Source organism: Pseudorca crassidens, chromosome 18, assembly GCF_039906515.1.
Source record: "Pseudorca crassidens isolate mPseCra1 chromosome 18, mPseCra1.hap1, whole genome shotgun sequence".
Taxonomy (NCBI): domain Eukaryota; kingdom Metazoa; phylum Chordata; class Mammalia; order Artiodactyla; family Delphinidae; genus Pseudorca; species Pseudorca crassidens.
The window spans coordinates 27,783,990-27,928,168 of NC_090313.1; the positions used below are offsets into that span (position 1 = coordinate 27,783,990).

The 144,179-nt window shown below is 40.6% G+C and overlaps 2 protein-coding genes across 3 annotated transcripts; both read left to right on the plus strand.

Moving 5' to 3' along the window:
• Nucleotides 1-30,009: 30,009 nt before the first annotated feature.
• OBI1 (ORC ubiquitin ligase 1) lies at nucleotides 30,010-76,393 on the plus strand. 2 transcript variants are annotated; one of them, XM_067713974.1, is made up of 6 exons: nucleotides 30,010-30,164; nucleotides 39,552-39,687; nucleotides 42,083-42,174; nucleotides 44,607-44,855; nucleotides 54,239-54,327; nucleotides 73,407-76,393. In XM_067713974.1, the coding sequence occupies exons 1-6, from the start codon at nucleotides 30,093-30,095 to the stop codon at nucleotides 74,920-74,922; spliced, it is 2,154 nt and encodes a 717-aa protein (XP_067570075.1). In that variant the 5' UTR covers nucleotides 30,010-30,092; the 3' UTR covers nucleotides 74,923-76,393. The 2 variants fall into 2 exon arrangements, with proteins under 2 accessions (XP_067570075.1, XP_067570076.1); XM_067713975.1 differs by lacking the exon at nucleotides 39,552-39,687 and having other exon boundaries at nucleotides 30,033-30,164.
• Nucleotides 76,394-85,674: 9,281 nt separating this feature from the next.
• POU4F1 (POU class 4 homeobox 1) lies at nucleotides 85,675-87,775 on the plus strand. Its single transcript, XM_067713170.1, has 2 exons — nucleotides 85,675-85,797; nucleotides 86,458-87,775. Exons 1-2 carry the CDS (start codon nucleotides 85,675-85,677, stop codon nucleotides 87,607-87,609), a joined length of 1,275 nt encoding a protein of 424 aa, XP_067569271.1. The 3' UTR covers nucleotides 87,610-87,775.
• Nucleotides 87,776-144,179: the final 56,404 nt, after the last annotated feature.

A 144,179-nucleotide genomic window follows, 5' to 3' on the forward strand; every position in this document is an offset into this window, starting at 1 on the left:
TACGTAATACCTTGCTACTCAAAGTGTGGTCCAAGGACCAATAGCCAGGGTAATACCTGGGAGCATGTTAGAAGAGCAGAATTTCAGGCCAGGTCTAGACCTACTGAGCCAGAATCTGCAGCTTAAGGAGGTCCCCAGGTAGCCCATATGTACATTACAGTTGGAGAAGCCCTTGTGTAGGGTACCAGAACAAAGCCTTGGGTTTCAATCTCATCTCCACTACTGTGCAGCTTTGGGCAAGTCACCTAACCTTTCTGGGCCTCTGATTCCTCAACTATGAAATATAGAAAACGATATCTCCCTTGCCGGGTTGTTATAAAGATAAATGACCTGGTAAAATCATGCTCCAAATTATGCAAGAAGCCTGGGACATATCTGCCATTTCTTTTATAATAACCATAGCTTGCTAGTGGGTAACAAGATAAGTGCAAAGGTGTAAATAGACAGAGAGAAAACTAACGTTTCCAAAACTGATAGGGAAAAAGCGAAAACAAGAACTCAGGTCTCCTGAGTGCCAGACTATCACACACTATGTTTGACTTTACTGGGCCCTTATCACAATGTTCATACTCCCCCTCCATGCAAGCTGTGTCCTGAATTGCTGAGTTATAAACTCCTGGGCATTATATCACAGTCACAGGTAACATTGCTCTATGTGTATATAGACATAGTATTGCTGTCATTTCTAAAGGCCAAATGGAGACCTAGGTAGGATATCTCCCCCATCTATCTACCTTGTCTTTCCCAACTTTAAAAAAGAAAGTTCCTTATTTCAACCTTGATAGCTGCTGTTTTTCAAACTGGCCACATACACAGAAGGCAAGGAGAGACTGAAGAAAGAGGCAGCCCACTCCAGGTTGGTAGGTGGCTGTTTAAATAGGCAAGGGAACTTAATTACAAGGCTTGTCTTGGGGAGCTGCAAGATGACTAGCTCTCCATATCCACCCACCAGCATCTTAAAAGTTTATATAGAGGCCTTAACAGGGTTCAGTCATATACATAGTCAGATGGGCTTGACAATACCTTACTCTCTCAAGGCTATGTTCCCACTGTGGGAATGGTGGGCAGAGTATACATTCCAAGGACAGGGGAGGGAGTGAGGAGTATCTTGGGTTCAGCTTGCCAGCAAACATGTCCTCTCAATGGTCTCCTCCAACAATAGCTTTAAAAGAAAATAGTAAAAATATCTTATCAGAGTGAAAAATGCAAAGTGGCAAGTGGCAAAGACCCATCCTAGAACTCATTTCAGCTCTAAACAGAAATGAAAGGAACAGAAAAATGAATTCCATTGTTCGTATTGGTCAACAGTGAAGAATTAATGGGCCTAAGGGTTGGAACAGGGCATCTTACTCTTAATTCCAATATTTTAGGAAACTTACAGCCATCATGTGTTCCTTCCATCTGATTTATTACCTTCCTCCTGCTGCTATTTTAGCCAGTGTCCCCTTTCTGTCCTTAATGACGATGTAGTACATTTGGTCACCAGTCATCTTTGCAAAAAGTTCCTGTGCCCTTATTCAATCATCCCTCACCTTTGTCCTCTTCAGCTTTGCTAAATTTTATCTTATGAACAAACCATTTTTCCTGTTGTCTTTCATTCAAACAAGATACCAAATCCATCCCCTTCTCTTTGTATTTGCCTTAAATCTGTTTCATCCTTTGAGCTTCTGAAATTGGTGTTTCTAGAAAGAGCTGTATAGCTCTCATCTGCCTCTTTAACCTCATGCCCTCTTCACCACACTGGGGGATGACCTCCTGCAGGGTCTGACACCAGATCCTGAGCAGTGCCAGTAGCCACCAGGGCCCCTCATCACTACTCAGTACTGTTGTGTTGTCCCACACCAATCCCAAACCCTGCCCATCAGACACTGCCCACAGTAACAGGAGGAAAACAAAGATACTACACTGAGTTTTCATAAAACTGTATTTACAGTAAGTTCCCTACATACAAACCTTCAAGTTGCAAAATTTCAAAGATGTGAACGTGAGTTCGCATGTCCAGTTACGTAAGTTCACGTGTCTGGAGTACATTGTCACGGGCATGCATCCTCTACAAGTGGCTGTGTTTTGTATAATTTACTGTACAGTACTGTATAGAGTACAGTAGTACAGTATCTTTATTTCAAGCCCAGGTTGTCTGGAAGCAAATGTAAAAGCAGTGGTATATAGCCGATTGTGTTAGTTGGGTACTTAGGCTAACTTTGTTTGACTTACGAACAAATTGAACTTACGAACGTGCTCTCGGAACGTAACTCATCCGTATGTAGGGGACTTGTTGTATTTCCATGGAAACAGTGACCTTGTATTCTGAGATTACGTGTTTCTCACTTCTGTTTTCTTCTTTTGTTGGAATAATATAATAACACTGCCCTCCTTTTTAAATGATCTTGCTTTGCAAAACTAAAATATTGCCAACCCTCTGTCAGGCTCTTCATCTTTGCCGTTGTTTCTTTTTTACTACTCTGTGAAATCTCAGAGTCTGGGTGTAGAGGTTAAGAGCACAAACCTTAACCTCTGTGGTCTGAGGTGGATTAGAATACCTGCTCTGCTTTCTATTGATGAAGAAACCATAGACAAGTTGCTAAACCTCTCTAAGCTTTTGGTTTACTCATATTACAATGGAGAAAACAGTACCTACGTTTGAAAAAAGAAATAAATAATATATGCCAAGTGCATAACATAGTACCTGGCACAGAGTAACAGATCAATAAATAGTAATTATCATTATTATTATGCTTCCTTGAGGGTTACTTGGCCAAACATTTAAAATAAGCTCCCATCTGTTGTCAAGGCCCCACTTCCCCTTAGGAGAGGAAGACCAACATGCCATCAACCTCAAAATCTCACCTTTGATTGCAGGTCGGTCCTACAGGACAGGCTGTAGGATAGAAGTAGAGCCAGTGTATTAATCATATATTTTTTCTATATTTTATGACACTTTGGCATCTTGGGGAACCTGTGGACCAGAGGAGGGACTGCTCCTCCCAGGGTTAGCTAATTCCTAGAGGTAGCAAACAATTTGCCTGGGAGTGCAACTTTGATATGCAAACCAACAGATCCAACCCTAAACACTTCTTTTAACTAAATCTCAAACACCAAACCAATATTTCCCCTGTTCTAAATCATCCCAGTCCAAGTACCAGACAACTAGAGATCATCCCTATAGCCTAGAGCCCACTGAAATTATTCAAACAAGCCAATCCTAAGGTGCTTACCCCACCCTGCCTTGCCTTTCCCGCAGAAACCAAAATAAAGGCTTGTGGTCATGCTTTCCCCTCACCCCTCTGCCTCCTGACTGACCCCGGCGCTTCCCCATGTGGCCCTGTATGCCATGCTTCCTGTTTCTAGGCAACTGGAAGTAAAAGCTTCTTCCTTCATGGCAGTTGTCTCCTGATCTGTTGGCCTCATCACATCTGACTAAATCAAATTCAGGGTACATTTTAATGTAGTCAGCAAATCTGACCTGTCTCAGATGATATTTTGGGCTGAATACCCCCTTAAACTTAAATATACCAAAATGTCACCATCAGTGTAAATATATGCCTCAATGATAAACACCTCCCCACCTCCACTCCAAATCCACATGGTACTAGACGTGTATATGCAGAATGACTAGAGAATACTTGGTTTCCTAAGGGTAACTTCCAAGACGTAGTATCATCCACATGGAAAGTCGGGCCAGGTCCAGACCCACCTCTGAATTGCAATGACAGGGTATTCACTTCAGAGAATTTTTGAAGAATAGGTTTCAATTATCTTACAATTGTCCTTTATTTCCTTGGAGTCAATGGCAATGCAGAACAAGCCGCCTACAAAGAATTAAGAAACTTAGACACTGTTTTAAATAGAAGCTAAAATGGGGCAAAAATTGTGTTTTGCTTGTTTCCTGGGAAGAAACTCGTTTCTTATTTATTTACTTTCTATACTTTGATGGTGTTAAAGGTCCCTTTCAGATCTTAAGTTATATGATTTTATGACTATTACCATCATTTTATTTTCTCACCACTTTGGATCTAGTTCGCCGAGATATCACCAAGAGGTATGAACTGTTATTGTTAACAGGTAAAACTGAGCACAATATGTATATTTGTTCCATACAAGAAATAACTCTGTGAAAAAGTTCAAAAATGTAGGGCTGAGTTTCTTCCTATACCACTGACTCCCCTAGAAAAAGTCTTTTGGCCAAAATGAAAGTTCTTCGTGATCACCTAAGAAATTGCTCACCTTCCTGAGTCTCTAATCCCCTACCCACCACAGCCATTGAGGGTGGTAAATGGAGCACAGAATTTTAGTGGCTCTGAATCCCTCATGTTCTTGATCCATTCTGGACGTTGACCAGAATAACCTGCTAGGAGACCCCAATAAAAAACTGCCTAGGGCTCCCCTGGTGGCGCAGTGGCTGAGAGTCCGCCTGCCGATGCAGGGGACACGGGCTCGTGCCCCGGTCCGGGAGGTTCCCATATGCCGCGAGGAGCGGCTGGGCCCGTGAGCCATGGCCGCTGAGCCTGCGCGTCCGGAGCCTGTGCTCCGCAGCGGGAGAGGCCTCAACAGTGAGAGGCCCGCGTACCGCAAAAAAAAAAAAAAAAAAAAGCCTTGACAAACCCTTTGCCTTTCCCTTCATTTGTAACTGAGGTGGAGCTTGTCAATAAAGCTTTCCAAAGGTTCTTCACCACAATATTCTTAGACAAGTATTTACATTCTTTCCTCCTCCCCCATCAAAAGCAAGACCATTAAAGAAATGAACAGGAGTAGAAAGCCATCGGAAGCAGACCTTAGCTTTTCTATCCCGGTATGAGTTTGAAAGATACCCACTCTCACAGAAATACATCCTGGACGATGCAAACATGCCCCACTTTTTCCTCCTGCTGTAGCTCTTGTGATGAGGTCTAAAGGAATTTCTAAAATGAGGTCCTGAAGTCCTTTTGCTGGGCAAACTGTCTGTTGGGCATATTCCGTGCCTTTTTTCTTTCTCTTTTTTGGTAACAAATGAAATAAATTACTGCACTCGTGCCCAGTTTTTTTCCCACTCATTGTTCTTATTGGTTTCCTATGCTTGTGTTGACATTTATGAAAATGAGCCTTTGTAGACTCCTGTTAAAAAATAGTAAAGTAAAACAGCTACACTACCACATCCCTTGTCTTCATCTTGTCAGTCACCCTCACCGTCTCCCACTGCATACACAATCACCAAATACTCAAGTAGTTCTTTTCTCTCCTTGTAATATTTACTTTATTTAACCTCAAAACGTATGCAAATAAAGATTAATTGTGCCCAGACTACGGAGATCATTTTTTAATTAGCAGAGTTCATTGTACTTAGAGAATATGGTGATTAAACAGGGCAGCGAAATGGCTAATCCATCATAAAATTTGTAAGTTCCTCACCCCCCAAAATTTCAACTTAAGATGCTTTTATTCATCTGAACAGTTCAGCCCTGCAGTAAAGAAGGCAACTAATGTGAGCTAAAGCCCCGTATTTGCATTAGCATCAGTCAATAGAAGAAAACAACATAACCTATTTTTAATTACATTCAAGGTGTTCGTCCTATTAACCTGAAAATTAAACATGCAAAAATGAATTCCACCTGTGAAATATTACTTTCTAGCATGTTAGAAAAAGAAATAAAATCACTCTGGATATAAAGCAATGTGTGGCGAATCCTTCTTACAAACTCTTGCATGGTGGTTTCCCGGGAAACCAAAACTCTGCAGATGTACAAACTAAAATGCAGATGTGTGCATTTCAAAGAACTAAATCCAGTTTTTATTCCTAATGAAGCCAACTCATTTTCTGAGTTTACACAAAATGCTATGTCCCTCTAAATTGGAATAAAAATCTGGTCTCCTAAGCATGAACAATAATGTTGTTTGAAAATTAACATTTATTCAATCAAATTTGGTTTTTAAACCCGTATAATATATGATCTCCATAGACTGGCAACTAGTAAACCACTAGGTAACCTTGTTCTTTGGTATCTCACCAGGGGCCCTGCTGAATCATTGCCTTACAGGTTGTGTGCCAACTATGGAACAAACACAAATGTATATTTCCTTTCCAAATGCCTCACTTCTGCCAGGAAACTAACAGATGCACCAACAAATGTTGCAAGTCTGCCTATTAAATGGGGAGCTCATTGAATTTCTATTGCATTTCTCCAGCACAAGTGCATTTGGGGTAAAGAAAGAAATTAAAATGAAGTCAGGTGTCATTCAAGAAAATTAAGGTCCCACGGAGGATAGTTTTGAGTTGCAGCTTTGAGTTGCCATGCTGTGCCTTTCACAGCTGCCTACAGTTCTTGTCATTAATAATCAGTAAATAAGATCTGCAGGTGGGCCTGGAAGGCACCCCAAGCCAAGAAGACGGTAGTTAGGGCTTCTGTCTCTAAGATGGGTGGCCAGGCTCATTTGCACTACCCAGCTTATGTTTCCACACAAAAGTGCAACCCTACTTAGCATAGCTTCAGGGAAGCTGCCACAATATAGGGAATGCTAATTACTGTAACCAACTGGCAACGATGCATCCAAAATTAAATGGCCTGTGACTGAGCAGATGAACAATTTTTATGGCCCAAAGATCAGGGAACAGGGATAGTTTGTTAAATTAACTGACAGCCTCTTTGGTCTAAGTAGGTGAGTTGAAGTCATTTGAAAGCCGTGTTTGCATGCAGTTACACACCAGAGTCTCTCCTGTGTAAGTACAGTTCCCCCTGCAGTTTTATGTGGGAGTATGGCTACAGTTAGCACATAAAATTAAAAAAGTTCCCCAGTTCAGTTCATGAATGACCAGGAGATGCTATTCTGAATCCCTATGGGATTGATTTTTCACACACAAAGGTTTGATTATCTTTAAATTCACCTGAAACGAATTCAAATAGTTGCATAGAGAGGTTTTTAGTAAACCTATAGAACCCTGCATGAACAAAAGCTTTTAACTTCTAATTTCCAACATTGATCACACTTAGAAACCAAGCCATTTCACTCGCATATCACAAGTTGCTGTTATTATAAGTTCATTCCCAACTGTTAATGCAAATCTAAAAGTCTTCCTGAAAAACAATACAGAGATGAGAGCATACATAGCCTCTAAAATTTCCAAAGCATTCCTTTTAGTAAACACTTTTCATGTCACAATTTAGGCCATTATTTCTGCCTCTTCTGCTACAGGATTTCTCAGCTTCGTCACCACTGACATTTTGAACTGGATAATTATTTTTTCCTTGAGGTGGGAGAGTAGGGGGCAGAGGGAACGGTGCTAGAAGGACTGTCCTGTGCCTTGTAAGATGTTTATCAGCATCCCCAACTTCTACCCACTAGATACCAGTAGCAACACCTCCTCCCAAGTTGTGACAATCAAAAATACCTTCTGGCACTGCCAAATAAACTCTGGAGAATAAAATCCTCCCCCCAGTTGAAAATCACTGGCCAAGAGTTGAACAAATATTTATTGAATCATTATACCAGACTCTGTGCAAAGTGAGGGATGGGGTTAGGGTGAGGCTGAGAAATAACCTGTGTCAAATCATAACACAGTTGTGACCTGGAGGAGAGGGTAGTTCAACAAAAGAGACAGGCACATGAACAGAACGTTTCAACGATATATGATAAAGCATAACTTAGAGTGTGTACAGGGTGCTCTGGGAATAGAGGAGAGGTGAATAACTCCTGAAGGTTCTGATGAGATTTACTGGAGGAGAGTCTGAGTTGGGGCTTGAAGAATGGGTTAAAGTTGGTCAAGTGAAGAAAGATGGAAAAAGCATACTTCAGAGGGCACTCCACGGACAAAGACACAGAGGTGTGAACCAGCAGGGTATGTGTGAAGCACTGTATCCATTTCTAAGCAGTTCTATCCATGGATACTACAGTTTTTAAAAGCACATTTTTTTTTTTTTTAAAAAAAAGGCAAGAACACTGAGAGGTAAGAGGGGAGTATGGCTTTTTTTTTTTTTTTAGAAGATGTTGGGGGTAGGAGTTTATTAATTAATTTATTTATTTTTGCTGTGTTGGGTCTTCATTTCTGTGCGAGGGCTTTCTCTAGTTGCGGCGAGCGGGGGCCACTCTTCATGGCGGTGCGCGGGCCTCTCACTATCGCGATCTCTCTTGCTGCGGAGCACAGGCTCCAGACGCGCAGGCTCAGTAGTTGTGGCTCACGGGCCCAGTTGCTCCACGGCATGCGGGATCCTCCCAGACCAGGGCTCGAACCCGTGTCCCCTGCATTAGCAGGCAGATTCTTAACCACTGCACCACCAGGGAAGCCCTGGCATGATTTTTGATGTTACAAGGAAGTTCTTTCTAATCATTAATTCAATAAATATTCATTTACTATCAAAGATATCTATGAGACTCCTTGCCATCTAGATGCTCACCATTTGGTGAGATATGAGAAGTACAGGTACGACTCAGATATGTTCTAAATTGCAGACTAAACTACAACTCTCTGTGTCACTCCAGCCTCTAGAATCTTCTCCTCATATATTGAATTTCACCAGGAAATATTAAAATTGCCAGATTTCTATGACAGTCTTATGGGAGAATGTGAAGAAGGTGAATACATACAGCCTACAGGAAACTTACAATTTGGTTAAGAAGATAAAACTCATGAAAAGGTAATGAATCACACAAATTATGAAAAATGCCAAAGAGGAGGTACAGACTCTTAGAGTAGCAGAAGAGGCAGGAAAATGGTAGCTCTCCATGGGCAGACGAGAACTTGAGAAAGACATGGAATTTATTCTGATCTTAAAAAATGAGTAGTATTAAAATCATAGAAAGGGGAAAACATTTTAGACAAAGGGAAAAAATGGCAAGTACAGTGAAACAGATGTTGGTCCATGCCTAGCATTGTAATGATAGTGAGAAAACATACCTAGGTAGGCAAAGCAATGAGTTCCTACAGAAAGGAAGAATTAAAAGTAGACAGTAGCAAGATATGGAGAACCTTCAAGCTAAATAGTTGGGGTATGGGATAGGCATGAGGTTAGACAGTATTTATGCCTACCATTGAAAGATGGATAGAATGATGATAATACTTAGGGGGAAATACATAGACAGTGGCAAGGAGGTGGGAAAAAGTGTATATCCAATATGGCACAAAGTTCCATCGGCAGGACTTCCCTGGTGGCACAGTGGTTAAGAATCTGACTGCCAATACACGGGACAGGTTTGAGCCCTGATCCGGGAAGATCCCACATGCTGCAGAGCAACTAAGCCTGTGTGCCACAACTACTGAGCTCAACTACTGAAGCCCGGATGCCTAGAACCCGTGCTCCACAACAAGAGAAGCCACCACGATGAGAAGCCCCGCACCGCAACAAAGAGTAGCCCCAGCTCACCGCAACTAGAGAAAGTCTGAGCGCAGCAACGAAGACCCAAGGCAGCCAAAAATAAATAAATTAAAATAAATAAATTTTTAAAATAAATTCTAAAGTTTAAAAAAAAAGTTTCATTGGCTTTGGGTGGTCTCATGCGGTGGATGAAGGGATATATTGTTTGCCTGCAGTCTTTTTGTATTTCATGAACACCATTTCTGTTTTAGCATTGTGCTAACATAGTGATTCCCATAAACAATTACAAGAAAGTTTGTATTTTGTTAGGAAAATATTAAAAAGCCATGCTTTTTAATAGGCGTCATACCTCTGCAACCAAATGCCAAACCTCTAGGAAATGACTTCTGCCATTCTTCTCCACTCCTTCTGACTTCAATAAAATGACATCCACTTTTCTCAGCCCCACAGAATAGGCAGCAAATAATGCCTCCTAACCACAGAAGCCTCTGCCCCACGCCCCTTAGGGACTCTGTTGCCTGCAGCCAATAGACTTAGGTGCATTCCTGCCTAGAGCAGGTAATAATCAGTTAGCATTCTGCAAGTTAACTCCTTCTCTCCCAGAGGCAGGTGTGGGAATCTCTTCCTGTTTTCCTTATACTTTCTTTGGAAGCACATAATTTTGATTGTAAAAGGCATGAGACTGGATATAAATTCTGCCTTCCCGTGACCCTTTTCCCCCAGCACAGAGACCAGTATTCATAGTCTATGACTGACCAAACATACAAGAAAAGACATTTCTGCCCACAGTTCTCAAATTTGGATGTAAATGAGAGAATCACATGGAGAACTGCAGCCTAGAAATTCTGATTCAGTAAGTATGGGGTTGGAAACAAATAACTGCTCTTACTTAGCTGGTTCTGATTTTTAGAAAGTTTTTAGAGGAACATGAAATATGTTTTTTAAAGGGTATTACAGATACCTTTCTGGAAGTAAGGCCATTGTTCTTAGCCTTGACTTTCTATCCTCTTGAAGTAAATAAATAAGTAAACAAATAAATAAATAAGACAAAAAGCAAACTTGTTGCCTCTGAAGTGTTTGGGTAAGACAAAAGTGTAGCAGGGATAGTCAATAGTTTAAAGTCACTCTAGGTGTCCTTTAAGGAAATCTATCAGCACAAGTCACAGGCTCAGAATCAAACCTTTCCATCTCACATAAATCATACTTTTCAAGGGATGCAAGGGACTCTGAGAAGACACTTGTCAAGGAATCTGCTTTCACTGAAAAGAAGAGAAACTCCTTCAAAATCCTGTCGTGGTTGGACTTAAGATCTGTCGATAGTTCCCCAAAAACCCACACCTCACCTGATCCTTTACTCTCTCTCTCTATTCTTTGCCACAGCAACTATGCAATCACAATTAGATAGAAAGAGGAACGCCTGGACTAAAGTTGGGAACGATATTTGACACGGCCCTGCTCAAACAGCAGCCAAGGTGGGCCAGCAGAATCTGCCCTTTCCCCTGGACTTGAAAGAATCAAAGAGATGGGGGAAAGAGAAAGAAAACCTTTATCAAAATTAAAAACTTTTGCTATTAAAAGATACTCTTAAGGAAATAAAAAGAGAAGCCCCAAACTGGGAAAAAATAGTTGCAAAGCATGTATCTGACCACAGGTTTGTATCTAGAATATACAAAGAATTCTTACAACTAAAAACAAAGTCAAGCATCCAGTTTCAAAAATGGGCCAAAGATTTGAGCAAAGAAGAAAAATGATGGCAAAAAAGCACATGAAAATATCCTCTAGGGAAATGTGAATTAATACCATAAGAGACACCACTGCACACCTATTAGAATGACTAAACTTATAAAAGCCTAACCATACCAACTGTTGGAGAAGATGTGGAGCCACTGGGATTCCCATACACTGCTGGGGGAAGTGTAAAATGATGAGCGACCTTGGACAACATTTTGCCAATTTCTGTAACACAAACACACAATCTAAAGTCTGACAATTGCAGGAGAGTTTCTATGTACATAGCAATGGCGTATAAGACCTAAGAAACTCCAAATGGAGCCTCCTGACCTCCATTTGAAGCAAGGATAATCTGCCGGCATTTTTCCTCCCTGGGCAAGGGAAACACAGTAAGTCAACCAGCAGAAAAAGACCTGCCTTCGAATGTGTGTCTCAGGTCTGGCCTGTGAGTCCTACTGCCCCAGTGCTTAGCCTTGCATATTTCATGTCACTTCTGGTACTGAGCACACCTGTCGTAGCAGCAGCATGTCAGCGGGGGCTGTCAGTGGCAGCTGTTTACCAGCTGTTTACAGCAGAGCTACATTGCTTCAGGCTGAGCTTCTGTGCTTTGTCCAGCCACCTGGTCTGATTTCTTCCACCTATCCTCTATAAATCTAATGATGATTGTTTAAGTTTTGATGCTATTGGGAATAACATAAAGGTTGATATTCTCTTTAAGAGTTGAACTACAGTTTTGTGACCCCAAAGTGGTACTAAACATTCCTCTTGGCCTAAACTTGTCATAAGATTAGGTCACGCAGCCCAGGAGGCATATCTGGCCCCTGACTCTGCATTTCTGGATTGATTTCAGAGCTTTCTGAACCCTTGGATTCACTCTGGGGGCACTCCTGTTTAGTATTCACTTTGCTGTTCAAAGAGCATATGGCTTTTTAGTCCTCAAAGAACAGCGAGTGCTCTGATGAGAGTGAATGCTATAATCTCACTCATTTTCATCCTCATCTACCAAGGCTTCCCTTAGCAAGTTCGGCCATTCTTCTAAGTCCAGACCAAGTCATTCCTGCTCCAGGAACTCTTTCAATATTCTAGCCTATAGAGATTCATCTCTCTCATTCCTGGCTACATTCAGAACATATAATATTCTGCCTTTTTATTCCACAATCCAATCCACTTTATACACTGTTGATAGGTTGGATTTTCTGAAGCATATCTCTGATCACACACTCCCTTGCTCAGAAATTTCCATTGGCTCCCAAGAGCTTACAAAGCAAAGTCCAAAGTCCTGGGACCCTCGACCACTGGCCTCAACCCATCTGACTGGTCTCTCTATGGCTGCCCTTACCCAGTTTGTTTATGCTCCAGCTAAACTGAACTGTCGGCTGTTCCTTAATGCTTTTCTATTTCCATAACTTAGTTTATGCTATCACTTCCACCTAGAACACCCTTTCCCCTACTCCATATGTCTATATAGGACAAGCCCAAATGATGTTTTTCTAGGAAGTCTTCTTTTTAACCCACTTAAAATAATCTTTCCCACCACCCAATTCCTATTATTGGACAGTTGAATCTCTCTTAAGACTCTTGCCATTTTATTCCTTTTTAAGAGTTATTTGTGTATAACTATTCTCCCCCCACTGAACTACAAGTGCTTTGAGAATATTCAGGGTCCATATTCCATTTATTGTTGCTCGTAGTGTCTTGAGTATAGTAAGAGGTTAATAAACAATTCTTTCCAAGGCAAGCTCAGTCTTATCCTCCAAAGACAGCTGGGCCAGATTTTGTGAGAAGAGAGGAATCTAAATATTTGCCCCCATATTTGCTAGTTCTGTGTCCTAGGGTAAGCCACTTAGCTTCAGTTTCCACAAACATAAAAGTAAAGTGATGACATCTTTCCAATCTGCTCACTGGGCCATTATGATGAGCTAATCAGATGATGCATTTGAAAACCGCAAAATCCTGCACAAGGCTTACAGTCCCCAAAGTCAACATCTGGCATATGCTTTCGGAATGCATACATTTTTATACACTGCATCAAGAAGTTTTAGACACATAGAACCATTAAAAATTAGAGTAACTCAGTGACATCTCATCTAGTACCTGTAAGGCCCAAGAAGCTTGGGACTTTGTCCCTAAATAGTGTCAGAGACACAACTCTGAGTCCTGTGCTATTTCCGTTAAGCCATGTATAGCAGGCACTCAGAAACATTTGCTGAACCAAATAGATTCTATGACATTTTTATTTAAAGTTCAAAAGTCACCATAGATTGAGGTTCCCTGTGGAATGTACATGGCTGAGAAAACAACATTGAAGCAGTGGTTAAAGCTCACACGCTACATCCCACCCCACAGTTACTCTCCTACTTTGAGCAAGGTCTCCAAACCTCTCTGAGCCTCTGCCAGAGGGTAATCTCTAAGAGGGTGGGGACTTTGTGTCTATTTTATTCATTGCTGTGGACCTAAACCTAGATGAGTGCCTGGCACATAGTATGAGTTCAATGTGCATTTGTTAAATGAATGAATGCACCTCAGTTTTCTCAAAAGTGAAATAGTAAGAATCTCATAGGGTTGTCCTGAGAATTAAATGAACGGAAGCACTTAAAGCTCTTGACGGTGACTGGAATCCAGTAAGTAGAATCCAGTAAGCTGGCCATTATTACCATCCTGAAAACAAATCTCTCATCATCCCTACCATTTGGGGCTGGGGTTAAGGGGAGGGCTCCAAAAGAATGGGTGCTCTAACCTGAGCACCAAATCTCTGTTACCATGGATTGCAAATCTAAGACAAATTAGGAAGCACATTCTGGTAAATGTTGGTTGCCTAGAGATGCCTGTATCAAACCAAGCACTATCACTGAAGATCAGAAATTGGAACAACTACAGACAAAGAGAGCTAGAGAACAAAAACTTGAGAACTAAGCCCTAGACTAGAGAACAAAAAGGGTTTGCTGACGCCGAACGATAAAATTATGTGTCAACTTTTTCATAAAACAAAGAAACACCCTTTTCCAACCAAATGCCTCAAAAATTTAATGTAGAAGCAAGATAAGGCAGTAGTAGGGCATTTAGGTTATATTCTTCTTATATTAAAGGGATGTTTTATTAAATGCCACATTTGCAGCCCGTATTGAAGATTGGTTATGAAATTAAACTTGTTAACACCCTTTTTCACAAATACTCACACCTAAGCAAATTAAAGGACAGTTAATTAGCTATTTAGGTCAAGTGAGAGCAACAATATATAACACAGAAGGATAACCAATATTTAAATAATATAATAAAATATAATTAACAAGAATATTGACCTAGGCATAATTTAACATACCCTTGAGGATCCCAGAGGCATCTCAGTATTCTTCAGAGTCACAGAATCATCATTAAGAATTTCAATTATACCTGTGTAGTATTGATACTGATTACCTGAGCTTTCTGTTCATTTGAATTCAGTATGGGAGTTGTTAAGTTATATAGGTGTATGAAGGGAAGTGTGTATGGGGGTGGAGGTGTGTATATACATACAGCATACACACAACGTTAATAGGGAATGTATATATTTCCTTCCTGCCTTGCTTTCCTCCATGTTCCCCTAAAAAGCACACAGTATTCTAATAAAACATTCTCACCAGTTTAAAAAAGGGCTTTAGTCAGTAATTTAAATTTTTTCCACTTAGCATGTGCTTTGACTCCTAAAGGCTTGTGCGTTTGTACTTTTAAAAGTTTATTTTTAAAACAATGAGGTTTCATCCCTTGTGGATCTTCCAAATAATGGTTAAAATGCCAAAATAATGACAGATCCATTCAAACATCAATGAATTTAAAATTTATTTTTAACTGTATTCTGTTATCATTCAACAAGACTGACTCTTCCGGTGATTACCTGTCCACTATCCACTGACTACATTGGTCTCTCGTATCTATGTGAACGTTCTAAAACGGACCTTTCCTAGTTCATTAATCTTTTACATACAGATTTTAAATCAAAAGGCGAGAGTCCTTCATGGAGAGGTTTGCATATTGAAGTGCTCCAAGATATATTCTGTTCTTCCAAAATAAATTCGTGCAACAACAATTTTTTAAAAACCTGATTTTAATTACGTCATCTTTTCCCACAACTAATTTCTTTCTGACAAATATAAACCTAAGAGTTTGGAAAGTGTTCTTCCTGCCAGGCAGAGAGTACCTATGCTAAGACCACAATGCTGAATCTTGAGCGAAATTAGAAAATTCAGTAGTTGCCCGTATTCCACTCCTTACCTTGTTGTCCAAGCTAGAAATCCTGGTATAACCCTCGTTACGGAAGACAAGTTTATGTGCCTGATGCACAGTGAGACCAAACAAACCGGAACGTTGGAGTTTGGAGCAGAGAAAGGTTTATCGCTGGGCCATGCAAGGAGAATGAGAATGGGGGCTTATGCTCAGAAAACCCTGAAACTCCTCCAAGGGTTTCAGCAAAGCATCTTTATAGGTCAGGTGAGGGAAGGGCGTCGCAGGGTAAGTGATCAGCTGGCGCACAATTCTCTGATTGGTTGATGGTGAGGTAACAGGACGGTCAACATTATATCAATCTTCGGGTGCCAGAAGGTCAGGGGAGGGGCGGCTACGTGCTCATAATCCTCATGTACTTAACTTCTTCCATTTGGTGGTGGTTTTTAGCATCTGAAAAACTCAGGAGATATGCACGAGATACTATTATCTGGGTACTTCAGAAAGGAGATTAAAAAAAAAAAGAATCGTTATTAAAAAAAAAAAAGAGGAGCTACAGCAGAGGATATGGGGGCGGAGTCTGTCCCAGGAAGTCCCCTGAGGATCCTGCTCCGTTACACTCTGATGTCACTTTCCCCACCCAAGCTCTAGAGCGCAGGCTCAGTAGTTGTGGCGCACTGGGCTTAGTTGCTCCGCGGCATGTGGGATCTTCCCGGACCAGGGCTCCAACCCGTGTCCGCTGCACTGGCAGGCGGATTTCTAACCACTGTGCCACCAGGGAAGTCTGATCAAGTCTTAAATGTATCTATAACCCCAGAGTGATTCAAGCTTCTTGAGAGCAGACACCATGTCTCACCCAATTTAATACCTTGCAGGTATAATACATGTTTTCTGGAGCACAATGCATCCTTGACAAGTGATCGTTAAATGAACAGCCACTGAAACACAAGACAGAAAATCTATTTACGGCATTTAGAAGCTATGTAATTTTGCTACCTCTCTGAACCTCAATTTTCTAACTATAAAAAAGGAAGAAAGGTAGGCTGTCTATCAGGGTTGTTGTAAGGAACACATTGGACACATTCCAGAAATGTCTGCTGGGCTGAACCACTATTCTCATTGGTTTACCTTTTGCACCTCTGCCAGAGTTACGTGTCTGAGAAGGAAATTTTGGTGAAAGTCGGAACCTTTTCTTTTGCTACTCCTCAGTTTTTGCAAAGCTACAGCAATGTAATTGAAACGATTTCTTATTTATTTAGAGATTATTTCTTGAAAACATACAGTGTTTAATGATACTTTGGTGGAGGGGTAAGAAGAGAGGAGAATGGGAACAGGGAGGGAAAGTGTCCATCAAAGCCCCTTTGAGTCGCTAAACTACCTTCTTGCTTAGGGTGTGGCCGGGGGAGGATGAGAAGGTTCATTTATCAGATGACTCAAATTTTGACTTTTAACGTTATCTCAAAGAGAATCTAAAGACTTCATTGTAGACACACTGATGATATTAAAAGGAGGCATCCATCATTCAGCCTATGCTTGTATATCAAGATAATAGTTCTCAAAATTTTAGTACAAACCATAGTTAGAAATCTATTCTGTATCACAAGTCAGCACAGAATAATACCACTATCACATACAAAGCGTTGTGTATTTGTGTTCTGTTCTCTTCCATTAAAAGTTTCTTAACGTGTTAGCTGCAACCAGGACAGATGGGGGTGAAGGTGATGGGATGGGAAAAGTGGAAAAAAATCAGTATAAATTGCTGAGGGCTTGCAGTCTAGAAGTGGGGCAAACACAAATCCCAGGTAAAAATTTTCATCCAATTCATCCTGGTTTGGGGGGAGAGAGGGTGAAGGAGATTTTTGCACCTTGGTTTCCCTGCTTTTCACTCACTAAATGATTTCATGACCCACTAATGGGGATGTGATCCATGGATTGAAAACAAAGACAAACCAAACTTTTACAAGCTATAACACTGCCTTTAGTGCCAAGAATTAAAATTCTAGGATAAATCCTATTTTGGGCAATGTGAAAGTAATTATATTTCTTGGTATTTCGCCCTGAAGTATTTTGTACTAAAGGAATTAATCTGTTAAATATCAATATTCAAAATATAACACATTATTTGTGATAACTATTTTGACACTTTTTCATTTTTTAATATACTGAGGAGTCTTAAAAACAAATAAAAGACAAAAAGTTAAGTGTCCCAGCCTCTTGACCTCCTAAAGGTATTTCTTATACCTGTAGGTGATAAAGTATTTCCCCCAATGCCTTTAAACAAAGAAAGTCACCCTCTGAAAGTTGAATGTGCACATCTGACGTATCTTTCAGTAGGTAGACAGCATCTGAGGCCCACAGGAGCAGAGATTGGCTGCAGCTAATCAGTAGGAATGGCACATCAACAGAACAAGTAAGTCACCAAAGGAGGACAGTGGGGAGACACCGAGGCACAGGGACCCATTGGCAGTATCTATGTGTCCAATCCTCTCTAGTAAAGAGAGGCTCTGATTCCAAAGATCAGAGAGAAGTTTTCTGGGAGATTATCTCCCCAGGATTCCATAGGTGGGAACCATGTCCCTCCAGACTCTCCACGTTCCTTTGTTCTGAAGCAACGATCACTAAATGAAAGATACAAGTCATTGGAAAGGGATTTGCCTATTTGTAATTTCATGACTTTGCATTCTTCTTTATGTATGTGTCCATGAATTTGATTAAGGTGAGTCTGATAAGTACTGACTGACCAGATATATCCTAGTTTCGGGACTTTTCAAGGCTGAGACCAGAACCCTGAGGCAAGTTGAGTTTAGCAAGGTCGGGCCACCTGTAAAGCCTCGTGACAGACAGTTCACAGTGTTCCCCATCCAGTCCACAGATCTGTTGGGTGTCCTACTGGCCCCTTGGCATTCCTCAGCCATTTAAGTCCTCCCTAGAACCATATAGAGGAATTTTTATAATTGATAGTTATTTTTATGTTATAATTATGTTAAACAAGTAGATCCAGTATTTCAGACTTTTTTAAAGACTTGAAAGATTCTTCAGAGGTTATTTAGCCCAACTGTTTTCAGATGCAGATGACAGAACCAAGGCCCACAGAGGTGTACGTATTCCACTGTGTCACACAGGCAGGTGAGGGCAGTGCCAGGGTTAGCACCCACCCCTTGATGTCAGGCAACTCTGAATCATCTTGAGGGCAGTTGTCTCTGAATTACTGTGAATTAAATGTGTAGGCAATAATCTTCTGATAAAATGTGTTTAGGTTAGTCCCAAGGTAGGAGCAAGAAAGAGAATATATCAAGAGAGGTAGGATATTTCATTGAAAACAAGAAAAAGCCCCACATCTAACACAAGCATATAGAACCTGGGACAGGGGAGAGGGATGAACTTCAGGTTGAAAAAAGCCCCTCAGTTCTCTCTTAATCTTCCCCTTCTCTTTCTTTCCCCTCCTCTCCCCTCCCCTTCCCTCCCTCCCTCCTTCCTTCCTATTGTTGTTACTTAAATCCAGTGGTTTCTTCATAGAATAATTAGGAGTTTATTCATGAAGCAAGGAATAGATACACAGATAAGTAAACAGATGTGTCCATGTATGCATACAAGCGTGCACGCACGCACACACACACACCTCTCTTATTTTCTTTAAAGATAGACATATTGTCACAGATTGGGTTTTCTGGGAAGAAGACACTAAGACAGAGTTGAATGTGCAGGAGTTTTGTCAGCAAGCACCCCTATGATCAACACCCACGGGAGGAGGGGAAGGAAATAGGATTGATTGGGCAAAGGAAGAAATGAGGCTGGGATGCAGGTCAATGGATACCTCAGCAGGTTGTACAGGAAGCTCCAGAGCTCAACTGGTTTGAAATGGTCAGGCTTTTATACGCCTACCTCCATCAGTTACCAGATGTGGGTGAGCCTAGGAAGGATACGACCCAGCTGAGTCAAACCCCAAAGGGGCTGGGGGCCAAAGGATATCTGCTGACAATACTCCCAACAATACTCCCACCTCCCCTTGAAAGGGAGGACTGCATGGTTTAGCTCTGTGTCCAGCACACATGTACTCCCAAGAAAGGGCCAGCCTGAGCTGTATGTACAGACACAGGCACCACATGGAGTCTCACACAGAGTGAGCACGTAGAGGGCAAGGCTGTTGTGTTAGTGAGGATAGGCTAGGATCTGCAACTACGAAAAAAAAACCAGTCCGAAGTCTCAGTGGCTTATAACCACAAAGACTCATTTCTAGCTCATGTTTCAAGTCTGTTGCATGTGGTCTGAGGCTGTGATCTACGTTATCTTCACTGCAGTGCCCAGGCTGAGCGAGCAGCTGCCACCTAAAGATTCCCAGTCCTCACGGCAGAGGAAACAGAGGCGTGAGGAAGCGAGCGTGAGCCCTTTCAACTGCAGATTGCAAGAGACCTATGTTACTTCTGCTCATGTTTCATTGACCAACGAAAGCACCTGATCACACCCAACTTCAATGGGATTCTAAAATATAACACTCTTCCAGGAAGGGGAGGGCAAGCTGATGTTGGTGAATGGTAATACGACTTACCACAGTTACATTAATCTCAAGGAACACTCTAGCAAGAATTCTACAAATCACCATTTAAGTTCAAGAAGTACAGAAATGGTGTGTGTGATCATTAAAAGTCTGTAACTGCAGAAAGGGAGGAAAGAGATTTGTGTGAGGCTCCTGAGGATGGCAGCCATGAGAGCTGGATCTGGACACAGTAGGCTTTCAGTATATTTCTATGAAATTGAATTGAATTTAGGGTTTCATGTGGGTTTCTTTTGAATTTAGTTCATCACCAAGATAACCTAGGTAGCACATCCAGTAAAATACAAGGCATAATGATGCACGCTTTGAAGAATTTTTTTAATGTTAAAACTTTTGTGGTTATAAAAGTAATATTTTTTACAATTAAAAAAAGCATAAATAAGAAAAAACCATAAATAAGAAAACAATCTAAATCAGTATAAGTAAGAAAAACATATAAATAAATACGAGTAAGAAAAAAAATGTGTCTTAGTTAAGGTTGCCATAACAAAATATTATAGACAGGGTCGCTTAAACAACAGAAATTTATTTTCTCAGAGTTCTGAGACTGGAAGTCACAGATCAGGGTGCCAACCCTAGTTGGGTTCTAGTGAGAGTTCTCTTCCTGGCTTGCAGACAGCCTCTGTTTTGCTGTGTCTCCACTTGGGGGCTGTGAGTGGTAAGAGAGAGTTGGTGATGTGGGGTAGATCTTCCTATTCTTACAAGGCCACCGTCCTATTGGATTAGGGCCCTACCTTTATGACCTCATTTAACCTTAATTACCTCCGAAAGACCCCATCTCCAGGTACAGTCATATTAAGGGATAGGGTTATAATATATGCATTTTGGGGAGATACAATTCAGTCCAGAGCAAAAATTATAAATAAAAATAATCTCCCAAGGTTATTATATCAGGAGAGACTAGGTTATGCTCTGGTAGCACATCTTAGAGTCACTTATGATAATAAAGGTTCTCTTTCAGGCTATTTGCCTGAAATCTGACTCTATCAAGAGTCAGCCAGGGACTATTTTCTTTGCTTCACTCTGGAATTGAAACTAACGGAGCAGAAACCATTTTAAATGTTCCTGGTTACCGTGGTAGAAACAAAGAGAGCTCTCAACAACCTCAAACAGGCAATGAAAGGCTCCAGTCAAGAAATAACCATAGGGGCTTCCCTGGTGGCACAGTGATTGAGAGTCTGCCTGCTGAGGCAGGGGACACGGGTTCATGCCCCGGTCTGGGAGGATCCCACATGCCGCGGAGCGGCTGGGCCCGTGAGCCATGGCCGCTGAGCCTGAGCGTCCGGAGCCTGTGCTCCGCAACGGGAGAGGCCACAACAGTGAGAGGCCAGCGTACCGCAAAAAAAAAAAAAAAAAAAAAAAAAGAAGTAACCACACTAACTGTACCTGCATCCTACTCCCAAAACTGGACCAAGGGCTTCACCACAGACAGGAGGGCCAGGCAGGGCAGACCAACCACACCCTCAGGAGGCAGGGAATTGGACATCACTGTAAACAGTATTCATGGCTACTGTTATGGGTTGAATTGTGTCCCCTCAAAATTCATATGCTGAAGTCCCAACCCTATTACTTCAGAGTGTGACCTTCTTCAAAGACAAGGTCATCACAGGTATAATTGTTTTTTCGGATTATCTTTATTTGATATTGATTATATCTCTGGACTCCTGCTTTTCCCATTTAATCTGTGTGTTTACTACTTTTCACCTCATGGAATCCTGAGATTTTAGTTGATTTACTTTTTTTTTTTGGCATCTTTATTGGAGTATAATTGCTTTACAATGGTGTGTTAGTTTCTGCTTTATAACAAAGTGAATCAGCTATATATATATACATATATCCCCATATCTCCTCCCTCTTGCATCTCTCTCCCACCCTCCCTATCCCACCCCTCTAGGTGGTCACAAAGCACCAAGCTGATCTCCCTGTGCTATGCGGCTGCTTCCCACTAGCTATCTATTTTACAGCTGGTAGTGTATATATGTCCATGCCACTCTCTCACTTCGTCCCAGCTTACCCTTCCCCCTATCTGTGTCCTCAAGTCCATTCTCTACGTCTGTATCTTTATTCCTGTCCTGCCCCTAGGTTTTTCAGAACCATTTTTCTTTTAGATTCCATATATATGTGTGAGCATATGGTATTTGTTTTTCTCTTTCTGACTTACTTCTCTCTGTATGACAGTCTCTAGGTCCAACCACCTCACTACAAATAACTCAATTTCGTTTCTTTTTATGGCTGAGTAATATTCCATTGTATATATGTGCCACATCTTCTTTATCCATTCATCTGTCGAAGGACACTTAGGTTGCTTCCACATCCATCACAGGTATAATTCATTAAAGTTAAGACGAGGTCATACTGAAATAAGAAGTCCCCTATTCCAATATGACTGTTGCCCTTATGGGGGAACTTGGACAGACATGAGCTCAGGAAGAAAGACATGGGAAAATGAAGGCAGACATCATAGGGGTGTTTTTGCAAGCCAAGGACCAACACAGATTGCCAGAAAACCACCAGAAGCAAGGGCAGAGCATGGAACAGATTCCTCCTCACAACCCTCAGAAAAAAACAACCCTGCCAACACCTTGGTCTCCGACTTCTGGCCTCAAACTGTGAGACAATACATCTGTATTGTTAAGCTGCCTGTTTGTGGTACTTTGTTATAGCAGCCTTTGCAAACAAAGACAGTTATCATAGTAACTCTTGTTTACGCCCCCCCCAAAAAAATCCAGTTACATCGTTAATTTATGGTGAATTAGAGTGCCTATTTGCTCATATCCTTGTCCCCACTGGAGATTCTCTTCTTTGGTCACAGAAGCTAAATTCTAATCAAACAGCCATGCCTTCATTATTAAGCCATGCTGAGGACTGGATAAGAGATCACAGAGAACTGTGATTTAATCATTAAATTACAATAACTTCAAAACTGTTTTGTGACCGTTCTAAAGGGATCATATAATTTCATGCCTTCTTTGAATGGCAATCAAACTTAGCTACTTGGAAGGAGTCCACTGTCCTTGTGAAGGCCACTTCAAGCTTCTGGAAATAGGACAGCACTTTCTAAGGGAGGGTAATGAAGACAGTGGAAGCAGCTGGTGGGGTAAGAGTGAAAAAAAAAAAAAAGGCGCTTTCATGCTATGATCCCCCAGCTGTTTCTGAGAAAATAGCATCCGTGACCTATTCTGTGATGTGGCTGCACCTTTTCCTCTAAGTTCAATTTACATGATGTGTAGCAGAAGAGGCTGTTCCCCTAGCTTACCACGCAGGGATCCTGCCCATGGACTTGTTCTTCTGGACAGATCCTACTATTTAATTTGTATGATAGGGACTTCCCTGGTGGCACAGTGGTTAAGAATCTGCCTGCCAATTCAGGGGAAATAGGTTCGAGCCCTGGTCCAGGAAGATCCCACATACCACAGAGCAACTAAGCCCGTGCACCACAACTACTGAGTCCGTGCTCTAGAGCCCTTGAGCCACAACTACTGAGCCCGTGTGCCACAACTACTGAATCCCAGGCACCTAGAGCCCGTGCTCTGCAACAAGAGAAGCCACCACAATGAGAAGCCCGCGCACCGCAATGAAGAGTAGCCCCCACTCGCCACAACTAGAGAAAGCCCGTGCACAACAATGAAAACCCAAAAATAAATAAATAAACAATAATAATTTGTATGATGGTTTGAAAACATCATTCTTGGGTAAAAATACACACACACACTTGTTCTTTCTAAACCTGAGAACAACAGCTCGAATAAATTAATATACATTTTAAAATGGTGATATGCAAGTAAAGATAGAGAGACATAGAGCTAAAACTGGGATAGACTGCCAATCTGTAAGCCATTATTTGCTGAGACCCACTGTATTTTGTGCCACATGGATAAAATAGGATTCCTCATGATCAGGGACCTCCAGTTTAGTTAGGGAGAGATTTTTCCAAAAATGTAGAGCCCAACAGAGGCATATATGCCACTGCACATGGTTCAGCTGGGTGCTCTCCCTCTCGACGGCTGCAGGAATTAACTCATGGTATAATTGATGGCTTATTAATATGTTTGCCTTCCTGCATTTAGAATGTAACTTTCACCAGGACAGGGCTGGTCTTGTCTTTCAACATTTTAACTTTAGCATTTGTCGTGGTGCTTGATCCACTGTGGATGTGAAATAAGAGCTCGGAGAATAAATGCATGAGGTACAAAAACTGGTGGATGTAGATCATAAGTGATCAAGAATTTGAAAGGCAAGGGGATTATGAGCAGGCTGGAGCAGACAGGAGAAGCATCACGAAAGAGATGAAACTTGAGACTTGGTCATAGTGAATGGAGTGAAGAAAAGAAAGAAAAGTCATAGATCAAAGAGTTGAGGATGGTGAAACGATGGGGAAAGGAAGCCTTATTTTAAATAACACTTGTAATAAATGATTCAACTGCTGAAACAATGACTGGGAGTGTTGAGTGTGTAAAGGAGTGCTGATGCTTTTTACCTAAAAGAGGTAAAGCCACTTGGCAAGACTCCAGCCAGCTGCCGAGGACTCCACGGCCAAGTGCAGGATGTCTTTGTGAGAGAGGTACACAGAGGTGGAATGCAATTAATTATAGGGCTTCAGTAAATAGGATGAACAGAGGCCTGGTTTTGAGTTCCCATGGAAGGGTCCCACCTTGGAAGGGCTGCTCACACCTAAACTAAGGGCAAGAAGAAAAGGACTGTGCTTTGTTGGGCATCTTTTTTTTTTTAACAGGCTTTTTTTTTTAAAAAAATATTTTTAAAAGTTTTTTTAAACTATTTATTAATTTATTTTTCGGCCACACCATTTGGCATGTGGATCTTAGTTCCCCGACCAGGGACCAGGGATCAAACCAGTGAAGTCCCTGTCGGGCATATTAAAGACAAAGCAGTCAGGATCTCAGAGCTGGGGTTCCTATTCTGCTGCTCTGGCAAATCCTAGAACCTCTCTGTCTTTGTGATTCCTGTTACGATATTCCTGGACGTATTATTTCCTACATTCATTCTCTAGCATTCAACAAACATTTGTGAAGTACCTCTTAGCTTTAGGTGGAACTAAAATATTCTTTAAAAAGTTACCTAGTTTAAAACAATCACCCAATTTGCAACATTTTAAAATATTAAACATTATAACTTGCTGTGTCATAATGCCAGGGGCTAACCAATAGTGAGAACATCCATCCGGAAGAGAAATCACTGTCAAAATAGACATTTTATGGTGGAATAGAAGACTTGGGCTCAGTACTTCCATTTATAAAATGACTCATAATCAGTACAGGGGCTGGCATATCACTGATAATCAATAAAATATTTGTTGAATGAATAAATGCAGGCGGGGACATTATCTGATTTACAGCTGTCTACCCAGCTCTTAGACCAGTGCCTGCCACATAAAAAAATTTAAAGATTGGTGGAATAATAAATAACTAATTACATTTATTTATTCTGCAATCACTTATATTGTTATTACATAAAAATTTGATGTGTAGATTCAGTATTAAAACCTCAACTGCTACTCAAGAGGCCAGGATTTCATTCCAAACCAATAAAGCGTAAGTGTAACTTTTCTACTAGAATGTAAGCTCCATGAAATGAACTGTCTGAGTTAGTTTTCCTTAATGTTTTTAATAAAAATACATTAAATGAATAAATGCTAACTTCCAACAGTCTATTCTAGAAAGAAAAACAACAAAAAGATAACAACAAAAAACCACTGTGCAAGAAAAACCCAAGTTCTTCCTTCTGCTGTAGTAAGAAGCATCTTTCATGATGACATCTTGAGACATTTTAGCTCAAAATTCCCAGCCTGTGAGAAGATGGTACCATCCATACAACTGGGCCAGCACCTCTGATTAATTGTTAATCCAACTTTTATGTGTTTTCTCAGTGTTAACCGCAATCCAATTGTGGGTGTATAAATTTAAAACCAAAAAAAAAAAAAAGAAAAAAGACTGTCTCAGGAATGAAAAATAAATGTAATCTGAAATCAATATTTATGAAGTTGTGATTAATTGACTGATGACCAAATGATTACAAAACGTCTGCCTGAAACATCTACTCAAATTTATTAGCTTTGACCAAAAAAATTAAAAAACAATCTGAACTGGGTCAATGAAAGAATAATGCATTCCTAATCAATTTTTAATAGCACTTAAGATTTTATATTTCTTTAAACTTGCTTTTAAATAATTTATCATAAAAATGAATCTGATTTAAACAAGGAGTAAAAGGTGTTCCACGGTTATTTGATGGTTTTCTTAGCAAAGAAATTCAATTGTAACTGACTTTTTATTACTGAACTACTTTATTAATAATAATACATCTTGCACTTACATGAAGGCATTTAGCCAACAATCTCAAAGAGTCTAAGTGAGATCTAGGATTTAGCTCCCATTCTACCATTATCTGGTGGTTTACCTTATCTAGGCCTCAATTTCCTCATTTGCGAAAGGAAAGGCCTGCATAAAACCCCCTAAGATCCTTCCTACTTCTAAAAGTTTATAATTCTAAGGATTTAGGAGGCTTTAGCCTATCCCAGGTGCTGTATGTATCTGATCAAACTCCTCAGGTCACAGGACTCCTCATGGGGCTACGAAGAAGCTGAGAAAGAAATTAAGCAGAAAGTCAACAAGCCATGTAATCTTTGTTTTCCTCTTAAAGTAATGGCAGCATTATTTAATGATTTGGGCCAAATAATGTCTGTTTAGAATATGATTTGTCAAGATGCCATATCTTATTAAAATTAAAGCAAATGTGAATTAAAGCATTGCTTTAGTTTTCTATTGCTGTGGGACAAGTCACCCCAAAGCTTAGTGACTCAAAACAACAATAAATATTAATGATCTCTGATAGTTTTTGTAGGTAGGAATTCAGAAGTGACTAAGCTGGGAAATTGTAGCTTGGGTTCTTTCAGAAGGTTGCAGTCAAGATGTTCACTGGGGCTGTAGTCATCTGAAGGCGTGAATGGGGCCAGAAGATCCATTTCCAAGATGGCTTAGTCACATGACTGGCAAGTTTGTGTTGGCTGTTGGCAAAAGGCTTCAGATCCTCCCCAAGTAGGCGTATCCACAATGCTGTCTGAGTGTTATTTGAGGCACTTCCACAGGGCAAGCAATCCAAGAGAGCAAAGCAGAAGCTACAGTGACTTTTATGACCTAGCCTTGGCAGTCATACATGTCACTTCTACCATACTCTATTGGTCATACAGGGACAGCTTCATGGGCATGAAGCTGTGTAGTCACACAGGGCCCTACATTCAGAAGAGTCCTGCACTTGGTTTAAAGCTTTGATGTTGCCATGTTGATATTCTTAATCATTTTATCTTTGGACTTTCAAAAGTGAAGTCAATAGGAACCATGGAGTACACAGGTGAGCAGAGAAGGTACTTGCAGTATGTGTATTCACTGCTATTCCTTGCCACCCCTTTGCATATGGTGTTAGCAATGCACAGAATTCTGGTGGGAATTCAGTGAAACTCAAAGCAAGGACAACGTCAGCGTATTTTGGAAGCCTCCAGCTTCCAGAGTGTTGGGAGAATGTGCATGTATTAAGAAGTGAAATAAAGAGTTAATTTTGTGCATCACCAAAAAAGAGAAATGCCCTTCATAGGGCAGAGGGAAGAGTGAGTTCCTGGCCTTAAAGCATTTGAATTATTTAAAGCAAAGCCTGGGAATTGGCCTGGAATCAATCTGGACCTAGAGAGAGTCCTAGTCAGTCTGTATTGTTAATGATATTACTCAGGTGTGTGTGTGTGTGTGTGTGTGTGTGTGTGTACTTATTCACAAATCATTAGTGAGCAGAGCAGGTATGTTATGGTATGATCCTATCTGTGCTTATGCACACAATAATATATGAATGAAAATGTTTGTAAGGATATGCTCCAGAATGTTGATAGTGATTACCAATCAGGATCGAGAGGTAAGGCATAAACTTAGAGGAACTTCTGCTTATTATTTTATATATTTATAAATGGCTTAATTTTCAAGATGACTCTTACTATTGATATTTTTATAATTAGCAAAATGCAATACAGTTTTCCATTTTGAAGTGAAAAACAAGTAAACACAATGTGTAAAGCAGCCTGGGTCTGTAATAAAGCTGGTTGGTGGCTAAAGAAAATATTACGGTCTGTGGACTAGTCACTCAGTACCAGATACTAGATGAATCAAATACAATCCCAGGCCTCAAGAAACAGACAGTCTGTTGTAGGGGCAAACAAATAAACAATCAACTATAATAGAATGTTATTAGCCTAGTGCAAAAAGAGCTATATGGACAGAGCACTAGAACAGCATTGAGAAGCTGTGACAATGATACAAACGAGGGATGTTCGAAATAGTCTAGATTTAAACATTCTACTTAAAATGTTGGTTATGATTTTTTAAATATATTTTTGTGACTGAGTACCAACACCAATCATCAGGATGATTAACAAGAAATGAACTTTCCCTAGTAGCTTTGGAAAAGTCTTTTTTAAAAAAAACTGTCTTCAACGTGTCTTCCTATTGCACTGTCTCCAAGGCTTGGTGTGAGAGGCAGAACAGTCTCGGTCCTACATCCCCCTCAGAGGGTGGGAATGACAGGTCCTAAAATACCACATTAGGTATAAAAAAGGTGAGAACAAGGTGAGAACAGGGAAGAACACAGTAAGATGGGGAAAAGGCAAACCTTGAACGACGGTGGGTAATGACTTGGAGCTTTCGCATTCTGAAGCCTGAGATTTACAGCCAGGAATATGAAAGATGCATTTAGCAAAACATGTGAAGCCGAGACCCCATTTAATATGACTCCAAACAGCCAGGAAATAGGCAAAGCAGATGATTTTTAGGTCAGTCATTCAGAAAAAAAGTGGCCATTAAACAATCAATATGACTCTTTTGCCCAGATCTCCTATCCCAAGCATGTGATGGTCTCCAATTCCTAGGAAATTAAGTTACTGAGCTGTTTGGAAGAATTCTCACTATCACCTGTGAGCCGATTTTGAACTGGAATTGGGCTACCTCAAGTGAATTACTAGCTGCTCCAATCTCATAATTGTCTGTTCCTTTTGTAGACGTGATAGTAAACATACATTGACCTCATTCAATACACACACACACACACACACACACACACACACACACACACACTTTACCAATGAGGAAGCTAAGAAGCAGAGAGGTTAAACAAATAGTCTGAAGCCAGTAGAGCCAGGAATTTGTTCAGGCAGGGATTTCTGCCCTGCAGCCCAGGTCCAGACCCCTTTCTTTTAACCATGAGGCTGCTTCTTGTAATTATAATGCTCTCTCCCACAAAAAGATTAGTAGAAGTAGTTGCACTGGTTTTGTTTCTAAATCTCCCTACTCACAGATTGTATTTGTTTGCATAAATTGATCACACTGGCTCTTCCTCACTTAAAGTAAATTGCAGTTAAATTCCAAATCTGTTATACTCAAAGATTCATTTAGGAACTTTCAGAGTTTTTCTTTTTCATTGGTAGGAAGTGCTAACTTATAACATCACACATTCTTCTTCAGAGTTCAGCAACATAGTGGTACATTTCATATCCAACCAGGCGCCTGAAATGAAGGCTTTAAACGCCTGTGCGAGTGCTGTCGGGGAGTGTGGATGGTTCACGCTCTTTGCAGCTTTCTCACACGTGGGTGTAAATCAGAGTCCACGGCTCAGATCCTAAAGTCTTTCGGATAGAAATCACAGCAGGACCAACAGTGAAAGCGTGTCTTCACGGAAAGCTGCTATTAATGTAAGCAAAACGTCTCTGAAACAAACAAGGAGACAATCACTGTCGTTTTAAAGTGACATTACATCATTTAAGAATGTAAAAAGACCTGAGCGCGGTAGAAAGTTGCTTGGAAAAGTTAAAATGTACAGATAACACATCAAATTTTTATTTGTCTTTCCTCTTCCCGTTTTGACTGCGCCGTGTTTTCTGTGTCGGGTTTACTCTTTAGGTGGAAAACTCTTCCCTCCTCCCCACCCTCCAGGAAAGATCCTGGGATTTTAAATCGCCTTTCTGCATCTTCCTCTCCTCCCTCCACCATTACTCTTTCATTTAAACTTTCAAGATCCTCGATGCCCGTAGCAAACCTCCTTCCTTCCCATTCTCAGGAATCCTGTAGCTCCCGAACCGGGGAGAGTATTTTTCAAACTGAAAAGCAAGGAAAGAAGGAAGGGAACAGCTCTAGCAGCCGCGCGCTGGGAAAGCGCATTTTCGTTGCCTCGACCGGCGCGGCGTGGCCCTGCTGGGCCACCGTAGCCGGCCTCGCGCGGCCTCAGTCGCTGTTAGGAGCCGCGGTCGGCGGGACTTCCGTGTTGGCGGGATTCTGAACGCTGCCATGGCTCAGACCGTGCAGAACGTTACATTGTCGCTCACTCTGCCCATCACGTGCCACATCTGCTTGGGGAAGGTAATGGGTGATTCCGGGCACGGCTACGAATCGGGGTCGGGTGTGCAGTGGCCCGCCAGAGCCGAGGCCGGTCTCTGTGTGTGGCGGGGACGCGGCGCGAGGCACCTGGCTGGTTGAGGACGCCGACCCGCGTTCTCCTTAGGCTGGGGTGGCCACGTCCTGGGCGACGGAGGGAGCGCGCCGCGATTCGTGTGGTCATCTCTGTGCCTTTCGGAGGAAGATGACATCGGTCTGGGGTGTGGAGGGAGGGCGGCCTCACCCGGGCGACTCCGGCGTCGAAGGAGGCCTGGTCAGAAACGAATCCCAGCAATTTACGCCCCTGTGCATCCCCATCAAAGCCTGAAAACACGTTTCCTGGGAGCCTCGCTAAGGTTCCTTCGTCCTCTGCAGAAACTAGAGTGTTTTGTTCTTGGGCCTCCAGTGCTGGTTGGAGAGTCTTTTCCATTTCCAAGATCATTTCCTTTACTTAGCCCGGCGTTGGGAGTGGCCTTTGCTCTGGGTTCAGAATTAGAAAAATAAATAGTACGTGTCCCTGAATGACGTTTAGAATGAGAGATACGGTTGTTAATTCCAAGAACGGATCAGTCACGAGGTAGAATACCGTCTTTTTGTGATGCAAGAGGTGCCTAAGGTGTTTGTGAAACTAGGTGGAGAAAGTAGTTCAGAATTAGAAACGGAGTTTTGAAGGTTCTAATGCATTTGTCTCTTTCATTTCCGTTTGTGCCTCCCGTTCTGTTTAAGAAGAACATTTTGTTTTACTACGTAGGTCTAGAAGGGAGATTTTTTTTCCTCACCCTGAATTGTTTTTACGTTTGTGGTGTGTTTGTGCGTGTGTGTGTGTGTGTGTGTGTGTGTGTTTACCGCCCCTCCCCCCCCACTGAAACTGTAGCCACAGGCTTAGGATTGAGAAATGCAAACTTAATAGAGCAAACATTTGAGTGTCAGCCAATATGATCATTTGATCATCTGCTTTAAGTCTATGTAAATTTCCTGAGTTCAAGAAGTAGTAGGAAGTCAGGCTTGGAAGAAACTGATAACTCATGATATCCATCAGAATGAAATGCCAAGGAAATAGCAGATGTGCTGTGAGAGGATATAGAGATGGCTTGATCCATTCTGACTGGCGAGATCAAGGATGGCCTGTGGAGGGTGGTTATTTGAGCTGGCACTTGCTACCACTGTCTGCATACATAGCTGAGAGGAGGGGAAGATGTTTCAATTTGCTACAGTCTACATTTGGCTCCTGACTTGAAGTTCCCACAAGTTAAGTTCTGAGTGAATTTACTCCCAACAGTAGCCTGGTAAAGGGCTGATAAAATAACCTTCGGAAATAATTTTCACTTTGTTGTAGTTGTACACATTATATCTAGTTTCCTTTAGTTCATAGACTGTCTCTTGCAGTTGTGTTGAAAATGTGTTTTGCCTGGTTGATTTTGCCTACCTATGCTTCCTGTGTTTAACAAAACTGATAGCTAATAGAATATAGTGCTTTGCAGATTACAGAATGCTTTTGTATACATTTAATTATTTCATTTACCTCTCTCACCAGTGCTGTGAGATAGATAGGGCTGATTTCCCCATTTTTCAAATAAGAAAACTAAGGCTTAGAGTCTCCAGCGTTTGAACCTGTTACCATTTGTGTCTTCAGTAAGTTACTTCCTAAAAACTCACTTGAACTCATGCATAACAGCAGACACTTTTGGTGTCTTTTTTCTGCCATGTACTGGTTAACTGTATTCTAGAATTAAATGTGATTAATTAATTAAAGGTTAATGATTTGTAAATAGGCATTTGTTTATGTCTACTGTGGAGGCAGAAAGGCGTAGTGGTTGAGGGCCCTGAGTACTGTGTTCAGACTAAGTTCTAATCTAGGTCTTCCACTTAATAGTTATACGACCTTATACACATTACTTAACCTCCCTCAGAGCAGTTTCCTTATCTGTACAATGGGAATGATAATAGTATTAACATTCATCCTTGTCTTTTGGGGAGGATTAAATGAAGTAATTCATATGCAGTGCTTAGCATGAAGTTTGGCACTTAATAAATGTTAACCTTTACTATGGACACTGAGGCAGACCCTCAAAATGAGGAAGCCAGCCTTTCCCAGTAAATGTTCTTCCCAGTTGCTTCATGAGACCAGTACACTCACTCAGTGAAGATTTACATTCCCAACAGAGTGGGACCTGTTTGTCCAGGAAATTGCCACAGTACATCCAGAGGTTTTAGCTGGTTCCCTATCCCTGTTGCCTTTTGTATAGTTGAAGCAATTCTGATCTGCTTGTGCTTCTCACCCTCCCACACACAGCTGAATTTGTGGGGTACTGGAGATGGTATGGCCTGGAGTAGCAGCGCGTTCCTGATGTTACTTCCATCTCCCTGACACACAGCATCTCCGGCCACCTCTGAGATCTGCCTTAAGGTCCTTCCTGAGTAGCCCTCTTCTGTATAATCATTCTTTTGCTGCCCTCACCATTTGTACCATATAGAATTAGCAGTCTTCATTTTTGATTTTTCTGCAGAATTAGGGGCCATTATTCTTAGAGGTTTACTGTAAAAAAAGAAAACCTTGCATATTACTTAAAGAAGATAGGGGTGGTATAGACCTTAAATCTGAAGAGATAAGGTAGGTGCTGATTGGAATGGGGGTGGAGGTGGGGAAGAATGCGGGGGTGGGGGGGGGAGGGAGCAGTAGTGGAGATAGTCCAAGTATGTAAGTGGCTAATACTCTGTCTTTTGAATACAAATGTGCTTAAAATTGAAAAGTTTAAACATTTTGCATTTCCTACCTCTGACTCTACCTCAGTCTTAAAGGTGGATTCTCTCTGCCCAATAATGTTTAGCAACCTTGCCAGTATTGTAAGTAAGAGCTCTATGTGGCCTGAATAAGTTGGGTACATCCTGTGGGACAATTTGTATATAACATTTTCTTGCCTATTCCTCTTTAATTTTTTTCCATGCCTTGGGGTAATAGGCCAGCAGGCCAAAGTACAGAAATGATCTAGCCCAGGATATCTGTTCAGTGACATTTGGTCCTGCCGCCAGAATGCTACAGACCAGTTTATCTCTAGATAATTCCAGGCTTTTATCTCTTCAATTAGGATTCAAGCTATGAAATGAAACTGTTGCAGGTAATACTTTTATTGGCCGAGTCAGCGTTTTGCCATGAGTGACAGCCAAATGTGGCCCATAGTTAGTTTTATCAAAGGACAGAGGAGGTTCTCAAGAGAAGTGCCAAGCAACTAGGCTTCTAATGCTGTTTAACATTAATATATCATATCCAATTATTCCTCACTTGAGTATGAATCCAGTTTGGGGCACCATGCTTTAAGATAAATATAAATAAACTAGAGTATTTGAAATCATTTGGAAAGGAATTGAAATTGAGGTTGGAATATAGATGGAATGGAATAGTGTTGGAGTGAATGAACATGATAGCAAATCATTAAATAAAGTATTTTCATTTGGAAGGGAATCAAGCTTTGGGTAGCTCCACGATATTAAGATTTGTACGTAATATGATGCAAGCTTTCTGGCTGAAATAATCAGAAATGAAATCAGCTTTCTTAGAATGTGGAGTGTCCGTCTCTTGAAATGTCCAGTAATAGCATGGACTCTTTCCCACTAGGAACACTGTGGAAAAGAACCCTTCTTTCAGGGAGGACTTCTTGCTTTGCTTTCCACACATGTAGTTGATTTAAAATGTTGCAAAGATAGAGCTAGAGACAAAGCCTTAGCAACTTAGCATCCTAACTGTAGGTTGACTAAATTCATTAATCAGTGTTCATTAGGGGCTGTTGATCAGCCAGCAAGCCACCCACCTCAGTACACTGAGCCCATGTTTGAGTCCTGATTGTCTCTCAGTTCCCAAGAGTAGATTTAAGAACCAGCCTTGTACATAATTGTCACAGGTAATTTGCTTTGAAAAAAAGTCATGTGGAGTATATAAATTTTGCATTTTCTCTTTTCTAGATTAAAATAAGCTTGAAGAATGCAGACACTTTCAGAAAAGTATAACAATGTTGTGTCTTAACATGGAGTATAATAAAAATTAACTCAAAAAAGTGTTGATATATCCTAATAATTTTCAAGGTTGGCATATAATAGCTGACATATTTACTTCACAAATAAGATTCCAGTTTATCCTTAAGCCGTTCTAGGTAGGGATAAAGATGGGAGAGGGGAAATGTATTATCTCTCTTTTTATGTAGACAGAAGTGGGGACTTAGACCGATAGGCATTAAGTATAATAACTTAGTTCTCGGGATCACACAGTTTTAAAGTTCTAGGTCCTAAACTCTGGCCCAGAGCCAAATATTTCTTGAAACATAGCAAGAACAATCCAGGAATTTTATTTTTAAAAGTTTCCAAATTTCTAAGGTTGAGTAGGCGGGCCCCTACTACAATCATTTCTACCTCAGCTTTGTTTTCCAGTCTTTCTAGGTCTCCACTAGTGAAACCCATAAAATTTTGACATAGGTGCCAGAAGGATATTGTTCGGAGAAGAAGGATTAGCTCTAGTCTCTAGTAAAGGTGACAAGAGCAGAGAAGTTGATTGTAAGTGTAATTGCCAGGCCAGTTGGTAAAGTTTATCTACTGCCTTTTCCCTCCAGCCACCTCCATCAGTACAGTACCTCTTTTCTGCAGTCCCTACTGATCCTGGTGTCTTGATACTTTCAGACATGTGTCTTCTATTTCTTACTTCCAGATTATTATTTACTAAACCTGCTCTAAGGAAGAAAGAACTATTTCTTAGTTGAAAGATCATTCAGTTTGCATGTGTAATGGTGGTTGAATGCTGACTCTGCCACTTAGAACCTGTATCATTATTTCCTTGAGTCTCAGTTTCTACAGCTGAAAATGAATTTGATACTATCAACCCCATTAGGTTGTTAGGGAAATTCATGTGAGTATCCCAGCCCAGTGGTTCTCAATGGGATGGGAGTACATTTCGTTCCACAGAGACATTTAGCAATGTCTATTTCTGATTGTCTTTGGGGGTGCTACTCATATCTAGTGGATAGAGGCCAGGGATGCTGCTAGCTAAACATCCTACAATATACAGGACAGCCTCCCACAACAAAAACTTTTTGTTCCAAAATGTCAGTAGTGTCAAAGTTGACAGACCCTGCCCTAAACCAACATATAACTCCTATTAGGTAAGTCTAGAATGGATATTAATGGACAACACCTTTAGGCATGACTCCTCCCAGGTACGTTTGCTTTTTATGAAAGGGGTTTTTGTGGTAAAGTCTCTTAAAACTGAAACATCTTCAGATAAAAGAAACTACATAGTAGAATTATATATTATAGGGTTAATGTTTTTTATACTTAGGACTGCTTCCTTGGGCCCATTGCAGAGAGGAGAGCCCACTTTTCATCCCTTGCTGTGTCTTCTCTTCCTCTCCTCACCAGCCTCGTGGGGCATTACCCTAGGATATCACCTCAGCATGCTTACTCCACATGAGTTTGGAATTGTACGTGCCACTTAGCTTTGCCATTGTCTTCTTGCATTTTTATTTTGTAAGAGTGCTTACTGTGTTATTGCCACAGATCTCATTTGAGAGTAAATTGGATATAAAGTCTAATAACATAGGCAAATTATGACTATTTCTGTATCTTGAGAAGTTCTTATTAAAGAAAATTATTTGTGTATGTGTTTTGGTGTTGTATATAGCAGGATCTGGGCAGAGGAAATGGTGGACAGGAATTGAAGGAGGGCTAGATTCTTTGTATTTTGCTTCTGTAGGTTATGGTCAAATAAATAACGAGTAATTTGTTTTAGTAGTTCTTTCTCCTTTATAGGTTTCTGTTCTCCTAAGTAAATTTAAACCATTGTCTAGAAATCATCATCTGATAAGTACATGGTCCAAAGAAATGAATTAGTCAACTGTTTCAAAATCCAACACAATGACAATGATAATACCAGGTATTGAACAGTGAAAATGATTCTCCTTTGGGTGACATTGCCAGTGGCTGTTAGCAGACAGAGCCAAGTAGTCTGCCTGTGGTTGTTCTTCTGTATCATTCTGGCAGATTAAATGGAAAGGTTAAACTTTCACTTTTTCAGAATTTGGCAGTGGCCATTGACCTTTTGCTTCTTGAGATGCTTTTAGCAGCATTATCTCAGCCTTTTGTTTTAATACATCAAAATTCACTTCTATTAATCTTAGAGTATACATTGTATAAGTGTTGTAGGTGGACATAAAGATGAACAGGATAGTGCCCCTGCCCCCAGGGAGCCTGAAATCTAATAGGGAAGGCAGGGTGTAAACAATTTTCCAAGGCCAGTGAACATTAAATCAATGTATAAGAAGTGCCCTTATAAGAATCAGACAAAGATCCAGTTAATTCTAAAAACGATTAGTGAAGGCCTTACAGAAGAGGTAACCTTTGATTTCCATCTTAAAAGATGGGAAGGATTTTATTTTGATTGGGGAAGTTGGGAGGCCAGTGGAACATATTAAGCTAAAAAATGAGAGCCCAGTAAACAAGGAGACTCTATTCTTATTCCTTTTGATGAACATTGGGTATATCTGTGTGGTTGAAGTATAGGTTTTGTCAAGTATTGAAATAGCAGATCAAAGATATGGCTATTTAAGAACCAGATTACATTGTTCTTTGGAAGCTGTACTTAAAACTATGAGCAGGGAAAAAAACGTTGTTTTGCAGGAGAGCAGTGAAAGCTGCTGCTCCATATTTTAGATGGCTAGCTCTGGCATCAGTATGAAAGGTGGACAGCAGTGAACATGTGGAAGCAAGGAAGCTTGGGAGGAGGTCATTGCAATAGATTGGGCTAAGAGAATGAGAACCTGAAGTCATTGAGGTGAAGATGGAAAAGAAGTGATAGATGATAAGTAAAAGAACATTTAGAGGTAGGTTTGCCACATTTTGACTATTCTGGGATATACTTTCTTTCCCACGTTATAACATCTCTGAAATCTGGTTCTATTTTACAAGCGGTAGCATCTTGCAGTTGTAATTGGCAGCATTTTTCATTCTTCCTTTTTTCTTAGTGGTAAATAAAATATGGGTATATCTTAAAATCTCTGGCTTCCTAGACTGATATATGATACCAGCATTTGATGATTGATTGGATGGTGAGGATAAATAAAAACGGTGAGTCAGAGACAGCTCTCAGTATTCTAGCCTGAGTGGTGAGGTGGTGGTGCCAGTAACTTAGACAAGAAGCGCAGGATGGGGAGTGAGTGTGTGGAGGCCAGGTTTGGCTTTGGACATGTTATGGTTGGGGCAGCTTTAAGATGCCTACATGGAGTTGGCTCCTGGGCACGTGGATATAGTCCTTTTCTGCTTTCCCCTCCCCTCCCCAGGGATTGCTATGTGGAAGTCTCTGTGCTTACATCTTTATATTATTACATCTTAAGCAACATCTGAATGAAAAGTTTACTAGGTTAAACCATAGTTTTCAGAAGAGAAAACAGATGCCACTGTAACTAAAGGGTTAACCCAAGGTCAAACAGTTCAATAAGTAGCAGAGCTGAAGTCAGCCCCAGGTTTGTCTCTAGAAGCCTAAGCTCTGCCACTTACTAAGGTCCAGTTACAGAGAATTCTCAGGAACTGTTACCATAGAAAACATGTTAACACTATGTGATACATGAGATTGAGAGAGAAAATAGAACTTTGTCAGGTAAGGTGTCCCAGGACAAAACATTAGGGAAAGCAGCTGTACCGCCTCCTGTGCTTTGACTATGAGCATCTGTTCCTCTTCTCATCATACCTACTCTTCCAGTATTACTTCAGGCTTTTCAAGATCCATTGGTTGACTCTATCAGTTTGCTTCCATTCACATACTCAACAGTGTTTGGCAATCCAGCTCTGTACATAACCCTAATAAATTTACTTTCTTACCTTTCAAAACAACTGCTTTATTCTCCTATTTTCTCAAGTCGATATTCCCTCCTTCTTCTCACTTGCAGCTAGTAACCTCACCTCATATTTAATCACAAACAATAAGCAGTTGGAACATGAGTTCCCTCATCTTTCCATCAACAGATCTTCCATCCACTTTGTATTTGTTCTTGTACCCTCGGTTTTCCCTTTTGTTAAAATGGAAGACAGATCCTCACTCCATATAAGCCAAAATCTGCCCCCTTGTGCTTTGGATATCATTCCCCTCTTGACTTCTTAGGGACTTTGCTATCTATGGCTCTTAATCCCTCCCCCTCTTCCTCCATCATTAATTAATATCCCCTTTTTACTGTGTCGTTCCTGTTATCATTTCTTACGCTGGCCATATTTTTATGCTCTCTTCTTTACAACAAAATGTGAAAGAATTGCCTATTCCCTCTGACAAGTTCCCCAATAAATTGAATTTTAAGTACTGTCCTAATAGCAATTACTTCATTCAACAAGACTTTATTGCGTACCTACTGTGTACTAACCTATTTTCTAGGTACCAGGGATTCAGAAATGAATGAGACGAAAGAAGTTCTTGCTCTTACAGAGTTTCCAGTCTAAAAGGGGAGATAAATATAAATTTACAATAAATATGTAAACAAATAAGTAGAAAACTAAAACAGCTTCTCTTCTATTTTCCCTCTGATAAAACAGCTACACAGTCAGAACACCTACATCGTTAACCCTGAGCAGGCCACCTAATATCTTCACACCTTGGTTTCCTTATTAGTAAAGTATATTTACTGTTTATCTCACAGGGTTATTGAGAGAGAGAGAATGCATGGAAAGCCTATTGTAAAATATAAGACAATATAAATGTAAAGTATTGTTATTTGATTACACTGAGTCAAAGATTTGTATATTTGGTGTATTTAAGTATTTCTGTCAGCATTGTTTGCTATTTAGATTGTAAACCACAAGAGCATATGTCATGTCTTTTAGGATTGTTGTAGCTTTCATGCCTCTGGTTTCGGGGACTTTCTAGTAAGAATCAGTGCTAAATTGTTGATTGCTATTGCTCTGTAATATAGTAGAATGACTTGAGGGAAGGATTTCAAGTCTTGAATGTCATATGGGTGATTGGACTAAATAATCTTTAAAGAACCTTCTAATTCTGACATTTCGTGATCCAAAAATAGAATAGTTGAAGGAAAATTGCCCCAGCCTCAGTGGAACAAAATGCATTTTATTTTTGGCAATAAGTGTGGTTTGGAACAAAATAAAACCATTTCATGATGTGTTCAAAGTTTCAGTCTCTATGACCAGATATCTAAGCTAGTATCTGTATTATACATGTGTAAGAAACAATGTGGTAGCACAAGCAGCGTTTTTATGAATCCTAGATATTATACTTCCTCTTAAAGCACCTACTTCTGTACTCTAGAGAAGAGATTTGCTCTAAGCTAAAACTATTGAGATTCTCATTACGACTGTTGCCCTGTACTAAAAGTAATGTTTCTTTTTTCAAAGGTACGCCAGCCTGTTATATGCGTCAACAACCATGTATTTTGTTCAATTTGTATCGATTTGTGGTTGAAGAATAATAGCCAATGTCCAGCCTGCAGAGTCCCCATCACTCCTGAAAATCCTTGCAAAGAGATTATTGGTAAGGGTCTATTTTATAAACATATAGAAATAGATTTGAAACAATCTTAAATAGTGTCTATTTGGAGGAAGACTGAAATAGACAATTTTCAGTGATGTTATTTTGCCAATATCCTACTGGATGGATTGGTCATTTGGCATAATCTGTAAGTGGAGCAATTGAGGAGCACAAAGCACCATGAGAAGTCTCAGAGCCTCCTGGAACTTTCGTTCTGGTAGAGGCTGTGCATGTGGACCAAAATATTAATGGTTTAAAGCAGCAGATGCTAACAGCCAAAAACAAACAAACAGAAAGGTCCACAGAGTTTAAACAGGGAAGTTCAGCTAGGAACATTGAGAAGGGATCCATGACACAGGTGGCCTTTAAGAAGGAGATTTAAGGATGGATACGTTTTCAAATGGTAAGGATGAGGGAGGGCGTTTCATGCAGGGGGAATAGCATGCACTACAGTTTAGAAGTAGTAAAGTAAGGCATGTTTTTGGAAATGATCAGTAGTCTAGTTTGGGTCTGACTGTTGAAGTAAGACTGAAAATGTAAAATGAGACTCTATTTTTATTTTTTTAACATCTTTATTGGTGTATAATTGCTTTACAATGGCGTATCAGTTTCTGCTTTATAACAAAGTGAATCAGCTATACATATACATATGTCCCCATATCTCTTCCCTCTTGCATCTCCCTCCCTCCCACCCTCCCTATCCCACCCCTCTAGGTGGAAGGGAGGGAAATCACGGAGCTGATCTCCCTGCACTGTGCGGCTGCTTCCCGCTAGCTGTTTTACATTTGGTAGTGTATTAGAGCAGAGCATCTTGAGTGACAGACTAAATCCGGGAACTGCTGTGTGGGTGAGAAGGGCGAGGTGGGCATGATGGTCTGAGCAAGGGGATGGCACAACCCAAAATGTGTGTAAGGAGTATCACTCAGGGGATGTGTGCAGGCTGGGCTCCAGGGGAGAAACGGGGCGTGAGTAGGTCAGGTTGGACGCGCTTGCCCAGGTGAAGGAGAGTGTGATTCTGGATTAAGGGAATAAAAAAGAACATTCAGTGCTACAGTAGTGTAGGTAAGAGGGGGATAAAACTTGAACTAGAAGATTCTTGAAAAATAAAGCATTTAAAGAGCTTTTTTAGTGTTATTTCTCTTAGATTGTTAAAATTAAATGATTTTTATTTGGTTTTGCTTTAGGAAAAATTGAAAGTGAATTCATGATAGCATGAATCATAGAAAAAAACCTTTCAGAAAACTTAAGAAGTCATTGTCATAGTCCCAAGTTAGGCAAAATGGACTTAACTAAAATTTTTATAATGGAAAGGAAGGTATATATGCTGGAACAAAAGAACAACCAGTGGAACTTTGGAACTAAGTGATCTGAAAGGGGAGTCGGAGCTGGCTCCAAGGTTTCTTTCTTGAGTACCTGGATGGAGTCTGATAGAGGAATATTTCTCTGCTGTGCTGGAAACTGGAGTGTTAACCTTAGCCTCTACTTTTCTACCTGCACTGACCTTTACCAGGAGTCAGGTCTTTCCTTGCGGAATATGAGTTTTGTTGATTAAAATAATGCGAATGTTTTTTCCCCAGCTTCTTTTCGCATCCCTTCTCCCTCCTTTATTCATTCATATGTAAGTGATATTTCGTAAATTCTCTCAAGTAAAATGGTTCATCCATCCTGCCATTTGGATAGAACATCCTGAAAAGAATATCTGTATATGCCTTTGCTATCATGATGCTGAGAAGTACAAAGAAGGTAACCACAGCATAAGTGAAGAGCTCTCAGGAAGAAAACATTTTGAGTGTGTTTGTGTGAGTTATTATGGGCATACAATTAGTGCTGTGATTTATAATCGATCGCAACTGGGTTGTTAGAATCAGTGAAAAGACACATTAATCTTTTCAGTTGTATAACCACATATGTTTGAATGAATACATTGGTTATAATAATATATATCATAATATATGTATCATATGTGATATATACAGATAATAATATGTATTTGATAATTATATCATGCACAGATAATATTGATAATATTTATACAACTTATTGGTTAGCTGTAAATATAATCATTGATTTTATCATTAACAGTTGTCTGGTACTCAAAATTTGCAGTCGTCCAAATGTGATCATTAATAAAATATAGCCTTTGCCTTCATTGAGTTTAATATAATAAGATACATAGGTAAGTAAACACAACATGATATTTTACTGAAGGTATTTCTTACGGTGTTATTTATCTTTTCTCAGGATTAAAGTACAGAAGAGGCCTAGGCAGCCCACGTGGTTATAAGGAAAAGGGTAGAAATTAAGCTAGAGAACTATATAGAACAATAAGAAAAGAGTTCATTTTAATTGTCATTCTACCCAAATCAGAATGAAAAGTTAGCTTTTTTTTTCCCTATAGGAGGAACAAGTGAAAGTGAACCTATACTGAGCCATACAGTCAGGAAGCACCTTCGAAAAACTAGACTTGAATTACTCCACAAAGAATATGAGGTAAATAATAATTAAAATGTTAAATGATGACAGCATTGAATTCAAGGTAAAACTGAGCTATCAGTCCCTGGACTTCTTAGAGTAAGCATCTAATGAAATCTTATTTTAAATGCCAGTTTAAAAATATCTTATTTGATAAATTTTTTCTTTTTCCCTTTCCTATTTCAAATAGTGGAAGGGAACAGATGGAAACATTTCGGTTTTTTCTTTCTTTTAATTTTAAATTTTTCCTCAACAGAAACATTGTTTTGTAAGTTATTCCCTCAAGAGGTGGGAGATAAAGGAAACTCCCTTGTAAAAGTCAGTCTTCCAGCCCCCACAAGGCATTGTGAATGGTCTGGCAAACAGGGACTATAACCGTCATTCTGTTTTTGTTTCTACCTATAAATTCACTGCTAATTATAAGTCTGATCAGTTCTGGTAAAGAAAATATACTTATGTGAGCTACCAGCAAAGAGATTTTGGTGTGAGATATGCTATTTCCTAATTCTTTTTTTTTTCCCCATGTAAAACAGTGGGTTTTTTTTTTAAATAAAAATTGTGTATATTTAAGGTATATAACATGTTTTGATATACATATACATGGTGAAGTGATTACATCAATCAAGCTAATTAACATAGCTGTCTCCTCACATAATTACTTTGTGTGTGGGGTGAGAGTACCTGAAATCTACTCTCTTTGCAGATTTCCAGTATACAGTACAGTATTATTAACTATAGTCATCATGTTATACAGTAGATCTCTAGACTATCTCTATCCTGTATAACTGCAACTTAGCACACCTTGAACCAGCTCCCTATTTCTCCCACCTCTCCATTTCCCCCACCTTGCACGCTTGGTAACCACTGTTTAACTCTGCTTCTATGTATTTGACTCTTTTAGATTCCACATATATGTGAGATTATGCAGTGATTTTCTTCCTGTGAAGGTGATTTGACATGGTGATGGAATTTTTTCTAAATTAGCTTCATGTTAATGGAATACATATACTTTTGAATAAACATTAGGCCCAGTTGTCATTTTATATCGACTAAATGAGGGATATTATTGCTCTCTTCCTTTGACACAAAATATCTTTAAGTTATACTATGTAAATGGAAACTGCTTCAGCTGCTTTAAAAATTTTTTGAAATAAAGTAGGACATAAATAAATGAATAAATGTTCATTCATATGTTTTCCTGTTTATATTTGTTTATTCATTAATATATTAATTCAAACAAGTAAAGTGATTTTCTCATTTTATAATGCTATTTAACTTGAAATGTATTGTAATTTAAAATAGTAAATAGCACTATCTGTGTTAGCTCTGAAACGTATTCTTATTTACTTAATATTTATCACACTTAGATGCTAATCAAATTAATCCTTTAGAAGATCACTGGCATATTGACGTTTATTTTCTAACAACAAAATTTCTGACAATCTTAGTTTAAGATGAAATATCCATTATAGATGAATAAATTGTATCACAGAAAAGAGTTCTAACCCCAAATGTTTAGTTACTGGATTTAAGGTAGCAAGCAGTTCCACATGGGGAAAACTAATACTTGGAATAGTCTTAGCAGTAATTAAAGATCCAGAATGTAGAAGAGTTAAAAATTAACTACAGGTACTATTCTGAAGTGGAAAATGAAAGGACATGGTATGTGGTTTTACTCCTACTTCAAATATAGAAGCAAAAATATAGACATCAAACAAAACTATAAATCTTGATCAAAACTGTATTTTTAAATTCCCCTCAGTAAAGCAATTAAACATGCCTCAGAATTTTCTTCTGAGGAATCTACTTCCTTGTTGAATTCATGTGCCTTTTCGTGTTTTATGGATATCTAAAATAGAATCAAAGATTAGACATTTTAATTTTTTTAAATCACAAACTATCATTGAATTAAAATAAAAGCAATGGAAATGCCTTTTTTTTTTTTTAAAGAAGATGTTGGGGGTAGGAGTTTTATTTATTTTTGCTGTGTTGGATCTTCATTTCTGTGTGAGGGCTTTCTCTAGTTGTGGCAAGCGGGGGCCACTCCATTGCGGTGCGCGGGCCTCTCACTATCGCGGCCTCTCTTGTTGCAGAGCACAGGCTCCAGACGCACAGGCTCAGTAGTTGTGGCTCACGGGCCTAGTTGCTCCGCGGCATGTGGGATCCTCCCAGACCAGGGCTCGAACCTGTGTCCCCTGCATTAGCAGGCAGATTCTCAACCACTGCGCCACCAGGGAAGCCCGGGAATGCCTATTTTTATCAGAGTCAAAATTCATTTTGAGAGTTTCAGCTATATGTGACTTTCTGTCTGCAGAGCTTTTCTGATGCATAAAGAATCTATGTATCTACAGAATTTTGAGTATAAAATTTAAAAGCACATTGGCCTCACTCTAGCATATGTATGTGTTTAGTGTCTCTGTCTACCTGATGGCTGTGCAATGCTTTTTCAGGATGAAATAGATTGTCTACAGAAAGAGGTAGAAGACCTTAAGAGTAAAAATCTCAGCTTGGAGTCACAGATCAAGACTATTCTGGATCCTTTAACCTTGATGCAGGGCAACCAAAATGAAGACAAACATCCAGTTGCAGATAATCCAAGTAAAATTGACCCAGAAACTGTAGCAGAGTGGAAGAAAAAACTTAGAACAGCTAGTGAAATCTACGAAAAAGTGAAAGATGATGTGGAAAAGTTGAAGGAGGTAAGTTGTGGTTGTTTTTAAAATTCTGTAGTATTTTAAGTACCTTCAAAAGTATAAGTCACCATATTATTTTGAGTCATCATTAGATGATTTGGGGGGAAAGGACAGAAATCCCTGGATGAGCATTTATAAGAAATAGGAAAACTTTTTCTCCTTAAGTGTTATTAGCTGCCAAGAAATATCAGGTGGTTCCATTTGTGACTATAATTGGAGACTCTGTAGTGCTTCTATATGAATTTGCATCTTCTTGTGGAAGAGTGACATCAATTTAAAGGATGTATTTCTATTCCTCTCATTGTGGTTTGGCTTAATTTTGTTTTTTAAGCTTATGTTAGTGACTACCCTGTATGCATAAAGACAAACACCTGTCCATTTCCCTACCTATAAAATGAAAGGTTTAGACCATATCTTTTCTAGCACTACCATTCTCTGATTTTTTTAATATTGTAAATAGTTAAATATTTAATGACTGCTTCCAAGAGAGCTGTGAGTAGCTGCTTTAGACTACTCCATGAAAGAGAATGTTTGGCTTATGAGGCAGGTTCATTTTTTTCAATTATTCTTCCATCCATACAACAAGATAAAGAAAGCATAGGTGAAAAGGGCAAACCTCTAGGATTTTCCAGTCTAGGAAAGGAGATGAGATCCATGCTATCAGCACTAGAGGTAATAATCAAGTGCTGTAGAGCTTTGCTGGCCAAAGGGACTAGCCTTTAGCTTGACTTCAGGTTTATCCACAGTGGAGTCTTGTGCTGAATAGAGATGGTTTTGTGGTATCCAGGTCCACAACCACCCATTCAGCCTATGTGCATTCTCTTAAAATACTGTTACTGTGCTGAATTACTAAATCCTGCCTCCTGAAATCATTAATGCTCCATATGATATTTTAAAGATGTGCTACCACATACTGATCTTCAGTGAGGTTAAGTAGCAGAGAAGTATCTGCAGCTTAGTGTGAATACTAAGTCATACCCATGTGTAAAATAAATGCCATTTAGGCTCAGAAAAGACCACGATGAGACAAAGAAGGGAACTTAGTGCTTTTAGAGAAAAAAGAAACTACGGACATAATTGCACTGAGTTTGTTACAAGTTTAGGGGAAGTGTGTAATTTCTTTGGTTTTCGGTAGCCAACATTATTAGCATTTTGTCTAAGAAGAGAAGAGGACATGAAAAGGAAATACAGCTGGGAAGTCACAGTATTTATCTATCAGCCATGTCCCCTGTAACTTTTCTTCTTCCTGAACCATCAGTAAGTTCTATAGGGTCTCTTTTATAGTTATTGAATTGCATTTAAATTTTTGGTAATAAATGTTTCTTAGAGCATGAAGATGTGTATGAAAACTTTACTCTGGGCTTATAAGAGTGGTATAGGGAAAAAAAAAGAGTGGTATAAGAGATGTATGTAAAAGAGAGCTACATAAAATACAGTTTTTCTTTGTTCTTTTAAAGGTCACGTGTTAAATTCAATACCCAGAGCTACCCTGAGACCTCACAATTATCTGGGATATTTAATAAGCCCATTTTGGATGCCCAGTGAAGATATTAGGTAGAATTAGGCAATAAGCTGGGACATAAATAAATTTTAAAATGCAGCGGCAAAACTTGAATGTAAAGTACAAAATAACAACATACTGTAAATCAAATATAGGAGTACTAAACATTCAGAATAAAGGAATACCTAGAATGAGTGAAATGGACTTTTTTTCTTTTTTTCTTTGAAGTTTTGGATTGTATCTTATTTTTTTATACAGCAGGTTCTTATTAGTCATCCATTTTATACACATCAGTGTATATATGTCAATCCCAATCACCCAATTCATCACACCCCCACCACCATGCCCTGCCACTTTCCCCCCTTGGTGTCTATACATTTGTTCTCTACATCTGTGTCTCAATTTCTGCCCTGCAAACCGGTTCATCTGTACCATTTTTCTAGGTTCCACATATATGCATTAATATACGATATTTGTTTTTCTCTTTCTGACTTACTTCATTCTGTATGACAGTCTCTAGATCCCTCCACGTCTCTACAAAAGACCCAGTTTCATTCCTTTTTATGGCTGAGCAATATTCCATTGTATATATGTGCCACATCTTCTTTATCCATTCGTCTGTCGATGGGCATTTAGATTGCTTCCATGACTTGGCTATTGTAAATAGTGCTGCAGTGAACATTGGGGTGCATGTGTCCTTTTGAATTATGGTGTTCTCTGGGTAAATACCCAGTAGTGGGATTGCTGGGTCATATGGTAATTCTATTTTTAGTTTTTTAAGGAACATCCATACTGTTCTCCATAGTGGCTGTATCAATTTACATTCCCACCAACAGTGCAAGAGGGTTCCCTTTCTCCACACCCTCTCCAGCATTTGTTGTTTGTAGATTTCTGATGATGCCCATTCTAACCGGTGTGAGGTGATACCTCATTGTAGTTTTGATTTGCATTTCTCAAATAATTAGTAATGTTGAGCAGCTTTTCATGTGCCTCTTGGCCATCTGTATGTCTTCTTTGGAGAAATGTCTATTTAGGTCTTCTGCCCATTTTTGGATTGGGTTGTTTGTTTCTTTAATATTGAGCTGCATCAGCTGTTTATATATTTTGGAGATTAATCCTTTGTCCATTGATTCATTTGCAAATACTTTCTCCCATTTTGAGGGTTGTCTTTTTGTCTTGTTTATGGTTTCCTTGGCTGTGCAAAAGCTTTTAAGTTTCATTAGGTCCCATTTGTTTACTTTTGTTTTTATTTCCATTGCTCTAGGAGGTGGATCAAAAAAGATCTTGCTGTGATTTATGTGAGAGTGTTCTTCCTATGATTTCCTCTAAGGGTTTTATAGTGTCCGGTCTTACATTTAGGTCTCGAATCCATTTTGAGTTTATTTTTGTATATGGTGTTAGGGAGTGTTCTAATTTCATTCTTTTACATGTAGCTGTCCAGTTTTCCCAGCACCACTTATTGAAGAGACTGTCTTTTCTCCATTGTAAATCCTTGCCTCCTTTGTCATAGGTTAGTTGACCATAGGTGCCTGGGTTTACCTCTGGCCTTTCTATCTTGTTCCATTGATCTGTACTTCTGTTTTTGTGCCAGTACCGTATTGTCTTGATTACTGTAGCATTGTAGTATAACCTGAAGTCGGGGAGTCTGATTCCTCCAGCTCAGTTTTTTCCCCTCAAACCTGCTTTGACTATTTGGGGTCTTTTGTGTCTCCATACAAATTTTAAGATCTTTTGTTCTAGTTCCATAAAAAATGCATTGGTAATTTGATAAGGATTGCATTGAATCTGTAGGTTGCTTTGAATACTATAGCCATCTTCACAATATTGATTCTTCCAATCCAAGAACATGGTATATCTCTCCATCTGTTGGTATCATCTTTAATTTCTTTCATCAGTGTCTTATAGTTTTCTGCGTACAGGTCTTTTGTCTCCCCCAGTAGGTTTATTCTTAGGTATTTTCTTCTTTTTGTTGCAATGGTAAAAGGGAGTGTTTTCTTAATTTCTCTTTCAGATTTTTCATCCTTAGTGTATAGGAATACAAGAGATTTCTGTGCATTAATTTTGTATCCTGCTACTTTACCAAATTCATTGATTAGTTTTAGTAGTTTTCTGGTGGCATCTTTAGGATTCTCTGTGTATAGTATCATGTCATCTGCAAACAGTGACAGTTTTACTTCTTCTTTTCCAATTTGTATTCCTTTTATTTCTTTTTCTTCTCTGATTGCCATGGCTAGAACTTCCAAAGCTATGTTGAATAATAGTGGTGAGAGTGGACATCCTTGTCTTGTCCCGGATCTTAGAGGAAATGCTTTCAGTTTTTCACCATTGAGAATGGTGTTTGCTGTGGTTTTGTCGTGTATGGCCTTTATTATGTTCAGGTAGGTTCCCTCTGTGGCCACTTTCTGGAGGGTTTTTATAATAAATTGGTGTTGAATTTTGTCAAAAGCTTTTTCTGCATCTATTGAGATGATCATTTGGTTTTTATTCTTCAATTTGTTAATATGGTGTATCACATTGATTGATTTGTGTATATTGAAGAATCCTTGCATCCCTGGGATAAATCCCACCTGATCATGGTGTATGATCCTTTTAATGTGTTGCTGGATTCTGTTTGCTAGTATTTTGTTGAGGATTTTTGCATCTATATTCATCAGTGATATTGGTCTGTAATTTTCTCTCTTTGTAATATCTTTATCTGGTTTTGGTATCAGGGTGATGGTGGCCTCATAGAATGAGTTTGGGAGTGTTCCTTCCTCTGTAAATTTTTGGAAGAGTTTGAGAAGAATGAGTGTTAGCTCTTCTCTAAATGTTTGGTAGAATTCACCTGTGAAGCCATCTGGTCCTGGACTTTTTTTTGTTGGAAGATTTTTAATCGCAGTTTCAATTTCATTCCTTGTGATTAGTCTGTTCATATTTTGTATTTCTTCCTGGTTCAGTCTTGGAAGGTTATACCTTTCTGAGGATTTGTCCATTTCTTCCAGGTTGTCCATTTTATTGGCATAGAGTTGCTTGTAGTAGTCTCTTAGGATGCTTTGTATTTCTGCAGTATCTGTTGTAACTTCTCCTTTTTCATTTCTAATTTTATTGATTTGAGTCCTCTCCCTCTTTTTCTTGATGAGTCTAGCTAATGGTTTATCAATTTTGTTTATCTTCTCAGAGAACCAGCTTTTAGTTTTATTGATCTGTGCTATTGTTTTCTTTGTTTCTATTTCATTTATTTCTGCTCTGATCTTTATGATTTCTTTCCTTCTGCTAACTTTGGGTTTTGTTTGTTCTTCTTCCGCTAGTTCCTATAGGTGTAAGGTTAGATTGTTTGAGATTTTTCTTGTTTCTTGAGGTAGGCTTGTATAGCTATAAACTTCCCTCTTAGAACTGCTTTTGCCACATCCCCTAGGTTTTGGATTGTCATGTTTTCACTGTCATTTGTCTCTAGGTATTTTTTGATTTCCTCTTTGATTTCTTGAGTGATCTCTTGGTTATTTAGTAACATATTGTTTAGCCTCCATGTGTCTGTGTTTTTTACGTTTTTTTCCCTGTAATTCATTTCTAATCTCATAGCGTTGTGGTCAGAAAAGATGCCTGATATGATTTCAATTTTCTTAAATTTACTGAGGCTTGATTTGTGATCCAAGATGTGATCTATCCTGGAGCATGTTCCATGTGCACTTGAGAAGAAAGTGTAATCTGCTGTTTTGGGATGGAATGTCCTATAAATATCAATTAAATCTATCTAGTCTATTATGTCATTTCAAGTTTGTGTATCCTTATTAATTTTCTGTTTGGACGATTTGTCCATTGGTGTAAGTGAGTTGTTAAAGTCCCCCACTATTATTGTGTTACTGTCGATTTCTTCTTTTATAGCTGTTAGCATTTGCCTTATGTATTGAGGTGCTCCTATGTTGGGTGTGCATATATTTATGATTGTTATATCTTCTTCTTGGATTGATCCCTTGATCATTATGTAGTGTCCTTCCTTGTCTCTTGTAACATTCTTTATTTTAAAGTCTATTTTATGTGATATGAGTATTGCTACTCCAGCTTTCTTTTGATTTCCATTTGCTTGGAATATCTTTTTCCATCCCCTCACTTTCAGTCTGTATGTGTCCCTAGGTCTGAAGTGGGTCTCTTGTAGACAACATATATATGGGTCTTGTTTTTGTATCCATTCAGCAAGCCTGTGTCTTTTGGTTGGGGCATTTAATCCATTCACATTTAAGGTAATTATCGATACCTATTACCATTTTCTTAATTGTTTTGGGTTTGTTTTTGTAGGTCCTTTTCTTCTCTTGTGTTTCCCACTTAGAGAAGTTCCTTTCACATTTGTTGTACAGCTAGTTTGGTGGGCTGAATTCTCTTAGCTTTTGCTTGTCTGTAAAGCTTTTGATTTCTCCATCAAATCTGAATGAAATCCTTGCTGGGTAGAGTAATCTTGGTTGTAGGTTCTTCCCTTTCATCACTTTTAGTATATCATGCCACTCCCTTTTGGCTTGTAGAGTTTCTGCTGAGAAATCAGCTGTTAACCTTATGGGAGTTCCCTTGTATGTTATTTGTCTTTTTTCCCTTGCTGCTGTCAATAATTTTTCTTTGTCTTTAGTTTTTGCCAGTTTGATTAGTATGTGTCCCGGCCTGTTTCTCCTTGGGTTTATCCTATATGGGACTCTCTGTGCTTCCTGGACTTGGGTGGCTATTTCCTTTCCCATCTTAGGGAAGTTTTCAACTATAATCTCTTCAAATATTTTCTCTGGTCCTTTCTGTCTTTCTTCTCCTTCTGGGACCCCTATAATGGGAATCTTGCTGCGTTTAATGTTGTCCCAGAGGTCTCTTAGGCTGTCTTCATTTCTTTCCATTCTTTTTTCTTTGTTCTGTTCCACAGCAGTGAATTCCACCATTCTGTCTTCCAGGTCACTTATCCATTCTTCTGCCTCAGTTATTCTGCTATTGATTCCGTCTAGTGTATTTTTCATTTCAGTTGTTGTATTGTTCATCTCTGTTTGTTTGTTCTTTAATTCTTCTAGATTTTTGTTGAACATTTCTTGCATCTTCTCGATCGTTGCCTCCATTCTTTTTCCAATGTCCTGGAGCATCTTCACTATCATTATTCTGAATTCTTTTTCTGGAAGGTTGCCTATCTCCACTTCATTTAGTTGTCTTTCTGGGGTTTTATCTAGTTCCTTCATCTGGTACATAGCCCTCTGCCTTTTCATCTTGTCTATCTTTCTGTGAATGTGGTTTTTGTTCCACAGGCTGCAGGGTTGTAGTTCTTCTTGCTTCTGCTGGCTGCCCTCTGGTGGATGAGGCTATCTAAGAGGCTTGTGCAAGTTTCCTGATGGGAAGGACTGGTGGTGGGTAGAGCTGGCTCTTGCTCTGGTGGGCAGAGCTCAGTAAAACTTTAATCCGCTTGTCTGCTGATGAGTGGGGCTGAGTCCCTTCCCTGTTGGTTGTTTTGCCTGAGGTGACCCAACACTGGAGCCTACCCGGGCTGTTTGGTAGGGCTAATGGCGGACTCTGGGATGTCTCACACCAAGGAGTACTTCCCGGAACTTCTGCTGTCAGTGTCCTTGTGCCCATGGTGAGCCACAGCCACCCCCCACCTCTGCAGCAGACCCTCCAACACTAGCAGGTAGGTCTGGTTCAGTCTCCTATGGGGTCACTGCTCCTTCCCCTGGGTCCTGATGCACACACTACTTTGTGTGTGCCCTCCAAGAGTGGAGTCTCTGCCTCCCCCAGTCCTGTCGAAGTCCTGCAATCAAATCCCGCTAGCCTTCAAAGTCTGATTCTCTAGGAATTCCTCTTCCCGTTGCTGGACCCCCAGGTTCAGAAGCCTGACGTGAGGCTCAGAAGCTTCACTCCAGTGGATGGGCTTCTGTGGTATAATTGTTCTCCAGTTTGTGAGTCACCCACCCAGCAGTTATGGGATATGATTTTATTGTGATTGCGCCCCTCCTACCATCTCATTGTGGCTTCTCCTTTGTCTTTGGATGTGGGGTATCTTTTTTGGTGAGTTCAAGTGTCTTCCTGTCAATGATTGTTCAGCAGTTAGTTGTGATTCCAGTGTTCTCGCAAAAGGGAGTGAGAGCATGTCCTTCTACTCCACCATCTTGAACCAATCCTGGACTTTTTTTCTAATGTTTCCAGGGCTAAGTGAGTTTTGAAGAATTATGAAGCCAGTGTTGAGAATGCAAAATATAATAGTTAGCTGAAGTCTTCATTACTCTTTTAGGTGCAACAAATAGGCAGAACTCTCCCCTTTGTAACTTTACCCACCTGATTCTCCTGAAGTTGAAACTATCTCTGATAGTTGAGGAACTAGCCAGCCCATAAAGAGAATCTTAGAGAGCCACAGGACTGGTGAGAGACCTTGACAGAGGGGATGGGGAAAAGAAATCAAATGAGGTTCTAATTTAAGCCTGTCATTCATCACCAAAAAGCATTCACTAAGTGCCTCCTCTTATGAGGGCTTAATTCATTGTTTGTGTGTATGAGGAAGTAAATTACTTTTCCTGTGTCTTCAGAGGGGCAGTAATGGTATTTATCAGTCACTTAAAGAATTAACCCTCCACAGTCTTGGTTGGTTTGCACCCACGAAGATAAGCAGGTGCTTAGAGCTCAAAAGGCACCTAGATGAGTCTAAGTGAGAGAGTTAGGCTTGGTGCCCAGAAGAGTGTCCTCTGTCCTGCTTCTCTTGTCATCCTCTTGGGGTATTTGTGTGTTGACGGGCAAATAATATAGTCAGAAGTTCTAGAAATTATTGGTCAGATTTTTAAAATCTGTTTTCAAGTTTTGTTGGTTTAAATCTCTTTGTTGACAAATGTTCTTGTGACCCCTTCACTTTGAATGTTAATGTTCTAGTCAGACAATGAATTCCTCTTGCCAGGTTGGTAAGATTGGTTCCTAGTCTAGGGAGTCTTATTTTTTGTTGGAATTGAAAAACACAATGACTAGGGGTTTAAATGAAGTAGCTTTTAAGAAGACTACAATAGACACACTACTTTTTGGGCTGTCAAGAATCAATATTGAGCTTCTAGATTTCCTAGCAATTAATGTTTTGTCATGCAGTTTTTAGGTATCATAGAACTCAAAAAAGAAAATCATACTTGGGATTTTTTTTTTTTTTTTTTTTTTTTGGCGGTACGTGGGCCTCTCACTGTTGTGGCCTCTCCCGTTGCGGAGCACAGGTGCCGGACACGCAGGCTCAGCGGCCATGGTTCATGGGCCCAGCCACTCCACGCCATGCCGGATCTTCCCGAACTGGGGCATGAACCCGTGTCCCCTGCATCGGCAGGCGGTCTCTCAACCACTGCACCACCAGGGAAGCCCAGGATTTTTTTTTTAAATCAAAAGAGAATCCATAGAATTTATTAGAAAACATTGATTCAATTCTGAGAGTCCCAGAATTTGTGAGCCAGAGCATTTGAGAAAGCCATTTTGAAGAAAGCAAGCTATGTTATCACTAAAAACTATTTTTAAATAGCAACCAAAAATCAATCTCATAGCTCAAGATTCTTAGCGTTAGTTTTGTGAATAATTGCATGTGGTATAATGTTATCATGCTTAGAGTATTCAGTTATGTGAAAAAGGAAAAGAAAAAAACATATTTGCCATTAGTTTAGTCCCTTAATGACTCTAAGCTGACTAACATAGTTCCGTTTATTTCCCTGGATAGGGGATTTGCAGAGTGCTTGGGGAATACGGATTAAAAATGCTTGGTTGTGTTCACAGTTTCACAAGTCATTCCCAACGGTGATTTTAAGCTTCTGAAGACATGTTCTAGTATTCAGTTTTCTGATATTGTTGCTCTAAAGAATACAGATGGCTCATGTCATTATTTTTACAAGGCACTTTTGTTTTAACTTGTGCTTAATTATTTTCAACATTTTTTTTTTCTAAGGCAAATAAAAAATTGAAATTGGAAAATGGTGGCCTGGTGAGGGAGAATTTACGACTGAAAGCTGAAGTTGATAACAGATCACCCCAGAAGTATGTATTTTGCTAACAGAGCAATGTTTCAGGTTATGTCAATGTTTTAGAATAAGCTGCTGTTATAGTTTGTGTTTGTCATTTGACTCTTTTCATTGAAGCATGTAAGTTTAAATAGAATGTCTTACCTCTAAACATCAAGTGTATACTTATGTTACTGGTAAAATCTTAGTCATAGTTAAGACTAGTGTTGAAGAAAAGATTTCCCTCTGATACTTTTTCTGTATCTGATTAGCAAGAGGATTGTTTTATGTGACCTAAGATAGGTGAGCCTTCACTTCGTTTTACATGTAACTGTTTAGTGGTCCTAACAAAGAGTAGGGAGAGTAACATAATGCCCTTTAGATGTTTTCTGAAATAATCATAGTTAAAATTCATATAGCGCTTTCTCTTTGTCAGGTACAACAACCTGTGATATAGAACTATTATTATTCTCCATTTACAGATGATGAAATGGAGGCATAGAAATCAAATTAATATTTCTAAATCTGCACTGCTAGTAAGTGGTGGAAATAGGATTTGAACCAATGTAGTCTAGCCCTGGAATCTGTGTTCTGTTACATTACATTGAAAACTATTACACTACCCATTATACTAAAAAGCCTATCTGAAATAGAATTTTAAGGCATCATTTGTTGAATATTGGACTGATTTGAACTATACAGTTAAATGAATTTATTCTTTTATGATGGGATAGTTTTCACTCCATTCCAAAAGGTAAGCAGTTGGAACTATTGACCCACTTAACGGTTAGTTTAAAATGATAAGAAACCATTGAGAGTTAAGACTTGAAGATTGAGAAAAGATGGGAGACAGTGCTTAAGGTTGTTATTTTTCTGGGAAAAAAAATGACAAGTGAAAAGAGAATATGGCCCCCATCCCTCTGAGGAGTGGCATATCAGAACTCCACACTTTTCCCAACCAACCATTAGACTTCATTTTTTCCTAATGGAAAAAGACAAAGACAGACATAAACAAACAGTGGAAATTTATCCTACCAGACGTAGTTCTCTGCTTGTCATTTGAAAAGGAGAAAATATTGCCTTCAGTAGAACAAGTGTAGTATCCAGAAATGGTACAAATAAACCATAATTACTCAAAGCAGAGATAACTAACCAATAGACAAAGAAGCATAGCTTTTACTTTTAAATAGTTCCTTCCCCTTTTTTCTTTCACTTCAGATAATGTTGTACTTTGATGAATTAGTGAAATAAACTTAAGAAGTGTTGCCATTATTATATGGCGGTTTGAGTCTCTGCTCTTCTCATTTATTGGCAGCTCGCCTTGCCAGTCATAGTAATGCTTGTCCATTAGCCATTTCCCACGGCAGGCTGAATGGAACTAAAGCCATTTTGTTTGTAGCTTTTATTTCTTGAAAAGTTGCCCACCAGATTTCAGATTTAATGCTAGCCACCAGGATGTGTGTTTTTAAATAGCCATGACTCCTACCTGATAAACAACTGAAGAATCTTATCTAAAGAAACCTCACTGCTGTCTATGCTAACAAGCAACCACACTTCTGAATCCCATATAACTTTAGGATTTGCTATCTTTAACTTCCATTCCTTCCCTTCAGGGGGAAGGAACAGTTTCACTTAAAAAGCGATTTGAACTGACCCCTATTCCTGATCAATTTGCAATGCATTGAGGTATTAAAAGCATGGCTTTTGATTTATAGCCTTAGTTTACTCTGCATCACAAAACCCTAGTGGGATTCAGAGAGAAGCTGACCACAGCTGAAAATACCCAGATCTGGTTCACCTGAAGAGAGCTCCTATTCGTATTGAAAAGAATATGAAATTTCAAGAGTTTAAAAGTAAATGCAAGCAAATAAAAACCATCTATTCCATTTCATTGCCTTGATTAGGAAGTGCCTTGACAAATTATTTTTCTCTTATCTACTTGGTTAGGTGTCAAGGTATACTTTTTATACACATGACCTTAGTTTCTGATGTATCTTTCAGGTTGTGCAGACATATTCTACAAATCGTGCAGAAGAGAGAGCTTTAAAATTTAGATACTAGAGAGGAAAAAAATTAGGAAGTTATATTTGTTAGCTTGGACTGCCATAACAAAATACTATAGACAGGGTGGCTTAAACATTGGGTATTTATTTTCTTACAGTTCTGGAGGCTAGAAATCCCAGATCAAGGTTCAGCAATTTCGGTTTCTGGCAAGGGCTCTCTTTTAGGCTTGCAGACAGCTGCCTTCTCACTATGTCTTCACATGTCAGAGAGGGAGTGTGCACGCTCTGGTCTCTCTTCTTATGAGGATGCCAGTCCTGTTGGATTAGGGCCTCATCTTTATGGTCTCATTTAACCTTAATTACCTCCTGAAGACCCTGTCTCTGAATATAGTCACATTGGGGTTTAGGGCTTCAACAAATGAATTTGGTGGGGAAGTTGGGAACACAATTCAGTCCATAGCAGAAGGTATTTCTTTTTAGGACACTCAAGCAAATATCATGCTATTGCCCCAAAACTAGACTAACATCTGGTGTCAACAAGGGGGACTTAGACATTTACCTTGGTCTCAAGTAGATAGTATTGTATAAAAGTAATAAATTTTATAATTTTTAAAAACAGTGCTATAATCTTTAAAATGAAACCTGGATTATCATTTATCTCCTATGCTATTGTTTTTCTAGTCTATCTTTTACCCTCCATTATATCCAGTCTTAAAGTGTACCTGCATATTTTTCCTTTCTCAACTTTAACTTAAAAGCCCTTTTGAGCAGTGTGGCAGATATCCTACTAATCGTGCTCTTCTAGGTTTCAATAATATCCATTCTATTCCTTGTCAAAAATTCATTGTCTCGATATCTAAACGGGTGGTCCAGAAAAATGCGATCTTTTTCTTTGACTTGATGTAGCCAAAGACTTCCTGAATTTGTCTTCTAATTTGTTTCAGCTGGAGAAAGCCGTCTGTTTGCCTTTCAGTTTTCTCTAACATGGACTCCTAAGAGAATCAGATTTAATATTCAGAACTCAAGAGGTGGTGGTAATGTCCTTCAGTTTACAAGACTGTTATGCGAAGAAAACTTACTCTCCCAACCAACCCAGAAATACTAAAAGTTTATTTACTTGACAGTATCCTAGGTGCTTTGAACTATACAAAATAAATACTCTTTCTGACCCCTAAAGTAGGTTAGGTTCCCTTGCTGTAATTTCTCTTACTACCTTGTACTTTGCCTTTTTAGCACATATCCCAATTACTAATAATTAATGTTTTGTGTAATTATTTGTTTCATGTTCTTCTGTTTGAGTGAGGACTATAGTTTTATTCACAGTTGTAGCCCTGCATTTTATAGTGTTCTGGCTAATATTCTGCTCCTAGTATATATTTGTTGAGTAAATGAATAAAAACGTAGCTCCCAAGACTATGAGAAAACAGACAGACAAATCCAGAATATGGTACAATCAATTGGAAAAATGACCAGATTTCTTCATTAAATCATTGGCAAAATGGGAGGGGAAGCCTGATTTACAATAAAAGAGGACTAAGAGATATAATAACCAAATGCAGTACATGGATTTTGTTTGGATATTGATTAATAACAAATGTCAGAAGACATTTTTGAGGCAATTGGATATATTTGAATATGAACTAGATATTAGATGATACCAAGGAATTACTGTTAATTTTGTTTAGGTCTTATGGTTACTTAACAAAATGTCCATTTTTTTTTTAGAAATGCATACTAAAATATGAACTATAGTACATTTTAACAAAAAAAGGGATATATATATATATGTGTGAAATGAGGCAAAATCTTGATAATTCTTGAATGTGGGTGATGAGTATATGGAGTTTTTCCTGTTCTCCGATTAAAACCAACAAAACATAGTCCTTGCTTCCAGGAAGTTCATAATCTAATGAAGATGAGAAAAAATACATGAAACAATTAAATACTAAATAGTTACTAAGTCAAATAGCAGAGACAGCAATATGAGTTAAGAGAATGGCCAGTTGATTGGAGTGACGAGAGTCTTTATCTAAGAGGCAGGACTTGAGCCCAGCTTTGAAGGATGGAGATTTCAGTGAAGAGGAAGGCATTCTGAGCAAGAGGAAACAGCTTGAGCGGTAAGGAGTATTAAGAGGTCCCTTCAGCTCTAGTTCCTTGTCTCCAGAGTAGCCACAAGTCATGCCCAAGAAAACACGGTGGCTTCCTTCTCAAACTCAGCAGAGCAGAGGTCCTCTGTGTAATTTGCACATCTCTCCATTGTGACCGTCATCATCCCACTTAAACAGCTGGGGTTAGCACAATTCCACTACATCTAGTACTCCACTACATTCTGCTCTAAGCAGAAAGGCCTGTTCTCAGTCTCCTATTTAATGGGGAATGCCAAGTGTCACACCTCCACATGATAAGAAACAAGAATAAGAAGCTGAAGAGAGGACTTTAGAATTGCATTTCTCTATTCCTGAACTGTGCCAGGAAGTGTGATATATTTGTCCATGATAGAGAGAGGAGTTCCTTAGTGATTTTTTCACTCGAAGGGGTATGAAGAATTGATTTGTAAAGCATTTGAGAGTCCTATGCCCTCTCTCTGAGATCTCTGTTCAGTTGTGACTTTTTTTTTGTTCTAGTCACGCTAGGCAGAGTTTGTGCCATGTTGCCGCCTATTATGAGGCTTTAGCAGAGCAGATGTCCATGCCTTTAGCTTCTAACTTACCTTAAAGCGTGGGGTATAAAGCTCCATATACAAAATTCCATAGGTCATGTAAATCAAACCTGGTTACAATTGGATTAATGGCTTTCCTTTCTATAAATATGTGTTTGGGAATGTCATTGTATCTTTAGTGAGATCTGTGAGTTTGATACTATGGTAGTGTTAAGCATCATTTTTACTGCCCAGCAGCCCCAAGGCTTATCATTATGGACCAGTCTTCACCCATGCCTCAGCTCCTTCTGGGGGAAGATAAAGGCTCCAGGTACTCTCTAGATGGTGAGCAGTATTTCCTATTATTAGTACATGAAAAAAGTGCTCTGAGGAGGAAAGAATAGACTTCATAAGTCATCACCTGCACGTTCTTCCCTTCTTCCTGTATTTGTGTTCCTTGAGCCGTCTTATCAACTCCCATGGCTTTAATAATCATCTACTTGTATGTCTGAGATTACAAAACAAAATCTAAATCTTTGGCCTTGCCTTTTCTCCTAAACTGTAGATTAGTGTTTCCATCTATCTATTTTATACTTTCACTCAAGGTCCTATACCTTAAATTCACCACAAAGCACAGTAGTTAAATAAATGCTTCGTTCTGGAGACAACAGTACCTGGATTCAAATTTCCTTGCTTCCACTCTGTCTCTCTTTTCCCTACCCAGTTCAGTTTCACCATGCTCAAAATTGCTTTTTATAAAGTATAAATCACACTATTAAATCTCCTATCTGAAACTATCCAGTGTTTTCCTAAAATAAAATCCAGACTCTTCACCAACTAGTCTTTGCTTGCTTATTCCACTTCATCTCATTCTCATTCCCCCAGCTAATCCTGCTCTAGCCATACTGGTCTTCTTCTGTTTCTAAAACATGCTGGACTCTTTCCCCTCTGCTTAGAATGTTTTGCTTCTGCATCGTTATGTGGCTGTCTCCTTTTGTCATCAGAGTCAGAAAGGCTTTTCCTGACCATTCAATCTAAAGCAGCCCTCTGAGGTTGTCCTTGTGACCTTACTCTTATGGAGTTTAGAATGGAGAACACAGAACAAGAGGTCAAGCAACTAAACAAACATGGTAATTTCAGTGATAAAGGCTAAGACAGTAATACTGTAACATTGGTTGTGTGTTAACTATGGGCTCTGTTATAAGTACATCTCAAGTTTTAACTCATTTAAACCTCACTGGAACCTATAAGATAGGTACTCCTACTGAGCACATTTCACAAAAGATAAAAACTGAGATACAAAAAGTTTAAGTATCTTCCCCCAAATCACAGCGCTAGTAAGTAGACAGAGTTCAGTTCTAGAGAGTCTGGCTCTGGAGCCTGTGCTCATAATCACATGCTATATTGCTTTGCCATGCCATGATTTTATCACTACGGTTAAGAAAACATAGGCAGAACGCTCTATGACATAAATTACAGCAAGATCCTTTTTGACCCACCTCCTAGGGAAATGGAAATAAAAACAAAAATAAACAAATGGGACCTAATGACACTTAAAAGCTTTTGCACAGCAAAGGAAACCGTAAGCAAGATGAAAAGACAACCCTCAGAATGGGAGAAAATATTTGCTAATAAAGCAACTGACAAAGGATTAATCTCCAGAATATACAGGCAGCTCATGTAGCAAACAATCCAATCCAAAAATGGGCAGAAGACCTAAATAGACGTTTCTCCAAAGAAGATATACAGACTGCCAACAAACACATGAAAGAATGCTCAACATCACTGATCATTAGAGAAATGCAAATCAAAACTACAATGAAGTGTCATCTCACACCAGTCAGAATGGCCATCATCAAACAATCTACAAACAATAAATGCTGGAGAGGGTGTGGAGAAAAGGGAAGCCTCTTGCACTGTTGGTGGGAATGTAAATTGATACAGCCACTATGGAGAACAGTATGGAGGTTCCTTAAAAAACTACAAATAGAACTACCATATGACCCAGCAATCCCACTACTGGGCATATACCCTAAGAAAACCATAATTCAAAAAGAGTCATGTACCACAATGTTCATTGCAGCTCTACTTACAATAGCCAGTACATGGAAGCACCCTAAGTGTCCATTGACAGATGAATGGATAAAGAATATGTGGGGCTTCCCTGGTGGCACAGTGGTTGAGAGTCCGCCTGCCGATGCAGGGGACGTGGGTTCATGCCCCAGTCCAGGAAGATCCCATATGCCGCGAGGAGCGGCTGGGCCCGTGAGCCATGGCCGCTGAGCCTGCGCGTCCGGAACCTGTGCTCCGCAACGGGAGAGACCACAACAGTGAGAGGCCCGCATACCGCAAAAAAAAAAAAAAAAAGAATATGTGGCACATATACACAATGGATTATTACTCAGCCATAAAAAGAAAGGAAATTGAGTTATTTATAGTGAGGTGGATGGACCTAGAGACTGTCATACAGAGTAAGTCAGAAAGAGAAAAACAAATACCGTATGCTAACACATATATATAGTATGCTAACACATATATATGTATATAGGAATATAAAAAAAATGGTTCTGAAGAACCTAGGGGCAGGACAGGAATAAAGACACAGACGTAGAGAATGGACTTGAGGACACAGGGAGAGGGAAGGGTAAGCTGGGACGAAGTGAGAGAGTGGCATGGACATATATACACTACCAAATATAAAACAGATAGCTAGTGGGAAGCAGCTGCGTGGCACAGGGAGGTCAGCTCGGTGCTATGTGACCACCTAGAGGGGTGGGATAGGGAGGGTGGGAGGGAGGGAGATGCAAGAGGGAGGGGATATGGGGATATATGTATATGTACAGCTGATTCACTTTGTTACACAGCAGAAACTAACACACCACTGTAGAGCAATTATACTCCAATAAAGATGTTAAAAAATAAAAGTAAGGAAGTAGAAGGTGCGGAAGCAAGGGGCTACTTCCGTCCTCCCACCCTTCTCTTTCTTTAATGTTTAACAGTGGCTTTATGAGGTGAATGCTTGAAAGTATTCAACATTAAATTCAGTGTACTTCACATTAATGTTTGCAAAATACATCGTTAGCAATTCTTAAATATTTCAAATCAACTAACTTGAAGTGCAGAAGGCTTGTTCTCAAATAACTCTTCTGAGGTGACATGAAAACTGAAAGCAGCCTATGACTTGAGTCCAGCCTTGCTGTCTATATGCTTCACTTGCAAAACCCCAGCACCTGAGAGGCACCTGATAAATACTTGCTGAAGAACTAAATAAGTAGATAAATAACATTCGATAAATTACTTGACCTGTTGGGGCCATTGCTTTCTTTATATAAAATGAGGATAATGTACTGCTTTGAGGATTAAAGGAAATAAGTGTATGTCCTTGGCACAGCATGTAACACAAAGAACTGGTAGAGGTTTGTGTCTAAATAACTGTATCCATTATCCATCCCACACAAAAGATTGTTTATCCTCTTGCTTTGTTCCTATGCTCCTTCATGGCTTTACTACTGGTCCGGTTGCCTAAGATAAAAACTCCAGGGCTTCCCTGGTGGCGCAGTGGTTGAGAGTCCGCCTGCCGATGCAGGGGACATGGGTTCATGCCCCGGTCCGGGAAGAGCCCACATGCCGCGGAGCGGCTGGGCCCGTGAGCCATGGCCCCTGAGCCTGCGCGTCCAGAACCTGTGCTCCGCAACGGGAGAGAGAGGCCACAACAGTGAGAGGCCCGCGTACCGCAAACAAACAAACAAAAAACTCCAGTCTTCCTATGTTTCTCCACCCCTTGTCCTCACCCCACACCTAACTGTTCAGTATATTCTATCCTACCTATTAAATGCCTCGGTAACGCATCTTCTTCTTGTTCCCACTAGTTTAGATCCACATGATTTCGTGCTTAGCCGATTTTAACAACCTTCCAACTGATTGCTCTTCTTTTCTTCTCTCAACCCTGGAGCATCTGCTTTATTGTTGCCTGAATTCTAAAATATAACTTTGATCATCTCACTGCCTTGCTTAATAACCTTTGGTGATTTCCCATTGCTCACAAATTGAAGCCCAAATTTCTTAGTATAGTACGGAAGCCGCTTTCCCAATATGATTTCAGCTTAGCCTTCTTAGCACCTCTCCAACCTTCTTCTTATACTCTGCTGTGGCCATGCTGAATTTCTCCCTGGGCCGAGACTTGCCATGTTATGACATGTACCTTAGCTCATGTCTTTTCCTTTGCCTTCCCTGGTCCTCTCCATTAGCCTCTCTGTTTTTATTCTGCCTGGTTAATCCCTACCCATCCTTTGAGATCGAGCCCAGTTGTCAGTTTATCTGTGAGACTCTCCGAGATTTCCAAGATGATTCTTTTATCATACTGTTTTAAGGATTACATCGTATACTGACCAGCTCTGACTGTCATGCTCAGTTAATCTGCCAGCTCCTTGGAACTAATACTTTTTTTTTTTTGGCCACACCACACGGCTTGCGGGATCTTATTTCCCCAACCAGGGATCAAACCCATGTCCCCTGTGATGGAAGCGCAGAGTTCTAACCACTGGACTGCCAGGGAATGCCCAAGACATGTTTTGTTTGTTTGTTTGTTTTTAATGAACTCAGTGTGTATCTGTATAAAGTGTGAGTGTTTGTGTGTGTGTGTGTGTATTTTTTCTCTGGGACATGGCAGAAGGAAGGAGTCCTTACCCTCTAATACTTTATACTGCTCCTTGGAGGGAACTGACCAGGGAATTAAGATCTTGAGCTTTCTTTAAGCTTAAGGTATATAGGGTTTAAGAGGGCAGAAAGTCAGAGATTCCTGGCATTCTCCAAATGAGGAGAGTAGAGGGATTTCGTGAAGTTTTCCTAAATTGTACTAGAGATTGAGAGATAGAAAGAGGAAAAGAGGAGGTAGTGTCAGGGCTTGCCTGGCTCCAGGACGATGTTCTGGTCTGAGTCACCTTACTTGAACCAGGTTTTCCTGCCCTTACCTGTCTCTGTGCTGACAGTGAGCTGTGCCCCTTCCTGGTCTGCTCTTCCTAAACTGTGTCTCAAGATGTGCCAGTACTACACCTGGCTTTCAGCTTCCTCAGCAGCATCTCTGCTCTTGCTAGCCTTGGCTGTTCTCTCTTCTTGACCTTTTCTGGCCTTTTTTGTTTCTCACGATTCTGCTCTGACAAATGCCATGATTCCTGTTATTTGACCCCAGCCTGATCTGTTGACTGATTCTGCTGTGCCCTTTGGTTTTCCCGGAAGGGGAACTTGTAGACTGTCAGGGGAGCCTGATGATACCCTGGGGCCAGACTGTGACAGCTGGGTGTGCTCAGGCCCCTCAGCTGCCTGAGGGGCCCTTCTCTGGCTACTCAGCTAATTGGGGGTGGACAGTTACTGCAGTTTTCTGTCAACTTGCCTTTATTATATTGATAAGATATTTTAGGAGCCTGTAGTGCATGCTAATGACTAAGCGGTAAGGTTGTCAGAAAGATTATGAACTGCGTGAGAACAAGGATAATGTCTTCTACTCCTTTTGTTTTCCTTCCTCATCACCTCTCAGCATGCATTAGTCCTCAATAACTATCATCTGAGCAATAATTACAGAGTGGCTGGATCAGTTTTTTGTTTTATTTTGTTTCATGTTGTTCTTCATGCTGAGAGAGATTGATTTAACTATAGTGAAAAATGTATAGATACTATTAGTTCAGAGATTTTTAAGTATGCTTTTTTTCACCCAACAACAGTTGCATTCTTTTATACTGTTGAGATTTTATTGTTGTAGTTAAGGTTAGTATATTTTGGGAAAAGGTATAAATCCTTTATTCCTCTGAGAACTGTGAAAAGATATGAAATAGCATGTCTCAAGGTTCTCTCCTTCCATGAAAGATTAGGATTGCCATTTATGTCATGTCAACTTTGAGGCTGATCTTTTAGGGCAGAAAATTAGGGTATTTCTGCATGGAATTGAAATGAGATATATTTAACAAATAGAATGGAATTTATTCCACAGTAAAAAGAGTAGTCCATCTTCAGGCAGTGAATATAGATGTGGGTTAGCCCTTTTTAGAGACTTACCACAAAAAAGAACCTGTTCCTCTTCAATTTACATATGCTGCCCAGCACTTGGGTGTTTTCTATTAGGAATTTCTAGGTATTGCAGCAAGAATTTTCACCACAATTTTTAAATACAAATGCATGGTTAGTTCAATAAAATAAACACACACAATAAACCTTTCTTTAAAATTGTGTTAATAATACGAGCTTTTTTTTGGCTGCGTTGAGTCTTTGTTGCTGCATGCGGGCTTTCTCTAGTTGTGAGCGGGAGCTACTCTTCGTTGCGGTGCACAGGCTTCTCATTGCTGTAGCTTCTCTTGTTGTGGAGCACGGGCTCTAGGTGTGCAGTCTTCAGTGGTTGCAGCATGCGGGCTCAGTAGTTGTGGCACGCGGGCCCTAGAGTGCACGGACTTCAGTAGTTGTGGCGTGTGGGCTCAGTAGTTGTGGTGACGGGCTTTGTTGCTCCGTGGCATGTAGGATCTTCCCAGACCAGGAATCAAACCCGTGTCCCCTTCATTGGCAGGCGGATTCTTAACCAGTGTGCCACCAGGGAAGTTCCTGAGCTATTATTTTTAAACTCTGTTCTCCGTTTGAAAGCTTGCCAATCAGACTCTACCTTATTTATTTATTTATTTATTTTGCGGTACACGGGCCTCTCACTGTTGTGGCCTCTCCCGTTGCGGAGCACAGGCTCCGGACGCGCAGGCTTAGCGGCCATGGCTCACAGGCCCAGCCGCTCCGCAGCATGTGGGATCTTCCCGGACCGGGGCACGAACCCGTGTCCCCTGCATCGGCAGGCGGACTCTCAACCACTGCGCCACCAGGGAAGCCCTACCTTAATTTTTAAACAGGACTTTTGGGAGGTGGAGGAAGAAGGAATGGCTGCAAGGGCCTTAATTCTTTGTCTAGTTCCACTGTCCATGTGACCTTTGTCTTTAGGGGGAAATTGTGGCTTTTTTTTATTCTTCCAAATATTGGAGCACTTTCTGTTTTGTGATGAATATAACAATATAAGATGAAATATAACATAGCTTGTGTTTTTTATTCCTATTAGAACCCTAGATAAGTAAGTACCTATGTGATATTTAGGTCCTAAAATTATACATTTAAAATTTTGCTCATTTCACATTGGTAGCTTTGTTTCCATGTAGTTGAAGATGTCTGCTGATTGTGCATGAGGTAGACAAGAAGATAATATATGCTTTTTACACATAGCACAATTAAAGGTGGAGCTTCCAGTTTATGGTTCTGGTTCAGATTTAGTATTCATATCTCTGGTTAAAATAGTCATGCTTTTTGGGTTGGCATTTGCCAGGTTGATCTGTCTGTGCTGTAGTTTCCTGCAAGGCCATTTTAATAAATGATCTTTGGAAGTTTGAAAATACCTTGAACTTATGTCTAGAACATAATAGGTGTTTGATAAATATTTATTGGCTTTGTGCATACATATCTGAATGTATTTCTACATCTTGTTATTTCCTCTCCATATTTCTAATAGCAAATGTATGTATTAATAAATAGTACAACAATTCTAGTCCCTTGACCATATATATATACAGACTTGGCACTCAGTAGACATGCTTGCGTTTTATACTATGTCATAGTATAAATAGGTGCTGACATTATTTAAGAAAGGATCTCATGTTCAAGCATCTCATATGGCTTCATACATGGTGTTTGGACTCAGACAGACTTGGCTTCTTGCTGCTTCCTTTCTGCATAACCTGGAAAAAGAGACAACCTTTTTAAGCATCTCATTTTTCATCTTTAAAATAAGAATAATAGATCTTGCTTCATAAAGTTAACATGACAATTAAATTAGGTAAGTTAATATATATCAAGCATATAGCAATGTCCTTGACACAAGTAAACTTTCAGTGAATTGTGGCTGCTGCTGTTATTGTCACCAGCGTTGTCGTTAGTAGTCACTTAGAGCATTGTGGAAGATTTGTCTGTTACATTTAATTTTGGTAATTTCCATCCCCAGAGTTCACTTGCCTTTATTTATTTATTTATTCGGATGTTGGGCCAGGGAATAGAAACATTATCTTGAGTCTTCAGGAGGGAAGAGGTTTTTCCTGTTCTCTTTTGGTATGCCTCATGTTGTTTAATATATTTTTGTGGACTCAACTAGTGTGACAGGGATTGGCCATAGACAGTACTTTTATGATTAACAGATTCTCTAGGAATGTAACATTTTCATAAGTGTTTCATTTTAAACAGAGAAAACTCTCTTGAAGAAACACTGGCAAGTCATCAGGTTCAGCAGTGGATGAAAATGTATAGGGCACTTTCCAAAGCTTCTCTAGTAGTTTAAAGACAGAACGCTCTACCGCATCCTCCTGATACATACACAGGGATGAGGGTAGATATGAGTAATGCACAGACAGCTCATTAGGAGCAGGTAAGAGAAAGGCCCCCACCACCAAGTACAGTTTTGAGCTGCCGACAGTGCCGGTCCTCCCTGTGTTCTTTCCCTGGAGTACGCCTCCTCCGCATCCTGTACACACATGCGTACAGCAGAGCACAGCACTGGACCTCCCCCTTTCCTTCCCAGCCCCGCCCAAACTCAGATCCTAAAGAGCTCATATCACAGACTACTCACTGAAGTTCTGTGTAATCAAAAGGAGGCATTTGCAAACTTAAGGAATCTTTAACCCATATATTATGCTGTAGGAGAAAATACTTAGGAAGGGGAAAGGAACAGTAGAAAATCTTTTCCCCTAAAACTTTTATCTCTCTTCCATGTTTTAAGAAGATACTTTCCTAGTATCTCCATAAGTCAGGGAATGAGAAGATATGCAACTGCAGCTATATAGCCAGGCAACTCTGCAATAAAATTTACTGTATGCCTGGGTCATTCTTTTCTTAGATGAATGTAACAGTTCTTTAAAAAATAATTGTTGAGGCTCACTCAAGTTTACTTGGTTTTCCCACATACCAAGCATTACTTTAGTACAGGTAATCCTCACTTTGCATGGTTGTATAGAATCATAAAAATGACCATTCAACCTAAAACCATGCAAAGCAATCTCAATAATCAGTGAGAAAAATCAAATTGTTCTATAAACTTTAATAATTTTTATCAAAACATTAACTCTCTTACTGTCAGTTATAAATGTATATGAAAATGAAAAAATAGTAAAACTGATACTTATTTAGTACATTAATATTTTTATAGTACAATTTAAAACATTAGAAACATTGAGAATTGAAATGTTTTATTTCTTTATAAAAAACTTACGGAGAATAATTTGAATAGTGCTTGCCTTCTTAGCGTATAGCTTATGAAATGAAGGCAGCAACTTTTCTAACGCTTCAACAACTATTCCTAAGTTTGCATCAGCTTTACATTTAATCCTTTTGTGCTTTCAGTATTGTGAAATAGCTCCATGTTGCTTTAATGTGAAGTTTTTTGCCAGCCTGTCACTTCCTCTAGACATCTTTATCCTTTTCATCACAGCCACTTCTTTCATTTACGTCAACAAGTTCGCCTTTCCCAAGCTCCTCTGGCTTACCTAGGGTCTCTCAAATAGTGACAGTTTCAACATTCCCACAGTCAGCTATTCTTCTCTACACTTACATTTGATTCTAACTTTACTACTGGCATTAATCACTTTTCCATTTCTTTGCCAAACCTCATCTTTGTTGCCTAGTGCTGTCTTTTGATTATCCATTTTTGTAAATGTCATGTGACAGCACAACTATATGTTTTATTGTCTGTGTATGAAGTGAATAACAGGTGCACAGTCACTTTCAGACTTTGAGAGAAGTGACCTGATTGGTCACTGTTCATGATGCACGGTCTGTTGTTTATATAGTGTTTTGTGAACTGAAAAGCTGGCAGTGAAGTTTTACTTTATGCAGCTACTCACAGTTAATATAATGTGGTAAATTTTAACCATGTTGTTCAGTGACTGGTGGTATTTAACTAAACTGTGGTAACTGAAATTTGTGCATATCGAAACCATCAAGGACCTCGATATTGAAGACCTATCAGGCTGGATCACAAAAGCTGGTCCATATCCAAAGATTGCTTTCACTTTGTTTCACTCTTACCTCAGGTAGTAAGTAAGGAAAATATATAAAATCAAAGGTACATGGAAGGCAGAGGGGCTCACTTCCCCAGAACCCCGCTTGTTCCTCAAGAAGATGTTTCTGAAGTTTGGTGGTCTCAGCAACCCACTGGGCTTTGCTGCATTAATCCCTTTTGTTGGGGCTGCCATTGAGAACTAGAGGGGCAAAGTAAATTACTCAAGTTTCACAGCTAGTTAATGGCTGCATAGCACTAGAAGTTAATTCTTTTGACACTTGGTTCTGGCATTTATTCTTTTATCACATTTGCTTTCTTCTGACGCCCTTCAAACACGTCCTGTTCCTCCTGTGTGATGAGCTATGAGAAAATGTGGTCTTGGGAACTTTTCATTATTAGAGATGCTCTTTAGTTATAATACCTCAGAGGTCAAACCAATAGGACTTTTCATTTCTCTTACTTCTAGTAGGGACAGGACCAGTCTTGTACTTATGTAGCTTTTTGAACAGGGGAGCTCTCAGCCAGAACGTGTCCATGAGTTAACGTTGCAAGATGAAGAATCCTTTAAGCTTCTCCTTAGATTTTAGCAAAACACACTTCTGATATCAGATGCAGCCCCCAAACTGCTTTATGTTTTCTCTGACGTAATGAAGCCCTTGGCCATCACTGCTGCTTTGAAAATCAAAGCCTTCTGGTCTCTAATGGAATGTTTATAAAAATACTCCATTTTGAAATTTGCGCAGGAAAAGGAAGTATGGTAAATGATATTAGAAATCCCTCTGGCTTGCCTTCTTAATGTTATGTAGTCTGGAAATATCTGGAATTAGTGTGAATAAGAGAGTATTAATACCCAAAGTTAAATAAGCTCTTATCCTCATTGTTTTCATCCATGGAAGTATAGCATCAGGTGTGCATCTCTAATTGTTATTTCTATATGATCAAGTAAATTGTCTCTTGCCAAATTTAATATTGGTATCTAGGGTAAGCTAAAAATATGTCAGAAGTCTCATCTGTTTGCATTCTCTTGCAAAGGTGAAAGTGGAAAGTTTTTTTGGCTGGAGTAGAGTGTAGAACAGCAAGCCTGTAGAATAAAAAGAACTATGCTGTGTATGTATGTCATTCTCTGTTGCTTTCTCTGGTGTCAGTGAAAAAAAGAAAATAAGCAGTCAAACGTATGAAACATTTAGTTTAGTAATATAGTGACTCATAATGCTTACGTGTGAAAGAGACCCAAGGACCTTTGGATTATCCTGTGGTGTTGGCTCTGTCTTGATGTAAGGCATTGATGTATCTTAAAGTAAGAAAATAACATCTATTCAAAACATATTTGATGAGAAACTACTGTGTACTGTGAATTGTTCTAGGGAGCTAGCCATAATTCCTGCTTTCCTGGAGCTTATACTCTAATGGTGAAGAGAGAGACAGAAAACAGATAAGCTACATGGACTGATAAATTAATTGATCAGTTCATTGGGTTTCACTATATATTTCTTTTAGTTTGCCCACCAGCACAGTTCCCTTATTAGAATGGTAAAAAGGTCTGAATATTTGAATTGTTATAGACTTGCAGAGTATTGAAATAGAACTTAGGGGAATTGAGGGCATTGACCTTTTAGAAAACAGCCGGCTCCATCAGTGACTCCTTGCTTGTCCCTCTCATATGTGCTTAGTTGCTGGCCTCTGTTGTTAGTTCTCATGGCACTTCAGCTTTCTCTCTAAAGTAATACAAAAAACATACTTAGGCTATCATTTTGACTTCAGCTCAGAACATTTGTTAACTAACTTCTTTTAAAAACATAATAATAAAAAAATTAGGGGCAAATATAGCATCATAAAATGACATTATGTCTGAAATTCCAGACTAAAATCTAGAATAAGAAGCTGCTAATATTTGGAGAAACATTCCTTATTTGTCACTACTTCTTATGTAGGCCTTTGAGTTCCCAAGGACATCCTTTGGTAACAGCTGACTTACTATCTAGTAACATTATTTGCTTTTAAACCATTTGATTTTATTTTTCATCTGAGGATAGTTTTATTATAAAAATTGCACTTAAGAAAAAGCAAATTTTGTCTTGGCAAGCAAATTTAAGGCTGTCACTTTTGCTGTTTGCATTAAATAAACATGCTACATAGTTTTTCCATTTAAAAATATGTGGGTTGTTTGATTATGCCAGAGTAGTTACAGTCAAGAACCCACAAATATTTATTTTTTACTTTTTTTTACTTTTTGACCACACTGCACAGTATGTGGGGTCTTAGTTCCCTGACCAGGGACTGAACCCGAACCCCCTGCATTGGAAGTGGGGAGTCTTAACCACTGGACAGCCAGGGAAGTCCCAAGAACTCACAGATATTTTTGCTGAATGAACTTAAAGATCTTTGTCCACCTTTTAAAATTCTCTTGCAGAAACTACCACTCTGTCAAATACTACATTTACAAAACAAAACATTTTTCTTTGGTGAAAAAGGAAAAACTCCCATCATTCATTTAACCAAATACTCATAGTAGTAAACTTTGTCTTTAAAACAAGGAGGCTTGTGGGCTTCCCTGGTGGCGCAGTGGTTGAGAGTCCGCCTGCCGACGCAGGGGACATGGGCTCGTGCCCCGGTCCGGGAAGATCCCACATGCCGCGGAGCCGCTGGGCCCGTGAGCCATGGCCGCTGAGCCTGCGCTTCCGGCGCCTGTGCTCTGCAGCGGGAGAGGCCACAACAGTGAGAGGCCCGTGTACCGCAAAAAAAAAAAAAAAAAAAAAAAAACCAAGGAGGCTTGTTACTGAAGTTGCTTTTGTTTTTGTTATACCTCTGGTGTTTGCTTTGATTTTTAGAGGTTGATGGGAGTGTGCTCTTTCTGGGAGATCAGTTAATTGCAGTGAGTAGGTCAGTATTTGGCAACATGTCTTTTAAGGTCCTTTCTAACCCTGAGATTTTATGAATCTATATTTACCTTTGTCCCTGCTTTTTTCCCTTAGTGACAAGAGCAGGGATCATGTAGGGGAGGAGCTGGAGAGTGAACTGGGCTACAGTTTAGGAGGAGCTGATGGGTCTTGAGTGAGAGTCATACAACATATAGTTGTTGACGCAAAGAGGTACAGTTACTGTTGGCTTCTTCTCCGTTTTAATTTTTTAATACTTAGTACATTTTCTTAATTGTAATTATTCTTTTGTAATTAGGGAAAAAAGAAAGAAAAAGATAAACCCATAGATTAAAACAATTTGTAGAAGTCACCTTCTCAAGTACCTTGCTCAAAACAGACAATCCCTGAATTCTTCAAGATGGGCCTATATTTACGTCATCAAAAAAATGATTAAGAAAAAGCTTTTTAAAAGAACTTTTGTGGAGAGAAGTTATTTTTCATAGAATGTAAGACTTATGTTTACTGACTCATAAGAAGCAGTTTCCTGAAAGATGAAATTTCCTTTGGTAGTCAGATCAGATAGAATTTAAGATAGATACTTTATGTCCCTTGGAGCTGGGACAGTCTTATTGATCCTTTTATCGTCAGCTCCAAATATACCATGAGCCATACTAGGTGCTCAAAATTTGTTTTCTTAGCTGAACCCCAGTACCCATTCTTAAGGGAATAGTGGAAACAAGGTAATCCCAAGTGAGAGGAGTGATTTTTTGTTGTGTTCTTTTTCACTTATTCTTCAAAATGTTCCTTTTCAGAAAATGTGAAAATGTTTTTATGTGTAATACATTGGAAGCACAAGCATTGACTTTGTACCTCAAAGTTGGAAGAAATGAAATTGATGTCCCACACAGTCGTGAAATGCCAAAAATAAGTAGAGCTGAAATGAATTAAAGCCCAGTACTCAGAAAGGCCAAGTAAAAACCTCAGATCAAGGGTAGCTATAATTGAAAGGATCCAAATAAGTATTTAAACCCACTCCTGCTGGAACTGCTAAGATTTCTCAATTTCAAATTGGCATTTTATGTTTGACAAGGTGATACTGTATAAGGAATGTATTGTAAAACAGTGCTGTACGATAGGAAAATGATTGAATGTAAATATTTCAAGATGTGGACCACTGTTCAAATGTTATCATAAATCTTTGCCATTGTTTTAGGATATAACTCTTCATGCATATATGAGCTGAATTGATAATGCCAGCTCTTAGGAGGGAAATTATCAGTGAGTTTCTGCCTCGCTGCTACTACTAGTATGATTTGACCACAGAAGTATCCTATTAGGCCTTTGCCATTATTATCATATGCTTATTAATACATAAATGGGGAAACCCTCTTTTGAAGGTACTACATCTGTCATTGCTCTTATCCTGTTCATTGAGTGGTCTGAAGTGTCACTGTTATGTGAAATTAGAATGGGTGGAGACAATTTGCACTCTTAAACTTCGAAAAGGAAAGAAAAAATCTTGAACTGTAAGGTTAACGATCCTTCCATTCTTTGTAGGTTTGGAAGGTTTACAGTAGCTGCTCTTCAGTCCAAAGTAGAACAGTATGAACGTGAAACCAATCGCCTCAAGAAAGCCCTGGAACGAAGTGATAAATATATAGAGGAACTAGAATCTCAAATTACACAGCTAAAAAATTCAAGTGATGAGAAGGAAGCTATGAATTCCATTTGCCAGAGAGCACTTTCTACAGATGGCAAGGGGAGCAAAGGCACCGAGGAGGATATGGCATCCAAGAATCAAGGTGATGGTGCCAGAAAGCAGCTTGGCTCATCAACCTTGAATTCACACCTGGCAAAACCTTCTAGCAGTTCTGTCAGACAGGAAAGCACCAGCAAAACAGAACCAAATTGTTCTAAGAACAAAGACTTATATCACAAACGGGTGGAAATAATGTTAGATGTGACAGATACAAGTATGGATACTTATTTGGAAAGAGAATGGGGTAATAAGCCAAGTGATTGTGTATCCTACAAAGATGAAGAACTCTATGATCTTCCAGCTCCCTGTACTCCTTTGTCCCTTAGTTGCCTTCAGCTCAATACGCCAGAAAATAGAGAGAGCTCTGTGGTCAAAGCGGGAGGTTCCAGAAAGCACTCAAACCATCTCAGAAAACTGGTGTTTGATGATTTTTGTGATTCTCCGAATGTTTGTAATAAAGATTCTTCAGAAGATGATAGAAGTGAAAGTGAGAAGAAATCAGAATGTTTTACTTCCCCAAAGACAGGGTTTTGGGATTGTTGTTCCACGAGCTATGACCCCAGCTTGGATTTTGAAAGCTCAGAAGAGAACACGATAGCAAATTGTGTTGGAGAAATTTCTTCAAAATTGAGTGAGAAATCAGGCTCATGTTTATCCAAGAGATTGAATTCTCTCCGCTCCTTTGAAATGAATCGGACAAGAACATCCAGCGAAGCGTCAATGGATGCGGCTTACCTTGACAAAATCTCGGAGTTGGATTCAATGATGTCAGAGTCAGACAACAGCAAGAGCCCTTGTAATAACGGTTTTAAGTCATTGGATTTGGATGGCTTAGCAAAGTCATCTCAAGGCAGTGAATTCCTTGAGGAACCAGATAAGCTGGAAGAAAGAACTAAACCAAACCTTTCTAAAGGCTCTCTAACTACTGATCAGTTAGAAAATGGAAATGAATGGAAACCCAATTCTTTTTTTCTCCTCTCTCCATCTGACCAGGAAATGAATGAAGATTTTTCACTCCATCCCAGTTCTAACCCAGGAACCAATGAAATCAAACCCCCAAGCTGTTTGTTTCAGACTGAGTTTTCCCAGGGTGTTTTGTTAAGCAGTTCACACAGGCTATTTGAAGATCAAAGGTTTGGGTCATCTTTGTTTAAGATGTCCTCAGAGATGCATGGTCTTCATAACCACCTTCAGTCTCCTTGGTCTGCTTCCTTTGTGCCCGAAAAGAGGAATAAAAATGTGAATCAATCAACAAAAAGAAAAATCCAGAGCAGCCTTTCCAATGCCAGCCCATCAAAAGCAACTAAAAGTTGACTCATTAGAAAGGTGTCATTTATGTTTTTGTCCTGAGAGGAATATAAGATTTCAAAGTTAGTTTTTTCCGCTCATAAAAGCTCTATACCATTTTGAACTGATAATCTTTCGTCAGGTGTCAAGTCAGAATGGTGGATTAGCCTGTACCCAGGATACTTTTGTTCACTTTGAAGAGTTTTAGTCTTTTTCATTTTCATTTGGGGATCTTTTTGACCAGAAAAGGTAGGGTGAGAGTTTCTTTTTAATGAATATTATACGTATCTGGTTTGGGTATATTTTGTTTTCTTGAAGCCTCAGTTATCTTTAGAACTTGGATTTTTTAAATAAAACTTTCGGTGTTGTCCACACACTACTCATAAGACACTTGAGTTTCTTTAAAGCTTTTCCTAGGGTGGAAATTATTTTGCCTGCCTCTTTTTATTTATGTTTAGTGATAGCCTAACTTTTATTCAAGGCCATGATGGAGAAATAGCACTCGAACCTTAGTCCAATACTCGTCTACTTTTTTTTTTAAAGTTTTATGTATATGTTTGCATTTTTAACATTGGGTTCTGTCCAGTTTTTGTGAAAATGTGTTGCTAGTATGAAAGAATACATTTTCTATATGAAAATACTTGTTTTATGTCAGGTAGCTTTCATTCACTCATCTTTTTGTGTGTGTTGAAAATCAGAAATTGAGCCTACTTTAGCAAGAAGTCATGGAACAGTTGTGTTTGGAGGACCCTAAACATGGTAGCTTCATCGTTTCAGATATACAGGTGCAGGAGCACTCATTGCCAAGTTCTTGATCCACTTATGTCCCAGGGGAACTTTCTTTGGAGTGGTAAAGTTCTTGTTTGCATGTTACTGTTCTTCATGGAAACTGTATGCATGGTAGCATTCTTGCTTGCACTGTTTTCCTTACTTAAGAAAAAGAAGTTTCAGTTGGCTAAAAGATTATCTGTTATGTAGGCCCCAAAAAACTTTTTCATGAAGAGTGTAAAGGGGGTGAGAATAGGTGAGCTAAGCACAATTTTTAATTTAGATTCTGAAAAGGTATATTATTCTCAACATGTTTGGTATGCCCATATAGGCCTTTAAAAATGGTTTGTATGTTAATGACTTGTTTATCTAATGTGCACTGAACATTTTACATTAATACTGTACTGTTTTACAGTAATACTGCATGCTTTTCTATGTGAATTGAATAAAGGATGTCAGAAGCACTGTAATCCTTGATGTTGGCTCATGTTGAATTAGCCTATAAAGACCAGTAAAACTTACCATTTTTTATTGATCTTTTAATATAGGGGTTGGTGGACTATGGCCTGTGGTCCAAATTCTGGCCTGTACCTGTTTTTGTGAAAGGCCTGTAAACCAAAAATGGTTTATAGATTTTTAATGGCTTTTAAAAATCCAAAGAATATTTCACAACACAGGAAAATGATATGAAATTCAAATTTCAGTGCTTTTAAATAAAGTCTTATTAGAACACGGCTGCACTTACTTGTTTACATTTTATCTAGGACTGCTTTTGCACTGAAACAGCAGAGTTGAATAGTCTTAACAGAGACCATATGGCCCACAAAGCCTAAAATATTTACTGTTTGGCCTTTTACAGAAAAATTTGCTGACCTCTGTTATAAGAGACTCAGGATTCAACAAAACCATAAAAGTATAAAAAGTCACTTTTATGATTTGGAGGATCATGACCTCTACTTTTAGAAGTAATAAGAGCCTCCTCCCCCCAAAACGGCTTAATATAAAGCATAATTTTTGTTCTATCATATTTTTTCCAATAAGTATTTATGTATTACTTTGTCTTTCTGATAATGTTTAAGCTAATGGATACTCTCAGAGATATTGCAGTTTAAATATCTTTGACAATGTGGATATGCATTTGAAATTCTATTAATGTAGAAATCTAACATATTTCTGAATAGAGTAAATTTGGGGGTAAACCTCACTCTAATTCTGTCTGTAACTCTTTTTTTTTAATCATGACTGTGTTAGGTTTTAATACAAACTGACACTGTGCCATGGAGATGCAGAGTGTGTAACCTGATTTACTAGTGCCTAACCAGGTGAGGGTGTCTCTACTGGGCTAGAGTATTTCCTAGCTGCTTCAGAAACACTGCTCCATTCTCTCCAAAACAATATTTCATATATTATATTAAATTAAAAAAAACTGACATTCCTCAGTTGAAGGAAATAATCTGTTCAGGATCTGATTTTAATGACACATTCTCATTTGTACTCCTAATCTCTTTACCATAATCTGAAATGTCATGACAAATATGGTGGTCTCATTTTAAAATATATCTATTATATATACACACCCTAAAGCAAGACAAATACTTTTTTTTGAAACTAAGTACTTTGCTAACCTGTATCTCATGTAATCTTCTTTTCAAACTCTGTAACCAAGAATAAATTTTCCCCAGTTTACAAATAAGCGAGTTGAGATTAGTTGTCACACAGCTAGAATGGGATTAGAACCCTGTCTCGGAGCTGGGCCTCTGACTCCAGACCTTGTACTCTCCCTCCCTCATCCCTCATGGGATGCATGGGAGTTCACACTTATAGGCCAAAGGATGAATGGGTTTGAAGTTTCCAAGGATTCTTTTTAAAGTAGTGTTTTGGAAGTATTAGCATGTTTCTTTTCAAGTAGCATTTAATTCCTGACTGTGTCCTCAATCTAAGTCTACTACTAAGTGGGAGCTCAGTGATGGGAGTCGTGTGTGTGTGCCACTTTTAAGTTTATAAAGATTCACATTAACTCTGACATTTAGATGAATTTCAAAATAGCACTAAGGCTATGTTAGAAAAAGATGCGCTAGTGATAAAGGGAAAAGACACATCAGTTCATGTCTTTATAAAAACAGTATCTTTTGACTGCTCATCTTTTTAAAGTGCTATGGCTAAGAGAATGTGACATGATGTTAGATATTATTTTGACATGACCTTTAGTGTTTATCTTTTAATTTTTAAAATCTTCATCCCATCCAAAATGACAAGTCTTTTTCCTGTTCTGATGGATCAACTGAGACTTAAACTGAAAATGTCAGACTTGAAGATATATAGTCCCTTAATTTCAAATCTGCTCTGTTTTCTTATAAGTTCGTTTGTATTTACTCTGGTTTGAAACCTCTGAAGGTACCACTGAACAAGGGAAGAGCTTCGGTCTTGATTCTTAGGATGTTTCAGGAACCTGTTTCTATATACTTGAATGGTTTTCAATTCAAAGTGTAATACATGCACTAGACTTTTTCCCCCCTCACTTTTGTACCTGTGAATGATATTTGTAGAGAACAGTTTAGTTTCATGGAGTGTGGCCTATTTAGAAGGGTTTCCCAAGGCCTCATAAGAAGGTCTTTCATTCCTATTCGTGGGAGTCCTACAACAGTCTTTGCCTATCATGATGTAACCCGATCCTTTTAATAATACTTGGCAGAGAGAAAACCTTTTAAGCAGTGATCTCAGAGTGCATAGCGAACATTTATTGCTTAATTCTCGGAACCCCACTCTGAGGGAGGAAGCTGCAGCTTTCTTTTAAGAACCCATCTGAAGCTTAGGCTTGGATGATCTTCAGTTTGACATGACAGAGGCAGCCTAGAATAAGTTCGATTGAAGCTCCATTTCTTGAATCAAGGTAGATTTCTAGGTCTGCTGTGTCTTAACAGGGAGCAGACCCCCTCTAATAAATGTTAGTTGCATTAACCAAATGTGTAGAAGTGTGCGCCTAGTGTGACATATAATTTGGGGCTGTGAACATCCAGTACCCTAGGGCAAAGATTTGACTTAGGCATTTACTGAGACTTTCTGTGAGGAAGGAGGACCTAGTTCTGGACCATTTTAATTCTTATAACACTGGTGAGTAGAAAAGTGTCTGTATTGGGGATAGCATGGAGCAGAAAGTAAACCAGGCTGCTTCACGGAAGTGCTATTTGTATTGGGTCTTTAGGGATGAATAAGAGTTTGATGCGGAAGAGGACATCTCTTCTGCGCCTGTGTCCGCTCTCCTGCAAGGGGTTGCCTATTCATCAGATGTCTCAGAGGAGGTGCTGAAGGAACCATTCACTAACATCAGGGCTCCTGATGGAAAAGGTTTCCCGATTGCCCCAGCCTGAGCTGGCAAGTTTGGCTTTGGTCCGCCTCCTCTCTCTTGAGCATCCCCTGAGACTCTGGGCTCAGCCTCGCCGCCAGGACCGGCGGCCTGCTGGCGAGACTGTGATTCCCAGAAGGCTAGAAGGCTCAGGAGGTGGCAGGGCTGGCCCATCATCTGTCCATTAAGCCGAGGCTTGGCGCTCCGAGGACCGGAAGGCGCGACCTCGCTTCCCTCACTGGGTCGTCTTTGTGCTGGGGGTGGGGAGGTGAGGTCTGGCCCGCCTGCCTCGGCTACGATCCCGCATTCCTTCCTCTGATTCCGGCGAACCCCTCCTTCCCGGATTCTCGAAGCCAGTGCCGCTCCCCCTTCTCCCGGGAGGACGGATCTGCCGGTGCCCCTCTGGTCGGAGTTTCCCGGGCTCTTGAGGGCGCTCTCAGCTGCTCTCTCCAGGGCCCCGCCCAAAGAAAGGGCCAGCTCTGCGGTTTCCTTTCGTTTTATTACTACTTGCGAAACCTGGCGATTAAGACGCGAAACCAACAAAGAGTTTTCTTTCCACCTTAACCTTGCACACAATCCTTTAACAAATTAATTAATCCTAATGAATTAACACTTCATTTATTTAAACGCGCTACAGTCCATGAATTAAATTTTCATGCAGTGATTAAAGGCTGTTAAAATATGCATGATTTCGTTAAAATTTTATAATAAATCAGGGCAATGTGTTACATGACAAGGCAACTATTTCCCAGTGCCTCGCAAGGGGCTTTGATTTGTGCAGGCGGCGGGGAGGAGGGGCGGCTGGCGGCGGCGCCTGCGAGCTTCGGAGCCGGGCGACAGGACCCAGCTCCGCACTTCGGCGTGTGGACTCGAGGCTTCGCGCTTTCCTCGGGGCGTCTGGACCCTCCTGGGGATCCCGCTCCTACAGGCCGAGACGAGTCTGCGGAGGGCGACGGGCGCTCGCCTCTCGGTTCCCAGAACTGCGGTCGCGGGGGCCTGGGGGTCCTCTGCGGTCCTTGTGCGCCAGCGGAGCTGCCTCCCACCAACGCGCGCGTGTGGCCGGGTGGGAGCGGCGGGCCCGCGGCTCTCCGGGGAGAGCCGGGGAGAGCGACACAACTTCCATCTCGTCGCGTGGGGTCAGGGGCGGGCGTGTCTGTTGTAGAGTTGGTTTGTTCGTTGTTGTTCGTAACCTCGAAGCCCCTTCTCTGACCAGCGCGTTCTCCCTTTCTGGAAGGGGCCTGTGCGGGGCGGGAGCAGCTCTGCTTCCCTTGGGACCTAAACCACAGGGGCCCGTGGCCAAGCGTAGCGGTCCAGCATTGTCACTTGGACAGTGAAACTTGTTCTGGCAACTAGCGGGCGAGGGAGGCCGTGCCCCTGTTAGGACGGAGACGTAGTCCTACATCATCCCTAGGGCTTTCACAAGGTAGGTGGGTTTAAGTCCACCGAGGGGTTAGGGTGGAGATGATATATATATATATATATATATATATATATATATATATATATATATATATATATATACACACCTAGATCTCTACAGATGTAACGCCAAGAGAGATAATGACCGGCAGTGAACTTTACTGCCGCATCATTCGGATCCCAAGTGTGTGTATCAGGGACATCTCGGAGTGGGGTGCTCGACATCCAGGAAAATGTTCCCAACGTAAGTGGCATTTGAATTAAACGGCTAGAAGAACGAAAACACTGGGTTTTCAGCGGCTTACTCGAGAACCTCCTCCGCAGGTCCCAGCTGGAAGCCTCACAGGAGCTGATCACCCCTGGCTTCAATAACTCACCCACCCCGGCCTTTGGGACCGAGGGAGACAAGCGGCCGCGGTGCGGGCAGAGCGGGGTAGAAAGGAAGGACAGTAGCCTGTGGGAAATCTCCCAGCTCTCGCCAACGAGAGCGTGGCTGTGAACTCGCGCCTCGGGCTGAGCGGTGGCACAGGGCAGGGCGACCTCCCAGGACTGCCTTGCGGGCTGGGCGGGCGAGGAGCCCAGTGCCCACACCGCGGGAGGGACGGGAACGGAATGCGCAAGGGTCAGCGCTTAGAGAGACCCGGGAGCAAAGCTGCCCAGGTTTGACGCTGGCAAGGCCGCCAGGAGGGGAAGCGAAAGCACGGCACTAATCCCCCCTCTGTCCCACCCTTCGGACAGAGGGTGTCTGAGCGGAAGGGAGCCGGACCTCCCAAGTGCCGCCCCTCTTCCGAATACCGACACTGCCCCCCGCCCCCCTCCCAATTCTAGGCCTCCTAGTCCTCTGCTGGCCAGTTCATTCCCACCGCTTAAAACAACCCAAGCGGCCTCGGAAGCCGGCCGACTAGAGGCTCTGGCGACTTCCTCCGCGCAGGGCGCTGGCTGCGCGGTGAACGGGCCGAGTTTCTGGGCGGCAGCCGGGAGGAAACGTGGCGGCCCGCATCTGCGAGGAGCAGAGCTCCGTCTTGGGCCGCCTGGGTTTGCATGTTGTTCCAGATCCCCGCGTTTGGGCAAGAACGTGAGGCCCGATCCCCTTCTCTTGTACGTGCACAATCTCCACTCACTTCAGTGCACATTCCTCAGGACCACCGCTCCCCCCATCCTCCGCCCCCCGGCGTCCCCGAATGCGGATAAATAAATCGGGTTCAAGCCCAGAGGTGGGGCTGGGGAGAGGGAGGCGTGCAGGTAGGGGCTGCTGAGTCCAAAGCTAACTTTCCCCGCGCCGCTTCGGAAGAAGAAAGGCTGCCCAGCCAGTGGCAGCTGTGGAGGGGGCGGGGTGCTTAAAGGCGAGCAGCAGTCACCCCCAGCCGGTCCCGCCCTTGCGCTGCGCCTCTCCCGCGGGTCTTCACTCCAGCCTACCAACGTCTGCCCGCAAAGCCCGGGAAAGAGGCGCTGCGAAAGGAAATGTGAAGTGGGGCCTGCCAACGAAGGAGGAGAAAATTAATTAATGAGGGAAAGAAATGTGTTTCTGATCCAGATGATAGACTCCCTATCCCTGGGGGCGGAAATTCCTTGGAAATCAATAGCTATGCATTCATTATCTCCCTCTTGATAAAATGCAAAGCTATGAGATCGGGTGAGGAGGGAATCTGTGTTGGTCATTAAACAGGAAGGAAAAAAAAAAAAAAAAAGAAAAAAACAAACCCCAACCTGCCCAGGATTCTATGCCAAGGCTCAGACCCCACGTGGGCATCACTAGCTCTGGCAGGGGCCATCTAGTTACTGCACTTGCCAAACCCGGAACACAAAGCAGTGACATTGATGGACTGAGCCCCAGTCCACCACCCTTCCCTTTCACTGCCCTGGGGAGAGTAGGGAAAGGCTTGATAAGGTCCAAGGAAGTACCGGCAGATCTACCACCGTGTCCCACTCTCTAGCCTGGGGCTGAGGCCCAGCAGGGATGTGACAGGATAATTCTCCAAGCATCATCCCCTACCCCACCCGGTATTTCTATACAATTCCCTCTCATCGCACCTGTCACACCTGTACCACAAAACACCCCCTTCACCTGTAGCTACCCCACTCTCATAGACTGCCACCGCCCCAAGGCAGATGCCTGTATTTTATACCTCATTTTATCTCCAGTGTCTTGCCCTGGCCCAGACTGGTGCTCAAGGTAGGGTAGAAAGTAAATGAGGGAAGGATGAAATAAATGACTTTGGAAAAATTGCTGGCTGGAATCAAGATAGACAGCTCTGCATGGGGACAGCACGCCCTCTGTTCCAATCTGCATCTCCTTTTCAGGGAGAGAGGAGACCCCTTCGGCGATCTTCCTGCTTGCCCCCCACTCCCCATTAGTCCTGGCTTGCTGAACTCTCTTTGTTTTTCTCCCGGCCCTCGCCGTCTGCCTTCTCTTCCTTCCTACACACGTGTATTGTTATATGGGGTATTTTCACTCTGTGACAAGCACCCTTCCTAAGTGCCAGGGTGGACACAGATGTGCCCTAAATGGGCTTCCAATCCATTAGTGGGGTGAGGGGGGTGGGTAATGAGATGGGAACTGTACCCAGGGCCCTATTCCTAGCCCTGGGGGAAAGTGAGACATTCTGAGCAGAGGTCTGAGCCCACCCTAAGCTGGGCAGGGACTCTGGTTGTCCTAAAAGAAGTGAACTAGGAGAGGAGTCTGGACAAGGTGATGAAGTCTTGACCTCAGGCCAGGGACCTCCCCGCTGGGTTAATTGGCGCTCTCTCAGTGTTGGAGGGTAAACCGAGATGGGCTTCTGGTACTCAGGGGCTCACCTCTCTCTCTGTCTCTGAGTCCATGTGGCCCCCAAACTGTGCTATTTGCGTTTGTTTCCCCTGCACTCTTTGGGGTCCCTAAAAGCCAGCGTTTCCCTGGGGGGAGGGGGAGACAGGATCTAGGCGCTCATCCTCTGCGGCGCCCTTCCTTCCCCCGACCCCGACCCCCCGACCCCCTAACGCAGGCGAGCTCAGGGAACCGCCGCGGTGGGTGTCAGGAAGGATTAAGTTAAGCCTGAACACCCGGTGCGACGACTACCGTAGGACTCATTTGCTCCCTCCAGCGATGTCCTGCTCGTGGTCCATTCCCCGCAGAGATAAAGTTGCACTTAGCACTCCCAAGGGACCGCGTAATGGATGGAAACGAGGCTCCTTCTCACACTAGCAAGTGAACATCCTTCTTAACTCCCCTCTCGGGCTGCGAGGGGGTGGGGGGAGGGGGAAAGGTAGAGAGAAAAGAAAAGACAGAAAGAAAAAAGAAAGAAAAAAAAAAAGCCGTGGTGACGCCTCTGGGCTCTTCTTGGAATTTGAGTAGGGAGGGTGTCCGCTAAATACGCACGCGTTTATCCAAAGAAAAGATCCAAGGCGAACGTAAATTTAGGTTTATAGAAATGAGATCTAATCTTTAGCGGAAATACAGACCTCCTTGCTGTGGGAGAGACCAGAAAGATTATTTATCTGATCTCTGCCTCCCCTACGCAGCCCCTTGCAGTTCTCCAGCTCTCTCGCTGCAGATGTGATAACATCTGGGCTGTTATCACCCCGGGCAAGGGCTGAGTCCCTGGGGACTCGGGCACCTGAACTATGGTTCCCCGGGAGGCCCTTGATCTGCCTGCCACATAAGGGCCACATAGCAGGTTGGCTAATTGATTTATTCTTCTTACGTTTTGATTTCACAATAATAAAAAATAAATAAAGCCTGGACCAGAGCTTGGGCCCCGTTCTTTTAAGTTGGTTTGAAATAATATTTTAATCACGCTTTCCTATAAATTGGCTTGATTCTCTTCCCTACTGAAGAAAAAAAAATGTGTGTGTATATATATACACATCTATACATCTGTATGTATATCTGTATCTGGGGGGCGGGGGCGGGCGGGTGGTAGGCAAACAAGCCAAAACGATGGAAGGGAAAATAAAGTTCTCTTCAACATCTTATTCCCTTTTCTCTGAAGCTATTTCCTTTTCCTGGAGTTTCCAACATAAAGTGTGTGTGTGTGTGTGTGTGTGTGTGTGTGTGTGTATGCTGAAGAGAGGTAAGGATCCCAGCTACACCCTGTTAACTATTTTTCCTTTTGATTACAAGAAGCCTCAGATCATCCGGAGCTCGTTTGAAATGTGGGTTTGTACACGGTTAAAGGAGACAAACAATAAGAGAAATGCACAACTTCATTTCAACAACCAGCCGTTCCCTAGTAGAAAGCACACGCTCCTTGTGGCTCCTAAGTGGCTGTCACTGTCGGTGCCTGACACACTTATAGTCACAACAACAACAACAACAACAAAGTATGCGGAGGAAATTAAATCATATGGAAATCAATAGCATCTGACTGCTTCAAACAAATGTCTGTCACCGCGATTATTCATTCTCCAGGAACCTATTTATAAACCATGAAAGAAACAGGTTCTTGCCGCAAAAGACAGCACCTTCTGCATTTCTGTGTTATTTATACTGCATACAGAAGAATGCGCGGGCATAATTTAACATACAAATGCCCAGCTGTATACATTATATAACAGCTTGTTAGACGTCCCGGAGAGGAGGTGTGCCTAAGTAATGCGCATATATTCAGGGCTTGCGATCGGGGTGAGGGTGTGGAGGAGGGAGGGAAACCACCCAGGGGCTGGTGAGCATCGTCTTTCTCCCCCTAAAAGATGCCTACCCTCAAACAATAGCTGGCCCTTTTGATCTTTCCAGACCCGCGATGGGAAAGGTGAGAAGTGCAGTGCGCATGTCCGGGTAGCTACAGGTGCATCACCTGCGCTGTCCTTGCTGGTGGTCACTATAAGAGCGGCTCCCACGCGCGGGTCGCAGCCGGGAGAGAGCGCGCGCGCGCGCAGACGCACAGCGCCGCCGAGAGGGAGAGCGCGCGTCAGATAGACGGAGACAGCTGATGCCTGTCAGCGCGGCGGGCCCGCGAGCTCTCGCGAGAGCTCCCCGGACCGGCCGCGAGAATTGGGGCTCAGGTGTAAGAGGAGTGCATCCCGTCGGCGCACGGGGCTAGAGCTCTCGGAGAAGTGGGATCGCGAGGCCGGTGCGCGGCGGTCTGCACGGTCAAAGCAGCGCCGGGCGGCAGCGGCGGCAGCAGAAGCAGCAGCGGCCCTCGGCGCGTCCGCCGCCTCCGCGCCGACAGCCGCCGCGGCTGCAGCCTCCGAAGGGAGGCCGGGGGAGCCGGCGTGCGCACTTTCCCGCGGACTTTCGGAGTGTTTGTGGATTTACTTGCCAAGCCATCAAGATGATGTCCATGAACAGCAAGCAGCCTCACTTTGCCATGCATCCCACCCTCCCTGAGCACAAGTACCCGTCACTGCACTCCAGCTCCGAGGCCATCCGGCGGGCCTGCCTGCCCACGCCGCCGGTAAGCGCCCCATGCACGCGGACCCGGCCCGCGGGCCCGCCCCCTCCCCGTCTCCGAGACGCTGCATGTCGGGTGCTGATGTATGTACAGGTCCCGGTGCGGGGATTTGCGGGCAGGGAGTTTTAGAAGAGTCCCGCTGCGAGGCAGGCTTCGTACAGTGGAGCTTAGTGTCGTGTTCCCGTCGCCTCTGCCTCCGTGTCGGGCGCCGGCGATCGGAGTGGGGAGCACTGGGGCCATGAGTCTCGACTTCCCTCCACTCTTTCCTGTTAATTTCATGCCTTGGAAAGGCGTTTTCTGTGCGTGTTCGGGTGCGTGACACGGGTCCCCAGCTGCGAGTTACATCTGCACTTCTTCTTTCCCCCTCCTTTTCCGTCTCCCACGCCCGTCCCCGGAATGTGTTCCTGTGTCCCCCTCTCCTCCGCATCTGCCCCTCTCCTCACACTCCCGTCCCTTCTCATCTGACCCCCTGTCTCGTCCCCAATGTGTCCCTATTCTGTCTTTCCCGGTCTCCACTATCCCCACCCTCGTCGTTATTATTTTGCTTGCTTTGTGTTGGCCTTTTGCTTGTACTTTCCGGCTTGTGTGTGGTTGTTCTGTGTTTTTGCTTTTTTTGGTTTTGTGGTTGTTTTTTTTTTTTGGTTTGGTTTGTGTCGCCTGCAGCTACAGAGCAACCTCTTCGCCAGCCTAGACGAAACGCTGCTGGCGCGGGCCGAGGCGCTGGCGGCGGTGGACATCGCCGTGTCCCAGGGCAAGAGCCACCCGTTCAAGCCGGACGCCACGTACCACACGATGAACAGCGTGCCATGCACGTCCACGTCCACCGTGCCGCTGGCGCACCACCACCACCACCACCATCACCACCAGGCGCTCGAGCCCGGTGACCTGCTGGACCACATCTCGTCGCCCTCGCTCGCGCTCATGGCCGGCGCGGGCGGCGCGGGCGCGGCGGGCGGCGGCGGCGGCGCCCACGACGGCCCGGGGGGCGGAGGCGGCCCGGGGGGCGGCGGCGGCCCAGGCGGGGGCGGCCCCGGGGGCGGCGGCGGCCCGGGCGGCGGCGGCCCGGGGGGCGGCGGCGGGGGCCCGGGCGGCGGGCTGCTGGGCGGCTCGGCGCATCCGCATCCGCACATGCACGGCCTGGGCCACCTGTCGCACCCGGCGGCGGCGGCCGCCATGAACATGCCGTCGGGGCTGCCGCACCCCGGGCTGGTGGCGGCGGCGGCGCACCACGGCGCGGCGGCGGCGGCGGCGGCGGCGGCGGCGGCCGGGCAGGTGGCGGCGGCGTCGGCGGCGGCGGCCGTGGTGGGCGCGGCGGGCCTGGCGTCCATCTGCGACTCGGACACGGACCCGCGCGAGCTCGAGGCGTTCGCCGAGCGCTTCAAGCAGCGGCGCATCAAGCTGGGTGTGACGCAGGCCGACGTGGGCTCGGCGCTGGCCAACCTCAAGATCCCGGGCGTGGGCTCGCTCAGCCAGAGCACCATCTGCAGGTTCGAGTCGCTCACGCTCTCGCACAACAACATGATTGCGCTCAAGCCCATCCTGCAGGCGTGGCTGGAGGAAGCCGAGGGCGCGCAGCGCGAGAAAATGAACAAGCCCGAGCTCTTCAACGGTGGCGAGAAGAAGCGCAAGCGGACTTCCATCGCCGCGCCCGAGAAGCGCTCGCTCGAGGCCTACTTCGCCGTACAGCCCCGGCCCTCGTCCGAGAAGATCGCCGCCATCGCCGAGAAACTGGACCTCAAAAAGAACGTGGTGCGGGTGTGGTTTTGCAACCAGAGACAGAAGCAGAAGCGGATGAAATTCTCCGCCACTTACTGAGGGGGATGGGAGGTACCGGGCGGGGCAGATCGGGGAGCCGAAGGGCATTTCGAGGGGCTTTCCCCGGGCCTGTTTCCCCCCGGATTTAGAGTGTCCGTTGTCCTGCTTGCATTTGGGGAGCCCCTCCTCGAGCGTTCGCCTCCACCTCCTCTCTGCTCTCCCTGCCCTTACCCTCCCCAGCCTAGAGGACTGAGGTGCAGGGTGTGGACACCAGAGAGAAGGGCGGGGGGAGAAGAGGGAGCATTTGTGAGAGTGGGGGAGTCGGGGGAAGGAAAGCGGAGAGTGGAGGAGGGGTTGTGAGGGGCAGGATGGCTCTGGGGGTGAGGGTGGGGGGAGACTCGGGAAGGGTAGGGAAATTGACTGATTTTGACCAGAGACACTTATCAAAATCTCCTGGGGACCAAGGAGCTATGTACAAAAAAACCTACCAACCACCAAAAACTAGACAAATAAAGACAAAAGAAAACAAAACAGAACAAAAGCAAAGAAAAAAATGCTTTAGAAATTTAACTCCGGAGAGTCGTGTTCTGCAGCTTCATTCCCCCCTCCTCCCCTGCCCCGCAAGGAAGAGAAAAAAGAGCACCACGTTATTACTATCGCCCAGCCCTACACACAGGAACTGAGTCAAAGACCGAACACCAGACGAACCGGAAGGTGAAATTCTGGGTAGCAAAGCTAGTTGTTCTGTTTGTGTGTTTAATTTAATCTTTCCTCTAAGTCTTACCTACACCCCATCCAAGTCCTCTTTGATTTATTTTCTCTTTTCCAATGAGACTCCGACGGCTGCTCTCCATTTCCAGAAAGTGAGTAGGGGCACAGCTGAAAGGGGCGGCGGGTGGCTACTTGTTTAGGTGAAGTCCAAGTTTTCCAGTGACCCAGCCTATACTCCTGTGGCCTGATAGGTCAGATGGGGGTCTTTAGGGAGAGAGAGGCATAGTCTTTGGGCTGACTAAAAAGCAGAATTTAGAGGCTCCGAAATAAATATTTTATTTTAGGAAAATAGAACAATTTTAACCAGGTTTTTACTCTTTCCATTTTTGCTCTCATATCTAAGATCTAGAAAACAGACCATTTCAAACTAAGCTTTCCCCCCCCTTCCCACTCATATAACTTGCTTGCCCTTTCATTTATTTTTCTCAGTGGCTTATTTTAAACTATCTACTTTTTTTCCCCCTGTTGATTCAAATAGATTGATGGGGTGGCAGACAGTAGGAGAGATACGCTGTCCCATTTTCTCCACAGAACAGGACCCATCTTGCTCTTCTAGGTCCCCTTTCTTCTCTCTCGGAGAACATGAAATCATTGAAATATTGAGAAGTTTCTGCTTTCACTTGGAGCAGGACTTGGCTGTGAGAAAATCAACTAAATCCCAGATGAGAGGAAGACGGGTTTAAAGCCCTCCATTTATTTCAAAAAGGTCTGCATGTTGGGAGCGGGGGGGGGAAGCAGAACAACTGTTTCATTATTATTATTATTAAATTATTATTATTATCCAAAAGTAATTTATTGCTGGGGATAAATGTTGGGTAGCAAAAACTTTAATTTGCACTATCAGTCTCCCAAATAGAAAATCATGTATAGTATTTCATAGTAATAATCAAGGTACTTTATGAAACTACTGATGGATTAAAAAAAGAAAAAAAATTGAAGGTGGTTAGGTAAAATGCCTGCTTGGTGCACAAGACACTCTTTTGATCTCGGGTGGAGATGGTTTATTACCGTCCTTTAGTAAGAACTAAAAAATTGAAAACAGAACAGATGAGAAAAGAAAAAACCTGCCATTTAACAAGACTGAAATCGTGCATGATCTGAAAGGTGCAGAAAGAAACACAACTAGGTCTCACTCTGGTTAGGCATTATTTATTTAATTACATTGTATATCATTGTTTGCAGCGCAAACATTCTATGCATTTGAAACTGAGCACTAAACTGGGCTAGCTTTCTGATAGACCGTTTTGTGGATAGTGTGATTTCACAGTCTACTGCCTGTTTTCACCGAAAACACAACATTCTTGTCATATTCTTGTATTTAGAGGAAAAGGAAAAAAGGAAGATTACTGTAAATATTTTCTTTAATGCACACACTCACACAGTGGTTACGAACTGCCAGTGTTAATCCTGAAATGCCTCACGGATTGATCTACCTGTCCATGTATGTCTGCTGAGCTTTTTCCTTGGTTATGTCTTTGCTCTATTATCTTCCCCTCCTCCCCACTTCTATCAGAACCACTTCTGTGCGCCAAAATACAACAGGGGGATATGTCCCAGTACACTTACAAATAAAATATAACTGAAAGAAGAGCAGTTTTATGATTTGGGTGCATTTTTGTGTTTCTACTGGGCCAAAGTCCTGGGAGAGCCGGTCAACAAATGAGACTCAATTCAACCAAAAATACAGGGAAGGGGAGGACGTTGAAAGGGAGGTGAAAAGAGGGGAAAGGATGAGAATGATGTATTTTTCTGCTGAATCAGAATTCACTTTCAGATAACTCATGTGAAAGCGGTGCTCTGAATAAAATGAATTCTCTATTAGTTGCCTGTGTTTATCAAAGTTTTCTTTTTTTTTTTAACTGCAGAAATCCTTCAAGCACAGCCCTCGCTTCAGAGTGGTGGAAGGTAATAAATAACCACGCACTCTCAAAATATTTAAATCAAGGTTCGATGCAGAGGCATTTGGAGGTTTGTATGTGTTGTTCTAGCCTAAAAACGTTTCTAAGAAAATGTTGTAACTAAATGACTTTTATTTGGAGTTTAACAAAAACCATCCACTGATCTGTCCAGCCATGGTGTCAAATGCCTCTGTTCATTTGGAACTTTAGTGTGCCACCTACTGCTCCAGAGGGACCAGAGATTCTCTGTTGGTGACCCGGGACTAGATCAGATGCCAAATGTAAAAAGTTTCTTAATAGCTGGGATTATATCTTCTGAAGTCATCCTACTTTAGCCAAATCTTTTTAATTTCACCGGCAAATCTGTGAAACAAAATGCTTGATGTTCAAAAAAGAAGAGTACATTTAAAAAGCTGTGATTTTAAACAATTGTTAATGTTTTAAAAAAATCACTAGAGGTATTTTTAAAATAGATCTCTTCCATCAAAATTGATTTGTTTCTGTTGTTATTAACTTGAAATGTCATCAAAGTTTTAAATAAAATACATTTGTTTAAAAAAATACCCACGTAATTTTATAGAAAAGTATGACCGGATTTCATTGTTGGAGAACCAGGAATGAACAAATAAACAGATTTACAAAGGCTGTTTTTTAAAAAAAATCTGCCCCGAACGGAAGTGTTGCAGGCAAATATATTTGTATTATATAATGATGACTAATGTATGTAATAAGAACTAAGCATTTGTTTTGTATTAAGTAAAATCCTTACCAAATAAAGAGAAGACAATATTATGTTAATAAAACATATTATGAAAATACATGCTTTGCAGAGTTTCCTATTTTACGTAGTAGGAAGCTGTGCAAAACAAAACAGGAAATGCCTTGCTATCTAGTGACTGAATCTGTGTACTGCCTGAAGGAATATTAAGACTATTCTAAGATACCTTTGTCAATTCACGAACAAACAAACAAATAAACAAGTTAACAAACATCCTCCTGGAGAGAGTGCTAAGGCTTGCTACTCAGTGGTAGTTAACCTTTCAAAGTTTTCTGGTTCTGAAGAACGGAACTTCAAGTGAACTCTGGCACTAGTCAGTGGGTGGAAATAGCGTGGCTCCGGTTCTTTTAAATAATCTAAAAATAAGTTGGAGTGGGAAAATTGTGCTCTGTTTGCATTTCAGCTTCTCAGGAAATGCAGGCGGTGGTGGAGTAGGAAAGGCAAAAGAAAAGTAAGCATAAAATGCATCTACCACGTTTAAGCCACCCATTCGTTTTAAATTTTCTCTTTTCCCCAGTCCTAGCTCCGGGTCCCGCTACTTCTGTAGGTCTAGGAAATGATGTCCTCAAGACGCTTCAACTAACTTCTTAATAGATTTTTGTTTAATGCGTGTTCTGAAATTGCTCTCAACTTCGATTACACCCTCATAAATAAACCGTAGGCACCCACTGACGTGATTGTATCGAGTTTTAATTTCTTGTGGTATTAAGATGACTTCGGTCCGGTTCCTACACTTGGCCGCGCCAAGAGAGGACAGGGCGCCCTGGGCCGAGGACTCATCTGGCCAGCTCCCGCCCTCAGCCCCTTGCCCCGTCTCCCCGGTCTTTCCGCCAACCTAGCCTGAAAAATCCCTACCCCATCTTTCACTTGGATGGGCTTTCATAGTCGAATCCGTGAGGTAGGAATTGTGACTTCTGACCTGGCTAAAAGCAGCGTTCCCCACCCCATTCGAATGGCCTTGGTGGCCGGCGAGGTGATAAAGGTGACGACCACAGTTATTCTCTGGTGTGGTTTTGCTGATGGGTGTTACTGCCGCTGCAGTCTTAGCCCCAGTCCTCGCGAGCGGTTCCAGAGGAGAACGCAAGCTTAATTGATTTTTAAAAAATAGCAGCCTAATTCTAAATCTCACGGGGGGCCTCTTTCCCACCTGCGAGATAAGCCTTGTCGCAATAATTACATTATTTAATATTTGATCAAACCTTTGCGCCACCGCGGCGAGAGGGGCCGGGCCGCCTCACGCCCTCCGGGGGCAGCGGGCAAGCGGCTCTGCCCGAGCCGGACCGGGCACGTGCGGCGGGGGCGCGCGGCCGCCCCGCTCGGGTTGGCTTGCCCTTTGAATAATTCATGGCCTGAGGATTCTGGAAATTAATAAAATGAAGGATAACAAGAAGCTAATTAAAAACTTTCGTAATTGTTGTCAAGTCAGCCTGGTGAAGAGATTGGGCAGCTCTCCCTCTCCCCCTCCCCGAAATCCGGTGGCTCCGTAGGGCGGGGCGCGGCCCCGGAAGGGCCTTGAAACTGGAGCGGCCGAACGCTCCTGCGGCTCCCGGAGTGATTTCGGAGGCGGCCTCGTGGTGCTGCTCCCTCCCCTCCAGTCTCTCAGGCTAGACTTCGGACTTAGGAGCGGGTGCCGTTTCAAACCACAGGCAGAGCTGACTGGGTCTGAATCTGCAGCCAGGAGGGGAACCGCTCTCCCCCGACCCAGGCAAGGTTCCTGACCCCCTGGAAACACCCACCCAACCCTGGCCGCCCGCGCGGGGAAATCCCAGCGCCCTAGGCGTGCGAGCCGCGGCCCAGCGACCAGGTACGCTGGGTCTGTGCCCCTCCGCCGCCTGCCGCGACTCGCGGCCCGGAAGCTTCCAGCTGCCGGGAGCCTCAGCTCCTCTCGAACGGTGGGACAGCTACCGCCTACCGGCCCTGGCCGGGGCTTAGCCAGGCCGTGAATAACCGGAGCGGTCAAACGCTCGAGTGCCCAGCGTCCAGCGCGCGTGCGCAGGCGTGACTGGCGGGGTACGGACCGCTGGGAGCGCCGCGCGGACGGGGCGCGCTCCGAGTGCGCACGGTGCGCGCCGAGCTCGCGCAAGCGCGTTTTGTGTGCGGCGTCACCTCAGAGAATTGAGCTGGAGCCCCGCAGCTGGTAATTAAGCGCTCCCGAATGTTCTTTCCCACCCTGTAAGGGCTTCTGAGGGCGTCCTGCGAGAAAAGGGAATGGACCAGTATCTCGTAGAGGTTAAAAATACTCCCCTCCCCACAGTTTGCCTACGTCAACAGACGTCCTAAACACCACAAAACTTACAAAACTGGTTGACATTTTTTGGCAAGAACTGGGAGCAATAAGGTCTCGGCTTTTGTTTTGTTGTTAGGGTGCACACCAACAAAGCCCTGCTACGAATTGGACCTTATACCTGGCGCGGGAGGAAGGCTGGCCGCTGGGCGTTAGTCCCGGGGAATTCCGTAGAGTCCTGGATCGCAAAACGGAGGATGAAAATCTCGGTTTCGAGAGAAGTTGGCAAAGCTCAAGCCAGGGGACCAGTGTCCTGCTGCTGCAGCCCCAGGGGAGGGGCTAGGAGCGCCTGTCTCCCATCTGTTGCCCCAAGCCCGAGGGCCCCGGAGGTCTCTTCCTTCCGATTTAGAAAGCGAAGAGAATGGGAAAAAAGAAGAAAAACTAAAGAAGCGTGGAGAGAAGTGGCAAAAGGAGGGATGGAGAAGGAAGAGAGGCAGACTCCTTGCATTGATTAGGTAAAGCGAATTACAAACCAAAGTTTGGTAACTCTTGACGCGTGGCTTCAGTGAAGCATAATGCACACAAACTTTTGTAGGCATGGATCAGAATAAAACAAAGTGTTGACAATTTCCAGCCGCGAAAATTCTCTTACACCAGTCTTTCCCTCCCCCCCCGCCCCTCCCTCGCCAAGTGTTGACAATAAACATTTAATGAAGGCTGGGACCCGGCTGTCTCCAGCCAGTGTCTGAATACTTTAAGCAGACCATTAGCACGGCTTCTTCCACTTCAAACATCGCGCGCTACACTCTAACATTTTATATATATATATATATATATATACACAAAGTGTGAGACAAATAGTATGTTTATACGAATATCTTAAGTGGTGTGCAGTAGTTCTGATACCCCCTGTACATATTAACAGAAACCAACGCATTGTAGAATACTCGCGCTTAAAAAACTGTTAAATACAGTTAATGCAATATTAATCTCCCTTTGGTGATATAAAATGCAATATTTTCAGGCAGCTATCGAGCTTTTCTAGAAGAAGAGCTGATGAAAAGAGTCACAGCTGAATAGTGGAGAGAGAAAGCCCGGTATTTATTGCTTTTGTTTGGCTTTTGGCTACAGAGACAGGAACCTTCTAATGGGGTAAGGACATTTATTTTATCTGCAATCTATTGCTGCTAGAGCAGGGGCGGCAGATGGGGCTGGTGCGATAGTCACAGTGTAATTTAGAGCGAATCCTAATAACTAATAATGATTTATGTTAATTTTGATCACTTATGCGACTTTACCAAAGCGTTGTGATGAAAGAAAGGGACAGCAAGAGAACCAGAACGTGACAAGGAGCTCTGAGGCTGAGATTGGAGCTCAGCTATCCTGCTTAAAATGTGTTTTATGAGTTAGCAATGGAAAAACAGGCATTTAAAAAAAGCAGGTAGGATCCACTTGACTCTGGGCAGAGGTATCTCCCGGGGGCTTTCTTTTCTTCTGAAAAGAAACCTAAATGAGAGGAACCGTGACGCCTTTGAGCGGGAGTCTCTTTTATCGCAGTTTTAAAGAAAAAGATATGGTTTCAATTGTTTCATTTGTTTATATTCAACTAAGAGGTCGTGTGTGTGTGTGTGCGTGTGTGTGTGTGCGTGTGTGTGTGTGTGTGGGGGGGGGAATCAAGTGTGTGAGAGGCGTTAGTGCGCGCCGGGGTCTTCCTTCCAAAGTGTAATCTGAGCCCGAGGTTTGAAATCAGCCTTAGCGCCTATGAGCAGGCTCTCGCGCACTGTCGCCACGCCTTATGCAAAAGTTTTATTACTGCGTGCTTAAGCAAGTTGCCTTTCTCGCTTCCCACCTGATATTTGTTTGTCTAGAATCAACTTTTGGGAAGCTTTGCCTTCTCTGCCTCCCATCTTTCCCCTCCCTCAAGGGATCCCAGGACTTTTAAACTTAAAAGTGCTTCCCCTCTCCCCATCCTCCTGGTTAAGTGGCCCGGGTTCAGAACCCCAGGGGCTGCCAACAGGACGCAGTTCTGCACGGGAACAGGCGATTTTCGGCTGCAACGCGGTGCATTGCAGAGGGTCGGAGCGATTTTGAAAGGGAGGGTGCGCCTTGCTCGTGGCAATTTACTTTTTCGGTTACCTTTTGCGCGTTTCAACGCCTCAAGGCTATAGTTTGAAAGTAAGACAGCATCAAAGCAGCTCCTTATTAGCTCTGTATTTGAGAAATCCGAAGATGAAACTACCTAAAAGGTTTAATAGGGCGGAACAGCATTTATTTGCCAAGCAAACAGTCAGTGTACAGTTCAAAAGGGGTACAGTGGTTTATCAGCAGGAGGCTGGAAGGAGAAGAACGTTGGGTAAAGGGAATTTCAAGCTTCAGTTACGACGTTAAAGTGAAATAAATAAGCTTCAAGTGGGATGTCTCCTTTGATTTTGAGTATCATCTCCCTCGCCAAAAATTTATACATACGTACATGTGTATATATATTTCTGCATATATGTACATCCCAGAGGCTTACTCCCCCTTTCAGAGTTTGCCAAGACTTTGTAACTTTTAGGTTTTGTAGAGCAATAATAGTTATCTTTCTAGGGATTTGATCGCAAATGTATTTAAAATATAATCTTTTAAAATACAAAGTTTCATTATTTTTTCCCTTCTTATTTTAAGGCTACAGATGTAAAAATGCACTTAATTTCTTCTACTAGGGAAAAACATCAAGCTACATGATTAAGAGCTGTTTCTTTCCTAAATATTATGCTGTATATTGTTTTCACTTTTGAATCATCTCTATCAGTAAGTGTACTGTTATTGTACTGTTAATATTCCTGGTTTAAAGAGGACTTTAAACAAAATAAATCTTTAAACAAAATAAATCCAGGCAGCTAACGTTGCCTGTTTACTGGTAATGCTCAGGAGCTTGTGTGTGTTTGCGAGCTTGAAGCTGCGCCTCCACGTGCATATCCACATACAAACAGATTTTTACTGTGTTGTACTAAGTACAATTTTTACTGTTGTTGTTGAGTGTAGTGGAGTCTTATTTCTAAACTTTATTCTGGTTCTGTCCCAGTGTTTCAGGGCCAGAAGCAACTCCCTTAAAATTGAAGTCTGGTGCATTATTGAAACTCTCTATCAAACAGCTCTGGGGTGCAGCCTTTCTGAACACGCTGGCTCTAGATGAGGTCTGACTGTCTGACTGCACATAAGCCCCTAATATGTTAATGGCCGTAGGGGATGCCTAAGGTACTATCTCAAGCTGCTTCGCACACCATATGTCAGGCCGTTAGCCACATGGATCTATTAATCAAAAAGAGCTGGAGAGGGAGAAGAGGGTCTTTGAAAGGGTGCGAGAGCAATGGGGGAGGGGGGAGAGGGAAAGAGAAAGCATTTAAAACCTCCATCATTTTTGTTTCTTTTATTAAAAAATGAACAAAAATAACTAAAGAAGGCTCAATCAGTGAAGATTTCCTTTCTGTCAAGTTAAAGATGGTTTATAAATCCCTACCAAAAGAACTCGAATAGCATCTGATTCTTTTAAAATAGAAGGCAATTTTACCTGGAGGGTCCTGTTTAGGGTTCCTTTATTGCAAAACTTTTATAAGCAAGACTCTTGATACAAAAAGTTGTTTTTGTTACGTAGGTTGTTTTGTAGATGAGCTTTATTAAAAGTAGTAGGGGAGGTGGAATGAGTCAAATGTGTGTTTAGGGGATGGAAGGGGGCCATGGAGGGAGATGTCTGGAGGATTTGTAATGAATATATAATTCATCAATATGTATCTGCACTAACAGTAGAGCTTTCACCACCTTTAGTTCTTCTGATAGTAAATGTAAACTTTATATTTTTATCCCTTCTTTTAAGCTGGCTTTATGATAAATGAAACTGCAGAGTCTACAGGGTACAGAAAGTATTTAATTCTTTTAGGAGGAGAGGAAATGGGAAAACACTTTAAAACTCCCATTCTTTCTCACTTCTGCTTTATTTAGAATGATCTCTTCTTCACCCTTGAATGTTTAAAAATAATTTTGGTTAGATAAATACTTTAGAAAGTTTTCACAGCCTTAGAATTGACTATGTACTCAACATGGAGATGGCATACATGAATAAGTACATTAAGTCTGTAAGAAAAATTTAGATTTTTTTCTTGAAGTAGTGAATATGTTTGTCATGTGCCATAAACTTAGCATTTTTAGGGAAATCAAATGAAAGTATTGATTTTAAAGTGTCAGAACTCTCAGAAACAGAGCAGTGAAAGGAAAACATGTAGGCACTTCAGATTTAAAAGTTCTGTTCTTTTCATGTGTTACCTAGGGATAGAGAAAATATAAAATCAAATGTTCATTCAGGTATTATTTTCTAAATTGATAGTCAGTGATTATGAACCATATGAAGACTCAATTTCTGGATTATAAATTTTAAATTTACAATCTGTAATTAATGATACAATTTAGGAAAGAATACCCTTGAATATGATTTTTAATGTTATAGTAGGCTTATACTAAAGTGTTTATAGGATAATGGAATGACTGAAAAATTTATTCATCTTAGGTTTTTAAATATATATATATGCAAGTGATTGACTATTTATATATATTTGAGAACATAGATTATTCATCCATTCCACAAATCCTCTGTCATTAACATAGATTCATAGTAGTCTATTATATTGGACTTGGAGAAAAGAGGGGCAGCAAAATGTTCTTATTTATGATTTAAAGATACCTAAAGAAGATACTTGTGAGATTGTGCTCAATAACAAACAAGAATCATATAAATGACATGCGTTACATTATTTATAGGATGTAAGTGGAGTACTTTGTACTGTATGTTAGATTGGATGTGTTAAATATTTTTTATTTTCACAAATGCACCTATTTGTGTTTATATAGAAGTAAGCTCTTAGTTACAAGAAAAGGTTAACATTGGTAGGTGCCTTTAATTAAAAACACCAGTACATTAGGTTGTTTGGTTTGCCTGGAAAATCATCTGTAACTCTTTCAGTAAAAGGAAACAAACAAACAAAACATTTAAAACATAATTGTAGAGAATTATATTGTAGAGAACTGCAGTCAACCTGTAAATATGAGGGGTTCTAAAGCACCGTATTTCATCCAGGAGATGATGAATACATAAAGACAGATCATCCTGAATCTCAAGAGTAGCTGCATACAGAGAAACACTTATTATCTTTAAATTTTGGTGCATGCCACACGAGCCTTCATTTCTTTCCCTGTAGTTAAAACATAGCCCATATATCTGTCGCATTGGGTTTCCAAAGACTCGTAACTTAATTCCTTCAGGCTATTCATCAGCACAGTAATTAAACTAGCAAATGGATGTAAATAAAGTGAAATTGGTTTCATGACAGATGAGGCGAAGAGGCCTCTGACATGAAACAAGGCAGGACAATAATGATTTCGGCAGCATTGGGCTATGGAAGGAACCCCAGCTGGATTTATTAGGTGCTGCAAGTGATTTGCTGGAAGCGGGCAAGACATGAGCACTCTTTAATCTGACAGGAATTTTGCATCCTAAAGAGCATATTGAAATATAAATCCAGAAACAAGTTCAGGCAAACTGTAAACAGATGTATTATTGGACTGAAGGTACTATTCAATATTAAAAAAGGAAGAAGAATAGAGAACTACAACCTGACCCCCGCCCTGTAGAAGAGCTTAAATTGCATAACTTATTACCTAATCCTAGGAAGTGACAAAATAATTATGAAACATTCTTTTCTGCTTATGAATTCTGTTGCTACTTCAGGGCTAGCAATTTTGTGTTTCCAGGTTTATTTACTTGGGAAAACAACTAATACTATGGATGATTTAAAAACCAGCATGATAGAAACATCTGTAGAAATTATGGATACATGCATATCTGGGAGGGGAATGTGACAAACTGGGAGAGAAGCCCAGATGGGCAACTTATTTTACAGAGTGCAATTATTACTGCATTTAAATAAAATCTGGGATAAAGATCTGGTACCAGCTTATTGCCTCTAGCGGTCTGTGCCTGGATACCCAGAAAGTGCATTTCTAGCTACAGAGAGAAATGTCTTAAGCCCTTGATCAGACTAAGCTTTAAAATCAAATATAGATTTGTCCTGGCGAAATAAGCAGTTCCATGGATTAGGGGGAGCCAACCTATAGCCGAAAATTGAGAAACAAGAGGAGAAGGTGCAAGGAATGAGTTGTTGGCTGGCTCAACAAGACTTAAATGGAAATTGAGTCACCAATTCCATTACAAGGCAGTCACACATAGAATAAATAAAAGGCAGATTTTCACACTAGGAGCAGATTAGCCCCTTTCACCACGAAAAGAGGAGAAATGAACTGCTTTACGCTTAAATGTGATCTCAATTATTTAAGCCCCTTTTCATGAGGAGCAAAAGCCTCCATGAGTGGTGCCCTCCCTTCCCACAAGATTCACGCAGGATTTTCAGCACCGTGGCCAGCTCCCGGGAGGCGGGGGAGGAGGTGGCAGCGGGTCGGGTCGGGGCGGGGCACGGGAGGAGGGTGGGGCGTAGACGTTAACCCAGGAAAGGTGAAATCTAAATACTCCTGAAATTCTTCAGGCGGTTTAATTATTTAGCAGTGGATTCGGATCCACCAGTGGGATACTAATGTGGCCCAAGTCCTCAAATTTTTTGGAAAGCTGTGTTTTAAAAAGAGATTGGGGGCGGGGGGAGAGTAGGAGAGTAGGTTATTAAAACTCTTAATGAAAATAAGAACTTTTAAAAACTAAACACCCACTGCACGCCCACTATTAGAAAATAGTGGGTGACTTTCAGGCCACGAAGGAATTTACGATGAAACTCAGTTGGCTTTCTCCCTGAGCCTGTCCTTTTTTTTTTTTTTTTTTAACAGAAAAATATGCCTAATTATTTTACAGTTCTCTTACAATCACTAGGCATAGGCAAGTCCTTTAATTATAATACAGTCTGAATAGGGGGAGCATATGGAGGAGAATGTCAAGAAGAGGGTGCCAGGGGCAGATCCTCAGAAATCTGTATTCATTTCGGGCTCTTATTTGTTCAGTAATCTCTACCATCATAACTAAATCTTGAAGCACTGATGTAGTTCGAGTTGTTGTTGACTTAACGTCAAAATTCAATCACTGGGGGTTTTGCATCAGCCGGGCTACTTATTTGTCTAATAAATCCGTCATTTTGTAAGAAAAATATTTGAGCAGCCGTACTTGACCTCTTGGTATCCACAAGTCACATTTATTTCTCCCAGTTTACAAATGCAAAATCGAGATGATCATCTAATGCCTGGAGGAACTGTGTTGATTTCTGATTGGATTTTAGATGGAAATGTCTATTTTAAATACCTTGTGATTAAATTGTACATATAATAGAATCCATGCATTTTAAGCTGATTCCTGCTTGGAAACTTAACAACCTGCACTGCTAGTCACACGGACCAATGCCAAAAAAAAAAAAAAAAAATCCCACAAAATATCAAACCCACCTTTTCCAAACAAACACTTAAATTCAGTATCAATTTTAAGACTTTATTAAAACCAGAGTCTTATTTTTTCTTATCTTAAAGTAGTTCTCTTATGGATGGATTTTTTCCCCCCAGAAAATGTTATAATTCCTGGAGGGTAGGGCTTCATTATCCCAATCCCAGGGACAGCACATACAGGAGAATTCATGGCTAGCCCTGCAAACTCGGGGCTGCAGTTTGGAGTATACTGCTACACTGTAGCTCAAGTCCAAGGAAATCCACATCTCCATTTCTGAATTTTATTAGTCAAGGAAAAGAATGTGTTATGTTTGGTTAAATTAATTTTATTCTTCAGAATAACAATGTATTTGGAGATTGCTTGAAAATATTTGTTCCACCCGTCTTGTACGGGATCTCCTTTTAGCACCTTTTAGTGCAAGGCCCCTTCACAACTCAAGAATCTTTCTGAAATCTTTGGCTAAGGCACAACGGTCCATTTGAGAGAGTTTCTCTGTGTAGCGTTGGGGAGAACGAGTCATCACCAGGAGCCCTTCTGTTGTGGCAAAGTGCTTGACTGAAAAGAGACGTCTTCAGAGTTAGACTGGAGAACTGATTTTGTCAGTTGGTGATGAGACTGGGCTAACTGAGGCCTCAGAAACCTGGAACAACCGAACGCATGCATTTATCCACGAGGCGTGTCCTGCACATGCAGTCCCACCCGCTTGGCGGGGATGGGTGGGGTGTATTCTGGTCGCACCTTGGCTGAGGGAGGAACAGGACCTGGCAACCCACTCAAGTTTTGGAACGCCTTTGTTTTGCACCACTTTTGCTTTCTTGCTGCGGGACCTGCGTGTGTGTGTGTGTGTGTGCGCGCGCGCGCTATTCAATAACTGAGAGATGTGTAGAGAAGTGTTGCTTAAGCTTGTTTGTATCTGAAACTGTCTTGATGGTTCGACCCTGTATACAAGAGAATTCAAGCCCTAAGTTGCCATATAGGGGGAGGGTCCCTGAGCCCCTGCCGCCTATGCCCGTGCTCTGCCCTGCATTTCACTCCCTCGGAGCCCCGCTTGGGTACCGCCTGAGTTTGGTGTTCGTACTTTTCCTTCCCTGCTCAGTTTACGCTCGGGATCCCCCCGAGCCTTCGGCTTCTCTATGGTGGTGATGAGAAGGATGCTCTTCTCAAACGTCTCGGTGCTCCCCCGCCCGGGCCGCCTGGGAGCTGGATCCCTGCGTCTACGCAGGGCAGGGCTAGCGGGTGGCTTGCGGCCTCCGGGCTAGGACGGTCCAGCTAGGGCAACCCTCCGAAGGGAGTTCGGCTCCTCGCCTGGGGCGAGTGTCCGAATGTGCTCCTGCTTTTGCTCGTTTCCCCCCTGAGACCTGTAGTGGTCGCTAGTAAGCAGCAGGTTTCCTGCCTCAACTTGCAGTGATCGTGCACTCATAAAGCTTAGTAGGTGCCTGTTACTGACCAGTCAGTCCTTCCTAGGGGAAGGCAGCTGGGATCCGGGAAACTCTTCCCGTCGTAGTGTGCAGTGTTCATTTCTGAGCCTTTCTCATAAACATTTCACTTCCATTTCCAAACCAGCCCTCCCAAACATTGATTACTTCATTTTCCCCCGATAGGACCTTAAGGCATTTCAGGTATTCAGAAAGACATTGAAAAACAAAACAAGACAATAAAAACAAAAAATAATTCTCAACTCTAGGCCCACCCTTCTCTGTGAGAGCAACAATCTACACGACTCTACTCCCAGTTCCAAGGCTTGTCGAGGATGGAAGGACCAGATTATGTCTCTTTGTGGTTTATGCCAGCGGGTCTGGCTGGATTGAAGTTCTAGTTATGAGGAGGTGAAGGAATCATTCTTTAGTATGTGATGAAACCGGTCAGACTGAATTGGCAAATTTGTTCAAGATTTGTTTCTGTTATGAAAACGTACTGGTGGGGCTTTCTGAGTCATTACTCTGTCTTATTCTTTTGCCTCACTCCCGTCCTTGTCCCAACTTCCCCTCAGTTCTTGAGAGAAATGGGAAGGAGGTGTTCCTGGTGTTCTTGGGCTGTCTCCTAGTTGATTCTCTATTTTGCCTTCAGCTGTGGAGATTCTGAGGGGACTTCATTCCTTGAGTGTGGTTAGGCTAGGGAGACAAGGCAAGTGTCTAGGAAGGCCCAACTCCCTGGGCTTTGGTGCTAGACAAAGTTTGCTCAGGCCTCCTTTTGGCTTTCAGATTCTTCTCCATCCCCTGGAATGTTGGAGGAAGGACTTCTACATTTCCATTGGTTGCCTTTAGTTTTTCCAGAGTCAGTCACTCTATCAGAAGCTGGAATTAAGTGCAAGAAGGTAGTTGTGAATGGTGGGATAGTTAGGAGATAGATGAGGGCAAAATGTTTCAGAGAGAGATATATTTTTAAATGCAGATGATCCTACACTTACAAATGTATTAGACATCATTTCTTAGAGGAAACTTTGGAATATTTAAAAATACTCAAGACTTCTACCTATAGGGTTTTGAAGTTAGCTTTCACCTGCATAAAGTACTGACAAGTTTGTGAACTTTTTTTTGTTTGTTTTTGCGGTATGCGGGCCTCTCACTGTTGTGGCCTCTCCCGTTGTGGAGCACAGGCTCCGGACGCGCAGGCTCAGCGGCCATGGCTCACAGGCCTAGCTGCTCCACGGCATGTGGAATCCTCCCGGGCCGGGGCACGAACCCGTGTCCCCTGCATTGGCAGGCGGACTCTCAACCACTGCGCAGGGAAGCCCTGTGAACTTTTTAATGAGAACAAAACTGGAGTGAAAAGGAGGAAGTACTTTGGCAGTTTGAAAATATTAATGTTAGCTTGTGGAAATAGATATACTACACTGTAGTTATTAACAACTTATAAAATTTTAAATCAATACAAATTAATTTAATTATGATTTGTAATCACATTATTCATGATCAATTTGAAATACTACATTAAAAATAATTAGTGCTGGGCGCCATCACTTGAAACTCCCCTAGTAGCTTAATGAAAAGGAATGTCACGTATCACCTTTGGGTTAAACCTGTAAATTAGGATAAATGCTTGTTTTCCAATAAAAATGTGGTAAAATAATTGTACTTTTAATAGACATTTTTATGACTGAGTTGTGAATGTATAATGGATTTGGGGAGGATGGTATTATTATTTTTTTCCATGGACCTTGTTAAGTATTTATTAGGGTTGATTGAGCTGTCAGTGTTCTTTTCAGGATCAGACCTTGAGGATTTGAATGAAGACTAACTTTTATGTAAAAATATCATGCTGTCCTCGAAGCCTGTGCCAAGAGGTCACTGCAGATGGAGGTCCTAACTTAGCATAATGGGTTTAACATCTCCATGACATCATCAGGGAATCTGAAAGGAGTCTAAGGATAATCAGAGTGGTCATTCAGAAGGACAGTAAATATTTTATGAGGATATATAGAAGATAGGAAAGATGGTCAGAAAGGTGATTCTAAGCTCCTTAGCTTTCTGTGAAAGAGGCTTCTCAGTTACTCGAAGTTAAAAGAGCCACTGCATATTCTTATATTAGTGAGACCCTTTCCAGACTCTCGGAATAGGACCCAGATTCGGTCCTATTTTTTGTTTGTTTGTTTGTATATGATTATTTTTGTTTCCTGAACTCTTCGTATTTTGTCAAGCCACCTGTATTTATCCTTTATATGCTTGCAAACAGGAATACACATCCATTATTCCTGGGACTATTTTAGTTTATTGATTTCCCAATATTATCTAGCTCTGCAAGACAGGTTCTTTACTTTTATGGTGATAATTGAAATTACCAGAAGCATATCAGAAGTGCTTGTGAATTAGATGAATTCAGTAAACTCTATTAATTATTTGTTTTATTTTTTGCCCTTTATTAAATATAATATTTGAATTCTTATATTACTACAGGTGTTTAGATGGGATTCCCTTTAATCCGCCCCTGAATTTCTACCTCCAGCACCAAGCAGGCATTGAATATATCTCTATCTCTATCTGTCTAGAGAGTGAGAGAGAGAGAAGAAACAATAAAAAAAAATTCACGAAACTACATGATTCAGAGTCTTAAACATCTCTAACTTATGATCATTTTTTTTCCCACCAGACTTTACATGAAAGAAATAAACTTATTGTGTTATTTGAAAAGTAGACACATCCTTTTCCCCCAGAATATGTTGATTTACACTTGCTCAGGTTTATTAGTTTTTGTTTTTATCACACATTGTATTAATGGCATTAAATGTCTGACATTAACCGTTAAAATGGGTATTTTAGGCTCAATTTCAGAAAAACCAACTGGAATGAGCACTGAGTCTTCACAAATTTATTTGTTTATTGTTATAAAAAGTCCTTTTGAAAGAAGTCCGCATGCCAGAACTAAGAGCCCTCGTGCCGCAACTAAAAAGATCCTGCGTGCCATAACTAAGACCCAGCGCAGCCAAAATAAATAAATATTTTTTTAAAATAAAAAAAATCCTTTTGATACTTTTGAAAAGAAAAGAACTTTTATCATTCTCTGCAGAGGACATAAAATGCATTAAATGTTTGGAAGGGTACACAGAATATTTTAAACTCTAATATTTAATCTTCTCCCTTCCAAACTTGATCTTTCAACATCTTAGGGATGGGTACATCCTTAGAAACACAGGTGTCGTCATGCCATGAAGCCTTCCATGATCTTCTAGCCGGGAAGAAAACTACTTGTGAATTCCAAGGCTCGTTTTTCCTTTCTTTAGTCTCTTGATTCACATTGCCTTCTATTGTAAAGTCATGTTTGCACTCTTGCATTTCTACCATAATAAAGGCTTCTCAAGAGAAGAGAGTTTATCTTTTCTACCTATGTCCCAGAATTTCTAACACAGTATTATATACAGTAGGTAATAAAACTTCATGAATACATGAGTTAAGAAATGCAAAGTTTTTTTCCTGATTATCATATTGAACACATGTGTAAATAATGCAGTCTCTTGCTCTTCTTTTGTATAATTCCATTTTACTCTGGTGATTTCACACACAGTGGACAAATGGCAGCACTGACCTTTTCAGGCTGAGGTTATTCTCATATTTTATCTTAAAATTATGTTGCATCAATTAGAATTCCGTTCCACAAAGCTCATCATAGTTTTATTTTAAAGCAATTTAAAAGCTGTTGATATTTGAAATATTGTAATTGTCTTTATATAATTTGTGGAAACAAAATTTGTGCCCTTGCCTCATGTCATTGCAATTGGCTATGGACTGTTCTCATGACTCAAAGCCCTGATCCCTTTGCCTAAACCCCCAACATACTCCATTATTTGTCCCATTGTACACAGATCTTGCCTTAAAAATTCGGCATTATGTGGTTTCCAGATATTAACTTGAGAATGTCTCTGCATGATTCATCCTTTCTTTCCCCTTTGTACAGTCACTGAATATTGCAATGCAATGATTCCTGCAAGTGGACCAGTCAAAAGTCAAATCATTCCTTTATAAGATACAAAGTTTAATGTGCCAGTTAGCAAGATTTGCTTCTTGGTAATGGGACTCAGCAAATTTTACTTTCTGACACATTTTATAACCCTTCAAAGTAGGTACAGTAATTACAAATGACTCAACTTCCACAGCCCTGTTGGTGCCAGGCTCTGCTCTATATCTCTCTGAGAATGCTTCTGATTGCAACTGAGTAATTTTTTAGTGATTGATACTGTGATTCAATCAGTGCATCAAATGTTACAGTGTTATTTTCTGGGACTCCAATGCCTATTGGTTTTCAATACAGGAAGCAATTATTAGTGCTTTAAACAAAGAGAAGGATGCTAAAAGTGGGTAATGTAAGCATACGTCATTTGACTATTTCTATTTTTAAAATATAAAATCCATCTTGCATTTTAAAACACCAAAGAAATTTTATTTGCAATGATTGTTTTAACTCTAGTTCCTCATCTGAGAAATTTCTGTCATGCTGCGAGGTTTTCTTTGTCTACAATAGATAAGAAAACACAACATTTCTAGGTCCATTCCTTTTCACATTAAACAAACCCCCAAGGGGAAAATGTACCAGTTCTGGGCCTGAACATTACATTTCACGAACTGAAAGCACAAGGACCAAATATTTTGTTAATCACCATCCATATTTTTTTTTCGTATTTTGAGCTGTTTGCCAAACAAAGAGAAGGCAAAAGCTCCGCATTTATACATTTCTACATTAAATGTAGAAACATTAAAAAATTAGATTAGGAAATAGATGAATATAATGACCTTACTCTCAATCATATGCTGCCAGCTAAGTGTTTGAGACTGAAAAATTGCACTAATGAAGCTATTTGAAGGCTTTTGTGGACAACTGCTTCCTCTTTGAAGATTAAATGAATGATGTTGATGTGATTAATCTTAGTACAGGGAGTGATGCAGCAGCTAGAAAATACCTTGGTGATTTTCATAATTAAACTGAATCAACATTTCAAAGAAATGCCAGTGTTATCACTTGTATATTAGAATTACATTCATTAGACAGAAGAAACAAATAATTTGAGCAAACAAGATTTTCCTTTTGGTGTACTGAGATTTCTGTCATGTCTCAGAGTATCTTACTATAAATCATCATTACTGTTTAATTTTGTCCGTGCCTTTTTTAGCTGTTTTTATATCTCTGTGTGCATGCGCAGTGCTGTTAATGATTCAAAGCATCTTGCTGCTCTTTTAGTTATTTTTCAACCTTTGAATTTTATTTTTTCTTAACTCCACTTCCAAGGTAGCTGTCTGCTAACTATGAACTTAAATGGATAATATTTTAAAAATCCAATTTTTAATAAAACAAGACTTCTTGGAATTGCTTTGGTACCTGGCAAAGAATTGAGAAAATCATATTTCTGGTCCACATATCTTTGATGTATTTCAATATCGTGGTACAGTATTATCTTGATTCATTTATTGGTTAAGTCATTTCTTAAAAAAACATTTTTTTTCTTTTTTTCATAAAAGGGTAATTCCAGCAGAGTCACATTTTTTAGTGCTTTGTGGATAAAATAAATGAGAAAATCATCAGCACCACTCCCAAGCCACTAAACTGTGGGAAATTGCCTTTTGGTAGATCAACCAGAAACAGTTCTACTGACTTCTTAGTACAAGTTAGGTTCAAGGGGTAAGGATTACTGTATCAAGAGAGACACAGTGTGTTACTTGTTCTATCACCACTTTAAATTATTTTAAAGGTTTCTGGATGACTCTTGGTAACCCTGGTATTTGCAGTGCTCTTCTAGCTGTTGCACAATTTTTCCTTTCCTGGCTGTTTCATAGAAATAAGAAATGCTTTCTTTTACGTACTGGATAAAGGCTGTTTCATAGAAATAAGAAATGCTTTCTTTTACATACTGGATAAAGGCTGTTTCATAGAAATAAGAAATGCTTTCTTTTACCTACTGGATAAAGGACTAGTCTTTCTCTTCAGGGACTCCAATTTGAGTTCAACCTACAATCTTAAGTGAACTGAGTCTGGTACCTGGTCCTGAGTCACTGGTGACTGACAATACTCAGCCCCAAACTTGTTTTTCCTTCCATTACTGTTGTCTGTAATGTAGACAACAGTAAAATTATCAGGTGCCCGATAGCTCCGGAACAAAATTTCTAAAACAAACAATGTCTGAAATGGATCTAAGATGCTGGTACCTATTCCCTGCTACAACTCCTCCACTAAAACATGACCTAATGGTCTGGAATCTGTTGGCGTTCTTCATGTAGTTGTTTGCATGCATGTGCTTGAGATCCCAGTCAGTCACCCCATGCCTAGAAGTTGCCAGTTAATCGTGACAGCCCATGAAAAACGAGACTTGCTTACCACATTCGGGACCATAGGATGTTCAGTACAAACAGCTTTCAGCGCTCTCAGACTACCCACGTGAAATCTGAGTAATTACTGAACCCAAAGCACAACTTTTCCTCAGATCCTTTCTTCCATGCTCGTTACTTGTAACCGCAGCAGTCACAAGAACAGGGGAAGGAGAAGAGTAAGTGGAAACTCAGGATGCTGGGGTGTGAAGCGACCTCCTAGGGGAGGAGAGCCCAGAAAACTTCACTTTTCAGGGTATTTGCCACGAGGCAGATGGGGAAACCAAGAAAGTATGGCTGCAGGAAGAGGGAGGGAAGACGGCGCCACACATGAGGGATATGATTTGCTTGGGGAGCAGCGAGCCCAGGGCAGGACCAGCATAAAGGAACGCTGGGAGAAGCAAAAAGGGAGCAAGGACTTTGCATAAACATGCAAGGGGTAAACAAAATGATTCTAGTGGCGGATGCAGTAAACAATCCTGTCAGTGAGGAGCAAGTATGGGCTGAGAAAGGGACAGAGAAGGGAAAGTGAAAATTACAGATACTGTGCAGAAAGAAAGTAGAGCTGCCTCATGACTAACTGGAAAGTTGTGTATCCTTGAGAGGAAGCTCTTTCGGAGAACTCTACAAAAATAACTCACCCGACTTGTCTGCTGTCCAGATCCAGAGAGCTGAGGGCGGAAAGAGATAATTGTTCAATAAATCATCCTTATCAAGCACACTTTCTCTTTCCTGGAACACGAGGAAGTTGGAGAGATTGAGAGGTTATGAAATCGCTCCCTGTTCTCCTTCCAGTATTCCGGCCACGTTCCTGAGCTAGCCTACTTCCCCCTCTTTCTTAACTGTTCTGCTGACACATCTAGACGCCCCCCGCCCCCCACCGCCTTCTTCAACTTCACCCTGGTTTTGGCCAGCTCATTTTTAGTGTTACCTTTTTCCCAGAGATGATTTAGATGTGTTTCCGTTTCTCTTCCCTCACCTTGCTTTCTGCTTTTTGCAGGTAAGACACAATTTCTTTTTGCCTCTCAGCCGATCTTCCAAAGAGTAGGTGGCACTGCGAAAATTTCCTTCGGTCTGCTTTTCCTCCAGGCCAGGCCTCAATGGCTGTAACCACATTTTTCTAAAAAAGAGGCTGATGTCTGTCTAGGAGACAGAGATCACAGGTGGAGTCCAAATCAGAACGTACTGTCGGTCAGCACTGAAAACTCCGGCTCTTCAGAGGCCATCCCATGCTGCCTAAAAATAAACCTGCATTGACCTTTACCTCACAGTCGGTATTTCCCCCTCTTCAATTCTTCCAACAGTGAAATGAGCATTTAGGGATCTCTACACTTGAGAGGAGATTTGTTTGTGTTGGAATGTTACAAAATACATTTTGGAGATAATGTCTTTTAACCCAATTATAACTTCATCCTCTTAGGAATTCAGTTTTCACTAGAAGTGTTCTGAATTTCCATAACCTTTCCCACTGTAACTGTCTCATCTGATTTCTCCTCGTCCCCACTCACCCTGGTCAGATTGTCCCCTTTACTCCCCCATGGGCACTCCATGCTCACCATTCATCTTCTTGCCAGAATCCCTTGCTCTTTGCCTGGCTAGGGTCTCTTTATTCACCATGTTCCAAGTCAGTCCACTTTCTCCATGAACCTCTCTAACCCTCATTTATCTTCTTTTCTGTAAATTTAGCACTCAACTGTTTTGAGTGTCAGTAGAACATGTTAGTTAAGAGCGAAGATTGGAGAATCAGAATACGTGGGTTTGAATCCTGGATCTGCAATCTATTAGCTGTATAACCTTGGGCAAGTTATATAGATTCTCTGTGCTTCACTTTTTCCCATTAGTAAAGTGGAGATAATAATGTGTTCTACTTCATCGAATGGTGGGAGAATTTAATAGGATAATATAATCAACACTTAGTGCAGTGCATATTTAGAATGAGTACCATGTGTCTGTCACAATTTGTGTTTTGGATTTTTGTTCAGTCATATATTACACAATAGAAAGCAGAGGTCATCTTTTATTCTCTTTAGCCATCCCCAATAGTGCCAAGAGAGAACTAAGAACAAAGAGGCATTTAACCACTTGCTTATGGATTGATTGTGTCCAATGAATTAAAATGTCTTTTCTAATATGCCGAGTGGCAAGAAAAATTCACCATGTATGTTAGTCCGATTAGACTAAGAAGAGTGTTACTGCATCTTATGAACAACCCTAAGCCCTAAACAGAAGTCAACAGGAAAATGAGCATCTGCACCGCTCACTCTTTGACTTAGAGCTTTGGTCCATGGCCCACACTGCTGCCACCAGATGGGTGAAGCAGTGCCCACTTATCTCTGATTTGTCTTTGAGCTTTCTTCTTACTCTCAAAGAAAAGAAAATAATTTGTAAACTAGGTCAACAGAATGTGTAAACTAGGACCACAAAAGGGGGTTGCAATAAAAGCAGAAAAACAAGGTTCATCTAAGAAAATCATGCTGCTCTTTGTTGCATTGAATTCTGTTTTTTTAAAGAAATTATTTTCTATGGACCATGTCATAGAACTCTTGGGTACTACAACATTTTCAATGTAATTCCATTTAAATCTAGATTTTTGCTGTTTGTTTAACTGTAGTTCAGAGCTAATCTTATTTCTCTTTTAAAAAGGACATGTGAAGAGAATTTTCTATTGAAACTGCTTCTAGAGGTCACACAACAAATTCTGTTTCTGCTCTTTCTCTCCTTGTTCAACCTTATTCCTTGACCTAAATACACTCCTGTTAGACGCTAAGATTCCAAACATCTGTCTACACCTTTCCTGGATTCCCTCTGGAGGCCTGACTTTGTTCTTGACTGTCTATTGCTAACCACAGTAGAAGCCATGAACACAGCTTGTCTCCCTACAGGTCCCAGACTGCCTGATTGCCAGTGACTTTATGACCACTCACTGCTATAACACATTTAGATTTTATGGTAGTAACTCATGGATCCAGTGATGTTTGTGAAATTCAGTTGGGTGAGCAACTGTCTCTGTTTGACGATCTTGTCTTCAGAGCTGTTTTCTTCTTTAAGTTTTTCAGAATTCCAGATCCCTGAAAAATCATAACGATTGTTATGCCTGCTTATTCATATGAATTAGACCAGCAATGACCCAAGCTTAGTCAGATGTGGTGTCAAACACCAGAAAGGCGTCTTGCATGGCATTTTGTATCACCGTGGAAATGCTGAATAAATAGCAATGTCCGTGGCGTAGTACTCTTTAACTATTTGCTCTGTAACCTTCATCTAGTCATATTAAATATGGTAGAAACATACCTGAACTCACTTTTATGTAGGTGGAATATCAGCACATCTTGTTATTATAATTCTTCTTAAATTAAAGAGCCAACTCTGACTTAGGATTCAGGTTATCTTGCCTCACCGACTGTTACTTTGCAGATTCTCCCATTATCTGATTTCAGACAGGGAAACAAACCCTGGAGATAGTGGAAATTCTAATGCGAATGGTTGGAATAGGCATGATGCAGTTTGCTGTGTGGAGATGAAACTCATGACCCTTTAGTATGGAAACTAAAGACTAAACTAAACTGTTGTCAACTAAGAGAGAATCGAAACCAAGCTGATTACAAGCCCACTGAAGAACAGGATTTCCAAAGAGCAAAAGCCCATCTAACGAGGATTTTTGAAGGTGGTTTCAAAGATGTAGGGCAAAGCACAGTGTGTTTGGAAAGAAAGAACGGAGATGTGGAACAACGGTATGGTGCAATCTTTAAGGCAAGGGCAAGGACAAGGGCAGGGGAAAGCTGAAGGGGTTAATGCTGGCAGGATTGCAGAGTGCGATTGCTTTGAGATTACAGTAAATCAAGGGATAAAGAGGTTAAAGAATGAACTACGTAAGTAGGTTTGTGAAATTAATGATGGTGCTAAACTGGCTTGTTGAACTCAGAGAAATGCAGTAATTCATAGTGAGTAGGAAAATGGACAGACATTCAAGTTGGATGGGTTCTTTATTCGTTTATCTGTTCTTACCTTTGTGGCATAGGACAGACAACCTAATTCTTTCATATGCTAACCTGCATAATGGTATACTGAGTTTCCACCTGATTATATAGGGAGTCTAAGGTCCAGGGAGATATTGACCACTCAGTACTTTGGAGCTCTTTGGAAAGGCACACGTACGTGCACATTCATTCAGTAGCGTAATCGTTCCTTGTTTCAACAAAACCAAACCCAATACAAATAACTAAAAAATGAAAAAGAATGTTCAAAGATATGGAATTAAACAACTAAGTTCAAAAGTAAAAACCTCTTGAAGGCAGATGTTATCTCTCTCTTTGTGCCATCAGCACCAAGCCCAGTGCCTGGCACCTCTTAGACTGTTTACAGGTTTGATGAGAAATGATTCTGAAAGTAGCTAAATTAATTTTTTTGGGGAAAAATTGGATTCATCAAAGTCATTTAATGAGTGGAGTTAGTCATGCCGAACATGTCAATTTTGTTTCATCTCAGCAGAAATAAACTCATCTGTCACTGTTTTGCACTTTCTAGCGTGATCTGAGTCTGATATGCAATGCTGTTTAAGCCGTTCGAGTGTGGGCTGGACCTAGTGATTTGCTTCTAATGTATAGATAGTGGCAAGAGTGCTGGGATGGCATTTCTGAGATTAGGTTACAAGAGGACCGTGACTTCCTTTGTGGTGCTCTCTTGCGCCCTCTCTAGGGTCACTTGCCCTAAAAGAAGCATGCTGCCATGATGGGGGCATGGAGATACCCACGTGGCATGGTGAAGAGTTGAGGCCCTTAGTCCAACAGTGCACGAGGGTGTTGAGCCTGGCTACAACAATGCAAGGGAGCTGGAAAGCTAATCATTCAGCCCTAGCTGGGACTTGGTATGACCATCAATAACCCCAGCTGACAACTGGATTGCAACCTCATGAGAAACCTTGAATCTAAGGGACCCAGCTAAACCTTTCCTAGATACCCAACCCACAGAAACTACAAAACACTAAATGTTTGTTATGTTAAGAAGCTAAGTTTTGGGATGATTTGTTATGCAGTGATAGATAATGAATACACTGTTAAACAAAAAGAAAAAAATCCTTGGGCAAAATGTTTGAAAACTAGACTTGTTTTTTTCCTAACAGTTTTTACTATTGTTTTTGCTGAGGGTCCTAAAGAGAGAGACAGAGAAGGAGACAGAGAGAGAGAAGGGAGTGCGGTGGGGGAAGAAGAGGAGAGATTGACTCTGTCTTTCTTTCTACTCCATCAAGGATTCTAACTTTTATCTTCCCTGTCTTCTAAGATAGCAGTCTTGGGGAGCTGAATTGAGTACATATTTGGCTTCCAAACAAATCTTCAAATACATGAAGGCTGGTTATATAAAATAAATAAAAATTATAAAAGAATGTAGTTTTCTTAATCAATGATAGATGGCACGTGGATATTTTCAAAAGTATTTAGAAAAATGTAAACATATTTTAAGAGGAAAGGTAAACAAAGGCTAAATTTACATTGTCATAATATTTATTGTATATAATTTCATTGCTATTTAGTGTTTTTATACTAATTTGTTTATACTAATATTGCAAATATTTGCTAATATATGTAAACTTGTTTCATGGCTCTATTTTGGAAATCCATATTGCATTTCACCTGCCTGTACATCTATTTATTATATTTTCTGTCTCATCATAGCTAGTAGCAGTATTCTGCAGGTTTTGGTGATCCCAGCGAGTTAAATTATCTTTAAACTGATATTCTATTCATGAGTATATACTGTCTGAGAGCATACTGAATTTTATTAACTATGTCTCTGAAACTTCTGAAACTTCTTGGAATGAAGAGAAATGTTTTATTTTTTTTCTTTATTCTTGCCAATATGGTAACTTTCTGAATCCATTATTTTTATAGCATGCCATTTAAATGTGAATATTTTAGACGTTAATTGCAAAGATCATAAATGTGATAGCTGTGAAAAGCACACTGAAGCCAGTTTTATCTTTTTAACCAAAGACAGAATCTGAAGAACAAGATTTTTCTTCTTATTCTCCTCCTCATGATAATCAATGCATATTTATAATTACCTATGGGCATTGTATTATACTAATACCTGCAGGTCTTTTTTATTCATTCAATGAAAGGTTGCCAAATTCGCCTATTCCATGAAGATTTTATGGAAGTAAATGTTGTCATCATCCCTTAAACTGGTAGGGTGCTTTATAGTTCACAGAGCATTTTCATGTGTATCATTCTGTTAGTGCCTCGCAGTGGCCCTGGAATTAGGAGGGACGTTTACTATTGTTCTCATTTTATAGAGGAGGAAATCCAAGCTAAGAGAATTTAAGTGACTCTGCCAATTGGGGGTTAGAAAGTGCTATGCTTGAGTCCTGAATCTATCTACTAACTCTTGGTCCCGTGCTCAGTCCATAGGTTGTTTTTATTTTATAAATTTCTGACAGGTGCAACCACACCAAATTTATGATTAATAATAAGTGTTGAAATGTTGAATTACTCAGATAAGTGCGTTAACTTTCGAATGGCTCAAATCAAGTGTGAAAGGAGATACCACCATTTAAACCAGGAGTCTGTTTTGCTCTACCTGCAGCTATTAATTAAGCTTAGTAAAAATATGCAAGTCCTACTGATGGGATATATTCCTGGCACTTATTTCCACTGGGATTTATGGCCCAACTTACTTAACAAGTGATAAGGGAAGCACCTCTGGTTTCAGATCAAAGTGTATTTAGTATTAGAGGAATTGGCACACTTATTATCCCATATTGGAGAACATCCAGTTAAAATCCAATCTAGGGCTTGATGATTGCTTTATCTGCAATAAGGAGTCATTTGTACAAAGATGTGGTTGACACTAACTGCTTTGAGAGATCTGAGGACCCGGCAAAGTCAGGCACCCAGTGGAGACTTCGGGTGTTCGTGCTCCACCCCCGTCCCCATCCCCGCCACCCGCTTGCCCTTGGTAGGAGTTGGATGTGTCTGTCACATGACTACTTGGCTTTGAGACTGTGGTTTAATCCTCTAACATGGATCACTGGCCCATAGAATATTGATTTTTTTTTTTTTTTTGCGGTACGCGGGCCTCTCACTGTTGTGGCCACTCCCGTTGCAGAGCACAGGCTCCGGACGCACAGGCTCAGCGGCCATGGCTCACGGGCCCAGCCGCTCCGCGGCATGTGGGATCTTCCCGGACTGGGGCACGAACCCGTGTCCCCTGCATTGGTAGGCGGACTCAACCACTGAGCCACCAGGGAAGCCCAGAATATTGATCTTGATTGCTACAGGATTCCTACTGGCTGATCTATAAAGAATTTCATTCTAATGTGCACATTGTAGGTGTTCAGCAAATATTTGCTAAAAATAAATGAATAAATGCATACTTTCATAATTGAAAACTTTCAAAACCCAGAGAAAATGTGGTTTACACCTTCCGGGGGTTGGGCCTGTTATTTTCTTTATCAGAATTTCCTTGAAGTGTTTGTTAAGTATAAGCTTGAATACCCTTCACATTTGGGGTTCCTGTGTCTTGATCAGTGGTAGAAAAGCAGCTGCAGCGTAGTGACAGGGGCATGGAAGGGCTCCCAGTGGGTCCCTGGAGGAGCCATGCTTTGTGCAGAGGTAGGGGTGAATTCTGGGCTCAGAAGCGCCTGGGTCAGCCAACAGTTTTGATCAGTTACCCAGGAGGGAGTGAATGAGTGGGAAGCACCAAGGTTAATTTGTTGATTAAAATTATAATTCAGCATTTACATTTTCAAAGTACTTTATGATTGCTAATGAGTTGTTCTTCAAAGTGGACCTGGGAAGAAGGTTAGCATCTTTGTCCCCACTGTACAAAAGAGGAAACAGACACCTGATGTTAAGTGGCTCATTCAAAGTTGCCCAGGCAAGTTCACCGTGAAAAAGTCTTGGTTGAACTTTAGTAACTGGCCGTCTACACTGGGCTCAAGGTCTCCCCAGGGGAATTGACTCATCTTGGGGCTCTGTTGTCTAAATGTGGGTTGATATGGGTCTGAGATCTTCTAACGAAATAAGCTCAACCATCCTCACTCCTGAAGGATGTCAAGGAGGAAGAATGATTCTGGGAATGCACTACTTTGATCTGTCCAGGGCTGTGATTGTGTAAATTCTGCTCATGAACATTATTTCAGGATTCCGAGCCTTTGCTTTCACTTTTCAACAAATCTCCCAGGAAGCCTTTTTCTACAAGTCTTCTCTTTGAGATAAACTCATGTTCATATTAATCCCACTTTTAGATTTTTATTCAATTAAAATAGACAGAATAGCATATATATTTTTTCTTGTTACAAGGAAATGAAGCAACTGTTCATCCCTAATCAGTGCTTATGGGAGACGCAGACCTCCAAAAGCTGTTTGAGTCATGTTGCTGAGGACATTTCTTCCTCTTAGCTCCCCAAGCCTTTGTGCAGAGGCAGACCTTAATTTTTGCACTTACAACATTATAATGGATGCTTTCTGTGTCACTTTCTGTGAAATTTTTCACTACTTTGTCTCTCTACAATCTTGCATCATACCTGTCTAATCATAGGCACTTAGTATTAAATGCTTGTTAGTAGAAGAATAAATTTAGGTTTTTACAAGTGGCTATAAACTTTTTGCTTCTTTCCGGGAAGGAGTAATAGATGTAGAGTGAGAAAGAATATAGGAGAAAGAAAAAAAGAAATTGAAGTAAAGAGGAGTAGTGCCAGCATGCTGTGTACTATCTTACATACTCTCATTTGTTCTCATTAGTAACAGTGTTTTGTAGATGAAGAAATGATCAGAGACAGAGAAGAGGAGGGGAAAGAAATAGGTAGATACAAACTGTACTGGTTTCCCAGGTGCAAATATGTCCAACATTTGTAGTTTTAATTATAATAAAATAAAATTAGCTTCATGATGAAAAAAATCATCTTTCCCCCAGCCAAACCCTGAGAAGGCCAGTGCCAATAAGGAAATTATCTGGAAGTTGGTTTCAAGGGACTCAGTCTAAACACGGTGGATGAGTAAATATTCTATCCCCCCAAGAGCTCCCCAGATTTTTTAGTGTGGTTTTTAGTTACTAGAGAATGGGGTGAGGAATGTCATCTCAGTTCCTGGCCAGCACATCACCTATTTTCTATTTTTCACTTACAATAGTCCTAACTGTACAGCGTATACTAGGAACATTTAAATATTAGTTCTTGGAATTTTCTAAGGGGAGACTTAGTCACAGTTCCATAGTGGAGGTACTTCAGAAGAAAAACCTTTGGTAATTGAGGGGTTGCACAGATGCCTTATGTCAACTGAAGCTGTATATTATGAAGTAACTGTGAAGCATTGGCCACTGTATAAGAGTATGAATCAGAGGTCTGAGTTCCATGTCTATCTGCCACTTACTAGCTATTTTGAGCAAGTTGCTGGACTTCTTTGTGCTTCAGTTTCTTCACTGTTTTGTAAACAGGGATGATATTATTTACATTAGAGATGTTATGAAGACTAAAAAATAACATATTAAAAATGTTCATTGAATTAGGGAGGAGGGGGAAACAAACAAAGCAAAGGAAAATTCTTCCTTAGAGAAAAACATCAACTAATAAATGTGGAAGGAATGATGAAATTAGAAAATCACCACTTTGTAGTCCCTAATGTCATAATGGGTTCAAGTGTGAGTATAATCAGTGGGTGCTAAAGCCATTGGGTGAAAGATGTTGAGGAACAGGATATTCATCGTAAACCCTGGGGAGTAAGTTTACACTGGAGTGGTCAGGTGGTCACACCTTTACCAAATGGTCAAGGTTAGCAGGACTCCTAGAGGAGTCCTGTAAGAGTTACAGTCCTGTTACAGTCCAACTGTAACTTGACATTACAGTTGGCCCTCTGTGTCCACAGGTTCTGCATCCATGGATTCAACGAACCGGGGATTGAAAATATTTGGAAAAAATTCCAGAAAGGTCCAAAAAGCAAAACCTGAATTTGCCATGTGCTGATAACTATTAACAAAGCACTTATGTTGTATTTATAACAATTTACCTAGAACTTACATTGTATTAGGTATTATTAATATAAGCAACTAGAGATGATTTAAAGTACATGGGAGGATGTGTGTAGGTTATAAGCAAATACTGTGCCGTTTTATATAAGGGACTTGAGCATCCGTGGATTTGGGTATCCTCAGAGGTCCTGGAACCAATCCCCCAGGGTGCCGATGGATGAGTATATATGCTACTATATAATTAAAATCTGAGGTAGCCAGTACCACCTCTGAATTATTCTGGCCAAAAATGTTTCATCAAAATCTAACGAAACCTCTAACCTAACTTCTGGTTTAAGAAATACAGGAGATGGAGGTACAAGCTAAGGTGCACTATGAGAAAACAACCAGAATGTGGGATATTCTGTGTAAGACAATTGGACCTGAATGCTTAAGAAAGTTCAATATCATGAAAACAAAGACAGGAAAGGGGACCGATCTGGATTAAAAGACAGTAAGGAGCTATGAAATATGTAAACTCCATGAAATATGTAAAACAGCAACAAAAGTATCAATAGCAAGTGAGCTATAAGATGCCTTTAAAATAATTTTTTTTGGTCAAGGATTATTAGGAAAATGTGTGTAACAACTGGAACTAGGTGATGTTTATGGAGTAATTTTTATTCTATAAAAATTCTATAATAATTTTAAAAATTTCCTAGGTATAATAATGATTTTGTGATATATTTGAGACTATCTCTCTCTATATATATAATATATAAAGATAAAGGAAATATGAAAAATATTAACAATTTATCTAAATGGAGGTATATGAGTATTCATTTTATTATTTTTTCAAGTTATTATGTTTAGAATTTTTCATGTTAGAAAAAAATAAAAAAGGAAATATATATGTTACTCAAATGATAAATCTATGAAAAATCTAAGCTGTTCTTAATGTATCAATAGTATCTATAAAATATCTATAATGGTATAGGAAATTGTTGACTAATCTATTGATGTTGAGAAGGACAGGAACAAAACTTATCCCCAAAGGAAGTAAAATTCACATAGGAATTAAAAAAACTGTTTAAAGACTGTGAGACACCTAGGAAATGCATAAAATATTTTTCTTTCCTTTCTGAGTGCAAGTTTTATTATATTTGCAAGTTGGCTTGTCATCCTCCTGGTCTGAAGACAAATCCAGACAATGATGCTCTGGGGCAAACTCAGAACAGTATATTAACAGTACATTGCATTTGTAAAGCATTCCTTATTTTCTTAATCTGAATGCATCCTCCCAATTACATAGGTATCCCCTCCAAATACATCCAATCATCTGACTGTAGTCACACATTAATTCCAGTAGACAAATAAGCCAAGGATTTCTTTCTCAATGTATCAGTGAAGAAGCTTAGTCTATGATGGTACATGGGTAAGAAATGTGGAACTAGAACCAAGTATTACTCCCTGCTCAATTAGAGTGAATGGGAAAAAATTTTATGTCAGATTTACTTTGGAGAAGGTAGTCCAATCTGTATTATTACTAAGATATTCTGAAATTCTTTATGCCTTTAACTGTGATTTAAAAGCTACTAGTTATAATATTGTACATCAACTATTCCTCAATGAAAAACTAAAATAAAAAATAACAGTTACAAATTAGGCCTAATAGGCCGCATATTGTGATGTCAGTCCATTAAAGTTGACATAGTGCCTCTATAAGAACATAAGTAATAGACCATATACTTACAGCATGAAGCTAGGTATTTTTTCTACTAAAAGTAAAGAAAATGAGAAATTGAGAGGATCCGCATTGCAAATATTTAAGTAGAAATCCAAACATTTATTAAAATTTTTTGCTATTATTAAAAAAATTAAAGTGCTGACAATATTTTTAAAAATTAAAGATAATTATATCTTAGAGTTTTGCTAAATATTGATTTTACCTATCTGTATTTTTTCTTTTTTCCTCTCCTTTCTTATTTTTTGCTTTCTTTTCCATTAGTTTTGTGTAATGCAGGACAAATGAGCTGTGGATATGTCTATGGAATAAAGTTTTATATTTTCTATATTAAATTTTTAGAAGTAATAATTGAAATGTAAATACATTAAAAATGAACAACTAAACAAATCTAAAATATATCGCTATTTGCACAGATGTCTTCTATTTTTTTTCTGCATCCTTATCACTCAGAAGAATAAATTCCACTTTTCACTGGAACTTGCTGTTTAGTACTACTACAACACTTCTAGAAAATCATGAATCTAAGAGTCAGAACTGTCCAAATCAAAAAACTTTCAAATAATTATCATCAGTAATCCCATCTTGGGATTTCCCTGGTGGTCCCGTGGTTAAGACTCTGCACTTCCACTGCAGGGGGCACGGGTTCGATCCCTGGTCCAGGAACTAAGATCCCACACGCCATGTGGCATGGACAAAAAAAAAAAAAAAGAAAGAAATCCCATCTTAAAAAATGAAGGATGACCACATTTATCCAGAATCATCAGGCATGAGTGCTACCACGTTGGTGAATTTTCCAGAAAAACATTTAAGTGGTCTGAACTTTTTAAGCAGATTACCAATTTAAATGCAATGCTTTAAAAATCTTTTGTGTACCTCCTTTCATATAAAACTTAATATGCAGAATATAAGCTAATATTTACTAAATGATTCAAGGCTATCATTGTGAACAGAATGCCTTTAATCCACATAATACTATGGTTTATAGATCGTCTTCACACATCTTCTCATTTGATCTTCACCGCAGCTTTATGCCATGAGTAGGGTAGGTATCGATATTCCTGTTTTCCAGAAGAGGAAACTGAGGCTCTGGGTGGCTAAGCAACTTTCCCAAGAATCTCTCATAAGTGACAGAACAAGAAAGCAAACAGTCTTCTAGCTGGTTGTAGCATACCTGGCAGTAGAGACTTATCTTCTTATTAATATTCATTCATTCATACATTCAGTAAATACTTATTGAGAATGTACTATTTGCCAGGCCACAGGGCTAGATGTGAGGATAAATGCTGAACCCATAAAAAAACGTAACGTTTCGAAGCTTATGTCAATCACACTGTCACTCAATGCCAGACTTCTACCCCTCAAATGAAGCTACTTCAAAGAAGATGGCAATGATTCTAGGTATCAATTTGCTAGGGCTGCCATAACAAATACCACCAGACTAGGTGATTTAAACAACAGAAACTTATTTTCTCCTAGTTCTAGAGGTTCGGAGTCCAAGCTCCAGGTGTGGGCAGCGTTGTTTCTTTGGAAGCCCCTCTCCTGGTCAGGAACATGGGTATGTTCCTGTTGCTTCTTTGCACTCTCACGCCTGGTGTCTCTCTGCTTGTCCAAATTTCCTCTTTTATAAGGACACCAGTCATATTGGATGAGGTCTCACTCATATTACCTCATATTATCTTAATGACCTCTTTAAAGGCCCTATCTCCAAATACAGTCACATTCAGAAATATTGGGAGTTAGAACTTCAGCATATGAATTTGGGGGGGGACGCAATTCAGCCCATAATACTATACTAATTACTTTCCACGTGTCAGCACTTTCTAGGCACTTCTATTAACACGGATTCTAACAATGTAAGTTAGGGTACAGTTGAAGACATGTTCAAGGTGGCAGAGTAACTTGTGTGAAATACAGCTTATACATGGCAGGGCCTGGAGTTGAGCCCGGCCATTCTGCCTTGATGTTCTTTGATGTCTATTTAATGGTGTAGAAGTCTTTTCTTATCCTGGTTCTTGCCATTCTGGATGACTGAGTACTTGGTAAGTGTTATGCTGCAGGACAGCAGGATATTAGTATATACTTACTTACATTGTCAATCTCACTTTAAAAAAACTGGTAAAACTCTTTTTTTTTTTCCAACCAGCAAGTATTTACTGTGTGCATACTACATGCCCAGCAATGTATATGTTTTTCTATAGGCAACATAGCTGCAGATTTGCTTATTTCCTGCACTAAGCATTGCTAAGTTGATGGGCTATCTGGCTTTAGTTATTTTATTATGGTGATGATTGAAACAGTCCTTTAAAATCTATATTCTTATTCACATCCCTGCAGTCCAGGAAAAGCAAAGGAAAGTATGGGGAGGATTAATAAATATTTGTGGAATGAATTATGATCATGTTAAGCAGAGTTTCCAGTTTATGTTATTTAGTAGCATATATACTCTTGCTATACTCTATATAACATATTTATGGAATTGTTGTCTTAGAAGCTCGGTATGCATTATATTCAATAATAGCCACTAGAAATGTGGTTTTAAAGCCAAAAGATGGAGATTTCATTGGAATGCGGAAAAAAGGAAAATAAATTGAATCCAATTATTTGAATAAATTGAATCAAACATTATTTGAGCGTTTTCCAGGTACCAGGAATGATACCAAGTACTGGGGATACAAAGAAGAATCAGTCATATCCCCAGGCCTCACCTAGTTCAATCCCTCAACATCTTTTCACCAGACGGTGACATTAGTCTCTTGACTAGACTTCCCTCCCTCTATCTTAGCCCCTCTTTAAGCCACAAGCCACACCGCATCACAGCAGTCTACCCAAAATGGAATCCAAACTGCAGAAAGTCCAAATGCTTTAGCATCATAGTTAAGACCAGCAAGACACTGCCTCCCGCCCTTTATCTCCTATCATTCTTCACCTTGACATTTACGCAGAACATTTTTCTTGTTTCTTTTATGTAACATCGGACCTCATCTTAGTTATCAGATGCCACAGAAGCATTCACAGATTTCTCTCAATTTGATATTACTATCAGAACTGCTTCCCTTAAAAAAATTAGTTTGGGCTCTGACTAGGCATAACTGTAGCATTTAACACACGTGAATATCTGATGACTGGCTTTGGTTGGCTTGTAGCACCTCAGTTGATACCCTAAAGTCAGGCAATGCAGAAATATTTTGGACAAAATATTCAGTCTGTGATGTGATCAGAAATAACTTAATGTTTATTTTATACAACATAGTGCAAATGTAACCTAGGCAAATTATCTAAGATTTTAAAAAATCAATATACTTTTTGAATTCAGGGAGGACCTTAATATACCATTTTATGTTGTTGGATAATGTGAAATCTAATATGCTTTTCCATTTCCAGGAATTCCTCCCTGGGCTTCTGTGAAGGAACTCAGTTATTCTAGTCTGATGGGTGGACCTGAAACACTACATAGTATAGTTGGCTAGTGGCCAGTTGTATTTCTTCAAACATTCTCTACTCCTCAAAAGTATTTCTTCAGTGACCTACATAGTACGTAGAAACTAGCTGCCCGTCATCCTAAGAGAAGTTGTCTTCTCAAGGAACACTAAATCTTCCTCTCTCTTCCCTCTCCCTATCTTGATATTAATTTGGATATTACTGGATTTTAATAATTAGAGTCTTAGAGATAGTTGCGCTTATTTGGTAACCAGCTAGTTGTTACTTAGCAAATCAGCTAAGTACACATAAAACACTATAGTAGGGCTTCCCTGGTGGTGCAGTGGTTGAGAGTCCGCCTACCGATGCAGGGGACATGGGTTCGTGCCCCGGTCTGGGAAGATCCCACATGCCGCGGAACGGCTGGGGCCGTGAGCCATGGCCGCTGAGCCTGCGCGTCCGGAGCCTGTGCTCCGCAACGGGAGAGGCCACAACAGTGAGAGGCCCGCGTACCACAAAAAACGAACAAACAAACAAAACACTACAGTAAAACATCAATAAACTGTAATGTTCAGGGAATGGTTACTTGATTTAACCTGTGTGTTAAAAACAGAAACCCCTGCCCCCTTAAAAAAATCTCTGGTTTAACACTGTGTTTAAGATATTTTGGATAACTTTACTGTTAATATAATAAATTTATAGTAGATACATACAGTATACAAACAGCATAAAATATACTATAAGAAATATTATAGACTTGTCTGTTCAGGATCTTGGTTCAGCCTAAACATAAATTCTTTTTTTTTATTATTGAAGTATAGTTGATTTACAATATTGTGTTAGTTTCAGGTGTACAGCACAGTGATTCAGTATTTTTGTAGATTATACTCCATTATAGGTTATAACAAGATAATGGGTATAATTCCCTGTGCTGTACAGTATATCCTTGTTGCTTATCTATTTTATATATAGTGGTTTGTATCTGTTAATCCCATACCTCTAATTTGTACCCCCCCTCCCTTTCCCCTTTGGTAATGGTAGGTTTGTTTTCTATATCTAAACATAAATTCTTAATAAATTCCTATGTACTGACTGAATAAATGAGGTAATAATACAGCTGACTTTGTACTGCTCTGAGAACACATCTTAGATATATTTTAATTTGTTTTTTAAGTTAAATGCCTGTTATCTTATGATTTGGTTTGCTCTTTCTAATATCAGTAGAGATCAGGAAAAGAGTTAGCTCGGTTGATTGGATAGTCAGTTATTTGGATTTAGATCATTAGAGGTTGGAAACACGATGGCCTGAATTACAGCTTTGCCACACACTGTATAAGCGTGAGTAAATTATTTCTCTGAACCTCCTTTTATTTGTTGCTAAAATGGGGATGAAAGTGATACCAACCAATAGACTTCTTGTAAAATTTAAATGAGGTAATGTAGTTAGAGGTCTTCTTAACTGGATGCTGTCGATAAAGGGCAGGCATTGTTGTCATTCGGCCCAATGACTTTTACAGTAGAATTGAACCAGATTTAGTTTACGTTGTTCTCGTTCTTTGGTGGTTGTTGACTGGGATGCTGCCAACGGCTGCTAGCTAGCTAATGCTCCTTTCTCCTGGGCCAGACCCAGGTGAGCTTCTCCGCCTGCACCCCACACTTCTTCTAGAAAAGACATGTTGACCAGAGAGACCTGCTTGATTTAAACCATTCTAATAGCTCAGAAACTTGGCACATACGTAGTTTTCCTGGTGGCAAAGGGTAAAAATATGAAATTACTTGCATTCCTCTCAGTATAATTTAATCTCACACTATTATTCTGACAGAAAAATGGAGAAATCATTTGATAGTATCCTCCTTACAATTAATTCTATAGGATCCACAGACTACTTTTTATATTCTCAGTTTTTTTCCTCCAGATTAAATTATCCAATTTCTCAGCAATCTTATTTTTAATTCCCCTCTTGTGCCGCCCTTCCCTCTCTCAAGTTCCCTCTCCAGCTAAAGATACTTGAATTGTAAATATCCGAGTCATATCTACGGTAAGGGAGAATCTCTTGTAGTGTCTATAAACTTAGTGCTTTAAATGAGGTTAAGTCTAAAATAGACTAAATCATGAGTGAGGGAAAAAAGATCAAAGGAGTTGAACATGTAACCCACAGCACAAGTACCGTATTTCCTTGGCCTGTTGTTATTACACCACATACATCAAAGCTTGGACACAGAGAGGAGGACTTGACACCCACAAAAATGGATTTTGGAATAAAAAAGACTGAGGTGTGAATATTAACACCTACGCACTTCTATTACTTTACATGAGAAACATGGATAACAAGAGTGGTTGCCCCATAGGATTGTGAGAATTAAGTAAAACAATACCTAAGCACATCAAGTCCATCCATTCATCCATCTCTCCATCCATCCATGCATCCATCTCTCTATCTCTCCATCTATCCACTCATCTATCCATCTCTCTACTTGTTCAATCAACATTTACGACAGTTTCCTTTCACCTGGCCTTGCATTTCTATAATTAAAATTAAAAAGTCTCGTCAGAGAAATGAAGCTTCTGACCTGGAATAAGGAACAACATCCTAATCAGAATATCTGCCCTTCTGCTGTGCCCTCTGCTTTGGCAGCCCTGGGCACAGTTGACAAGCTTTCCTAGTTTTATTCACAGGAATTGAAAGTTTCCTGTGTTATCAAAAATCCTCCCCGCCCCCACCACCCCAGAACCATCATCCACACATGAAGCCAAAGGATGGAAGTATAATTGGATGGTTCATCAACAGACTTTCTGATGTTTACCCAGAGGGGTGAGACTGGGGAAATACGCACGTGTCCCCTCAGCGAGCTGATAATCCTGCGGGGGGAAGGCTGTGTGAAAGCGTAAAGCTTTTAGACAAATCTGGCCCCAGGCAAAACTATGAATCTGACCGAGATTGTCTTCTACCTGCTGGCCTCTGAGCCTGGGATCTTTCTTCCTCCAGCCGCGTCCACTCTCTCCCCCAGCTGTCACACAGTGCTGCCTGTCATCCTTTGTGGTGCTCAGAAGAAACAGAAAATGCCTCCCCTCCTAGGCGCTGTGCATTTTTAAATAGGCATCAAAACTGCAAGTTAAAGGACATTTCAGCTTGGAAATGGCCTGCAGGGCAGGGCAGCCTATACTCTGGATCTGCTTGAAGTCCACCCTTTTGCTACAGAGAGGAAGGTTACATGGTCCAAGAAGCTAAGACAAGTAGGGCAAGGAGGATGGCACACTTTTCCTTCCCCCCCGCTCTCCGGTCTTGTGTGGCACGGCACAGTTCAATCCCCAGCTGGAATTACATCGTTGTTCCCGCCTTTCGTGACCCATTCGTCAACTTCCAAAGAGCGGTGGTTGCAGCTGCTGATCCTTCTGGGCCTGCACTTCCGCCTTTTTTTGGGGGAGCACAGGAACCAAAGAGCAGAATGACCACTGCCCATGCTACCTGTGAATGGCTCTCTGTACAAAACACTGACTGAGCTATCTTTAAATCTTACCCTGGAGAACTTTTACCTTTTCTGCTACATCTGAAACAAATAATTTCATGAAATTCTATTAATAGAACATTTAGCAAGATATACCAAATTCCAATGAGATCATTCCAAAACTTCTAAGGGTACAGATGAACCTATTTGCAAAGCAGAAACAGAGACACAGACATAGAGGACAAATGTGTGTACACCAAGGGGGAAAAGGGGGGCGGTGGGATGAATTGGGAGATTGGGATTGACATGTATACCCTGCTAGGTATGGAATAGATACCTAGTGAGAGCCTGCTGTACAGCGTGGGGAACGCTACTTGATGCTCTGTGGTGACCTAGATGGGAGGAAAATCCAGAAGGGAGGGGATATGTGTACATATATGGCTGATTCACTCACTGTACAGCAGAAACTAACACAACATTGTGAAGCAGCTAAACCCCAGTTAAAAACAACAACAACAAAAAAACCCAAACAAAAACAAAAAAACTTCTAACTCTCAAACCGTCTCTCTAGCATTGGGAAGAAGGGCAAGGCAGTATTTGACTTTCTACTTTTTATGAGAAGGACAAACTAAAAGACCAATAACTGTAGGTTTTATACTCCCTTTGCTGTGCCAGGTAATGACAATGTGTGATGGTCCCTTCCCCTTAAACAAATTTGATTAAAGCAGATGATTAGCTAAAAAAAAAAAGTCTGGGAAAAAGGACATCTTTTTATGACAACTCACTTATGGTTTTGAAGTGTGCTGTAAATGGTAAGATCACTGTAAGTAACTTAGCTGAAGTGTAATAATTGGGTTCCAAGTGTTATGACTGATACATTTCATTGAGAATAGCACCCTGAGGTTTTTCCAAATTAAAGACGAAATCTAAATAAAACCTTAAATAATCCATGTGGAAATACTTTATTGTAGTTAATAATCAAGCAGAATATGCTAATTTTGTCTGCAGACTCATTCCAGCGTATTATACCTATTGTGGCTTCCATTTGAAAGGCATCTCACTTGGCTTATGTAAAAATAATAGCATTCCTAACTATTAATAGCAAATAAGAGAGACATTTATGGACATTCATACATCATTTATAAATGACCCTTATGAATAAAGTGTTACAATGATTCCATTAGCATAAGTTCCACAATTATGGCCTGCATAAGAGATACATTTTTCTTTCTTGAATGCACATATAAAAAGTTGCCATTTACTTTGTTGAAATTTAATCTATAAGGCTTCAATGTATTTCAATGTAACTCAATGACTATACACCTAAATACATAGACACGGATGTATCCTATGTTTATGTGGAGATCCATGAGGCCCTTAATAATGTACCTCATTGGGACCCAGGGCACATGACCATGTCTGCCCCTTGGACGATGGAATTTAGCATGAGATCAGGTTTCTAGGGTTGGCTTGGACAAACTGGTAGGGAATTAAGGCCCCTGATGGGGACCTTGATCTTCTTTTTTTTTTTGCCTCTCCCTGTCATCTCTCAATCCAGATTCTTGGGTACTAGCTTCCCTCTTTGTAAGGGAGGTCCAACTTTGGAGTAAGCTCTTGCAAGGGATGTCCAACTTGAGAGTAAGTTACTTACTCCAACTTCTGACGGAAAGGACAAACTAAAAGACCAATAACTGTAGGTTTTATTATTCCTCTCACTGTGCTAGGTAAAGTCAATGTGTGATGGTGGTACTGTCCCCTTAAATAAATCTGATTAAAGCAGATTATTAGTTTAAAAATTAAAAAAAGGAGTTTGAAAAAAAGATATCTTTTTATGGCAGCTCACTTGCAGTTTTGAAGTGTGCTGTAAGTGGTAAGCTCACAGTAAGTCATTTAGTTAAAGTGTAGTATTTAAGTTCCAAGTGTTACGGTTGATACATTTCATTGAAAATAGCACCCTGATGTTTTTCCAAATTAAAGATGAAATCTAAATAATACTTAAATACTCCAACTTTGGAGTTAAGCTAATATCTTCCCTTGATGACCTAGTGAGAGAAGCATCCTTCTGTGATGGGAGTGTAAAACGTGAGAACTGATGGTTATTGAGCTCCTGCTTTGTGGCAGGCACTGTGTAAGCATGATCTTGCTGACTCTCATAACTACCGCATGTCGATGTGCATTTTGATGATGAACCTATGAGCTACGTTTTGTTACACTTTTTTTCCTAGATGAAGAAACCAGAGCTCAAAGATGTGACATAAATTTCTCAAGACTACACAGAGCACGACAGAAAGGGTTTGATCCAAACCTATGCTTGTCCTACCATATACATCCCCTGACCCTAGGGCTCTGCCTGAAATCAGAGTACCAGGTCTCTTGAGCTCTCCCCATTAACTCTCTGGAGATGTAAAACTACTTTGAGCAGAGGTGTACTTTATGTAGGGAATTATCATTAATTTAATCTCAGAATGCCAGGAGACTGCCTGGGCTATGAGGTAGAAAGCTTGATCCAAGGACAATGCCAGTAAGGCAGTTATAATGAAGCATACCCTCCCGCTCTTGATTTCCCATATTCTGTTATCCTTTGTCATAGTCCTGCATCTTCTTAGTGAGACCATTTACGGTGGGCAGGATGTCCTAGCTGTGGCAGGGGTCATTATTGTGAGCCGTGGCCATAGCTCCTTTTCTTGACTTGCCAAGATTTTTTTCCTTTTATTTTAAATTTTGTTTCATTTTTTTATTATTATTATTTTTTTTTACAATTTTTAAAGGTAACTTTCCATTTATAGTTATTACAAAATATTGGCTATGTTCCCCCATGTTGTACAATACATCCGTGAGCTTATATGACACCCAAAAGTTTGCACCTCCCACTTCCCACCCCTATATTGACCACACCCCCAAACCGGTAACCACTAGCTTGTCCTCTGTATATGTGAGTCTGCTTCTTTTTTTGTTATATTCACTAGTTTGTTGTATTTTTTAGTTTCTGCTCAATTTGCTGAGATTCTTGAGGGGAGGGCAGTGAGCTGGCCATGGTGCCCCTTCCCCATTTTTTTCTCAGTGACTTTGCTACACTCTTTTCTTCCTCATAGTGACTGGAAGCATTTGGGCAACAAAAAGTAGCTCCTCCGTTTAAAAAAATCTGGGGAATCCTTTGCTTGGGAGTGCATACAAAATGAGGATTGAAGAGTTTTAGAAGTGAAAGGGGACCCTTTGCTCCACCCTCAATATTTGTACAGAGGACACACATTTATTGTGATTAAGAACCAGCAAGACTGAGTTTCAGCCTCCTTGACTCTGCCACTTCCTAGATGTGAGACTTCACGCAAATTATTACCTCTTTGTGCCCTCAGTTTCTCATCTGCAAAATGGGAATAATAATGGTACCTGCTCCATAAGGCTTTGAGAAGATTAAATGAAATGATCCCTGGTCCAAAAAAACTTCCAGTAATTGGTAGCTGCCGCGACGACGACAATGATGATGATGATGATGATGAAGAAATAGTCCAACTAAGATCATACTACTAGTTTGTAGCACTTCTGGCACTGGTGCTGGAACCCAGGCCTTCTTACTCAGACCAATTCCTTTTCCTCTCTGTTTCAATCCAAGATAGATTTATAATTTTGATATTAATTTTTAATATCAACCTATACAATGTTTATAGCTGACCAATAAAAACAGTCTAAAAGCATTATATTGCTAATTTTAACTTTATTAAATAACTAACTTTAGTTGTTGCTTTACAATAGGCTGTGTTTGCTAGTTTCCTATTGATTATATCAGCATTAAATCAACTCTAGCAAATGTCTGTTTCTATATATGTTATAAACCATTAACTAAAAAAAGAATTATTTTTTCATTCTATTCTCCATTTTCATGCAACATGTCAGCTTCGTCCACCACATATTTTGCCAGGAGTTTGTCACTCCAAAATTGTGTTTTTCCCTTTGAGGATAAGAGCAAGTCAGATAATGACCTGTTCTGTTGAAAGTAACTGGAGAATATAACTACTGATGTTGTAATTTGCAGTAGGAAAGTCTTGCTAATATTTACAAAATAAATCCTAACTTCACAAATAATTTATCCCTAAATATTCTTTCCTTTTTTTGGCGGGGTTGGGGGGGGGCAGGAGATTGTTGGCCTTAACCCTAAAATCGATTCCAAGGAAATTGTAATTTTTTAATGAGAGTAATTTTTTTGCTGTGAAATTTATTGATGAATAAAATAAGATCCTGAACAAGGAATCACTATTTTTTTCCCATAAAATATAATGTTAACGTATTTCTTTAATGTCTTCCAAAAACCTTTTAGACTAATGAGTCCTGAAGCCAAGATGCCTCTTTCATAAAGAAACAGGAATCAGAAAAAAAATTTAAGGTTAACTGTGTTTATGTGCATGAGCGATTATTGTATAAGGATATTAATAATAAATTACAGAGATTTATAAATAAGTTATCTACGGTAAACTAAACCAGGACTTCTAATTTCCTCTTTGTATACATTGAGCTATTATTTAACTATAAGCTATTTAGCAATTAACTACAGCTGTTTTTGAAATTTTATGGATCTCCTCTGGAGATAAGCAAAACCAGATATCTGTTGTAGAAGATATTACCTCTATAGCCTTTATTTTATAACCAACAACTCTTTAGGGATTGCTTGGTTGTTAAAAATTAACGTAGGAATATCTATTTATGACAAGCAGACATATCAGAATTCTATTCAAAACTTGAATTGAGTAGTGTGAAAGCCCTTATTTTGAAGGATCAAGGCAAACTGCATGTAAATCACACCAGACCTTCAAATAGTTTTCAAAAACCATCAGACCTGAAAAAGACCATTTACTTCACATAATTGAAATTGAACTGCTTGCGTTAACCTGAGCCTCTTTTCCTCACTTGTTCTGATATCAACATCCCTAAGAGAATGCAAAAGCCCTCCTGACTTCTAGCATATCCTGAAAAATCAGAATTTTATGCAAATGCCTGAAGAAAGAGAAAGAAAATATGAAATACTCTAATTATTTAAGTCCAACTATCTGATACTTAATAGGTCTACTCTGACTTATATTTGTCATATTGTACAGAGGGACCAATATTTATTGCTACCCTTGGATTCCTTTATAAGATAGAGGGCTGCCAATTTTGTAGTAAATTGAGTGTGGCAAAGACTTGGATGGGGGCCAGCTTCAAAACAGGCACAGAAAATGTGTTCTTACCACAGTGAAAGGAGACTAGATAAACTTGCATTGTTTCTGTCAGCTTTGTGATAATTAATTTCAACCATATTATCTGAATTAAAAAATGACATTTATTCCCTGGACCGATTTCCTGGAACCTTTCCAACTTCACTACCCTATTTTGGCAAAAGCTTGGCTAAACTATGAACAAAATCATTGAGAATCGATGCACTATAGGATGTACATATCCTATAAAATATGACACCTCTTTTATTTTTTTTTAATATGACACCTTTAAAACATGATTTTAAAACAACCTTAGTAGAAAAGAAAATGTGTATGAGAAAGGACCATAATTCTCCCTGGCACAGCTGGAGTGCCTTGAGATGGAAAGTGAAAAAGGCAGACGATTAGCAGACCTTTTGGGCCAGCGGTATGGATCTCCATCCCTCACAGAAACCCGTGTTGGCTCATTTGCTGATAGCAGCGATGGACTGTGGGGTAGTATTATCGCCTGCTGTTCCCCCTCCCTCACTTCGGGGGATATCAACACAGGAATCCTCAGTCAGAGCTCCATTGATTATCCTCAAAATTTGCTCCTGCTATTGACCATAATAGGAATAAAAAAACGTGCCTCTGAATTATTCAGAATGAAAATATACACAGAAGAAATCGATAAGACACATCTGATATTAAAGGCAAATTAAAACAGACAGTAAAAGCGGGGCTTGAGGCAGCCACTACATACAGAGAAGGAGGCATTTTGGAGATAAACGAAAAGTGTTTTTGCTTTCTGCAAAAAGATGTTATAGCTGTCAAAGCTTTTCAAAATTAATAGCTTTATTAATGGAGGCATTAGGGCTTCCTGGCCAGATAGTTCCTTGTAAATGTTGGAATTATACTGGAGATGCCAGCTCCGTAATTTCCTCCTAATAGTGCCACTGTCTTTTTCACTTAACTGCAACATGCAGTGCTGGAGGGATAAAATTCTGGAAAAAAGATCAGGTCAAAACCAGGATTTCAACAAATAACCAGGGCCTGCACTAAGTCCTGGTAGAATTTGATAGAAGTTAGAAATTAAACAAATGGAATAAATGTGCCCATCTCACTATCACGATTGTGAGAAACACAGCGACTTTGTATCTTAGACAGAAAGAACCAGGTTCCAGGAGGCTGTTACGAGTACGTGGGGTGCGGGGGCAAGGGGAGGAAATCTCTGGCCAAGAAACTTCACCCCGTTTAACTGGGATTTCTGAGGGGAGAGGAATCTATTCATAGTTATTTCAGTGGCATTGAAGTGACAACTTGCAGTTGTCTGGAAATTTGATTCCCTGGGTGGGCTTCTTAGAACTTCAAATAACCTCTGCCCCCTTTTCCTTCATGAACAGGTGAGTTTAGTCCAAATTATCAAACATAATTGTTTAGCATCTCCACCTTACTCTGTGAGGTTTTAGTCTTGGTTACTCATCTGTTCTCTGCAGGAGGCAAATTACCCAGTAGTCCAGGAAACTGGAGACCAACTTCCCCAACCCCTCCAAGGCTCAGGGACCAGCTTGAAGAACCAGGAGCTTTATTAGGGAGGCGGTAACAGTCTCTCTTGACTCTCAGTTGAAATGTCACTCAATTAGGAGTCTTCCCCTGGACTGCTGAGTGGAGAGAGGCCATTCTCCTGGGATGCTTCTCTTCCCAGCCCTGCTTCTGAGGGGAGGCCCCCAAGTTGGGGGAACGTACCCTTTCTGTGAAATTAGCTAGGGGTAATATGGCAGGGCAGCACTTGGATGACCGAAGATAGAACTTTTTCAACTTTTTCAGCTCTCCTCTTAGATTTTCTATTCTTAAAGTCACTGCCTTAAAAAGATATATTTTAAAAGTACATAATTAAATGCATATAGCTGTGCAATACATCATGATCAGCTCTAAGAGGAGGATGGGCAGCATGATTTAACTTCTGTTTCACAGCAGTTGAGACAGTTCTGATAGAAAGTTGTTCAGCATTAGATGTGTAAAGATTTTGGTAATTCTTTATGGCCGTACTAAAACTATAGAGGTGGGCTGTGCCATTGCTTTTGGAACTTTCCTTGGCATGGCCTGTTAATTGGAGTTACTACTCTTGAGAATGATCAGAAGAGATCAAACAAGAAGAGCAGCACATCAGCCAGTGCCCCCTGCACTCCCAGGTCCAGGCTTTCTTCCTTTACTGCGTGTTAATCACTTTCCCACCTCTCAGATGCTCTCCCCTAGCCTCCCTCTCACCCTCTAGGGGACTGTTTCACTCTTTCCCTTTCTCTTTAAAACCCTGTCACTCCTGCACTTCCGCTGTCATCTTCCCTCTCATCTGTGACCTTGCTTCCCCCTTCCATGAGAAATCTGAAGGAATCAGACAGCATTTGAACATCTACCTGAATCCAGTCCCTGTACCTTTCAATCTGCCCTTCCTGGCTCTGGCCAGGGCTTCCACAGGTAAACTAGTTTGTAGCCCCTTTTTCCTTTTCAGGGACATTACTCCAGCAATATTTTCTTTCCTGCATCATCAGTTTTTATCTTTCTACCAGATGATTCCCGTTGGCCCACAGACATGGTGCTGTTTCTCTTAGCTGAAAAGAAACAAACAAAAACAAAACAAACCAAAAACTGTTTTGACCCCATTTCCTCCTCAAGTTACCATCCATTTTTTTTTCTTACCTTTTCCGGAAAACTCTGTGAAAGAGTTGCCTATGTTACTACTTCTAATTACTCTCTTCCCATGTATTTTTTCTAACTTTTTATCCTGAAGTAATTTTAGATTTACAGGAAAATTGCAAAAATAGTACAGAGCATTCCAATACACTCTTCACTTAATGTTAACATTTTCTGTAACCATAACACATTATCAAAGCCAGGAACTCCCATTTACTCTTGAACCCATTGCAATTGTACTTTCTTGCCTCCAAATAAACAATGACCTTCACATCACTGAACCCAAAGGTCAGTTCTCAGACCTTATCTTATGTGACCCATCACCTCTCTTTCATAGGGCTGGTAATTCCCTCCCCCTCCATACACTTTCTTACCTTGGATTCCAGGTCATTACTACCACATTTTCCTTCTTTGGTTTCAGTGTCAACACTTGCCTCTTCTCCTCGGGGCTCTTTGCTTGGTTTCTCTTTATCTTTTTGACCGCTTAACATTAGAATGTCCCAGAGTTGAGTCCTTAAAGGACCTCTTCTCTTTCCCTACTGTCCAGACTCACTTGGTGACCAATCAACTCGCACTGCTTTAAATACCATCTATACACTGATGACCTACACATTTTCTATCTTCAGTTTGAACGTTCACTCCGAACTCTAAACGTGCATGTCCAGTTGTTTACTTATAAGCTTTACTTGGAAGTTTAACAGGCATATCAAACATAACATTTCCCAAACTGAGCTTCTGCTCTTCCCTATTCCTCCACGTGGTTTCTCACACTGTAGTCCCAGTGCCGGAAAATGGCAACTTTATCTCTCCAATTGTTCAAGACAAAAATTTTGGAAAGAGACGCTTCTCTTTCTCTCCTAGCTCACATCCAAATCTCGCAGACAATTCTATTGACTGTACCTATTGACAGTTCTATCTAGAATCCAGTCACTCTTCAACACTTTTTCTGCCAGGATCCTAGCCTGAGCCACCATGATCTCTTCCTAGGTTATTTCCATAGGTAACTCACTGGTCCCCTTCCTCTGCTTTCCCCTCATCTATACTTCAACTATAGTGACCTTATTAGAGCATAAAACATACCACGTGACTTCCCTGTTCAAATGGCTCCCTATCTGCAATGGCTCCCCATCTCAGCCAGAGTAAAAACCAAAGTCCTGACAACAGCATACAAGGCTCTACATGACCTGATCATCCTCTCTGTCACCTGTCTGACATCACCTCTTACTACTCTCCACATGGCTCCCTTTGTTCCAGCCACACTGACCTTCTTGCTGCCCTTTGAATATTCTAGCCTGCTTCTGCCTCAGGGCCTTTACACTTGCTATTTCCTATTCCTGGAATGTTCTTTTTTTCCTGATATCCTTATGACTGGCTCCCTTACCTTCACTCAACTGCCATTTCACAATGAGACCTATTTTTTGATCACCATATTTAAAACTACCTCTTCTTTTTTCCAAGAGTTCTTGTCCTCCTTTCTGTTTTTTTTTAATTGCACTAATAACTATCAGAGTACTATACTTGTTATTTTATTATCCTCTATGTCTTTCTACTAGAATGTAGTTTCCACAAAAGCAGCAATTTTTTCCCTTGAGTATTACATCCCCAGTTCTTACACATTGCCTGCAACATAATAGATCCTCAAGAAATTTTTGTTGAATGAATGCATGATGGGCCCATATTTCCATGAGACAGACCATGCAAGTATTTTTGTTCCCACTTAACTGGGAAGGAGGCAGAGAAGAAAGCATTTTGAGGTAAATAACTTGTCCAGAGTAAACAGAAGTTTGCAATGAGAGCCCAGTTCTCTCAACTTCAAGTGCTCAGGCATTTTAGTACATGTGTCTTTTAATTCATCAGAAGCTATATATATGAAGATCTTGCTGAACTTTGCTAGGCTAGGGTTATAAAAACAGACCTGGGGCAGAGGAGTACACTAAAATCATTAGTGGTCAGCTGGTTAAATTTTGGGGATCCAAACTTCTTTTTACAAGAGAAGAATTCCAAGTAAGCTTTCACACTGCAGGGTGACAAGAAGGAACATTAATCTGCCAGGGCAGCTGTTTGCTCTTATAAAATACATCAGTCTTCATCATAATGGAAAATCCAAGAGGCAGCTTGCTGATTGAATTGAAAGTCAATGGGAATGAAGGAATTGTCCATGTTGAATTATTAAGTAACTATTTCTAAATTAAGCCTTTTGGATGAGCAGCAAACTGGACTGCAGCTTGCACAAATGTATGTTTTCCTCACTCCTCTTCTAGGAGAAGTTACGTTAGGTGTATGCCAGCACATCAATCAAAGACCCCCAAACAGGTGTGTGAAATGCCCATCCATCATATGGGATCTCTGGCCACTCCACAGCAGAGTGATTTGGAACTCGTTCAATGGATAATGCACAGGAAAAAGGAGAGGCTGTGCAGAGCTATTAGTGTGAATTCAAAAGGGCATGGAAAATACAAATTGATGCTGGAACGAAAGCTGAAGATCTACTCAGCAGTTTGCTTATTCTGATGTAGGCTGCCAGTTTGAGAAATGGAAGAAATAATTCAGGCATGTGTGGAAAGGGCCTATTTTTAAAAATAAGCTTTTTGTTTTAGAACACGTCTAGATCTACAGGAAAATTACAAAGATACTGCAGAGTTCCCTTATATCCTACAGTGATCTCCCCATTATTAATATCTGACATTAGTGCAGTACATTTGTTCCAACCAATGAGCAAATATTGTTACATTATTACTCACTATAGTCCATATTTTATTCAGATTTTCTTAGTTTTTACCTAATGTCCTTTTTCTGTTCCAGGATCCCATGTAGGATACCACATTACATTTAGTTATCCTGTCTCCTTAGGCTCCTATTTTCTGAGATTTTTCTCAGATTTTCCTTGTTTTTGATGACCTTGTCAGTTTTGAGGAGTACTGGTCAGGTGTTTTGTAGAATGTCCCTCAACTGGGATTTTTCATGATTAGATCAGAGTAATGTGTTTTGGGGAGGAAGACCACAGAGGTAAAATGTCATTCTCATCATATATCCAGGGTACCTATTATCATTATGACTTATTATTATTGGTTTTAACCTTGATCACTTGGCTCAGGAAATGTTTATCAGATTTCTCAATTATAAGGTGACTCTTTTTCCCCCTTTCCATACTGTACTTTTTGGATGGAAGTGTTTTATGTGCAACCTCCTCTTAAAGACTGGGAAGTTACGCTCCACCTCCTTGAGGGTGGAGTATCTACATAAATTATTTGGAATTCTTCTGCATGGGAGATTTGTCCTTTCTTCCCCATTTACCTGTCTACCTATCTATCTATCTATTTATCTATCCATTCACTTAGCATAGACTCATAGCTATTTTATACTCTGTGTTATAATCCAATACTTTATTTATTTATTTATTTATTTATTTTGCGGTACGCGGGCCTCTCACTGCTGTGGCCTCTCCCGTTGCAGAGCACAGGCTCCGGACGCGCAGGCTCAGTGGCCATGGCTCTCGGGCCCAGCCGCTCCGCGGCATGTGGGATCCTCCCGGCCTGGGACACAAACCCGCGTCGCCTGCATCGGCAGGCGGACTCCCAACCACTGCGCCACCAGGGAAGCCCCAATACTTTATTTTTTTTGCTCAATAGTTTCCAGTCTTGGGTATTAGGAGCTTTTTTAATTGGCTTCTATGTCCCTTTGACATCCCCTCCCCCATTCCCCATGAATGTGACTATATATGTATAAAACATATGCTTACTTTCTGGCAGTACAGTATGCTCAGGCTCATCTTGCATTTTCCTGTCTTATTCCTGGTTCCTTTTATTGTAAAATGGCATTAGAAACTAAGATCTGTGTTCTACGTACGCCTATCATTACTGGGGTATAGTTGATTCTAGGTGTTCTCAGTTGACAGGACAAGGAAATATAAATGTGTCTACTAATCCATATGTGTGTGTGCGTGTGTATTTGTATGGAACTGTCCATTCTATATTTAAGCTAAACATATATTTATCCTCATGTGTCTAACTCTAATCTGTTACCACATGGATCATTCTAGTCTCCTCTCCTTGCTTCTCTGTAACCTTCCTTTCCAGCAGTGAGAATCTGGCTTTCATTATCCATCATTTACCCAATTGTTCAATTTCAGTATACATGCAGAGTGGTTCCAGAATTGTTAACCCATGCCCTTGTGAGAAACACCTTTATCAACTACAGTTCAGTGCTTATGTATAGTGGGGTTGTTTTTCATTTAATCTTACAGACTCTATTTACTTGGAAAATTGCTTAGTTTAACATCTTTTTCCCCTTACCCCTTCAGTGAAGTTATTTAATACAGTGGTAATATATTTAGATTCCTTTGTCACATTTGTATATCATTCTGGAATCTTCCGACCTCCTGAATGATTTTTTTTAAAGTTATAATAAATAAGGTTTGTTCTTAAGGCTGTAAAGTTCTATGGGTTTTGACAAAGGCATAGTATCATGAATTCATCATTATGGTATCATACAGAGTAGTTTCACTGCCCTAATGGCTGAATAGCTTCACCCATTCAATCCTCATCCTTCCTCCATCCAACCCGTAGTAGCTACAAACCTCTTTACCATCTCCACAGTTTTGTCTTTTCCAGAATGTTATATAATTGGAATCATAAGCCTGAAAGACTGCTTATTTCACTTTGTAATATGCACTTAACATTCATCCACGTCTTTATGTAATTTGGTGGCTCATAATTTTTTTTTTTTTACTGCTGAATGGTATTCCACTGTGTGGGTGTACCACAATTTGTGTACCTATTCATCTATTGAAAGACATCTTGGTTGCTTCCAGTTTTGAGTGACTATGACAAAATCTAATATAAACATTTATGTGCAGGTTTTTGTGTGAACATAAATTTTCAGATAAGTTTGGGAAATATCTGAGAGTGTGATTGCTGGATCATATATTAAGACTATGGTTGGCTTTGTAAGAAACTGTCAGACTATCTTCCAAAGTGGTTGTACCATTTTGCATTCCCACAAACAATGAATGGGAATTCCTGTAGCACGGCGTTCTTGCCAGCAATTGGTGTTATCAGAGTTTTGGATTTTAGCCACCCTAAAAGGTGTTTAGTGGTCTCTCGTGTTGTTTTAATTTGCATTTCCCTGATGACAAATCATGTTGAGCTTCTTTTCACACGTTGATTAGGAAAGGGCCCCTTTTTAAGAATCCCAAAACCCCTTACATCATGTGAGCTGGCTTTCCTGTGTCAGGAATTTATTACTATTCAGTCTAAACTTCCAGAAGTTTTGAGAAGGAAATTTCAAATAAAAGCTTTTCTTCCTTACAGCCAATTTCCAAATGGCTGAAAATAGTTCTGACATTTTTACAAAGTGGACAGTCAGGAGATGGCAATGTTGCTTTCTGACAACGAGTCTATTCTTTGCATAATTATTTAAAATGAAGTTGATTTGTGTTCCAGATAATAGCATTTTAAAATTTTTAGGTAAAGTGTATGACTTTTCAATGAGTTTCCCCAAATGTTTTATAAAACTCTACCTCATCTCTGACTAGTCTTTAGCCTCTGATTAAAGGGCACTGGACAACTGCAAGGACCATTTTATAGACTTCCAATGCTTCTGGCTTTAATATTCTGTGCTGGATTCACAGAATTCTTTTACAGATGCTAAGCATTCAATCCTGAAGGCTCCGCTTCATCATCAGGTAATTAGTATTTTCATTAACTTGCTTATTGTCAAGGAAAATGAGCCTTGATCATCTAATTTTTCCTCAATGAGTTGAATATTGTAATATATCTATAATTAATGTGCTTTATGCCACAAACGTGTAATGGAGTGGAAATCTGAGGCTGCTCTCAGCAGTCACTGTCAGTAAATGTTTGATGAATAAACAGAGACTTTCTAATGGGAAATGGTGGCGACTTTTATAAGCAGACACAATAAAGACTTTATTAACATACTTAAGAAGCATTCTGGGAAATAGAATTGAATGCATTATTACTGTAGGCTCCTTTTGTGAAAAGTAAATTTTACTGTCCCCATAACAAATGTTTACTTGTTTGATGCAAGTTGTGGTATCAGTATTTTATGACGTATTCTACAATTTAATACAATGAAGCTTAAATTAGCTACACATTCCTTATGGATTTGAGATTGTGAAAAAAAAAGCAGCAACAATTCTGTCTGTTAATCATTTGCAAACCCTGGTTTACATGGAAAGGAAACAGTGCACCTATTTCAGGATTTTTAAGAGCCCAAAGACAAATTTCAAGATATTTATGCTAGCTAGTAAAGAGAAGAAGTAAATATGGGTGTGTTTTAGTTCCATATATAAAGAGTGCAGTTTTATTTATTTATTAAGCAGTATTTTAGTTTTTATAATATATGTCTTTTTCACAAAGTGGGTATTTTTTAATTGAAGTATAGTTGATTTATAATCTTGTGTCAATTTGTGCTGTACAGCAAAGTGATCTATCTATCTATACATTTTTTCTTAAAAATATTCTTTTCCATTATGGTTTCTCACAGGACATTGAATATTGTTCCCTGTGCTATATGGTAGGACCTTGTTGTTTATCCATTCTCTATATAATGGTTTGCATCTGAGAACCCCAAACTCCCACTCCACCCCTCCCCCACTCCTCCTCCCCCTTGGCCACCACAAGTCTGTTCTCTATGTCTGTGAGTCTGTTTCTGCTTCGCAGATAAGTTCATTTGTGTCATATTTTAGATTCCACATATAAGTGATATCATATGGTATTTCTCTTTAAAAGTGCAGTTTTAAATGGTAGATCAACAAAAGGGCAAATGGATTAAATTTTAGAGTATGTATTCACAGACTCTAATGAAGGATCCAGAAACATGTGAATTTCCTTGTATCAATATATTTGTTTTTGTTCTTTTTTTTGTCAAACCGCAGTTTGACTTAAGAGCTGCCCTTTCTTCAATTATTTGTGAAATAGAATTGGAAGGGTGGAAGGGAACCTGTCCATAGTTCTGTCTTCAATCTAAAGATGAAGCCTGTGCATTGGGAAGATTTAAAATAATTTTCCCATGGTTTTATAGATAGAAAGTGGCAGCAGAGGAACTAGAACCCAGGTGACCTCACTTTTCTTCCCACACACTCTCCACTAGGCATGGATTTGTAAGTGGTGAACCCTTCCATCATTGTCACTTGAACCACTTTCACGAAGCTGTCCCCAGTACCAGGGGGATGGCAGCCTACATCTTATATATGAAAGTATAAGTGTCATTTCCAAGTCTGCCTTAGCTTGGCCCAAGCCTGGTTATAAGCATTCTTTAAACGTGAAGAGAAGAGAATATTAATTTGGACAAAGAGTAACTTAGGGTAACATTTCCTGGCAAGAAGGGAACCAATCTGTCCTTTACATTGTAAGACAACGTGGGTCTCCCAAAGGAAAAGTTGGATCATGTCATCTCAATGCTCAAGACTCAGTGGCTTCTCATTGTTATTGGTTTAAAGACTAAACTTTTTACAAGGCCTGTAACCCCTACCTACGTCTCCAGCATCATCCCACAGCACCCCTTCTTCAGCTTTTTTGTGCACAGCCACGGACCTCAAAGCTGTGTCCCTTCTTACCACAGGGCCTTTCCCACGCTGTTCCTCAACCATCTCCTCCTCCAGAATGTGGCTCAAATGTCACTTTCCTAGGAAAGCCTTCTCTAACATGCTTCTTTTCTTCTATGTACGTGTAGAGCCGTAACTATGTTTTCCTTCTTAGAGCATCTGACCTCATCTGTGTGGTTATTTGAGTGAGGTCTGTCTCCTCCCACTAACTGGAAAGTTCTTTGAGCCGGATTTGTATTTATTTTTGCTTGCTATTATACTTCTAACACCTATCATGGTGCCTGGTACATAATAAACACTCAGAAATGTATCTTTTAAATAAATAGAGTTATTTACACATCAAGTATTGAAATATAGCCATTCCTCTCATAGACAGGGTATTTAAATTACAAAGATGTCTATAGTCTTCAGGCTACTGCTAAGTATAGTGCTTATGAATCTGAAGAGGTTATAATTACACCAACTCTCCTCTAATATATGAGTGAGAAACTATTTAGAAGAGAATGTGATGTGAACACAGGATGCTAAAAAAGGGAAAGAATCAGCTCCCTTTTTTCAAAGGCTTATGAATGGCTGGGATTTTTTTTCTGAGCAAGGTGGTCTAGGCCAGTTATTCAGCACACTTTCATTCTGACCTCCAGATACTTACTTCCAATGGACTCCTAGACGCCTACCTGTACATGGGTACATTCTACAAGCAACCGGAATTCATTGCCTTCCTTCTCAAACCTGATTCTTCTCCTCTCTGTAACACCAAAATTATTCTCTACTCCTTCTGCCCTCTCAGCTCCCAACTCCAATCCATTAAAAAAAATTCTCCTTAATATCTCCCCACGCTATCCTCTCCTTTCCACCCTGCAGTCAATGGCTCACATTTCAACCACCTTTAGCAAGGGCTGTTGCCTCACCTTTCCAAGTGGTCTCTGTTGCCAATGACTGTCCCCACCAATCCTCCTCTGTATCATCGGTTTTCCTTTCAAAAAATAAACCTGAGCATGCCTCTCCCTTACTTAAAATCCTTTTTTGAGAGGATAGGGGATGGCTAGCTATGGCCTCCAGGAAAAAGTTTGAATTCCTTATGACTGCAAATGAGGCCTTTCACAATACCATCATGACTTACCTTTCCAGCTTCATCAATCGTCTTTCTGGATGCACACCCTGAACCCCAATCATTTTGAACTTTTCTTCTTGTCTTTCACATGATATGGCCTTTCACTTTTGGGAATCATTAAATATTCCTGCTTAAAATCCTACAATAACTTTCCTAAACTGTCGGAATCAAATGGATCTAGAGACACTTGATTTTTATAAAGATTATACTCATCAGTGGTAAATAGTCTAAGTTTCTGTTCTTTTGAAGTAAAAGGCTAAACTATGAAATAAAACCGCTTTATCGTTTCTGAGCACTTAAACTAGATTACACTTTTTGGGATATGGCATAAGGAGTATAATAAGGTGATAGGGTTATTTAGCAATTTCAAGTATAAAAATACTATCCAAATTAATTTCCTTTACCCAGGTCCACTTAAAATAACAGAGCAACACTTCATAAAAGCTTGGCATTATATATATGAGACTTTGTGTCGGACGATATAAGTTAGCAGTCTTCCTCCCCAAGTTGCTGTTTTCTTAATCTAAGTTTTCTCATTTGTGTATGTGGATAGCAGTAACTAATGTGGGTGTGTTTTGAGAGTCAATCTGAGGAATAAAGTGCCTTATAAATGAATTCAATCA

Coding starts and splice junctions, on each gene's coding strand:
- OBI1 (XM_067713974.1), top strand. CDS start 30,093: ATGGCTCAGACCGTGCAGAACGTTACATTGTCGCTCACTCTGCCCATC. Junction 42,175..44,606: donor TACTCCACAAAGAATATGAG/GTAAATAATAAT, acceptor ATGCTTTTTCAG/GATGAAATAGATTGTCTACA. Junction 44,856..54,238: donor ATGTGGAAAAGTTGAAGGAG/GTAAGTTGTGGT, acceptor TTTTTTTCTAAG/GCAAATAAAAAATTGAAATT.
- POU4F1 (XM_067713170.1), top strand. CDS start 85,675: ATGATGTCCATGAACAGCAAGCAGCCTCACTTTGCCATGCATCCCACC. Junction 85,798..86,457: donor CCTGCCTGCCCACGCCGCCG/GTAAGCGCCCCA, acceptor TGTCGCCTGCAG/CTACAGAGCAACCTCTTCGC.